The 144,179-nt window shown below is 39.1% G+C and overlaps 1 protein-coding gene across 1 annotated transcript; it reads left to right on the top strand.

Annotated features, from left to right (window-relative positions):
• Positions 1 to 40,219: 40,219 nt before the first annotated feature.
• On the top strand, positions 40,220 to 143,705 carry PLEKHG1 (pleckstrin homology and RhoGEF domain containing G1). Its single transcript, XM_053458857.1, has 19 exons — positions 40,220 to 40,471; positions 80,136 to 80,210; positions 118,285 to 118,829; positions 126,831 to 126,931; positions 127,441 to 127,510; positions 130,689 to 130,735; positions 130,931 to 131,081; positions 131,824 to 131,955; positions 134,455 to 134,637; positions 135,796 to 135,891; positions 136,453 to 136,539; positions 137,001 to 137,034; positions 137,729 to 137,824; positions 138,228 to 138,266; positions 138,359 to 138,381; positions 138,804 to 138,998; positions 139,081 to 139,197; positions 140,565 to 142,155; positions 142,295 to 143,705. Exons 2-19 carry the CDS (start codon positions 80,162 to 80,164, stop codon positions 143,392 to 143,394), a joined length of 4,656 nt encoding a protein of 1,551 aa, XP_053314832.1. The 5' UTR covers positions 40,220 to 40,471; positions 80,136 to 80,161; the 3' UTR covers positions 143,395 to 143,705.
• The last annotated feature ends 474 nt before the right edge of the window (positions 143,706 to 144,179 follow it).

The raw sequence follows: 144,179 nt of genomic DNA, 5'->3' as shown, positions 1-144,179 counted from the left end.
AGGCATATTATGGGGAAGAGTGGCATCTAGGGAGGTTTAAGGCATTCAGGAGGCAGAGTGGCGTATAGAGGGTTAAAAAGGCATTTCTGGAGGCAGAGTGGCATTAAGGGGGTTAAAAGGCATTTCACAGAGCACTCTACCTCCAGAAATGCCTTATGCCCCTCATTTAACACTCCCTGCCCCCCCCCAACTTACCGGTGCTTCTGACTTCCCTGTCATGTAGCCGGGGCAGCATGTAGATCCCACGCACTTACGCTGCAGCCGGAAGGAGGCATGGCTAGCAACGGGGGTTGTCTGCGTCCATCGCACAGACCTTCCCCGACTGTCAGAGATCAGAGTTCCCCACACCGGTGCGGCACCGGCACCAGTGCGGGGAACTCTGATCTCTGACAGTCGGGGAAGGTCTGCGCGATGAACGCAGACAACCTCCGCTGCTAGCCACACCTCCTTCCTGCTGCAGCGGAAGTTGTCTACGCGAATCGCGTAGACATCTACACGCTGCCCCAGCTACACACCGGGGACTCAGAAGTACCGGTAAGTGGGGCGGCGGGGGAAGGATCCAGGTCAGGAGGATCCAGGTCCCCTGCAGCTGCGGGGGATCTGGATCTTAGTCGTCTCATAGTCAGACCTATTTGAGGTCTGATTATAAGATGACCCCGATTATAAGACGAGTATTTTTCAGAGCATTTGCTCTGAAAAAACCTCCTCTTATAATCGAGCAAATACGGTACTTAGTCTAAAAACTAGGAAAGCTTGCACTCATGGTCCAGCACATATAATTAAAAAGTGATATTAATATACTGGTATGATATTAAGAGCTATGCAGTACCACTGTCAGTGTCTGGCACAGTAGATAATAATGGGAATTATGGTGTATCACCATCAATGTCTGGCACAGTATATATAGTGATGGGAGTTTTGCTGTACCACCATCTGTGTCTGTCTTGCTGTGTAATGATCGGGGTCAATTGAAAAGAATTAGGTAACCATAAAAAAATATTGTAAAAGAAATAAGAGCTCTACAAAAGTACGGTATATTCAGATAGAGTGTGTGTATATTTGTACGTGTATTACAATTCAAGTTACCATGTGGCTTGTATTTCTAGAATTTCGTTATTGTCACGTTTCACCATGCGCTAGCTGGACTTATCCAAAACCTTGCCATTCATTTTCATGTTTCCAGCCACTAGTGGCCGCCCTTGCCACTCAGGCCAATTACCAGGTCCAGCTGCAGTTGCTTACCTAATCAAGTCAGCCTTTATAACCTGCCCAGCCCTGCAGTCTGGGCCTTGACATTAACGTTTGAGGACTACCTGTTTGGGTCTTGCCTTGTTCCAGTACCTTGCCTTGTTCCAGTACCTTGCCTTGTTCCAGTACCTTGCCTTGTTCCAGTACCTTGCCTTGTTCCAGTACCTTGCCTTGTTCCAGTACCTTGCCTTGTTCCAGTACCTTGCCTTGTTCCAGTACCTTGCCTTGTTCCAGTACCTTGCCTTGTTCCAGTACCTTGCCTTGTTCCAGTACCTTGCCTTGTTCCAGTACCTTGCCGTGTTCCAGTGCCTTGCTCCAGTACCTTGCCTTGCTCCAGTACCTTGCCTTGCTCCAGTACCTTGCCTTGCTCCAGTACCTTGCCTTGCTCCAGTACCTTGCCTTGCTCCAGTACCTTGCCTTGCTCCAGTACCTTGCCTTGCTCCAGTACCTTGCCTTGCTCCAGTACCTTGCCTTGCTCCAGTACCTGCCGTGTGCCCCGCAAGAGGGCTTATCTGCCGTGTGCCCCGCAAGAGGGCTTATCTGCCGTGTGCCCCGCAAGAGGGCTTATCTGCCGTGTGCCCCGCAAGAGGGCTTATCTGCCGTGTGCCCCGCAAGAGGGCTTATCTGCCGTGTGCCCCGCAAGAGGGCTTATCTGCCGTGTGCCCCGCAAGAGGGCTTCCTGCCAAGTAACTTCCATTGCATATCTATTGTTGTACCATCGCATTCAATACAACTCTTAATCCAGATCTGTTGTCTGTGGTTTATTCCTGCGCCTGTCTGTAACCCCAGACCATAATGCATCGTGGGGTACAGACAGAGCCCCTCGTATCCCCTGCACCTGGGCTCCTTATAAACCTGTGTTCTCAGCTCGTGACAGAATGTCAAGGCCAATACAAGGAGTTCGCGGGGATACCTGTAGTACTGGAATTGTTGGCAGAATGTGTACTCCACCTATGCAAGTCAGTAAGGACTGTGGTAGAAGCTGAGTGCGTGGACACAAAAACCAAGACCCAGACACCAAGAAAGAAGGCTGCTAAGAGCTTTAAGCGAGAGCCGCTCACCAAAAAAGAAAAACGGAGAAGACAAGAGGACGACTTATGTTTTTACTGCGGAGAGACTGGCCACAGGATATCGTATTGTCCGCACAAACCAGTCAAACCGTCCGCAACCCACCTGGAGAAACCCCATGCCCCGGAACCTGCATATGACGCCAGCAACGTCACAAAGCAGGAGCATACCCTGTCGCATCCACAGACAGGTGATGCAGGGGTTAACCAGTCCTCAGCACCTAGGACTCCTACGCCCTCCATTGGGATGTCAGATGACCTCCAGACCTTGTCGGACGCCCCCGAGTGGTCTGATATGGACAGTGCGTCATCTGAGACAGATGAAACAGACACATCCATGGATATCAACCCCCCAGCTGTTTGTGCGGTAAGGAACACCACTCCTACCGCTCACAGGAGTAGGAATAGGACACTCCAAACCGCACGACACTCCCTAGGGGCTCCTGGCAACGTCCTTGCATCAGATGGAAAGATCGTACACAGAACAGAACTGATACAGTACGAACAACGTCTCCGTGACCAAAGGTCCAGTAAACGTTCCTCCTTTCCACCTGCAACCCAGCCCTGTTTTGATGCTATTCAACGCCGATCAAAGGAGATCCGTGCACAGGGTGATTGCCTAACCCCTGGTGAATTCAGGAGTAGAGAAAGGACAAGACAAGCACTTACCGGGACCATCACATCTGTGTATCCAGTAGCTGAGGCCTATCCAGCCCAACTCAGCACAACAGAACCTCTGCCATCAGATCGTGTAGTGACTTCCAACGGCAATGTAATATGTCGTGTAGATCTGGAAGCGTATGAGAAAGCACTACGTGCTAGAGAGGAGGAGGAAAAGAAGAAGAAGTCTCACCGCAGACGGTGAGACCACCGTTCCATGGTTCCGTAAGCATCCGGAGGCTGCTCCTTGCGGTGGGGGTATGTCACGTTTCACCATGCGCTAGCTGGACTTATCCAAAACCTTGCCATTCATTTTCATGTTTCCAGCCACTAGTGGCCGCCCTTGCCACTCAGGCCAATTACCAGGTCCAGCTGCAGTTGCTTACCTAATCAAGTCAGCCTTTATAACCTGCCCAGCCCTGCAGTCTGGGCCTTGACATTAACGTTTGAGGACTACCTGTTTGGGTCTTGCCTTGTTCCAGTACCTTGCCTTGTTCCAGTACCTTGCCTTGTTCCAGTACCTTGCCTTGTTCCAGTACCTTGCCTTGTTCCAGTACCTTGCCTTGTTCCAGTACCTTGCCTTGTTCCAGTACCTTGCCTTGTTCCAGTACCTTGCCTTGTTCCAGTACCTTGCCTTGTTCCAGTACCTTGCCTTGTTCCAGTACCTTGCCTTGTTCCAGTACCTTGCCTTGTTCCAGTACCTTGCCGTGTTCCAGTACCTTGCCGTGTTCCAGTACCTTGCCGTGTTCCAGTACCTTGCCGTGTTCCAGTGCCTTGCTCCAGTACCTTGCCTTGCTCCAGTACCTTGCCTTGCTCCAGTACCTTGCCTTGCTCCAGTACCTTGCCTTGCTCCAGTACCTTGCCTTGCTCCAGTACCTTGCCTTGCTCCAGTACCTTGCCTTGCTCCAGTACCTTGCCTTGCTCCAGTACCTTGCCTTGCTCCAGTACCTTGCCTTGCTCCAGTACCTGCCGTGTGCCCCGCAAGAGGGCTTATCTGCCGTGTGCCCCGCAAGAGGGCTTATCTGCCGTGTGCCCCGCAAGAGGGCTTATCTGCCGTGTGCCCCGCAAGAGGGCTTATCTGCCGTGTGCCCCGCAAGAGGGCTTATCTGCCGTGTGCCCCGCAAGAGGGCTTATCTGCCGTGTGCCCCGCAAGAGGGCTTATCTGCCGTGTGCCCCGCAAGAGGGCTTCCTGCCAAGTAACTTCCATTGCATATCTATTGTTGTACCATCGCATTCAATACAACTCTTAATCCAGATCTGTTGTCTGTGGTTTATTCCTGCGCCTGTCTGTAACCCCAGACCATAATGCATCGTGGGGTACAGACAGAGCCCCTCGTATCCCCTGCACCTGGGCTCCTTATAAACCTGTGTTCTCAGCTCGTGACAGTTATAAAAAAAGGGAAAACCAAACATGATGTAGTAATAATCTGTACCCTGGTTGATTTGTAAGAACTTAGTTGCAGCTGGTTTTATATATAGTACAAAAAGAAAGAAGCAATCATTCACACATTGTGTGTCATGCCAACATAATATTTTATTGCACAGGAATGCCTAAAAATTAAACTGATTTGTGTGTGATATAAACACTATTTTAGAAGATAGGAAGATAAGAAAAGGTGAATGAAATCTAATGATGTGAGTTGCTCATTAAGAGTTTTGGACATAAAGCTGATGCTTTCGACCTAGTGTTGTATTAAACTTGATATATTTTACTCCCATGATGTAATCCAACTTGTAATGATGATGAGTTTCCACACGAAAGAACCAAATTGCATATAAAGCTTAATATTTAATTGCAACACAATAATAATGGTAACAGCACAAAGTGATTTTTCTGCACTGGTACCGAAGAAACGAACATGGCGGCGGCAAAAACGTACACGAAGATGAAGACACATAACATGAAGAATCTTTGTGTTCGTCTTGGTTAATCTACTAATCTCCCTGGTCCCTTCCCCATCTAGCCTACCTTATCTACGCAGCATTGCAGGGGTTAACGGGACCGGAAATCCGTGGGTTCGCACGAGGAGTTAAAAGTCCATGCAAGCGACACTATTGGTCGCCTGCAGGGGCCTCCTGGCATCAACCAATTATTTCTTTATTATACAATGGAGTCCAATGAACTGTAAAAACTGTAAAAATTAATCCTTAGCCAATTCTTGCTAATTATAAACCAAATGTGTAACTCTATTTCCTATTTTTACAGTCACATTGTGAATTTTGTGTGAACATATATGAGACTGGCCAAATAAACAGTAAAAAAAAAATATGATTTATGTTGTGACTAAGAAGGCCGATTTATGGTTTTTGATATCTGATCGTACCAGAGAAAAAAGTCCAGAAGGACATTTTAAAAAATTTCAGCCTTTTCTAAAATGATTATCAGACAAATACAAAAAACCCACAAAAAATATTTTACATTCTTTCCTGAATACAAGTTTCTTAATATGAAGTCACTCTGACACAGACGAAGCAAAGATGCTTTGTTGTTATGTAGACACAAGAAACATTTTTCTGAACTGAAAGGGGTTAAATGTTTTTTTTTTAAAGAAGGATTGGATGTTTGAATTTTCTTCTGGAAACTACTAATATTTCTGTCATCATAGAACTAATGAGCTATGACACCATGTTTTCAAGCTCAACAGAGACTTGTTATCAAACTAAAATGACCTAGGGCTTCATTTAATGAACAGAAAGAATCTCTTTATAAGATGTAAGAAAATCCTTAGACATCTGCAATAAAACTGGACAAACCACAGCCTGTATCAGTAATTTTTTAATTAAAATGAAAATTACCATTATATATGTGTTGATGAAATATCAGACTTATTGGACATCCTGGTCTACACGTGTATTAAACCCCAAATACTCACGTGAGATCTGTCACTCTTCCGAGATATGAGAGTTGACAGTTCTATCCACTAAATAAACCTAATTGATTAACTTAACTTCTTTTTCTAAGGAACTGCATGATTATTGCTTCTTATTAACCTTTATCTGCCCGTTTGTTAAGTTGTTGATTGGTCAGGCTTTGCAAACAGTCAAAGGTAGGAGGACTTCAGGACACGACACTGATCAGAGAATACTGACCCTGCCAAAGGCCACCAGCTTTCTTGAAGTGAACTTTTAAACTAAATTACACTAAACAAAAAGCTTAAGCTGCAGCTATGTTTATTTCCCATAATATATATAATGAAAAAGCGTCCAGCTGTCCTCCAATAATTTTTTTTGGTGGTAGTTCATAAATAGCAACTAGAAGTGACATTTTCCGAATAAGCGACAAATTGGAATCTTAATTTAACTTAATTGTGATTGGCATATGGATTAATACATATGCATCTGCATTTCCAACTGAGATCCTGCCTATATTTATCTTTTTGTCCACAACATTCCATGGTTGTATGTGAATGCAAGAGAAAAGTAGTTTAATGTCCAGTCAGAGAGCACCACAAATATGACGAAAGCACTGGAAGAGTGGAAGAATTACATTCTTGGTAGAGGTAGCAGACTGGATTGCCACAAGCATAAGTGTTTTGGTTAAATGAGAAAGACAAGTAACCATCAGCACAGTGGGAATAGAATCCATGTTCATGCAAGAGACTGACCATATGGGCCTACAATGATATATGGTGAATGCTTCCTCATTATAGTTCATGGAGCCAACAGTAGTCAGCATATAGCAATAAGGGGAAAGAACCTTCATCCATACAAGATCCCTGTGATGTACAAAGTCAATTTCCTGGCAAAGTTTGTACATGAACTAAACGTGTGACATCACAAAGCAGGTTGGACTTCTGAATGATCATGGCATAGACTTGTAGAACTTTAAAATGCTAAACTATAAAACACATAATAACCTGTTAAACGGTTTCTTAATCATTAAATATATTTTAACCCTTCCATAGGACATTTAAGAAAATTAATTACTCAATAACAAATGGATTATTTTAAAGCAGATCATATCAATCAGTTTCTCCTAAATGTTCTCCTTTTAGGCAGAGACCATAGCTAGATGGCATATGGCAACTCAAGCCAAGAGTTCTTGGAATTGTACATGTCCTGGTCTCTGCCAGGAAGAAGGCACTCCTATAACACATTCCACTGGCCTAACGTAGTCTGAATAAAGATTTATGCTCAATTTCCAGTGGTGATCTTTAAGAATATAGAAAAAAATCAGATTGCCAGTAAAGGATGCTTAAGGTGTGGTACCTTGTTTCTCTGGTACGACATTACTATAGAAATATATTTAGTTAATAAAAGTGTGGGACAAAAATAGTTCTATAATCAATGTCCAAATTCACCATATGCCAATGAGTTGTGCAAAAGGTAAAACGTAACTCATTTTCCCACTATATGCTGGACAGCAACATGCGAAATGTATTTGCCATGGTAAAAAGCTCATGTGCCAAAGATAGCAAATAAAAAACACACAAGAGATGTAACCAGGTCAATAGGGGAAATGTAAAAACTTATGTGTTTTCCAAATATCTGTCATTGCAAGTTTGGAGATGGTGGTGTGGTGATTATCCCCTAGGATGCCCTAGAATCTAATGGGTTCATTTAAACCTTGTTATATACAGCAATTTGTTTATTGAAAAGACCAATATGTGGTTGCAATAGCTATGGTTCTCGGCCACCATGACTGCCGCCATGGAAACTCCAAGGATCCTAGTTGTCTCTACTCTTTTTTCATTATTTCTAACATCCTTGGACTGTTGCTACCAGGGATTATTCTACCAGGAAATGAGGTGTTTTTTCCATGTTACATAAGCAATTCCAATACAAGAAAATAAGATTATGAAAGTCTTCTGGAAGGAGACATCCTCATTTTACATTAAACCTGCCAGGAGAAAGAGAAATATTTCATACTGTCCTTTCCATTTCCAAGCCAAAACAACCTCTGAGAAGCTTTTTTCATTCCACTGTCAGCACATTGAACTGATTGAATCCAAATAACTGTCATAAACAGCTGAACAGAATTATAACCTGTATAAATAAATATATATATATGAAACACATTGCAATTGTATCCCTGTTTTGCAAGTTCTTGATATTTGTAATGAAGTGGGCCTGGCAAGTAAATTGAATTGACCCTAAAAAATTGTTGTAATAAATTTGTGATTATGGTAATCTAGAGCAGAATTAATTATCAGCCCCGGAAAAAAATGTGTCCCGCTCCATTGAAAGAAAATCAAAACAAGCAGTGGCCATTGTACATGCACACTTCCCAATGGTTCTCTTTCCTATTTTGAGGCACTCTAGTGCAGTCCTGTTGTACCAATCTGGCGAATCTGTTCCTGAAAGCTACGTTTTGATTTCTGACCTGTTAGACTACCCTGACCTGATCTGTGTACGGTACTTGGCTATTCTGTCTACCTGCTCTGTATACTGATCTTGGCGATGTCTGACTACCTATTGTACTGAAACCAGCATTTCTGTCCTGGCATTCTGTGGTTACCTGTTCTGGGAATTTACCTGTGACCTTACCTATACAGGTATCCTGCATCTCAGGCAAGTGGTTTGCTATCCATTACTTAGTACCTATATATTTATGCCTATACCTGAGCCTCCACACTATTGGGATCATCGAAGTTCCTGTCCACTTATCCTGGGTCTTAAACACGAGGTAGGTGCTATTGGGTGAAGACCAGCGACACTTGCAGAAGTCTAAAAGGTTTGGAAAGGTGCAGTAGCGTACCTAGCGGGGGGTGGGGGGGGCGTTCCGCACCTGGTGCCGTTCATCAGGGGGGTGCCAACTTGCCGGCACCCGGCACCCCTCCAGAGATGGACAGTAATGTCCGCCGCTGGAGGAGCAGACTCGCAAGGGAGCGGTATCTTAGGTCTTTAGCAGACCTCCGGCTCCCTTGAGTGATTTTAAGCCGGTTCAAGGATCTCCCATGAACCCGGCTTAAAATCACTCAAGGGAGCCAGAGGTCTGTTAAAGACCTCCGATACCGCTCCCTTGCGATCCGCGCGGCAACAGCTGCTGTGCGCCGGAGTTTGTTGTCAGATCCCGGCGCACAACACTGAAGCCGCGCCCACCGCTGTCCGTGCCCTCTGAACCGGAAGAAGACAGAAGAACTGAAGAAGAGAAGGAAAAGGAGCTGTAAGGAGAAAAGAGGAAAGGTAAGACAGCATTCAGTGAGAGTGACAGTGGATTGGTATATGTGTGGATTGGTATATGTGTGGATTGGTATATGTGTGGATTGGTATATGTGTGGATTGGTAAATGTGGATTGGTAAATGTGGATTGGTAAATGTGGATTGGTAAGTGTGTGAGACTGATGGGTGTTATGCTGTACCATTTCCAATGTCTTTTTCATGATATAATTATGCTCTAAAAGTACATCATAACTCCCATCAGTCTCTACTGTTACATAAAGTGGCAGAGCTGGGAGACAGAGGCCGTGCACCCCTACCACAGGACTCCTGAAAGGTAAGTGAACTTCGAAGAGGGAGAGGGTAGATAGTTAGAAGGGGGTAGATAGGGAGAAGGGAGTGAGATGGGGGATAGGGGGTAGATAGGGAGAAGGGAGTGAGATGGGGGATAGGGGGTAGATAGGGAGAAGGGAGTGAGAAGGGGTAGATAGGGCAGAAGGGAGGGAGAAGGGGTAGATAGGGCAATCATACTGCTATCATGCCAAGTCTGCGAGTACATCCTGGAATCTGGGTATGCCTGGGCATGATAGGAATGTGATTGCTGTTAACAATTATATATATATATATATATATATATATATATAATATTATTTAATTGTTTTGTCCTATTTTGGTGTGTTACTTACTTTAAATAAAAGTGTTAGATTTTTTTTTATGGTGTGGGGGGGTCATATTCGGTTTCGGCCAGGTAAATGCTGCATTTTCGGTTTGAGTCCAGAATTCGTTTCGGTGCATCCCTACTACTAATGAAGTGGTAGGCCTACACCACATCAATGTTTGGCTTAGTATATAGTGATTGGGGTTATGCTGCATTATTGTCAATGTCTGGCTCAATGTATAGTGATAGGGATTACGCTGTACCACCGTCAATGTGCGCCTCAGTATATAGTGATAGGTGTTATGCTGTACCACCGTCATTGTCTGCCTCAGTATATAGTGATAAGTGTTATGCTGTACCACCGTCAATGTCTGCCTCAGTATATAATGATAACAGTAATGCTATACCACCTTCAGTGTCTGCGCCGGTATATAACGGTAGAAGCTATGCAGTTTTAAAGTGTGTGTGTGTGTGTGTGTGTGGAGGGGGTGCCACATACAGGATCCGCCCCAGGTGCCAAATACTCTATATATATATATACTCTATACTCAGGTTTCTCGATTCACTGTGGTTCGTGTCTCTACCCCTTGATTCAAAGAGCCTATGCAATTGGGGTTTACCAAGCTACCCCTAGAAGAGAAGACTTGCAGAAGATTTGAGGGTCTTTACCTCTACGGTGGGCAGAAGGGTAATTTTGGCAGGTCTTGTCCCAATAAGGCAGAAAACTCCTGCACCTAGGGCTAGAGAGGGAGCTTTGCCTGGGTGATTATTGTTCTGCTACCTGAAAAAAAGATCATATTCTAGTTCCAGTTAACCTCAAATGGAACAACATCACGTTATTCACTTAATAATTATGGATTTTATAATTAGAAACTTCATAGCATATTTGCACAAATATATTTCCATTATTTATCGCTAAGAGACGCTCTAGTCTAAGGAATAATTTTAATTAAAGTCATATAAAACATCTGGTGTTTATCCTTGACCTCGTAATGTATCTCTTAAACACAATACCTCACTTGTTAATCAATTTCAGTGGTCTAACAAAGTAGCAACCTGTGAAATTCAAATTTGTTGAGATAATTACTGTCTACTCCCTCAAATTTCTCATACTATTGACAAAAGCCATAAAGATTCAATCAAAAAAAATTGCTGAAGCAGCTATTTTCATCACAGCTCCTTTTTTTCTCAATATAGAGAGAAATAGAAAAAAATCCTTGTATTATTTGAACAAAACAAGATGGCTCTGACTCCATTTTGTGTTTTGGAGAATATACACCAAAATATCCGACAAATTATGGGTACTACCTTCATATTTGCCTTCATTGTTCAACAAAACCCCAGTTCCTGTGGTGGGTCGTTATGTTGCCCAGTTGCCAGCTCTCTGGGATACAGTTTCGGCAGGCTTTGTCTAAGGCTTCAGTGCAATACGAATGGCAGGCAAATTGTCACCGAATACTGTTACGTCCCGGTGATTCATGTATAAAAGGTGTGCATAGTGCATGCTATGAAGCCTGTACCCACTTAGCATGGTCCTTAATAGTATAAATGGATGGGTTGGTCGGCCTAGACCATATTTAATCTTTCTTTCTGTAATTGTATATACTAGTGCTATAAAAATTATATAAAAAAACACAAGCCCATTTTACTACAGAAATTTTGAGCAAGAAAAAGGTAGGGAATTACCTACCTGTCTTTCATGTTATAGAAATATATGTGTGACAATAATTTTCATTGTAAGTAGTACTTACGTTAGCACATTGGGAATGCACAAATACCTCAACGCATTACACAAACGCAAGCCAGGGAGGGCTGGTGCCTTTTGGCCCAGGGGGTCAAGTGGCCCACATCCAGCATGTACATATACACACATTCTCTCACCTTCACACATTCTCTCACAACCACATACACTTGAGATTTTATTGTACCCGAAGTTAAGGGGCCGGCATGCACGCACCACGCCGCCCAATGGCCGTGCCTCAGCTCTTCATCCCACCCCTTTTAAGACATGGGACGAAGTGTTGAGGCACAGACATTGGGCGGCCCGGCGGCCGGAGGGGGCAGCTCGGCTGCCGCACGACGGCTGCTTTCAATCCCACTCGCAGACTCTCAGCGGCTGTTTTGAATGTTGGTCTGCCCGTCCCACGGAACGACCGGCCCACCAGGAAATTCCCTAGTATCCCGGTGGGCCAGTCCGGCCCTGCATGCACAGTTCCCTCAACAGGCAGAGAACAGTTTTAGTTAATTAATATTTTGAATTGTGTATTTACTAGCTATGCGGCTAAGGTAGTTTTCAGGTAAATTTAATAATAGTTCTGGGCAATGATCCCTTCATCTGCTTATTTGGGTGGTGTAGTGGTCTAGGATACAGATTCACCATGTCTTCTGTAATGTCCTGCTTAAAATGGACACAGAAATTTGTGATTAAAAGTAATTCCAAGGGTGCACTATTAGTCAGTTGCTTTGTTTAAGCACCACACTTACTGTATGTCTGCACCCATAACTGATTTATACAATGGAAGCATGATGGGGTGTGAACAAGCAGAGAGAAGGAGAGATAGGAGGAATAACATAAGTAAAATAACATTTACTAATCATAACAATGCTATATAATAAAGTAAAAATTTAGATGGAATGCATCAGACAGACAAGTTTTCCTGGTACACTCATATGATCGATTTGACTCTTTTAGGTCTTGAAGCTGACACAGACAGTATACCAACACATTGACAGAGAGCGTGAGAGAGGAAGTGTCCACATGCACAAATCTAATATAAATCTTCCATCCCTAAGCACAACAGATGGTTTAATAAATTAGTTTATCATCCCATCCCACTGAGCATGGGATGAGGTTTTGTGGGAGCTATGGATAGGCTCTCCATAAGTGCTTATTGCTACATCCTAGTGGGCATCATGTTGGGGAGAGAAGGTAGTATGGGAGGGCCAGTGCTTCCCCAGGACAAATTAATAGCTGATATATGCACTGGGAGGGACGTATCATGCCACTTTTATTTTTTTCCTTTTAATTAATTATTTATTTGTTAAACATGTATTATTTTCTTAAGGAAAAACAGGGATTTTTAAAGTTCCTATCAAAGGCATGCAATGTTTAAGGCATGCACTGGAATGCACATTTCAAAATATGTGGACGTTTGTATCAACTAACACTCATGTAGCCTGGAGGCAATAAAGTGAAAGTGAGGATGTAAAACTGGTGAAAATAACACCTTGCTAATATATTTGTGAGACATCAGACATCAGTGCTTTGATGTAGTACCTAGCTGACTTATTCAGGGTGCATTAGGGTGCTTTAAGAAAAACAAATATCCTAACAGGAACTTCTCTCTGGATATTATTTCAAAGAGAAATGCTGAGTTTGCTGCTTGTGATGTGATTATTTTCCACATCAGGAAGGCTAAAAAAAACTTGAACTAAAATAACTTTAGTACACATACAAGCTTTTGGATTTCCCTAATAAACATAATTTGCACTGACAAGGAAGTTGTATTAATGAATAACATCATTACTTTTTCAACAATTACATTAAACATAGAAATTTACAACAAATAAAAACCATTTGGCCCATCTAGTCCATCTAGTTTCCCTGCACTAAAGACTCAAACCTTAATTAGTCCTTTGTCTCATCTTCAGGATAGCCATATGTATGTTTAAACTCCCTTGGTGTGTTAACTTTTAGAAGAAGCCACTCCATCTGTCTTATCTGTCACCCTCTCTGTAAAGTAAGATGACCAATCATACAACATTTAGGGAATTATATAATAGGTCAATAAACTTTAGAATATTTGTAAGCCAGGAAAAAATTGTATACATGCTGGAATGTTTTACATTTAAAATACTTACATCTGTGCACTCCCCTAAAGATAAAAGCAAGTCATTTAGTTTTAATACATTTCAACAGTTGGATGTTCTCAGACACAAGGGTGTCTGCCATATTTGTGAATGATCTCACATGTGCAGGCAGAATGTTAATGTGCCACGGATTGAGTGGGTCACCAAGTGCCACTAGAAAACACTGCATCTTGCAGCTGCTAATCTAGTCCCCAGAGTCACTTCTCATCATTATTTTTAAAATCCTCTCATCAAATACCATATGTCTGATGAAGGTTTCCTGACAGGAAGATAACATTCTATGGGCTAAATAAGGACCCTGTAAACTAGGCTTCTTCCTCTTGAGATTCCTGTTTTTTAAGAATTCAATAACATCAACACTATGCTAGCTTTCTTTTTAGGATGTAAATGTAAAACCATGCACATTTTTATTTATTGCAGCAAACTGTGCTGTGTTTCAGAATAGTTTTGTCTCATCAGCAAAGGAAGAACATTTCAAACTGGGTTACAGAATGGCACTAATTTATAGGAGGTACATAGGAAAAAATAACCTTATCTGTGTGGCATCTACAGTCATATAAAAAGAAAGTAAAACGTATTTGAATTCTATGGTTTTACACATCAGGACATAATAACAATCATCTTTATCTTAGCAGGTCTAAAAAATAGGTAAATTCAGACTTAGATGAAAAACAACAAATGACACATTACACTGTGTCATGATTTATTCAACAAAAATAAAGCCAAAATGGAGAAACCATGTTAAAAACTAAGTACACCTCATGATTCAATAGCTTGTAGAGGCACCTTTACAGCAACTTGAAGTCATCATTTTCTGTATGATTTTATTAGTTTCTCACAGTATTGTTGAGGGCTTTTGGCCAGCTCTTCTTTATGGATCTCTGGTCATACCTCACCTAAAGTATTGTGTACAGTTCTGGAGAGCCCATCTCCAGAAGGATATTAACATAATAATGTTTTAATGGTAGATAAAGGGAACATCCTACCATCAGAAGTGGTAGAGGATAATACAGTGAGGCAAATTAAACATGCATGGGATAGGCATAAACTATCTTGATTTTAAGGCAAGACCGATGGCTGATTTAAATCAGAAAAAAATGAGCAGACTAGATGGGCCAAATAGTTCGTATCTGCTGTTAAAATTCTATGTTTATATAACTAGAAAGAAACTGTCTGATCAAGTATTTCCAATGTACTTAGGAACCATAGGCTGTTTCCTGGGTTGCCTCATTATTATCCACCTACGATTGATGACTATAGGCAATGATCTTCCTGGTCCCCTTCTAGTCCACTAGGCCCACAGGATGCTGGAGCCCAACAGAAGACCCTAAAGAATTTGTTACCAGGTTACATACTTTAAAACATATAATTTATATAATATTCAAATTATAAGTTTGGGTTTAAAATGCATTTTAACATCTCTGAGTAGTCATGAATTTTATTTTAAGAACAAGTTTAGATTTGGCAAAGATGAAATGATCCTATTAAAATATAATTTTTTAACTGTGTCTACTTTTGTATAAAAACGTAAAGGAAAGTGTATATGGAATATCCTGCATTTACCTCTGAAACTACAAACAGAGCAGGGAAGGAAATGTATCTCATATGAAGGCACATCCGTAATAGTTTTTATGAACGAATGACAGATATTTAATTAAATGTCAATATCTAGCCCACAAAATGACAAAGGAAAACAGAGACTCCTTAGCAAAATATGGCTTAGGGTATTAGTTATCAATTTGTTTACATATGATATATCCAGCTAAAATTGGCAAATTATGCATGTCCTTTTCTGAAGGAGAACCATGCTGGGGTTGGGCCTTCATAATATGTAATAAAGTTGTTAAGATCAAATGCTTAAGATACCTTCAAACTGAAATTCATCAGCAATGATATTATTTCTTCCTTGAAAGGAAAATTTACCACCACATCCAGTCTCAGCCTTTGAAGAGTCTCGGTGGATTATGGATTAAGGATACCAGATGTCTGACATCATCTTTTTCTCACATAAAGCAGACCACACAGCATACTTGTGCACACCGTTTCACACAAACCAGTATATACTATGTAGTAAGTATGTTGATTTATACGACAGTGCAACAGTCTCTTTATTTTTGCTTCATTAGTTTTCTGAGTGATATTTCCATATAATTATCATTATGACTCTTCTCTTGTCTTATTGCTTGAACATCCCTATGGAACTCAAGTGAATGATAAAGGTGCATGACTGTAACATAAGAAATAAGAAATAAGTTAGTAACACTTTTTTTCTTGTATTGGATGGGGGTAAAACATTGTATTTATTAGCTCACAAATTATATTTAAAAATTAAATTTTTTCATGTTGTGGGTTATGTCAAAATTAAAAAAACTCTATACTAAACTCTATGGCTTATTTGTATAGCTATATGCTAGGGCATTGAGGAGAGAATTGAGTAATATCAAGGTCACCCGAATATACTTGTACGTACCTCAATTGTTCCTTCTATTTTTTTCTTTAAAAGAACATTTTTTACTGAGAAAACAAGCATTCTATCACAGCATTATAAATAGGTTGATGTGTCACCAAATATATTCATTTGGCAAGAAGTAGTATGTTCTGACTGCTATTGCGGCGCAGGACTTTGTTTCCCATAACTTTCATTATATAATTGCTTTTGCTTGCCATTTTTAAATTAGGTTGTCTTCACACAATTAATATATAGTAAAATATTGTACTTATTGATTAAATTGAAGGAACTACTTTTATGGTAAACGCATATTAGAGTCCATTTTCCTTGGACTCTGGTCCATTTTTCTATACAGAAATAAGTGAAGTGATTCTTTAGTTATTGGAGTTCTTTTGTCTCATTTAACTCCTTTCCAGCTGCCTCTACTGAAAGCAGAGATCATCCCGCAATATGCTCCTTGCAATGGGAGCAGCAGTAACCAGTCACATGGATGCTATCCGAATACTGAGGTTTTACTAGCATGAATGCATGCAATTGACTGCTGCTTCAGTCAAAGTTTCTGTACTAATGCTTCCTACCTACCTGGTCCTCCTCCGCTGCGTCACTTGTAAAAGAGGATGGAATATGATGTCATACCCCGTTTCTAGCATTAAGTCACAAGTGATATATTCTATGGAAGTCTCTGCAGACCTACATAGTATAATCAACTAATCAGGTTGTGTTTTCACAATCCACTCTGTGTAAAAATACAAAGCGTAGGAAAGAGAGATATAACAAGAATTACAGGACAGTGCTCCTAAAAGGTGATAATAGAGGTTGCTGAAAGTATTGATGACCTAAAACAATTACACATATTACCTTAGCTCATGCAACGTATGCTTCTTTAAATCTATGTAAAATGATAATGCGTTGAGATATATGCCATGCCACATGTCATGCCCTGTCACATTCTATTGTTATTAAATCATTATATTCTAATACCAGCTGTTCAAAAAAAAAAAAAAAAACGTTGAGGTATACTGTTGCTGCTTGAAAATCACACACGTGAAGTATGAAGAATATTTAGAGTCCAGAAACCCATATGCAGCATATGTACACTATAAACTAACAACTTTAAAGCCCTATTGATAATATGTCTGTAGAAAAAATCTCCAGCGTAGTGTAATCGTATATGGCTTATAAGTCAACATGCAGTAGTTAATGCTGCAGAAGGTCAAGTCACTGCTCCTTTGGCAGGACAAAAAATATCCACAGCAGTGTATAATTCATTGTTCAACATTCATTAAACTCTTGCTGTCCGTTCACTTTATGTGATTCGCCTTGTCTGCAGTTCTGTCTTAGCAAGTTTCATCTTTTGATTACTTTGCATTTTTTTCTGCCTATTGTTGGAATACTGTATGTTTGCAGCAAGGACACCTTGGGTATAATTGGCTCATGTTTGTGCTTGGCAAGATCAGCAGCTTGACAGAAGATGTGCCACTTTTAAATATAAACCTTAGTGCAGTGAAACTGATTACAGTCAAATTGTGGTGACCATTGCTTTCTGGCCCTTTGGCAAAATCGAAGTAGTAGCTGTGACAGAGGTTAACTCTTGGTTCCCTGGCCTTAAAGCCCAATGTGCTTTGGAGTCCCTAGGGAGGTCTAACCTGGGTTTGCTTTACTGCTTTCATTTAGTATGGGCATACACAGATTATTTAACATGAACTGCAAACCCTAAATTAGAAAATATATGTTAGTATAGGAGCATAATGTCTTTTTCAGATCTCGCACAGCCTTTTTAGTGTATGGTAGAAACTTATTAGCTTTACAATCAGCTTCTTGACATTGCATTAATATCTTTCTAATCTATGTATGAATTACATTGGCAAAGCCCCTTTTACATGGTTTGATATGTCATGGAACGATCTGGGAACTTGTGATGTTGATGTAACTGGGGGTAGATTAAGGGCTATCGGTCAAACATCAAGGTCGAAAAAGTGAACGCCATGGGAGAGTAATCCCTGAGCAGACTGTGGATGAGCCCGCAGAAGTCCTGGACTAAAACCTATTCCCTTGTCCACCCTATGTGATACCTGGCAAACCATAAAGCATCCTTTACATTTCATATGTAGTGCCAGGGATCCTCAATGACACCCAATAATGAAACAGAATGCTTGAGTTCAAGCTCCAGGGCTCCCAACAAAACCTGTGAAGGGATGTCTCCTTTGTCATGATGCACTGTGGGCAATGTGCATATCTACACAGCTCCCTTACATGCACACATTTCCTTAGAAGGACTCCTCTCTCTATAACCATCCACACAATGGCTGGTTGCCCAGTCTGCTTAATGCCAGATTTCTCCAGTCTTTGCCATGCTAGGAGAGATTCATGGAATGCTCTTAACAGTGTGTTAGGCCAGTTATGTATTTAACCTTGGGGTTGCCCTAGGCAGAGCCCCCAGCCGCCTCCTTCTTCATGGTCAGCGTACAAGTACAATAATGGCCCTGCAAGAAACGTAGGCCTATGGAGCTGCCCCCAGTTTTGTACCAGGGGGACTACTGCCCCCCCTGGAGCTGCCACCCTGGGTCTAGTTGGCCTGTATTTCATGAGGGGTTACTCCAATCTTAAATGGTTATCACATTTTTCTTTTTCATCTAGGCTTACCCTTGGTTTAGACTGTTTATAAAACCATTTTTATTAGTATACCCGTAAATAGCTTAACAATTCATCTTATATATATCAACTAGTACATATATTAAATAAATGAATAGGAATAATCAATTCATTCATCAATAAATAATTCATTCATCAATAAATATTACAAAACATATAAATATATTAAATACATGTAGATACATAAATAAATATAACTCAATCAAAGAAAAAACATGATTAAATGTTTCTACTTAAGATGAATTGCAATAATCTTTTTTGTAAGGATAGCTTGATTCATGGTTTCGTAATCAATTAAGGAAAAAACATGATTTAAATTTTATATATAAGATGAATTGTGATTATCCTTTTGTGAGAATGGCTTAATTCATAGTTGCATAATCAATCTGAGATCACCTCATTGAGGTATTGCGGTTGGATAAATATACATTTTAAGTAAGTTCTAAAGACCTCCTCTTACTCAATTTATGTTCACATAATAAGTCGTCATCTAAGCAGGATAACTGTGTATTGAATAGCTAAATCTTATAAGATTACATACAGATTTAAATGAAATAGTAATAACAAATACTAATTGCACTAAAACACAAGAAAAGCCGTACAATATCTAAAACCATGCACAGAGACCCAGAAAGGGGGATAATAAGAAAAGGAAATATACATATTGAAACTCATGAGATCCCAGTGCGACGCAATATATCATGTTGGGTATTAGGCTCTTTAGGGGACCTAGTGCCCAAGCTGAATATCCGAAAAACTTCACATTGATCGAAAAGGGTAGGTATGTTTCCACCCCTAGGGGGGTTACATATTTTCTCTATCCCCATAAACTAAAAACATCCCTCATCACCATCACTACAAGTTAGAAAATGCCTAGAGACTGGTGTTGTAGTATCTTTATTCCTAATCTGTAACATATGTTCCCTCATCCTAGCCTTAAGCTGTCATGTGGTTTGGCAGACATATTGAATTTGACATTTCCAACATGTGACTAAAGAAATAATATTTTCAGCAGAGTAATTAATAAATGCCTTAATGTTATATTCCTTACCTGTCACTGTAGATTTGGACATATCGACTTTATTAACATGACTACATGACTTACAGATTCTGTGACCACACGGAAACATACCAACTGGTATTGTTCTCTGGTTAGTTTGTATAATAGGGGTCAAAGCACTGAGAGAGAGTATCCTACTCAATGTACAGGATTTCTGAATCTCTGTACTTATTCTTGAGCCTATCCCTCGAAAAGCTCATTTGTAGAACAGTTTCTCCTTAACCTAATGAACTGTCCCATCGGAACACTTTTAACAACATGACGCGGATGATTACTTTTAGCATGCAATACTGTGTTACCAGCAACTGATTTATGATAAACTGATGTGATTATAGATTCCTTATCGGGTATAATTCCCAAAGTCAAATCTATGAAAGTTAAAGTTTCACCATGGGCATAGGAACCCCTAAAAATCTGGGTGGGGGGGGTAGCTTTTTTTCCTCATCAGATACATCCTTCTTTCTCCCCATCAGATATTATTTTCCTCACTATCCCCTACCCCACCTTCTCCCCTTCCCCTTATCTCTATATAACTTGAAACACTGGTACAAGTAATGTACATTTAATACATTAAGTATAGGAAAAAAAAACTGCTAATCTTTGTTACACAAATATTCTTTTCAAATATTGAAAAATTGGACCCCAGAAAGGCACTTCTTTGGCCCCCGCTCCAGGCTCCCTAGCATGCAATAACTCCCTCCGCTCCCCCACCAGACTACACAAACAGATTACAGTCCAGAGTGAGACAACTTTGTCCCCAAACAGCCCAGGGTGAGCCATCTTTATCCCCAAACAGCCCACTCTGTGCCATCTTTGTCCCATAAACACCCTGTCTGTGCCATCTTGGTCCCCAAGGCTCAAACACACAGCTTGTACCATCTTTGCCTTTCCCTAAATCACATCCATGATACACATATCCAATAATGCATTCTGAAAAATCATTCAAACAATTCATTCTCTCATTCATACACACAATTCATCCACACATTAATTATCTTACCCAGTCACACAATTCATCCACATATTCATTCATTCTCTTTCTTATTCTCACTCTTTATTTCAATATTCCCACTACCCCCCTTTCTCACTATCTACACCATCTCACTATCTACCCCCTTTCCCCCATTTGTAGGTCACTTACCTTGCTGAAGTCCTGTGGTGGGAGCACAAGGCATCTGATGCGGTGACATCATATTCTGGTGCTCAGCATGAAGCGCCGGCACCGAGACAGATGCCTTGCGCTCCCACCACTGCGATCAGGGCAACACTGAGGTAGGTGGAGGCTGGAGCAGAGGAGAGGGGCGCCGAGCGGTTGCTGAAAACTCTTTCATGAGCGACCGCTCGGTCCCCTCTCTCTCTCCTCCGCCTGGGTGCCATACAGCGTTTTGATTGGGGGGACTGCAGGCTGCAGCTGCTGATTGAGCAGTGAGTGCCTCTCCCTGGGGGGGGGGGGTTTCTTCATTATCGGTTCCAAAAATGTTTATGTGACTGGTCAGAAGATTATGTGAAAAAAATTTTAGAACAAAAAAACCTATAATATAGGTATTGATAAATAACTTCCGTTGAGGTGAATCGGTTCCCAGTAAGGGGAAATGTATCCCAACCCTTGGCACTGGAGTTAAAGTAATGTTTCACACCCTTCTTATAATACTTTAACTTCAGCAGCTGTCTGGCGTGGTGAATATGTAAACTTATACTCTTTAGACACTGAAGGTGGAGATCATTATTACATAATCCTGACCTTGGCTGCACTTATACAATTCTTCTTGCCATAATTGCTAAAAAAAAAAAAAAAAGTTCTATTATGTACATGGCTTAAGGAGAAACTAATACAACACCCCTCTAAGAGGCACATTTTACTTCTACATTCTGAACTATTTATTCAAAGGGACCTGTAGTCGGAAAATTGTATGTTATAAAAACACCCTTAATAAATATTACTCCAAAATAATATCTGATTTACTTTACAGTGAATTTAAAACTATGTTTTAAAGAGCATATCTGTGTTTTTCCCATAATGCTGCACTTTCACAATCCCAATATCAGATTTCAATTTACAGTCTAATGTTAACTGGGAAGAGCCTGGGAAGTGCTGAGTGAAATCATGATGTGATAAGGCATCCCACACCCTGGGCTCAATTCAATGACCTTTTTTGAACCCTGGTGGTAATGGGTGTTGAAAATGCTTGGATAAATATATATACCCTTGCATAATCTCCAAACAGCAACCAAGGATTCTAAACAGCTACATCATCTAGATCTGGCGTAATAAGGGTGACAGGTCACCCAATAGAGCAATGAGACCCTTTACTGTGATGCGACTCATTGGGCACCATGTCTTTAAGATGACATCATATCCTTGCACTCAGTAGTAAGGACTGTGGCTGCCTTACATGTTTTTGTTCCAGGACTTTTGCTATTTCTGTAAACTCCCTTAAGATTAAGTTCTTTGGATACAGTCATGTGAAAAAAGTACACCCTCTTTGAATTATATGGCTTTACACATCAGGACATAATAACAATAATCTGTTCCTTAGCAGGTCTAAAAAATAGGTAAATACAACCTCAGATGATCAACAGCACATGATATATTACATCGTGTCATGATTTATTCAACAAAAATAAAGCCAAAATGGAGAAGCCATGTGTGGAAAACTAAGTAAACCCTTACTGCCCCATAGGAATTAAGACAGGTGCTGCTAATCAAATGCCCTTGATTAATTGATCATCAGCAAGTGTGACCACCTCTATAAAAGCCAACGTTTTAGCAGTTTGCTGCTCTGGAGCATTCAGGTGTGTGTGTTAACACAATGTCAAGGAGGAAAGACAACAGCAATGATCTTAAAGGAACAATTGTTGCTGCCTATGAATCTAGGAGGGATTATAAAACCTTTTCCATCATTCTACAGTAAGATTTTTCAAAAGTGGAAAACATTCAAGACAGTTGTCAATCTTCCCAGGAGTGGACTTCCCAGCAAATTCACCCCAAGGTCAGGTCGAGAAATTGCAAAAAATACCCAAGAGTTACACCTAAGACTCTACAAGCTTCAGCATGTTAAAGTTCATGACAGTACAATTAGAAAAAGACTGAACAAGTATGGTTTGTTTGGAAGGGTGACCAGGATAATGCCTCTTCTCTGAGCACAGCTTAGGTTTGCAAAGTTGCATCTGAACAAACCCCACGCCTTCTGGAACAATGTCCTTTGGATAGACAAGACCAAAGTGGAGATGTTTGTGGAAAACCAAACACAACATATCAGCACCAACACCTCATACCAACTGTCAAGCATGGTGATGGGGGGGGTGATGATTTGGGCTTGTTTTGCAGTCATTGAGTCAACAATGAAGTCGAAGAACCTTTACAGTTTTGCAATTTTGCTGCAAAATTGTTAAAAAAACATTTTATATTCAACACTATTTTTATTATTTTTAATAAAAATAATTGTACATCCATAATCTACAGGGGTTATATTAGAAACCTAATTCTGTGAGTAATACAATAATACTTTTTTAAAATGTTACAATCATTTTGTGACTAATTCATGGTTTTTAGTACTGATATTTACATGATGGGGATTATCCACAGGAAGTGCTGCCTGTATCAACTAACATCATTTGAATTTTCCATATGAAACTTTCCAGACAGACTTTAATAAACAAATTCCCAGTTAGTTACAGTAAACGTTCAACCGACTGCACTTTATACCTTTTATCCTTTTTTATTCAAATTGCTATGAGGGCTTACAGGAGAGAGAATAATTTAGCAGGATTACAATGTGGATCATACTGTAGAATATAACATAACATTTAAACTGAACACGAACATTTAAACTGAAAAAAAAGCCTGTGTGCTTACAATTTATTTTTACTCTCTATTTTTTGTCTGAGTTTTCTCAGCATTTTCAGAAGCCATTAGGAATTCTGCTTTCATTTGAATTTGAACGGTAACAAGCACAATAGTAAATTTAGCTTGTGCTTTGTATTGATATTATATCATGGAGCAGGTGCTCTCTGACCAGTAGTGCTGGCCTTCTGTAAGTTCATAGACATGGTGTCCTGTTCATTATAGCTGTTTATACAATGTCTTGTTTCTGATTTTTTGTTGTCTTCCAGGTGTCTAAGCATCACAACTCAGAGCATGCAAGCCACCGAAGGTAATGAGCCTGCTTAACTCTGTACTCCTTCCCTCATGGAAGCTCCAGCTGTGGAGACATTCACCATCACCTGGTTCACCTTCCCAGTCAGCCACATCTGTACACCTGTAATGCCCCTCTGGCACTGTGTTCCAGTGGAACAGTTGCTCACTTGATGGTTTCCCAAGAATCAGCAAGGAATACTGCATACCCTGTCACCAACATACCAGTCACCATGGCCCCCTGGTTACTTCCTTACTCCAGCCGCCACCCTGGCCAGTAGAGCAGTTTACCCATCAGACTTACATCTCAACCTCCTTCACTTCCAGCATTTACACTGGATACCCACTAAAGTCAATTAGTTCCCTTACATATAGGGTTCTGATGGTGGGGTAGAGGCAGGTACTTTTGAAGAGACAAAAACTTCTAACTCTGGCAAATTCCTTTTTTCAGCAGAACCAGGTCTGGCTTTGATTAGCTGGTAATCAGATCCCCTTGATGAGGATGGAGTCCTACTGGGACTGCTAGATTTCACATCTACGCTGGATATTGTGACTTGCTGCTGTTGGGAAGGGTGGGAAATGTATGAGTTACATTGCTGGAAGTCACAAACTGGGTTACAAGAGAAAGCTTATATATTTATTACTCTCAGATCACGGTTGAGTTATTGAGCAGTCCATCTGGCTCTTCTTACACAGCTTTTACTTAGGGATTCTTGAGATGTCATGAAGGGGGAAGTTAAAATGCTCTTCTCTGAGGTATCAATGAGGTGAAAAAACAGAGGACGCACCCGAAATTTGGTGCTGTGCGGATAAGAAAGGGAAAGACATTATGAGTTGAACAGAGTAAAGACCTCTCACTGCTTAACCTCTCACTGTTTCACATCACTTTAAGACCTTAAAGGAAATGTCCCTTCCCCTGTGCTACAATGTAGCTCAACCAGATGTACCCCATTTTGTAAGAGTATCCAATAGATCTATATTTTCCACTGTAAGAAAAGTTGTGCAATTGCATATGTCTCACACCGACTCCATAACACTAATGGACAAATTGTGATTGAAGATATCAGCATGTTACTTTGTGACAGTCTTAGATCATGTGTGTAAACCTGTGTGTCCTCCTATTTCTCATATTTTGCTTGAAGTGCTTTACAACCTGTTGAGAACATTGCTAGTTACAAGAGGTGTGTTATAACCTACTGGTCCTATGGCCTGTGTTCCATTCTTTTCTTATTCACCTCGATCCAATGTTTCATGATCCGAGTTACTAAAAGATCCCAAACAGTTTAACCCGTTTAAGTGACACCACGGTAGAGTGTTGAGGAGCATCCAGCTATTGGCCCCGGTGTTGTCACACAAAGGGGTTAAACCGGTATCACCATGCTTATTATTCTAGGGTTTTGTTTTCTACTTGTACTTCCAAACAAAACATTAATTTAAGAAAAGTGAAACGTTTTTAATACAAAAAAACTTGCGAAAACTACAATAAAATTAAATTAGGAACAGCAGGACCTGTGTGATATCACATTTAAATTATCTGTCAAAACATATTTAAATTTTGATGACAATTAATATTAATATATTAGGGTTTTGTTGATTTACTTTATATAAAAATATTTGCAAAAATTCAGATTACACGATAACAACAGTTTGCTAAATTAACCTTTACCACCTAACACAATTATCTTAAACAACATGAAATTGATATATTATTAATTCCTTTACACGTTCTATACCTAAATAAGACAACCTGACCATAATAAACTGTAAATGAAAACACTAATAAAAAAATTAAATAAAAATATAGGAATGCAGTTAATATTGTATTACTGTGTAGAAAATGGAGTCATATACATAAGTATCATTATTTAAAACATGAAATCAGTCGAAATCATGTTATATAAAGTATAAATAACTGTTTAGAATTTTATGGCAGATTAATTTTGCTTCCTGTTGGAAAAGGTGAATGAAGCCCTGTCATGAACATGAATCTTTAAGGTGAATCAGTTAGTTTTAAGCATGTTGTCTTGGTAAAACCATTAGAAACTGTCAGTTTTTCTACCTAAAATGTTTAATATTGTAGACATTTTTCATTAAGAACTATTTTACCTAAACAGAGCTATACATCCTGCTAATGTGGCAAATCCTGCTAAACTATATGCCTCCTCTTCTAATAACTCTTCCTCAAGCTTCCAGAGCACACCAGCTTTCAACAGAGGATGGAAGAACGTATAGGAAAGGACAATAACTCTCTCATTGAGGTGGGGATTTCAGAAGGTGACTTATGACCAACATGACCCATAACACAATCAGAAGGATATAAAAGGAAAGTGAGTGTTACAAGTTTACAAGGTTATAAGTCTATTTCATACTTTCCAGCATTTGAAAGGGCCAACATGGGACACTTTTCTTTTATTTGTTGCACTCAGAGATGGGGCTAAAGGATGGGGCAGACTCTTTGAATGGCTGTTGTGATTTATTGATTATTAACATAACTCAAAAATGCATTTAGAAGAAACAATCTATTTATTTACACAATTTAATTTCTAAATTACCATACGTTTTTTGTTGCTTCTTATACACATTGTAACTTCGGCCCTGCTAGGAAAGAGGGACATTAGAAACGTGCGAAGAAGAAGGATTGGGGTCCATTAGAGGAAGTATCGCTTCTAGAAAGGGACACTTGAGAGGTCAGCTAGTTTCATTTCAATTTGTAACATAGATTGTGTAGCATAGTTTTATACTGTATATTTATCTTTTGATATGGTAAGTAGACCAGACCCATCAAAATGTTTAAACTACAGAACCAATAAGCCTTTAATCCAGATCTGAAAAAAAATCTGTAAAATACTTTCAGACCTCCAGGGTAGAGAACATTGTTTCAAGGACTTCAAACATGGGTCTGGAGACACAGTTTTACATACCTAAATAGATTTAGTACTCTAGAGCTTAAAATTTAAAATTCTCCAGTGTTTGCGCAGGGCAGTGACATAAAGAATACAACAGATATCCGTTTTGATATTCAGTAACCCTTATAACATTTTTTTTTGTAATATTTTCATGTGCTGTGCACAGCAAAGCTTCAAAGAAAACATGTTTGACCTCAGAAGGATCAAAACTGCAAGGGTTGTTTTTTTCGGGCATGTATAAAGACAAGTAATAACTTTATTCACAAAGCTTATGTGTACTTTTGTGGAAAGAGAAATAAATAAATGTATTTAAGCTTCTCTGCCAGATGCAGTGTTTAGACTAAAAGGAAAGGGGGTAACAACATGAATTGTGCTTATGCTTTCAGACCAGACACTTGTCAGCCCTCTGAATAGTTTAAACAATATCAAGTTTTTGTTCCAAGAGCAGCACTGGGAGATTTATCAGGGTGGGTAGAAAGTCCAGCTAAGTAAAGACATGTTTAAATAAGCCAGCAAAATATATTTATTTAATAGATCTCCTCTCCACTGCGTATACTGTTGTATTGTTTGGCTTTCTTTTTATATTGTTAAGGTAAGGAGTGTATTGACTTAATGATTGTAAGCTCTAAAGAACAGGACACTCTTCTCCTTCTGTACCAGTATACCTTTTTAGTATTCATGTTATTGTTAATTGTGTATATTGTTATTGTATATTGTGTATATGGTTATTGTTGATTTTGCATCAACGTTGTTGCTTTGAAATCCGCTGTCAAGTTGGCCTTAAAGCAAATTACGTTATTACTGTTGAGTAGTTACTAAAAAGTATGAAGGGCAAACTCAGAGGGGAAAGTTGCTGGAGTCCCTCGCTCCCTATTGGGTAAAACTCACTGCACAACAGTCGACAACTCGGACGTAGTTAGACAAGTTCATATTGTTGACTTCAGGTATCTTTGAAATGAAAGGAACATGGTGACATTTGCAAATGGAACATTCCCTCAGCATTCTCCCATACTCCACTTGATTTTCTGTGCTTTAAGGCAAATTATCCTTAGGTTTTAAATGTACCCCAAAGCAGAAATTTCTGCTTATGGGTGATGTACATGAAGCTGCCTTTCCTTGCCCCACTGAACTCTTAATAGTCATGGAGTTAAAGAGGACTGGTAAATAAAACAAAATGTTTCACTGATAAAATAAATAATAGAATCTTTTTATTAAGCATATGAATAAAATTGTAGCATGCATTAACTGTCTCACTGCTTTGGCATTTTATGGAATAAATATAACCACAACTTTCTCATTTTAAAGTCAGGCAGTTCCATTTAGGTCTTACAACTGGTGTGGAGAACAGGAAAGAGGAGACTTGGGTGCCCACTGTTAGGGACCAGGAACCAGACGGACACAAAACGTAAAATGCAATCACCTTTATTGTAATGACAATAGTGAACAAAGCCAAATCGTGATCCAAAAGCATATACCAAAAGACAAGCCGGGGTCAGGAACCAAGACAGATACTCAGACAAGCCGGGGTCAGGAATACAGAGATCAGCGAAGTCAGGAACAAGCCAGGAATCAGGAGCCGGGATGGACGTCAGAGAAAGCCAGGTCATACACAGGAATTCAGGAATTCAGGAACACAGGAACACAGCAATAGCACTTGCAGCCGGAAACAACACAAGGGCAAGGAGGAAGTGAAGTTTAGCTACTTAAATAGCCAAAAGGGGCTGGCTGTGGGCTGGACAATGGGCTGAGTCACAGGAGTGACAGGAGTGTAGCCATGGCAACCCAGCCAGGCTGTATAGCCTCCAGCAATGCAGCAGAAAAGCAGCTAGACCATAACACCCACATTGCTCATAGTTTAATGTCCAACAAAGCACAACACACTTTGTTAAACTGTTTTAATTATGTCAAATTAATGTAGAAAAACCTTAATCATTTGAGTGGCAGCTACATGTCAAATGGGTTACGGCGCCATCTACTTTTATGTAGTGTTGCCAAGAAGCTCTAGAGCCAACCAGCAGCCATCTTTCCCTCTCAAGGAGAAACTCTCATGAGTATCGCTAAACACATGGCCTTCCTCTGAAAAAAAAAGAGAGAACTACATATCAATCATAGATTAATCAGCAGCTTCTCCGAAAATAAAAATAAAATTGAAGTCGATCGACCCATGTAGCAGGCAGCCAACAAACACTGTGTGGGGAAGGCAGATTTAAAAGGCCAGCATGGTGCCAGCTGATCTATTGTGAGGTCTGCTGGCTAGCATGCTGCTAAAAAACACTGATCCCTGATTGTACTTTTAAATACCTTAACTTGTAATGAAAAAATAATATATAGATAAATTTAAACTGTGTATATGATTGTCCCCTAAATGTAACTATAGCAAAACTCTGGAAATTGGCCTGGCTAATGAATGAATTTTCATCCTTATGATATGAAAAAGTAACATAATTTGATCATTGCAACTATAGTTTCCCAAAATGGAAAGGCTTCCTTTTATATTCTTTTCATTTGAGTTTAAAGGTAAAGGACAGTGCTTTTAACAACCAGAATAACCCCTCCACTTGTTATACTAGTAACAAATTAAAAATATTAGACAACTTTTTTAAACAGTTCTAGTTTTTGCATTATATGTTTTCAGACAAGCACACATTTATAATATGTAATTTATTTGTGTTTTAACTATGATATAATAAGCAGGCTGACCATTGGGCAAACCAGGCAATGGTGCCTTCCCCTTACCTTTATTCCTGCTTGCTCGACCAATCCCATCCATTATTGTGTGGCGGCCAACTGGATATTTGTGGGAAAAGCATAACGGTGTGGCATGTGACCACATGCATCCAGCAGGCAGACCCACACATGCCAGTTCCTGGGCTAATTTCAATTCCCAATTCTTTCCTGATCTTAGCCCAGTCTGCTTGACAAACACCGTAAATCCTTGTCATATTGCATTGAAGTAATTAATAAAAAGTCTTAACCACACCCTGACATATGAAGTTCTATGGAGGAAATGGTTTCATTGGACAAGGATGGCTTCTTTGGTATTGCCATAAACAGTCAGCTCAATGCTGTTTGTAGGAAAAAACAACACAAAATCCAGAACAAAAACAATGGCAGCACCCAGGTCTATAGATAAAGTAAGTGTATTGGAACAAAGTGAAATACAACATGCTTTTCTTTAGGGAAAAACTACATAATTATATACAACACTGTACTAAATGCTTAAAAAATATGGGACTTCCTCTTTAATCGCCAGCATTAGTCTGGAGATCCTTCAATTATCACCTTTTCTCTTAATTCAATTACATTAGTTGTTTGCATGAAAATCTTTACAATATCTTGGTTCAGCTCCACTAAACCCAAAGACGTGCAGGATCATACACATAATTGTACTGGGCTAGCTATTCTTTTGTGTCAATGGGGCATTTAATGGATTAGCAACAAGCAAGGCATTCAACACAACACTTTATGACATGAACAAGATTAAGATTTGTTTTTCTTTTCAATTCATTGAGCACATGATGATTTCATTTATTTTATTAAATACATGAATTTCATTATGTATGATCATAGACTGCTTCATTGAAAGAAAGTAGCAGGGAATTTGCTGGGTCATGTTGGGTGTGGGGCATGAGATTGAGACCCTTGTTCACTTAGTACATAGATACATAGTGGCTGGGTTACTGAGTAGCAGTTTAGCGGGCCAGGGGGCTGGAAAGGAGCAAGGGGCAACTCGAATGCTTCCACTCTTTTTATCAAAGGTGTTAGAGAACCTATGACTCGAACACAGTGTAATTGGTTTGTCTTTTTTCACCCACCCTTTTACAAAAAATAAAGACACAGAGACAGTGGGATGGATTTTTAATTGGCCCCAAGGTTTATTGTAAACCTGCAACAAATATAGATTAAAACATATCACCAAAAATATAGAACATTGATTCTTGCTTTTTTAACATCACAAAATAAACTAAAAACTTGAGAGAGATGGGGATGTGAAAAGCAATGTGAAAAAGAAAATCCCATCAGACCTTCTTGCTGATCCTGTAGATAATAAAAAAGAGGGAGTAAGACCAACAGCATCTAGTTTAAATAATCTTCCACAAAACCACCTCCATTTCCTGCTCAATGGCCCCTACCTTTGTCCTTCTAGATGCCAGAAACGCCTTTCCACAATGGCCAGGTCATTCCCTCCTTCCTCCTAGGCAGTTCCTAAAGGCCTCTTGGCAGTGGGGTACTTAGAGTATCTGGCATTCGGGGTGGATCTTGTATGTCGCACCCCCCATCCCCACTTTAAAATGAAAAGATACCCACAAAAAAAAAGTTGGCAGGAATTTTTATTACATAAATTTGTAAACTGTATGGCAACTGAAAAAAAAAAACTAGAAGGTAAGGTGGGGGAGTAAATGAATGAATGTGTGTGTTAGCATGGATCCGTGTGTAGGGGGCACAGGGAGGCTGAAAGTGATGTGCATGTACTGGCTGCCTGAGCATAATAGGAGTGTGATTGCTAACAATTGCTAGCAGCTAACATCAATCACACTCATATCATGCCCAGGCAGCCAGTACAATAACTTGTAATACATATTTTTTACATTTCGGCCGCCAAAATTAAGGTGCGTCTTATACAAGGGAGCGTCTTATACTTGGGGAAATACGGTAAGTCTCAAGCCCCAAAACTTAATTTCTGCCATTTTTGTACTAAAACCTCTTATTTCTCTTTCCTTGGTAAGTGTAAATGTATCTCTGTATTCTAGACCCCTAAATGTTAAAGCAATATGTGTGTTTACTGTATATGTTACATTTTGTTACAAAGAAACCCATTATCATTCTTCCTAAAAAGTCTTGCCTCTAATCACCAGTACCCCTACTTGGCTTATTGAAATGTTGGGAGGTATGTTATTAGCGCCACACTCTCTTTAAAGTGCCAGGGTTATTATACCACTATCGATCATAACAATTTCAGATTGCTTGTTTTTAGTAGTTGAAGTAGTAGATGTATAAACATAGGGAACCAACAAATTAAGTGAAATGGAAATTGCCATAAAAGATGAAGATCATTTTATTATTATTATTATAGCGATTATTATACACTTATTTTATATTTTTAGTAAGAATATGGTAATAGGACTACTTTTGCCCTTCTGAGTAAAAAATCAGATCATGTGTTTCAATCAATTGTATCCTTGATGCCTCAGAAAAAGCCTGTTATGACAAGTTCCTATACTTCTGGCAAGAAGCTTTTCTGCAGCAGTAGAACAAAACAACCTCTCTGGAGGGAGGAAACTTGTGGGTTCTTCTTTACTCTGTGAAAAAAACACATTTAGGGGAGTGCTGGCCTAGTGAGTAGGGGGACAATAGCCCCCAAGGCCGCTCCTGATAGCCCAAACTGGGCTGGCCTGAGGCCTATTGTGAGGCCTCGGTAAGACATCGTGACTAATGCATTATCAATCATAGTTGAAAATCAGCAGCAGGGGAGTAACTAGAAACCACAGTGCCCTGGTGTGAAAATTGCCCCGGGCCCCCAACTTCAACAGCTGGTTTGTGCCATCATTGCCTCCAAACAACTTGTCTGTCCCTTCTTTGCCCCAAGCCTGCCCTCTTCCGACACTCTGGCACATATATGTTAATATACCTTACCTCTTTCCTCTCCCCTCTCGGGGCAGCTTCATGTCCGGCTGCTCCCACACTGTACGAGCAGCCTAGGTTTTAACTGTGGGGTCAGGTTATGTCATGATACGTGGCTTTACATGTACAGGCATCTCTGTACATTATAAGCATGCCACTAATTTAACCACAATGGAAATTACATCGGAAAATATAACAACCCCAATTATCTTATTATTATCAAGCACTAGCCGAGACTTAGTGTAGGGGTAAAATAGAACTCTCTTTATTGAGGACAGCACACGCATATATATATACAGCAAACATGAAAGGATTAAAGGTAAAATTCCATCAACCACCAGACAGCCTGCCGCCGCCACTATTTTGGGGTGATCCTGAGAGAGCGGCGTCAATCCCGGGGTACCAATGGACAGCTCAAAGTCCGAAGATGATCCAAAAAGCGACATGATCCGAAGTCGGACCCTGAGTGACAGTGTCAGAAATATCCCCGGGAAGAGTCCACGTGGTAAACAGGCCAGAGTTCCATAGCCGCGGCTGGGTAATCCCCGATTCCATGAATGTGCGGCTAGGTCCCAGTCAAGCGCATCTAGCGTTTCCTGGCTTGTAGAGCCCCCATAGCTGGCTAGTCCATGGGAGTCTGGTTCCGGCAGACCAGACGAGGTTTCTCGGTCCCCCTGGTCCCCCAATGACCACAGGGTTACTTACACATAAGAAAGGACTGGGCAGGCAGGTAAGGAGCCTCCCCAGAAATGCAACGGTGCCCCCCTCTCCAACTCAAACATACCTCCATGAGTCCTTGGCCTTAAAGGGTTAACGTGACAGTAATCATAGAGTAAAATATGTTCTTAAACTCTTGCTTGCAGATTTTGACTGATTGTGTCTCTCGAAAAAAATTATACAGAAAAAAACATAGTGCTCACTGTAAAAAACACTTTCAGGTATAAATTAAAAAATATGTATGATAAACCACTCACAAGGGAAGAGCAATATATTGCTCTAATGTTGGAAGTGTATCGGTGAGACAAATGGCTCTAAACCACCCAGGTTGACTGCTGGCTGAAAAACTGCATAAATTTTTTCATATAAGGACTGCTCTCCTTAATATTGACAAAATACATAGAGGATTTACTGTTTAAGATAAGGGTTAGTTAAAGTCACCACTAAATAAAGGTAGGCAGAAGACAAGTTAGTTGGGGGCAATTAATATTAAATATATTTAAACTCAGCTTTATTATTAATATTTTATGACAGTGTAAAAAGTAAATAGAGAAATGTTAACATTTAAATCATAGAAAACACTATGAAAGGTGAGCTGATGAATATGGGAGGAGGGTCGTTTACAGTAGGGGTCCTTAAAATAGTGGGTCTTGAGAGATTTTTTTGAAGTAAAGAAGGCAGGGGGAAAGACAGATACAAACTATATATTTTGCCTTTCACAGTAATATAGTATAGAGCTCCTTAAACATTTTATCCATTTCTAATAAGAGACTTATAGCATTTTGCAGGGATGGCGGTCTATAGCAGCCGGTCAGATGCTATGCAACTAGTGGAGTGTAATGGGAGCCAAGGCTACTTTTAAGCTATGATTTGGTAAGCCATTACAGGCAAGGGCAGGAACAGGGGTAGGGAAGTGAGGAAGAGTCTGATTAGAACCAGGTCAGGTTCAAACTGCTCTCTAACCTGCCATTACTCTTTCTGAGTGTTCACAAGGAGTGGTCTCTGCAAATGTTGAGCCAGCTAGGCTTACACCTCAGCAACATGGAACAGAGCTTGACTTGGCTATGTCCTGCCTCATATTCCATCTGGCTTATCTATACCTAGGTACATGCCCATGGGCGTAGGAACCAGGGGAGGGGGACAGGGGGGACAGATCCCCCCCAGTAACTCATGCGGGGGGGACCGATAATGAAGAAATCCCCCCCAGGGCCGTAGGAACCCCACCCATTAGAAACGCCGCAAATGCGGCCTGCAAGACCTCGAGGTGCGGCCCGCGTAAGATCGGCAGCCAGGGCATCCGATCTTACGCAGTCCGCACCTCGAGCCCTGTTACAACAAGAGCCCTGCTACTTACCTGTGGTAGGGTCTTCTGTACTGCACAGAGGAAGCGGAACCCAGCAGAGTTCACGTGACATCACATCACATCCTGCTTCCTCTGTGCAGTACCAGCATAGGCGTAGGAACCAGGGGGGACGGGGGGGACAGATCCCCCCCAGTAACTCATGCGGGGGGACCGATAATGAAGAAATCCCCCCCAGGGCCGTAGGAAGCCCCCAAATAGAAACGCCGCAAATGCGGCCTGCAAGACCTCGAGGTGCGGCCCGCGTAAGATCGGCAGCCAGGGCATCCGATCTTACGCGGTCCGCACCTCAAGCCCTGCTACAACAAGAGCCCTGCTACTTACCTGTGGTAGGGTCTTCTGTACTGCACAGAGGAAGCGGAACCCAGCAGAGTTCACGTGACATCACATCACATCCTGCTTCCTCTGTGCAGTACCAGAGAACGCAGAGGGAGGCCGCGCCCCCTGCTGAAGTCTGTGAGCGGCATCGAGGAGCTGCAGTGCAGGTAAGGGGGTTGGGAGGGTGTTTGAATCAGTATGCGTGATTGAGGGAATGAATCTGTGAATGAATGAGTATATGAATGAATGAGTGTGTGTGTGATAGCATGGATGTGTAAGTGCTGGAACCTAGGCATGATGGGACTGTGATTGCTGTTCGCAATCACACTCCTATCATGCCAAGTCAGCCAGTACATACTGAAACCTAGCTAGCTGCCCCCCTTGTGTATTGATGCTGCCAGCAGTATGGGGTCTGCACATCACTTACAGCCACCCTGTACCAGCATGTACTGGCTGACTTGGCATGATAGGAGTGTGATTGCTAACAGCAATCACAGTCCCATCATGCCTAGGTTCCAGCATTTACTGGTTGGATGTGTAAGTGCTGGAACCTAGGCATGATGGGACTGTGATTGCTGTTAGCAATCACACTCCTATCATGCCAAGTCAGCCAGTACATGCTGAAACCTAGCTAGCTGCCCCCCTTGTGTATTGATGCTGCCAGCAATATGGGGTCTGCACATCACTTACAGCCACCCTGTACCAGCATGTACTGGCTGCCTGGGTATGATAGGAGTGTGATTGCTGTTAGCAATCACACTCCTATCATGCCAAGTCATATTGTTATTTTTTTTGTCCAATTGTGGTGTGTTGCTTTTATTAAAAATGTGAGTTTTTATTATTATTTTTAAAGGTGGGGGGTTATTTTTGGTTTTGGCTAAGTGAACCGTGAATGTTTTGGTCCAGAATTTTCATTTTGGTGCATCCCTAGAATAAATAGAACTATTTCAATTTTAATTATCCTGAGTCCTGAATTTGTAGTCACAAAACTTTCTAGGCCCAGAAATCAGTGAGAGGAAAAGTAAAGGTTTTGTGTCATTTACTTTATTTTAATCTGCATATTTTATTAAAGGCCATATTTTCTCACAGTGAAAAATAAGTGCGGCCCGCGCACGTATACAATTCTGATTAAGTGGCCCACTGCAGAAAAGACTTGGACACCCCTGGGGTAGACAGTGAGAAGGGGGGGTAGTTAGAGGATAGCTAGTGAGAAGGGGGTAGGGAGAGGGTAGCTAGTGAGAAGGGGGGTAGGGAGAGGGTAGCTGGTGAGAAGGGGGGTAGGGAGAGTGTAGCTAGTGTGAAGGGGGCGGTAGGGAGAGGGTAGCTAGTGAGAAGGGGGCGATAGGTAGAGGGTAGCTAGTGAGAAGGGAGGATAGGGAGGGGGTAGCTAATGAGAAGGGGGTAGGGAGAAGGTAGATAGTGTGAGAAGGGAGGGTAGGGAGAGGGTAGATAGTAAGAAAGTGTGAGAGGGGGTAGATAGTGTGAGAAGGTGGAGAGGGGGTAGATAATGTGAGAGATGGGGAGAAAGTGGGGATCTGATGGGGGGAAATGCTGCCCCCCCCCAGATTTTTAGGGCTTCCTACGCCCATGTACATGCCCTATAAGCTCAGGAGTGGGGATACAGCGTTAACAACCAACTAAAACATACAATGTATTGAAACACAGGATGAAATGAATCTGTGGTTAGTGAATAGATGCCTTCATTATGGTCAGCATATGCAAAATGGGTGAGTACATTTTACATTAAATAGCTAACAGCTCTGTTAATGAGCACTGAGTGTAACAGCGAAGTCTTGAAAGAGGCTAGATCCTGGGAAGTTGCCCTCTTTTACTATGGGTCAAAGATTGGCCGGCAGATACCCTTCTTTGGGAATTCTGTGGAAAAGCACAGAATAGTACAATAGCTACTTTAAAGGATCCTATTTATTTCCTACTGTGGAGATAACAGTGCAATTAAAGTCAATTAAAGAATTCCATCTTTAGTGCTTAGCATCACGATGTGCCTATTGCATGAGTACTGGGGTGTCCATTTTGCGTAAGAGTCAGTGTGATAATGCATACAACCATAGCATTTCACAGCAATTTGGATAAAAAGGCCCATGTCTCTAAATGATTGTATCAGGGAGTGGACATAATAGAACTACTGAGTCAATGCTTGTCCCTTTAAAGGTTCTGTTCCACTTAGAAAAATATCTTAAGTACACATCTTCCAGTGCCTCAATTTCCATGGGACAGGCTGCGACTCTGTCCCACAAAGCAGTGATATGGTCCCACAGTGCAGGGTTTGTGATGTTGTAACTCGTACCACGTCACAATGGTGTGCACAGTACAACGAGTCTGTTCCCATGATCACATAACAGTTAAGCATTCCCGAAAAAATAATGAATGGAGGGAAATTCTACATCATAAAGACATATTTCTTGAAAATGTTTGGACATTCACCAGTACTAGGAATTATGCTTTAACTGGCGCATGTCCCTTTAAGTTGCTGTCTTACTTAGACAAAACAGTAATTTCTCCCCATAGCAAAAAAACATTAGCACACCTGATATTTGAAGGTTTAATCACATCTCCACGTCAACAGCCTATCAGTGTCTGCTTTTGTGTCACATGGCAAGGATTCCCTGAAAAATATAAATGTGGCAACTTCTTACATGGTTAAAAAAAAAAGTTCTTTGATTGACGCTTCTCATTTTGTCTAGTTCTAAAAGTGTTAAATTCAGCATGTACAGCACCTTTAATAAATCTTGTGCTCTATTATATCATACTCTTTGACACAGGTGTCTCCTTAAGGTCAAAGTAGAAGATAATATTCAAATGTTAGTAACCATTCTAAAAAATATTCCCACGCTAATTGTTTCACAAGAATTTATAGCTTAAAGACCCCTTTCTGGGAAATCTGATACAGATAACATCCCAACCACTAACATTTTAACATTTAGTTTCTTCTGAAAAAAAAAATATTACATGTTTAAACATGTGCTATTTGCAGTGTGCATGGGCAACATGTTTGAACCTTTGTATTATGAAATCTATATGTGTCTGAGCAAATCAGGAACTAAAAGAGCCCACAAATAAGACCTTGTATAAATGTTTGTGTCTAAAATGAAAAAATGTATGTTTTACTTTCTAAATAAAACACCAATCCACCTTTTTTTAAACATGGAATCCAAATGGATACAAAAAAATAAGATGGAAATTCCAATTTTTTCCATGCGTAAAGTGTCACATTTTTGCATGAAATAATAAAAAAATGTAATAATAAAACCTTTTCCACATTTTTTGTTAGTGGTATAGCTGTTTAATCAGAAGTGGTGTATGCTTAGCTAGTTAGTACCATATATGAGAACTTACCTGAGGTTTTCCATGGCTGCCCTTCCTTCCTGGTTCCCTGTGTGTGTACTGGCTGCCATTTCTTTGTACTTGAGACATGCTTTAGTGAAAATAAAGCTACAATGTGCATCCTTTTAAGAAATACACAGTTTCAGTATGGGATGTTGTGCCCTAGGCTAGTGAGTCAGATGCCCTTTTTGCGAAGGCACTTATTAACAAAAATAATGATGCAATTTATGGCCTCTATACTGACACAATGACTTCACACACACACACTACATTGTATGCAACAGCTTCACTGTAGTGTTCTGAGCTCCAGGTCACAAAGAAAGAGGCTACCATGTTTGTGCAGGCTGGCTCTGCTTGGAAAAAAATGGACTGGCCCAAAGGCATTTAAGGGATATCTGATACGACTGGGGTCCCAAAGCAGGAATATAGCTTACCTGTATAATATTTTACTAGCAAAGCAGTCAAATGGACAAAACACTCTGTACTAAGCGATAGTACAAGGGCTAGTGTGAGATGAGGTACCAAACAAGGAAAATCCAGATGCCAAAGGAATCAACCAGGGTATATACAGGGGCATACCTAAAGTATTTCGTGCCCGGGGCAGATCCTGTATGTGGCACACCCCACACGTTAAAATGTAAACAAATTTATGTTGGCGAGAATATTTATTTCACACATTTGTAAACTGTATGTCAACTGGAAATAAACTAGAAATCTGAAAAAAATAATCATTAATTTATACATTAAGATGAATTAATTATGAATTAAGATTAAATAAATGACATTTCCTGAATAGTACAGTGTAACCCCCATCACTATACACTGAGACAGACATTGATGGTAGTGTAGCATAAACCCAATCACTATATACTAAGCTAGATGTTGTCGTGGTAGGCCTCTGCCCCTGAAACAGCCTGCCTGTGCCACCTCTGCCCCTGAAACAGTCTGCCTGTGCCACCTCTGAGCCTGAAACAGCCTGCCTGTGGCACATGTGCCCCTAAACAGCCTGCCTTTGCCCCCTCTGCCCCTGAAACAGCCAGCCTGTGCCCCCTTTGACCCCTGAAGCAGCCTGCCTGTGCCACCTCTGCCCCTTGAGTACCATGCCTGTGCCCCTGAAAAAGCCTGCCTGTGCCACCCCTGTCCCTTAAGTAGTTTGCCTGTGCCACCCCTGTCCCTTAAGTAGTTTGCCTGTGCCACCTCTGCCCCTTAAGTACTCTGTCTGCGCACCTCTCCCCTCTTAACAGCCCGTCTGTCCCATTTCTGCCACTTATAACATTCACTCACTCATTCATTCACCATCCTGCACCCTCTTACCTCACCTACATATTTCACTTGTCAGGAGGCCAGCTGAGCAGCACCAGCCACACAGACGTCTATGCGGCCCAACGGCTGCCTAATGCGGCCCCGTAGCTTACTGCTGGGGTGCCCGCACACTGTGTGAGGAAACTTTCTTTTCCCGTCCAGGAAACATTCATGATGTTTCACTGTTTGCATCCGTCACTATATGTAGTACCCACGGAAGGCTTAATAGGGGAACCTAGAAAGATTTTGGACCTAACAGGGCAAATACCTTCCTTCCCATCCCACCCCTGTTGCTTTTAAGTGATTAAACCTTCAGCGGGAACAGTAAAATGACAAATCTGCTACGGTTTATTTAACATTTGCTGGAGAGGGCAATTCATGCGGTGTCTAAGTGGAACAGTACCTTTAAGCGATTGTGTTGCACACCTTTGCAGAACAAGAACCAACAACATTTTCAGTTCACTTCTATAAATAATCATACTAAAAAAAGCATGTGTGTTTAAAGTTGAAATGTTCTTTTAAAAGCTAAAAAAGCCAGTGCTTGAAAACAGTGGTTGACTTTTCAAGGACTAGAGGAATAATAGGGCTGTTTAGAATTGGCAATTGTCCAGAGACATATCCTACAGCCTCTTAAGTGGGGAGTGGAAGGGAAGGAAAGGGAAGGAGGGGAAGGCTGCTCCATGGATCAGCTGCAGCAGGAGGGGAGGGTTGGACTGTGTGGCTGTAGAGGAAGGACACAAGTCAGTAGCAGAGGCTGTCTGGTGGCTGAGTGTGGCTTTAATACAAGCAGTATGTAGTCTCCTTCTACACTTGCAATAGGAGATCATAATTAAAGCACTGGCATGCTTTGGAATTTCAACAGGCTCCTTACCCCACACTCTTCATATCACATTTTACTGGACTGATTTACCCTAAGGGGGCTGTTCTCATCTTGCAGCATAGATTTTCTGGCACTGGGACTTCTCATAAAGGTGGATTATATGGATACAAAGTTGATCATAAAAAGGTAAATTCTCACCATTCCATTGTTTTCAAAACCCACACAGAATTAGCAGCGGTCTGTAGTTTCATTGTGACGGAAAAATGTGTGAAAAGAATAACATTGAATATATTGCATAGCAGATTGTTGTAATATTTATGAAGATATCCCTTAGAATCAGCTTGTAAAGTAATTGTAGGTGATGAGAGATATTTTGTAAACTGACTTGTCTTGTCCTGCTTGGCTGCAATTTGTGGATTTCTGACTATGAATAAAAATACATTTGACAGAAGAATTTGCATATATATATAAATATATATATTTTTTTTAACTCAATGTATAATCCACCCATCGACTCCTGGATTATACATGGAAGCAAGTGGTCAGCCATTGGTAGCGTTACTATTAGTGTATTATTATTAGATACTTAGAATGTAAGGTTTTCTTAATTTCTTCATATTTACAAATGTATAAAGGATGAGATACATGGTGAATTTGTACCACCATCCCATATAAAATCCTTATATAGTATAGAGACCCTCCTACAGTTTGCATAACTCCATATAGATCCAACTATAAAGCTGCATATTAGACATTTAGTTATAAATTAACAAAGACATCAACGCAAAGTAAACAAGATCAAATGATTTTTTGCGCTTTCACCCATGTAATATAAGCTGTGGTTAAATATGATTCAACCCCTTTTCCAATACAATTGCACAAAAAAGGGGAAAAAAATAAGTGCGTTAAAAGTGATACATAAGTCTCTGTCTCTTGTTGGGACTGTTACTTTTTTTTTCTTTAAACACATCAACGTAATCACAGTAAATTGATTATGTTTATAGTATGTTATACTGTGCACGTTACTGTTATTATTTTACAAGTGAAACGCCTATTCTGTAAAGCAGAGTTGGTCTCTGAGTTGACCTCATTCATTTTTTTCAGAATGAAACAGTGTAGAAGTTGTGTATTCTTCCTGTATCGATAACACGCGGTAACAGGTCCAGTTTTAGTCTGTTATCTTGTTGGCATTGAGTTACCCTGGTTCTCAGGTAATCCTAATCTCTTCTAAAGGATTAGCAGAGATGTTTAATGATTGCGATTGCCAGGTTTTACTAGAAAGATTACGTATTTACTTTATTTGTGGTTGACAGCAGTTTGGCTGTGTTAACCCTTTTGGGGCGGGGACTTAAAAAATGATTTTGTTCAGTGTTTTTAGGGTGTAGGTATTTGGAAGCTCTGTACATCCCTTATCACTGCTGTACATCATGAGTACTTCCTACATAATCTAAAAATATGAGTCACCTATTTATAAGGCTGTGAATCCTCCAGAATTACATCAGTATCACAGTGTAAACAACAGCAGAACCCCAGTGACCCTCAGTTTCCTTAAGGTATTCATGAACTATACCTAATTCTAGGTATGTGACCCTTTAAGGTGGCTGGTCCGCCGCACAAATTTGCACTTAGAGCTCTTGTGTAATATATACCCACATTTATCGAGATTGTAAGGTTGTTTGAGCAGAGCCTTCCTTTTGTTTGTGTAAGTCCAAGTTGTTATGTGATGAATCTTGTTTACCCATTGTACAGCGCTCTGGAATATGGTGGTGCTATATAAGTCAATAAATCATAATTAATTACGTAAACACTATCTAATAAATTATATATATACATACACATTCCTTCTGGATTTCTGGAATTCTAAATGTTTCTTTATAACAATATTTTTCATTTGTGGTTTGCATTTTTGGGAAACTTAAGTATTTTCATATATGAAATAGGACTATTGATGGATCAAGTGGGAATACTATGTGAACTACTGATGGTGTGAAAAAGTAATATCTTGTAATATCAACACTGGAGACCATATGGTGAAAGCATGAAAAAAAATAATACTGTAAAAAAAGGTTTTATTATTGTTATAAAATATTTTGTACAGCAACTTAGTATGCCTTTTCTATATAACTTTTTTCTTCTGTGGGAACCCGGAGCGATCAGTCTGTTCACTAAAGTGAGTTTGCAGGAGAGTTTGTTGAATATTTCAACATCCTGATATTAATATGAATTATAATGGGCAAATCAAAGTGAAAGTCACTTGCAAGGAGGTGTGACCTGACCCCGTATAATGCATAATTAAATCAGCGAGGACGACTTACAAAATCTTCCGCACGGCCAATGCAGGGCCAACTCAAACCTCCTTTCAAGAGTAGCTTGCTGGGGTTTGCCCGTCTTTATGCATACTGATATCAGGGATTTGAAATATTGAACTCTCCAGAGCACACTAAATAGCGGGTGCGTGGTGGGAAATGCTATATTTTTAAAAGCTGATTAGTTAACTCTTCAAAAAAAAAGCTATTGTGAGCCATTTAAAGCTAAGTCGTAATTATCAGGGAAATGCTTTGGTCTTCAGGTGAGTAGTCCCATATAAAACACTTAAATAACCTCAGGTTTTGCTTCCTCTTGAAGGAAGTTGTATTTGCTTACAGATATGGACAGATTTGTGCTCGTAAAGGCAGGGAGAATAGTGATTAAGAACTGATATCATCTGACATCCATCAAGAGAGGTCTGCAGATTACCCTTGGACTTCTGGTCATTATCTCATTTGCACCTCTAGTGATCCACCTTCACCATGACAATAGATTTCTACTAGTCATTACATCCTGTAAGATTGTTAAAATATTTTGCTAAATCCCTCCTCTTTGTGATTTCCTACCAGAAGACTTGTAGCATCTTTATTTCCCTTTAGTTTAAACTATTGTTGCTTAGACCATACCAAGCAGCCCAGCTTCATGAGTGTGACTTCCTGTGACATCTAGAATATTACTAAGTTCAGCCGGACGTTGCATAATCAATGAGTAGTTGCCGTTTCCCTTTCCCGTCAGGAGATTGAAAGCAGGAGATGGAATGAAGTGAAGTAAATATGTTTATGCTGTTTGGCCACAAACCTGTTTTCAAAGTTTGTATAAATCTCACAAATTTTGATTGCTTCAAACATAAGTAACGAAGTACCTGACCAAGAGGGTAAAAATTGACATGCAAAAGACCACTGAGTAATGCACAAAAACACAGAAAGTGTAGCAGGTACATTGAATATTGTTCTTGTGCACTTCAAGAAGCATGACCTTTGTATGCAATCATAAAAACATACATGCATGTCTGGTGTCACAGGCTCTGGTTGTTAATAATTGTGATAACAAGGCTTGGCGGTGATATTGATGCAGCCTGTTCATTATACTAAATGCCCTTAAGGGAAATATGCTCCAAAATAAAAATATCCAGTAAGATGAGGTTTGGCAGAAGTTTTGTGGTCAAGACTTCCGCAAACGAGGTAACTGTGTCGCATTTTCTAATGACAGTATGAAAAGACAAAGTGAAATAAAGGTAGGTTTAATGAAGCGCAGGGGGAAATACCAAGTGGATGCAAAGTTAGAAGCAGAAAAATGGAGGTAGGTAGGCCACAGATCACTTTTGAGCTCCCGTAGAGTTTTGTGTGTAGATAACCAAGGAATCTACTAGAAGCATTGAGCTTGTGGAAACACCATGAGGTTGTCTCATATGGTAGTAAGAGCATGCATGGGGGAGAGGGGAGTAAGAGAAATAGTTATTTTATGATGCTAGAAAGCCTATGGTCAACCCTGTGAAGACCCCAAGAGTAAATATAAGCTCAGAGTCTATAGGAGGGCTATTAAAATGGTGCATGGTTTAAAAGATAATATGATCCAGAAAAACTGATGAACCTCAATCTATATAGCTTGGAGGAAAAACTTGAGGGAGTGAATATGATACAAACATTTCAACACATAAAAAAGAAAAAGTTCAGTATTCCAAAGAAGAGGAATACAAACGCAGAAGACCATAGTCTAAAATGATAGCATAATAGGATTTAATTTATGTAGTTGGTAATGTTGAAAAAGGACACTAAGTCCCCTGAGTTCAACCTATCCGACATACCCTGAACAGGATAATAATTATACACGTTTTGATTTATTTAGAAGCTAGTGGATGATTGGAATAACCTCCCAGTAGAAGCAGTAGTCAGATGTGCATAAGACAAAGAGGGTGAGTAAGTTTGAGTAAGTAGGTAGAAAAATGAGAAAGTCACTTCCAGGACAGGAAACACATGTTCTTAACTTTTGACTAAAAGGTGGTAATGCAGATATATACTGGACCATCATGACTTTCCACGTATTATTAAATTAGAAAAAAAATGGTTTCAGACTTCGTTCCTCACCAGTTAAACCTGTTATATTCACTTTTGACCACATATAATATTTAAAGTCTAGATAACGGTACAGGCTCCTAATTTTCTGGGGAAGAATATCACTGGAAAATCTTAATGAATTGAACGCTGTATGTCTCAAAAAGCATTAGCTAATACAATACCACATTGTCTGATTTAATAAAAATAAACATGTAACAGTCAACCTGCAAGTACATGTACTTACTGCGGAGGCCTGCTCTGAGCTCCAATGGCACGGATTCATATTTCTGAATTACATATAGCAGAAAATATGTGAATGCAATAAAACTCAAACTATATACCAATAAAATAAACAATGTAATAAAATATAATTGTAGAGTTGATTATTGACTTGTTCACCATGACATAGGGTCAGTAACGTTTTTGTGTTACTGCAAACATATTGAAATCAGGTGCAAGGTAGCTAGGCAGGCAACTAAAATGTACACAGATGAAGAATTCTGGGACCCTAATATTTTTTCTGTTACAAGATGAGATAAGGCCCTTTAGTACCAATCCTGATTGGATCCTGTCTTTGTGTTCTCAACATACCTCCTATTTAGTACATTTTGGGGAGTATGAACAGGGGTAAACAGTGTGTGATCTACTGGCAGAGCTTCACTCATTGAGCAATTTGTTGGAGAGGAATATTCACCCAAATCCTTTGACAAGTTGTGGGTCATTACTATACTGGCACAAGTATTTATTTTTTCTAACACACATGTACAAGGTCATCATCAAGGATACAGCTGATACAGCTATATTAGGCCTGGTGACCTGGGTGTCAAGGACATAGCCTGTGCCATAGCTGCCAACAGCCCTAAATGTCCTGGGATTTGACAACCAGGTTTTTGTTCTGAACCATCACAGTTGTAGTTTAGATGAAATGTAATCTGTGCCACTGTTTCTTGGTCCATAATAGTCCAAAATACAGTAATGTACAGCTTAAAATACAGTAGGGGCAAACTAGCCTGTTTAGCAGACTATGATTCCAATACCAAAACATCAAGAATGGCTGTGCAAGTGCGTGTTGCTTCTCACATGCATGTTCAGAAAGTACGGGGTGTTTCCTGACAAAAGTCAGGAAGCTGCCCCTGGGGAAATAAACAATAGGCATTTGTAACTAAAATACCTTTTGTTTTATTGGTCCCCGGTTGTTACTGTCCCTTTACCAGGCAAAAAAATGCATCGCTACCATTTACTAGCAGATTTTACTCTTATTACTAATTTGTAACATGCATCGAGAAAGATACTTTTGCCTTTTGGCATTTGCTGCACACAGTGATAATCCCATTCAATTAGCACACATGCTTTCTGAATTTTGTACTGGATGTGGGTTTTTAGGTGGGGGCTGGGGGCTTAAACTATTTTGGTAAGAGACACAAATTATCCTGAAGTGGTATTACAACAAACGTGGCTGAATACCTCGTAGTCTGATTTAAATCTGCCATCTGTGGAGCTATTTCTGGATCCAGGGAATATGAATTTAAAGCTATTTAGTTCATACAGTGAAACGTGAGTATAGTATTGGTGGTCTTGGCTCAATTCCTCTTTTGTTTATCCCGGTAGTAACATTTCCATTCTGTCAGGTTCTAACTAAGCCCGCTTACTAATCAGCAACATATGTTTCTAGGCTAAGAGTGTAGTGAAAGACATCACTGTAGAATTCTATCACCTTTTACATATATTTCATTTCAATTTTGAAATGTATTAATAAATTTGAAGGTTAGCTACACACAAAGATAACTACAAAAAGTAAGGAAGAAGTAAAGGAATAATTTAAACATGGTCTATTTATATGTCTCGCTATATATGCTGGGCATGGATGAAACATCTCCATACAAACACAGATGATAAATCATTTAACCTTTTCTTTGCCAATCATTTATGTGGTTGTCAAAATAGGACAAGGATGTCAACTATGTAAGTAGCCACCAGGGTGACAACATCGGCCATGTTTTCCAGAACACATATCATTTTTACATATTGTTGACCAGCCCAGATAAAATGCTGCCCTGCAAGTATGGGGGATGTATAACTGACTGATTGCCTCCCTTCCATAAGTCTATACATCGCACATACTCCAGGGCAGCATTTTATCTGGGCTGGTCAGCAATATGTAAAAATTATATGTGTCCTGGAAAACATGGCTGATGTGGTCACCCTAGTGGCCACACATTAGGGTGTTGATGCCGCGATCGTGAAAACCTTTCTGTAGGTTTCTCCTGAGCTGACTGGCAGTCATCTTCCCCTACAGAGGTGTCTTGCAAGTCTTGCACGTGAGGCTTCAATAGGAAAGCCTTGCATTTAGAGTTAAACACACAGGCTTCATCTTACAGTCAAGAGAAGGCTGTTGATACGCCTGTAACCAATCGACAGCTTTCCTAAAAAAAAAAAATTAAAAAAAAAAAATAATTAAAAGGGACAGTTCACTGTCCCTGAAACCCCTGTAAAGAAGAATGCATATTAAAGTACTAAGTGAGTACACACAGCTTTCGTGTGCATTTTCCAAACCCGAAAATACGCACATTAAATAACTATGAGATATTAGTACTGCCTTTTGCCAAGGCACACAAGCTTACTTGCCGCTTTAAGCCACCTTATGGAGAGTGGGAAAAAAAGCAGCATTACTGCATAAAACGGCATTCAAGCCTAGGGGATAACTGTGTGATGTCATATCTCTGCCTCAGAGGATCTCTGATCTTGCTTCCCGTCTCTGAGCCCTTGATGTTTTTGGGGCCTAGCTGGCAGGGATTAGTGGTGGCCCCATTGTGAGTTTCAGGGCCTGGTAACATGGAGTAGGGAAGAGGCGCAGTCCGCCGGGTGAAGAAGAAGGGGGCTGCCTCTTAGTGGAGCATTTCAGCCTATATATTTTCAGTACTATGTTCAAAGTTTGTGTAAAGGCAGAGCATATGTACATAGAAAGGAAATCATTCATCATTTTCGTACAAATCTAAAAGTAATGTATCTTCTATTATTTTCTTTACCTCAAAAGTATGCAGGATGCTTGCCATGGACAATTTTAATTGCCTTGTGGCTTGTAATGAGAGGATATAATTGCATGTATTTTCCATATAAATTACAGGCTCGCATATATACAGACCCTTTTGACCAAAAGCAGTGAGATTTACCCCATCAACAAAATAGTTAAAACCTCAGTAAATTCCAAGTGAAACTCAATCCGTAATCAGTGAACGGTGTTTGTTCCAACTACCATGCATGGTATATTTGTAATTGCCTCAGGTTTTGGGCACATTTTCAGGAACTTAGTCATGCTTCAGGTATCAATAACAAGAAAACTTGTTAAAACAGAATGACTGGCTTATTCTTTAAAAAGTGAAACAATGCAATTTGTTTATTACATCAACTCATGAAAGTCTTGGTATGATGGCTTATAATAAGGTAAGAATTTTCTTTGTAGTTTTGTTTTTAATTATTATTATTAGTCAAGCCACTAAATTTCTAGTGACATAAAAGGCCTTTAAATTTTTTCCCCCCGAAATACATGATAAAGACAGGGAAGCAGTGAAACATAACATGTGTCATGTGGCAATGCCAAGTTTTTTGATTGTGTATTGCCTGTCAATGGAAATTGAAAAAAATATTGTTTTATAAAGAATCATGACAATAAAAGAAATTTCATTTATAGACAGTTGTAAAAAAAAATGGTGTAATATTTTAATATTAGTCATTAAATGAGAAACTTTATCAGAAGTGAGGGGGAAACTTTTCTTTGCGTCACCTTGGATGGATATTGTATTTTATTGCGTTTTATGTTTTGTTCTTTTTTATGATCTGCTTAAGTTAGCTTCTCGTGAGTTGTTATGTTTTGTGTACATACTGCCACAATAGAATGTATTACAATTGTTAGCATGGAAACAAAATCCTTAAGAAAAGGTCCTTATTAATTCAGTAGCACCAAAATACGTATTTAGGCACATACCTCCCAAGAGTCCGCCTTTAAGCTTTTTTTTTTATTAAGAACAATGCCTGTTCCCATGATCCTTGTGCATCTCTCACAATGAAAGTTTGTGCCTCCGAGTCATTCTTCTCTTTCTCCGGTGCAGGGGAGCAATGTTTAGTCAAGGCCACTTCCCATCTAATTCTCCCCCCACACCCATTTTATGCTGACTGGGGTTAAGCCCATCCTCGCCTGCAGCTAGTCCTGCCCCACACGTGGCTAAGTATGCACATTGTATTACTAGCCCCAACCCACAAGCATGACTAGCCCTGTCCCTCTCAAGTCCACTCCCCTAGAAGAGGAAGAGCTCCAGGTAGCCTTCCCTGGGACGTTTGTAGGAATGCATGCAGACAATGGTGTTTGGCAAGGATAGACTGGGGGATTAAATCAGCCCTGGCACTTTAAGGCCAATGGCCTGCTAAATAAATGGAGCCACACACTATGCTCTTACAGCATGGCAGCATGTATGTAGGCATGGCAGCTTCACATTTAAGGACAGGGTCTGCAGCGCTATGTCCAGTCCAGGCCTGCTGTCTGGTAATATGACTCTATTGTCAGCGGGATTTGCTTATGAGATTACTTGTGTGGCTGTCAATTGCCTTTCAGCAAATTGATGCCCTGATGCCCAACGATGCTAGTCATACAAATAAATATTGTGAACTACAGCAGTGGTTCTCCACTCATTTTTTGGGTCATGACCCTATCTTCAGTGGGTCGCGGAGGGTCAGGGCCGGACTGGAGGCATACCGGGAAAATTTCACTTTCCTGGGGCTGCCTTACACATTCTAGCAGCAATCCGTGGCTGTCAGGACTGCGGCCTGCAACAATCAGGGCCGTCAGGCAGCCTCCGGTCCGGCATGTACTTCAGCATTACTCCCCGACCGTAAAACAAGTTGCTTGATTGGTTTGCGGTCGCTGTCTGTTCCTAGTGGGAGCTGAATAAAGTTTTTCTCTGATGCTCCTCCCCGCGGGCAGCCTTTCCACTCCCTCATCTTTTCTGAGGTTATTTTTGGGTCGCGACTTAATCAAAGAGGGGTTTGGCGCAGACAGAGAGGTAGCCATATGGAAAAGGTCCTCATGGCCATGGTTAAATATGGTGCTGGCTCTATAATGTTTTGGGGCTGTTTGCCAGAGGACCTCAACATTTTTTATGGATATATAACATCAAACTCTATCAAATATCAACAGATATTAAATGAACACCTGACTGCCTCTGCCAGAAAGCTTAAAATGGGCCATGGTTGGAACTTCCAGCAGGAAAGTGATCCAAAATATACATCACAATTAACACAAAAATGGTTTAATGACCAAAAAATCAAGGTCCTACCAGTCCCCTGACTTGAACCCCATAAAAAATGGTGGGGTGAACTGAAGAGAAGAGTCCACCAGCATCAACCTCAAATTTTGAAAAATCTGGAGAAATGCTGTATGGAGGAATGGTCCCAGATACCTTGCCATGTTTTCTCCAAACATCGGGCAGTACAGGAGAAGACTCAGAGCTGTTATCTTGGCAAAGGGAGGTAGCACAAAGTATTGACTAAAAAGGAAGCCAATTATAGGGCCACACATCTATTTAAATTTTTTTGGGAAAAACCTTTGTTGTGTTTGCAATTGTTTACCTATTGTAACAATGCACTGTTTGTGAAGCCAGGACATACTTGAAAACAAGAGAAATCCCAATATATCCTTCCTGTTAAAATACTTTACTATTTAAATACTATAAATAAATACATTTTGAGTCTGGACTGGCCTCGTGGGTGGGATTAGACTGATCGACTCATGAAGATACCTTTTCTTTCTGTACTAGAACTAGTGAGCAATAATGTGAGATGCTCTTGAGTTGAAATTATAAAAAGGAAGGTTACTTAGTGTCGCCTGTTCTTAGCCCTCTTCTTTTGGATCAAGATGGACCAGCTGCCTCTAGGTGATGGCACTATAAGGCTTAACACCTGATTTGCCATGGCACAGTTGCCACCTTTTCTAAAATAAAAATACTGACCGTAGCATGTCTTCTATATTGTTTAGTACTGGTCTGAATTTAATGCAGGCTAGAAGGCAACACACGTAGAGCTCTTGCCTAGGCTAGCACCCTGGTACCTATAGTGCTAACATTTTATCAGAGGAGCCAGTGGATATGATTGATCATATTTTGCACTATTACCAAACTTTCACATATTATTGAGGAAGGAGCTCCTTATGTCGTCACATATACATGATTTTTAAGTAAGAAAAATGGGAGCGGGATGTGGGATTGTGACTGGAGAATAAAGAAGGAACAATGGGATTGTGAAAGTAGTAAAAATAAGAAGCAACTTCATCTATGTATTCTTGTACCCTTTTCCAGTGAGCACTACTTTAATCCTACAAATCTAGAGGTGCCAGAAACTAATCTGGTCACAAAAGGAATATTTTGTTTTTGACACAGAAGTCCTTCATCACGGTGACTTTACTTTGATTAGGTTACCTTTCCAGGCAAAATCTATTGTTCATTAAAATTTTTGCACAGTTAGTGAGGATGTGAATTACTGTTCTGGAGTTTTTTTGTGACTGCTGACACAAGGAACCAAATAGCTTAACTGGTTATTATAATTGAGATTTGATTTAGTGCTAGTAAAAATCATAAAACATATGGTTATGCTTCCTCTCTTCTTTATGTACGTACTTAGCAAAAATCACATGTACCCACAAGTTTAACATATATTGTGCATACCTCCCAACATTTAAAAATGTGAAAGAGGGACACTTTTTATTATTAAATCTCGCAGAACCAATACAAGCAATTGCACTTTACAATGTTGTGCCCGCATCGCCACCTAAAACACGCTTTGTTTTTGTCAGCACCGTAATGCATATTAAAAATAACCAACACATTGAATTGAATTCCCATGAGGCTCAGCCAGATATACTACTTCCATGATGCTGGCTGAGCGTCATGGGAAGTACAGCAACAGTACAGCTGCAGATGCTAGCTGTGAACTACAATTCCTATGATTATCAGCCAGCCAGGTGTCTACCATAATGCTGGCTGAGCATAATTGGAAGAGTAGTCCACAGCAGCAGAGATTTTTTTAAATTAAAAAAAGGCTAATGTTAGCCTTCCTCCCAGGACCCTTACACACTACCTTTACACACACCTGCCCATTAACACACATATACACATGCACTGCCTTTACACACACATATACACATACACTGCCCTTACACACACCTGGCCATAAACACACATGTACACATACACTGCCTTTACACACACATATACACATATACTGCCCTTACATACACCTGCCCATAAACACACATATACACGTACACTGCCCTTACACACACACACACACACACACATACATACACTGCCCTTACACACACACACACACATATACACGTACACTGCCCGTACACACACATACACTGCCCTTACACACACACATATACATGTACACTGCCCTTATACACACATATACTTGTGCACTGCCCTTACGCACACATATGCACTGCCCTTACACACGCACACACATATACATGTACACTGCCCTTTGATTTTGGAATCAAAACATTTGCTACTGCAAAAATTTTTAGATGAAAAAGTTCAATTTTATTCAGTGAAACAAAACAGTGATCACATTACTCTTCACAATATTCTTGTAAGAAAGGTTTATTTCTTTATTCATTCATGTAAACAATTTTTCATATTTAATAAAAGCTATGGTTAAGAAATTTTTGTTTTTATTTCCTTTTATTTGCCAACCTGCCCCCCCAGTTATGCACATCTGTCCCAGGCTTGCCACTCTGCCCCCAGAAATGCCTTATACCCCCTATATGACACTCTGCCTCCCTGATATGCCTTATACCCTCCTATATGCCACTCTGCCCTTTGATATGCCTTTTAACCCCCTATATGCCACTCTGCCTCCAGAAATGCCTTATTCCCCCTATATGCCACTGTGCCTCCAGAAATACCTTATGCCCTCCGTATAACACCCCCACACACACGACTTACCACTGCTTCTGACTCCTTGGTGTCTGGTGAGGGCAGCGGGTGGAGGCTGGCGTTCATGAAATTAAAGGGGCTGGCTTGCACGCACTGCGCCGCCCAATCGCGGTGCACTTTAGCTCTTCAGCCCACCCCTTTTAAGACCTGCACGACAGCCCCTTTAATTTCATTAGACAGTCAGCAACTTAACAAATGTTGAGAGATAATACAAAAGAGAAGTATTAAATTATATATATATATATATATATATATATATATATAATTTCAATCTTGTAAATACAGTTACACAGGAGTATAGCATTATAAAATGTAGGATGCTGGCACTCATATTTTGTCTTTAATCTTGGTGCAATTGACTACTTCTTTTCACAGGCAAACGGCTTGGCACTGTTGGGAAAAAAAAAAAAGATTTGATACTCAACATATTCCACTGTTTTATGTCATTTCATAAGATCATAAGAGATAAAATACTCTTATTCAGGTCTGCAAATCTCACATATTTGATCCATAAAGACCACATGCAGTCCAATCTGATTGGTGATAAACATTTTCTCTTTGGGGAAAAAAAGAAAACAGGCTTGTGATTAGGCCCAGTGATCTGCTGTTTGGAGAGAATCCATAAATGAATGTACATTTTAACTTTCATGTAGCATCACTGGTTGTATATGTATGTGTGTATGTGTATATATATGATAATATACATGCCAACATTTTCCTACAGTGCTTTCCAAATCTGGATTGCTTTTACGGTGGGATGAATCTAATATGCTAGGGATTTTTTCTCTCGAAGGGCACAAGCAAGTGATAAAATATGATGCTCCAGACTGGGCAGGGCCGGCCCAAGACGTAATGCCGCCTGGGGCGAAGTTTTAAATGCCGCCCTTCCCCCCTGCTGGGGGGGGGCGGCATTTTAAACTTCGCCAACGCCATTATCTACCCTCCCCCTTTGTACTTACCGTTAAACAGTCCTGCGGCGAGTCTCCCTGCTCTGCCACGGTGCCGGCTTGTAATGCTGAGTGCCGGAAATTGACATCACTTCCAGAGCTCAGCATTACAAGCCAGCACCGAGACCGGCAAAGTGCCGCCCCTTCAAAAGTGCCGCCTGGGGCAATTGCCCCACTCGGCTCCAATGTAGGGCCGGCCCTAGGAAAGGGCATAAAGCATTGGGGGTTATCAGCTGACCAAATTGTCTCAGCAACATTTACATTGTTTGAAACGGCTTAGAGTCTCCACCTCTAGCGGGAAAAGGGTAATACAGATTTAAACTCTTTGCTCGTGTTCCGTAAATACTTATGGACCACATCTTATTCTGCAGTCTTGGCATTGGCTTTTGGCATTTTGTCTTACATCAAATATAGTACCCATGAGAAAAACTTTTAAGGCTAAGGATGCAAGAAGCATAAGATGTTTTTGGTGAGAAGTGTATGTGGCATGCACTGTAGTGGAGCTGGTAAGTGTACCTATGGACCTCCTATAGACCCTTTATTGTACCTTTTATTTTTTTTCTCGCTAGCCTAGTCTTTTGGCTTGCAGGTCATAGATTTTTTCACTTTTTGATTGAAGATATTTATGCAGATAATGAACATGGTTTACACATACTGAGACTAACACACAAAGTGCTTTTGGTGGGAGGTTGCAAACAAACCATACTTTTTCTAATTGTACTCTTATAAATTTTAACATTTAACATGCTAACTGAGGCCTGTAGAGTCTGAGATGTAACTCTTGGGTTTTTTGCAATTACTCTGAGCTTGGGGTGAATTTGCTGGGATGTCCATTCCTAGCAAGATTGGCAACTGTCTTGAATGTTTTCCACTTTTGAAAAATGGCCTTATAACACTTCCCAGATTGATGGGCAGCAACAATTGCTTCTCTAAGATCATTGCTGATGTCTTTCCTCCTTGGTATTGTGTTAACACACACTGTTCCAGACCAGCAAGTGCTTACATTTGCTGACGATAAATTAATCAAGGACATTTGATTAGAAGCAACTGTCTTCTACTTAGTTCCTATGAAAGCAGTAAGGTTGTACTTCGTTTTTCCCATGGTTTCTCCATTTTGGCTTTATTTTTGTTGAGTAAACCATGACACTGTGTAATATGTCATGTGCTGTTGTTCATCTGAGGTTGTATTTACCAAATTTTTAGACCTGGTAAGGTTATTATGTCCTGATATGTAAAACCATAGACTTCAAAGAGGGTGTACTTATTTTTTCACACAACTGTAGTTGGAATTGTTGTACATAAAGTGCTGCAATGTCATTTTTCTTGTCAGGATACTTGAGTGCTTATGCCGCATTGGGGCACATATACACACTATTAGGGCTTTTTATCTGGAGCTTTGTGGCAAAACGCAAGCAGCAGGCTAATGTCATTAATTGGCATCTTTGAATCCTTCATTTCACAGCTCTCTGCATGAAATAAAGACATGTAAGACTGCTAACAGATTAAAACAATGGAATCCATCAAGGTCCCGTATGCTTATGGCATGACATTTGTAAATTCCTCTGTTTAAACTTTATAGTTCCATGTCTTTAATGAGATATTATTTAATGCTATTTATATTATTTGTACTTAATCTTAAGCCTTGGTGCCAGCTTCTAAGATTCTTATATGTATACAAGGAGCTACATAAATCTTAAAACGCCATGAAACGACCTAGTATGGTTGTTGCCATTATAAAAGTCTCTTCATACCAACATTTTTTTTATTAGGACATTCTTAGAAACTTAACATCTGAAGGGTATTTGATCAAATGTTTTACTTTTTATAACATCTGTCTTAACAACCACATCTGGCTCTAAAAGTAATGCCTCTTGATTTCATTCCAAATACTTGGCCAGCCGATATAGAAGTTTACATATGTATCTCTAAAGCATTTTTGTGAAACATGTAGACTTTTAACTTTAAAGGTTTGGCACAAACCAACTTTTAAGAAACCTTTTCAATGTACGTGTCAACAACCAAAAATGACTCTTTTTATGTTACATTATAATTAAGTATTCCACCTAAATTATGAATATGGCAAAATCCTACATGACTGAAGAATAACTTCTAGGAAGGTTATAGACATTAAACAGTACAAAGCTTTCACTGTGTGCGCCAGGAATGGTTATAGTGTGTTAGTGTTTCTTTAATTGCATGGCATTGAGTGGGGAGGTTAGTGGGGGGGCAGTGGGGCACCTGCCTCCGGGACAAAAGCCCTACCAGCCCTCCCCTGTTTCTAAAGATTCATTTACTTATAGAAACATTACATTCAGTAAGTAGAGCAACACCTTTAAGCAATCAACCTTTTTTTTTCTGTGTTTAACAAATGCTTTATAAATGTGCCAGATTTCTTCTTGATCTCCAGTGAGAAAATGTTCAACATGCCTTTGTGCGCACAAAAGCAGAATAGAATCACGGTAACCCACATGTGGTTTAGAAACTATAAATATTCCATCTTATCTTGGATACCCATTAATTGTACACATCAAAGCTTCGTCAAACTGTTTCAACATACGTTTCCTCTGTTTTTTGAAATATTTTCTTGAATACATCTTGTTAAAGCAGTCTTTCTGGAACCTTTGCTTAGGATTCCAAAATGTATTTTTTTTTGGATATTTACTGTAAAACAGGTGCTATAGGAAACCAGAATAATTTACTTGTGGGCCAGCCATTAGATAATGTATCCCAGTCTATTAAACGGGTTAAATATATTGAGCATGAACCAGCTTTATGTATCTCAATGTTTGGCTTTCTGACCATAGCAGGGTATCCTTAAACAAACAGACTTTCATTGTGGTGTATGGTCTGCTGGAGACATTCTGTTATTTCTGGCAAAGTAACAAGTACCATACATAACCTTCTAAGCCTTCACAGCCCTGTATACAAGATTTTACACAGTCCCAACACAGATGAATAGCTGCTCTATTTCGCTGTGAGGGAAATCATTTGCAGCTGACTGGGTTCTGCCATTATAGGGTCGTTACAATATGAAAAGTATATATCAATCAGATTTTTAGGAAACTAATCGGCATTCATTTAGGGCTGTTGCAGGATGTCTAAAATATTTTATAGAAATGAGTTTGTATATATTTAAAAATAAATTTGCCTCCACTGTCTAGGCAGCCCTTACAGTTTGGATACAGTAATTTAATATGTATAATGAGCTGAGAACACAACCGGGAGCTAGAAACTGAGCGAGGAAGCAGCATTTTGTCTAGAAACTGAGCAAGGAAGGAGCATTTTGTGCTCTCTACCTACGAAGGATCCGTACCCATCGTTGCTGCCTTCTTCGTAAGATGAGCCCACAGGAGGGTGGCTTGTCTGTATCTTGGAGTAAATGTTCCCCCTATGGGGAAAAATCTCCCAAACAAAATCTTGCCAGCAGTAACGACACAACATACTAGTCAGGATGCAAAAGAAAATACATAGTTTGTGATAGGCAAGGTTCCCTTAAGTGTGGCCAATAGCTTTGAACCTGGGGAAGGTGAAACACTAGGACCAACCACAAAGGCACCTACTATTTGAATGGAGAAATGTATATGTCATCACGTAGGAACCAGGGAGATTCACAGGAGTACGAGGGATTGTACTGTGGCGGGGGACATAAATGCCAATGTGGCTACATTAATATGTTATAATATTAAACAGCAAATATAATAGAAAATGTAACAACAAATGAATAGTTAACTTCCTGGAAGAATAGTTAACTTCCTGTATATCCTTTAACTGGGCCAGGATTAACTGATCAATTTAAAGACGTTAAAGGTATTACACATATCCCCCACACCCTTAAAAAGGCTGCCTGAGCCTTGTTGAGTTTTCACCAACAATCTTAATTGTAGGATAGTCAACATAATCTGGAGGAATATTCATCCGGATTGAAAACAGAAATAAAACACTCCAGTTGTATAGACGATTTTTAAATACATATACTTTGCTTATTTCTAATTTGCAAGAATGATTATATAGCCTTATTTAGTGTTTAGAATTTAGCATTTGGAAAAATCGCAGGTTTGGGACTGTTCTGAGAAAAAACGGGACTGTTTGGGGATATGCATGACTAAGACATTTAATGCAAGTTTTCCTTAATTTCCCATGATCCATTAGAATCCTACTGTCAACAAACATTGTAGGAAGTTGCAGCATGCTTTCTGTAGTTTTTTAAATAGATTCTAAGTGAAGTATATAATGTCTCTGCAAGCTGTTGGTAATAAAATACATTTACGTTGCCACCTTTATGATTATTTTTCATTTCACTTAACACAAATCCTCTTGTATCTTAAAATGACAGTTGTGTGCAAACAAATAACTGTGACCTCTAGAATTATCTTCACGGAGTTTTTGATCTACATCTGCTAAAAACGTCTTAGCGAGCTAAGTAATACTGAAGGCAAGGGAACATGCAAGTCGCAGCAAGCTAATTTTTGGAAAGGGGGTGATTACATTGGATAGAGCTTAAAAGGTGACACTTATGTTATTTTAACTTGACTTAACTTGTCAACAAAAAGCTTGGCAAGGATACATAAAGAGAGTTATAACTGCAAATCACTTAGTAAGTTTGTTATATTAAAGGGAAACACACCCTACATCACTAGTGTTTATTAAACTCAGGATTGCTTACTAATGACTAATTCCAGGGTTTGTACATTCTAGAGCTGCTCTTCCATATTCTACACTTATTTCATCAAACAAAAGACTCCTAAGCAGTAGGGCATTCTCACCTAGGCCGACTAGGCCTAGGGAAACAGTTCCATGGGGGTGGCAGCCCCTCTGTTGTGTTGTTGGGTGAGGGAATCAGGCTCACCAATGTGCCACTTCTCCTTCAGCCTGTTGGGGACATCAGAGATCTCCCTTGGTACCAGCCCAAAAGACAGTATGGAGTACTATGCCTAACTGGCACATCCTCCATAGTGACCTTACTCCGCAGCTCACATGAATTGTGCCAGAATATAACATCGAATCCCGGTGCTCAGCATGGCAGACGGAGGCTGTAGAGGCAAGAGGCAGGGAGCAGCTGGAGCTCATTGGTATCATTGTTGAAATCTTTGATTACATGTGACACAGGGGTAGTTTTAAGTTGAACATTATAGTTCTGATATTAATATAATTTACGACTACTGATATTTAACCAGTTAATACAGTTGAAAAGTTTCTGTATTTTATGATGCCATTGTTTTTATATGCCCTTGTAGCAACAGATATACAGAATTTTTTAGATCTAGTTCTATAGCACTTTTTTTGGAAGCACCCTGGAAGACTGAAGCAGTTTACCAAAGCACTTTGGATAAAAACGGCACCTTCAGCCTTATTTGTACCACCTGCTTATTTACACATCTCAGATTATGTGTATTACATTTTGCAAGTGTTTCAGATTTTATTAATGTATTGCTTTTGTGGGGGTACTGTGCCATTGTTTGTTTTGAGATGTCTTGGAAGTAAAAGATTCAGTTGATGAGATGAGCCTGTTTTTTTCAACAAGTCCATTTGTGAGTGCATAAAGCATGAGATACCCTCTGTTTTACCTTGTTGAAATGATCTACACGGTTGTATTTTGTTCCCTTTTTTCCCCAATGGTACAAGCAACCCTTTGTGGATTTATATGGAATTGGACATTTGGGGAGTATTTCTCTTTGGTTGCAGCTGTACCTTGTTGGGAACTATTTCCCTTTATATTTATATATAACTTGGTGGCCACTGATATTAGCAATATCTTTTTTTGACATATTGGATAGTTCCCCATTAGCTAATATGAGAATTGCTGCATAACTATAAGGGACTTCTCATATTAGCAGATAGGGAGCTATCCAAGAAAGATTCACATTCCTGGGAAAAATGGATCACATTCATAACTGCTTCTGTATTGTCAGCCAAATCTCGTTGGATTTCAGGATGTTAATAGAGATTTATTCACTAAACTGGGAAGTTTTCAGGTGACTTGTGTGTTTCATGTCAGTGACTCTACGATGTATTGCAATGATGACCTTCTCCAACAAGTAGGTCAACAGCTAGCCCTAGGTAATAGTCTCACAACTTTAACCATGCATTACCTAACTCAGCCCTTCCATGGAAGCTCACTGAGCTTAACCCTTTAGGAAACACGGTGAAGGCTGAAATATTTAACAAAATATGCAAACCAAACTTTCCAGTAAAAACCTTTTATGCTCCATTTTACTAGTAAACATATATATTTACAACTATATCTCAACATAACATTGTAAAGTTTTATAAATAAATATTTAATACTACTACAATATTTAATTTATATTTTCATTCACCCTCATTAGCACCAAAATAGGCACGAGGCATACTTAGAAGTGGAAACGTATGCCGCCTTAAATAAGTCAATTTTGGTTTCCATTATGTCAGCCTGCACCTGCATCAATGATGAAATGTTCCTAAAATACTTCTCTTTTACTAGTAAATAAAAAGTTAGATATTGTTTCATTTCTATACAGGATGCAGCGTGCAAAACAACAGCTGGACCATAATCAGGGCTTTCCACTCATTTCCTTTAGGGTTGTTTTTTTTCTAAAAAGAAGTCACCCATCCAGATTTTTTATCTTATGGGTAGAACAGGAAGTGTATGTTGTTCCCTGATCACTTGGTTATAACAATAGGAATGTCACCGTGGAAAGTGATGCTTGCACCCTTGTACTATTTCAGAAACACTTTGCAGCTGGTCATTAAGGCTGTGGTCAGAACAATGCCTCCTACACGGTGCCAGCTTATCTGGTAGGTTTCAGAATAATCTTAACATGAAGTCCTTGAAAACAGTAAAATGTCAAAAGCATCTTCTCTCCAAGAAAGCTGCAGGTACACCTAACACGCTGTTTGTGTTTACAATTATCATTTCTTCTAAAGCAGAAGCAAAAATAACCAATTTTGCCTGCTAAGTTTGAATAAATGGTCCAGCCCCCAAAACTATAATTTTTTATTTTTTTATAATGTTTTAATGCATGGACTTCTGTGCATTTTACACCATGCAATCTGGTGCATGTATTCTTTAGTTATTGGAGTTGGAAAATAAGACTTCCGTTTCATTGAACTCCTCCCCTGGCAGTGGCTACTGAAACCAGGAAGTATACCCAGGAATTATATTGCACATGCTCAGGAGCACTCCCATAGAAATAAGTGGGTGTTGCAGCCAATCACATGCAAGCTAGAAAAACTATCGGGGTTGAGCTAGCATACTTTAGATTGACTGACTACTTTTTTTTATCAATAATCAACCATTTGTAAAATCAGAAAGACGATAAGCAGTACTGCGACGCAGCGCAGGTGCAAGACACATACAGTACAACTTCAGTTAATTGACAGCTCAGCAATACAGTAAAAGCAGCGTACATTTTACAATTCCAGACATGGCACATATGGTTAGCACATTAGTGGAAACAGCCTGGGGAAATGGGGTAGCGGAGTGGCTGGGGTGGGTCAGGGGAAGAGTGGAGGGTGTTGAGGGAGATGGAGCTAGGCCTCTAAAGTAGATTGCCCATAAAAGAGTAGACTCTCTTTTATGGATAAGCCTGTGGCAGTCATGGAGTATGACCTGTTCCCTCCTCAACATTAGGCAGTTGCTGGCAAATCATAGAGCATCCTTTCACAGCACACGAGGCCCCAAGCATTGCCAATGGCGCCCTCAGTATGTATTCCTGGAAAAAGTTTGTAAAGTACAAAGTGGTAGGACAGGTACTCCAGGGCTCTGGAATAAGCCTGTTCAAATGGGAACAAGTGAAGGGCATTTTCATCCTCCACAATATAATATGGGTTATGTCTATATCTGCACCGACCCCTGGCATTGGGTGGTCCTTCCATCCAATGTCTTAATGCCTGTTGGTCAGCCTGCTTGATGCCACATTTGCCCAAACAGTCGTGTCTGTGGCAGCAGGGAGCCCTGGGATGTTCTCAATAATGTCTGATGAGCTTGTGGATCACACAAGGTAACCACAGGTCTGGCTTACCTCCCTCCAGTTGGTGCTCCCCAAATTTGCCCACGTCCAGGCCAGGACCAGGGCCTAGTCCAATTGTAAGGGATGGAGCTGTCCCACTTTTCTCACTTGAGCTGCCTCCACAGGGGCAGTATGTAGAAGTGAGACATGGAGTTTCCAGTAGAACCTTTCACTACATCTCTGAGAGTCCTTCGCACACAGTTGCACATAAAGAAGGTCCTCAGCACAGTGGGGATGTCAGGCACTCCTTTGCCTCCATTGCAAGGTTCTTTGAACATCACTGCATGCTTTACTCCATTTTGAAAGTGGATGTGGAAAACTGCTTTGTTTATGGCTTGGTTTATGGTAACCAGCAAGGGCCAGGCCTGAGCCACGTACTGCAGAAAGGGAAGAATGTCGTTGCGCAGCACTTTTCCTTCGATGGTAAGGTCTCCGAGGTTCTACAATCCAAATGTCTGCTTTACTTTAGCAAGTCCCTCCTTCCAGCACTTCAGGGCCGTGCAAGATTCGCAGACTCCCAGGATCTTTAGGAAGTCAGTCTTGATGGAAAACGGGAGCGGGTCTGAAGTCAGGTCTCACTGACCGAACAGCATGGTCAGTGTGCTCTCACCAACTGGCAGTCTGCGCAGAAGATGGTCACGTCCTCCATATAGAGTGAGCACTTTTCCACTGTCTTGTCTCTGCCCGGTGATTGCAAAATGGACCCCAAAATACATTTAACATGAAAACAGTCAAGGAGTGGGTCGTAAATGCCGAAAAAATAAAACCTTTTGGTAGTCCCACACAAATCCCAGAGGGAGTCAGCACAGATGACACTGAAGCTTCGCATGTACAACCAAACAAAAGGCTTCCAGCGACAAAACGTGACTGCTCATCAGTTTGTCATATAAGAGGAAACATGGGCACATAATACTTGTTTTTAAATTTACATTATATAATAAATCATAATTAAAACTACAAAAATAGGTATAGCCTCCTAAGAGAAAAACATTTTTCCTTGGACTGCAGTGATCCATGCTATGTCCTTGACATTAACATCCAGTGAGATTTCAGTAACCCTGTAAATTCTGGAACCATTCTCGAGACATTCCATTACAGTGAACTAAAGGCCCTCAAGCAATGTACGGGTCACCATATAAATAGCTGTATTGTGCTGCATCTGCTAGGGTTGAAATGCGTCCTGCCTACCAGGTGTGCTTCAGATTACTCATGCAGTTCTGACCCTATCCTGTATGGCTAGTTATTAAGCTGTTTAGACTGTCATCACTATGCTCATTTTCTCTAAGGCTATTGCAGTGTATTTCTTGGCTCTATGTGTTATCATGTTTGAGAACCACAATAGATGAAATACCTGAGTAAGAAAACTCTCCAGAGCCCACATTGCAGAGCAATGAAGTCAGAGACTAAAAAACTTGTAATAGGACAAAACGCACAAAATTTAATCACACAAAACAATAATAATCTTTTATTTTGAACCTGTAATGTTATAGGAATAAGAATGTCCTTTGACTAGGGACAGATGATGTATATATCTTGACCAAACTCTCAAGGTTTGACACTGTTTCTCTGGGTTTTTTCTGCAATCTCTGGGTCTCATGGTGAAGGGGCAGATTCTCAGGGTCACATGGTCTGTAATTGACTCCTTCCTATTCTACACTGCTACGATCATATAAAAGACTGCTAAGTGATTATTTTCCTACCAGCATGGTATGGCTTGTGTCCCTGCTTGAATGTAGGTGGCTTAATTAAGTGTATCTTAAATAATGACAAGTCAAGGTTTCCGCAAGGACAGGTATTAGAACCAATCTTCATAGAATCTTCACAATGGGCTATAATTGGGTTCTCGTAGTCAGGTCATTTAGAAAGTCCCCAGGTAAGATATTGTCCCAACACAGTTTCAATAAAGCCAGGGCTGTCTTTATCACAGGGCAAAAGTGGCATTTGCCCATGGCCCAGACACTATCTTATCTTCAGCACTTCTTCCTTCACTGATTATTTTTCGATGGCTAGACCAACCCCTAAGAGTCATGAGATGACTATGGGCAAAGAAACTATAGGTGAAGTTAGGTAAACCTAAGGAGAACACATTTTGCCTCCCACTGACTCAAGTGGTTTGTTACATGGGTATTTATTGTATGGATCGTTATTGGCTAATGCTTCAAGTGGCAAATGACTGTGTCTGATAGACTCTAGAGATGTTTTCTGTTTTGTGTACTGTCCCTCAAGTATGTATAAATGCAGATGACAGATGAGGGTTGCTCTTGATACATTCCTGAGTTGGTTTTGTTGGTGATGATAATGTAAACAGTAATGCTTCACTAATAGTATATAGACAAATATAAGTATACTGTACATATATATTTTTACATGCATGTATATAATGTAAAATTAAAATGTATTGAAATATGACCATAGCATCTGTTTATGGTGATAGGGTGAGTATATGTGAGCACAAGGGCATGTATTGCCACCCCACACACACACACAAATGCATAACATATATGAATTGGGCCCAACAACAGAGATTTGCCCAAGACAGCTTTTGATTGTTGGGTACGTGTGGTAGATTTACCTCACTTTCCTTTCCTTCACTGCTCGCAAGTAGTACAGCCTCTTCCCAGACGTGCCTGACCCTTTTTATTGAGGAGGCGGAGGAGACCTCAGAGCAAAAATACCAGCAAACACCAGCATGGAAGTTTCCAGGTATGCATACCGGAGACCATGGCATATGGATATATAAAGAATGCCCAGTTGAGATTTTCAAGCTGCAATTGAACCTATTTGGCCAATGTACAGCATGTGAACAGCCGTTTAATGTAAGCGCTTAACAGTCCACAAGAATTACTATGTTCTCCTACTTGTTACCCTATCTAAATTTAGCCAACATTTGAAAAATGTATATTGACTGAAACAAATGTTATTTTATGTCCTCAGAAAAGGTGGTAACCCAAATAACATGCAAGGACTATAGAGTATACACGCAGATACAGAATAGTTATAATTGTCCATTGTGTTATTTAAGCAAAATACTTTGTAGAATACTCTCTGATGACAAGCTGGCTCCAGCCTCTTATCATCAAAGACAACTTTATCTAAATAGGAAAAAACAAGACCTAGCACTTCAAATTAAAGAAACTCATGTTCTCATGCTTAGTGTGAAATCACATTTGCTTTTAATATTTATTCCTAAGCACAACCATTGTGAGTTCTATTAAAACCCAGGTTCTATTTCACCAAAAGTTATACGCCAGCGGTTCTAAATCTTTTAGGGTGGGGATCACTTTAGTAAGGACCTTTTCAAATATTTCAAAATATCTAAAACAGATTGACATTGATTAATAGAAGGCATTAACTTTTAGCTTGACCACCTTGACTAGCATTGGACAGGGCAGCGCATGAACATACTATGCTCAACTTAGAGTTTAAGCTTTTTCTAGGGATGAGCTCAGAATTTCAGTGAACCTCCTTTTTTGTCTTAAAAACAGTGAATAATTTCAACATGTGGAAATAGTGTGTCTTTTTATAAGATCAGATGACTTAAACTGAAATGTTTGCCCCTTTTAAAGCAGTATATACTATAGAATTGCCAAGATGGTATGTTTTACCTGTGGCCTAATAATTGGTCAGAGCCTTAGGTCAATTGCGTTGAGTAGTTCTAGTACTTGGAACATCTGCCAGATAATTAAGTCATTTGTACTACTGGCATTGTTCAGACAGCTGTAAAAAGGGAAGGTATTATGGAAGGATAAGTGAAAGTGCTTATTATATGTTATCAAATATATTTTGCTAGTCCAATTATTATTTTTGTAGCAATTTATTTTTCTAACCTGGATTGCCCGCTATGGTATGCATCGTTGGCTGCAAGCCTATGTAGATCCTTACAAGCCTTGTAATTTGTGCATCTCAGCCAATTATAGCCCCATGGCTGAGAATATTAACTGGGCATTTTTCATATCAACACTGGTGACTCTACAGGGTGTGACAGTGTGAACCCCAGGGAGATGATTAGCATGGCATCTGAGTACAGCTGCTATGCAGATTATACATATGGGTCCCTGGGGTGGAGCAATTGGAGAGCAGGGTGGGCCAATGCTCCACCCCAGGGACCCATATGTATAATCTGCATAGCAGCTGTACTCAGATGCCATGCTAATCATCTCCCTGGGGTTCACACTGTCACAAGGGGTTTCGACTCTTTCTTCCTGTCTCATCGTACCAGTTCAAACTTGTTTAGAAAGGGCCCTTCCGACCTGGACCACACCCATCCAGGTCAGAAGGGCCATTTCTGAACTATTTTGAACTGGCACGGCGAGACAGGAACATATCAGGGTCACGTTACATCATGTGACCCTGTGTTGAAACCGAGGCCGCTCGCGCAGTGTGCACGAGCAACCAGAGAGAAAGCTGCAGGAGCAGTGAGAGGTAAGCAGGTGCGGGAGGTGGGATATATTTGTATATGTGTATAAATTTGTGAGCATGGATGTGTGTGTGTGTGAGCATTGATATGTACTTCTGTGTGTGTGAGCATGGAGGTGTACTTGTGTCTGAGCACGGAGGTGTACTTGTGTCTGAGCACGGAGGTGTACTTGTGTGTGTGTGTGTGTATGAACATAGATGTGTAATTGTGTGTGTGTGTGTGTGTGTGTGTACGTGTGAGCATGAATGTATAATTGTGTGTGAGCATGGATGTGTAAAATGCATGGATTTTTTTTTTATAGTTAGAAAATTTATAGAAAAATTCAGTTTGCCTTTAATTATGTAATCTGCTCTGCCTGTATTGTTTTAAGCATGTTTTTAATCATATATGTGTTAAAAAAGGTTGAAAAGCATATTGTATGAGGAGCATACCTTCATAATCTATCCATTATTAAAATCTGGTAGGCAGTGGCATATTCTGGCCTAGGGCGGCAGGTCCAGGTGACGACAGAACCTCACATCCTTCATAGTTCCCTTACTCCTTGTTCCAAGTCTTGTTCCAAGTCTCCTTAAAAGGTGGAAGTCTGGCATATGACATGATACCACAGTATTCAATGGTAAGGACTGCAGTGCAGAGGGGACGGCACACTTCCCTAGATGAGGCCTGGGGCAGAACCTGAGATAAATATGGCACTACTTGTGGGTACTGCCATGCTCCAGCCTTTTGCAGCTCAGTGGTCCTATTGATGGACCAGTTCCATCTACAAATGCCTAATGATTTCCCAAATGTCTCTCTGAATTGCTAATTAAATTACTCATTTATTTTTGATATTGGAGAAGAATATAAATATTTTTTCTTAGGTGTGCAGTAAGGTACAGTGGTTTCTTAGAAGAAGAACAATGATATTCTTCAAATGTCAGTTTGGCAATAAATCTCTTACTCTGTTTTTCTTCTTACCTAAATAGATGTCTGCTTCTTTGTACTTCACTGTCAACTCTGCCTTGTAAAATCTGGTGAGAATTTAATATTACTTCCGTTGAACTACAATAGTTAGCCTGAATTACTATAAAGTGTACACACAGTGAAATTCCATTCTAATGCTTCCATGAACACAGCAACACTGGAGTCACTCCAATTTTCCCTCCTGCGATACGTGTTAGCCAACTGTGACAGCAAAACAGGGAACAAGTCAGTTGCATTTCTTTTTGCATTAAAGTGGATATGTCAAAGCAAGCTGTCCTATTTGAAAAAGGTGTCAATATTGGATCTATATTCCCTTGATGCAGTATTGCATGTTAAATACCTGAGCACGCAAGGAAAATGCCCTTGGTCAGCTGATGGTATGCTCAAGCGAATGTTGAAAGCTGCAACAACTATCCCATCTGATGCAGATATTAAACTGTCTTCAGAAACCGCATCTTCTTAGAGAGTTTTGCTGTTCCTCACCTACTTTTATTCCACCTACACAGCTGTTTATGTTTGAGTTAGTGATTGTGTTTTAACCTACATATTAAATTGAAGTTTGTGCCATTCAAAAAGTTTAGGGTCACATAGCTGTTTTCATGGAAAACAAGGAAATGTCCAGCTGTGCTAATGATCAATTAGCCTTTCAAACCTTTACTTGGGAAAAGAAAAAAGGTTGGTGCACTAAACTCAAATAATCTAAATATGTAAAATGAAGCCTACCAAACACGTGTGAGCATGCTGCAAATACAGTGTAATTGGCTGTACAGTGGATACAAAAATAAAAGCTGTTCCAGAAACCAAAAGGTATTGGTAGCAGTATAAACTGGTTTGTGTGCCCACTATGTAGGTGGTGAGAGTAGGTTCTCCCCCTATTGAGAGTGTGCATTGACATGGCAGGTGAGCTTAATTATGCTTTTGCCAATTCATATAACCAAAGCCTCTCATTTATATTATTTTTATATATTTGTTGCCAACTTTATTAGGGTGGGAAACGCAGACAGTTTTTGTTTTTTGTATAAACTTACATTTGAATCAGCTAACACAATTAAAACACAGGAGTGATGGTTGCTGATAAAGGGCCTTTGTACGCCTATGAAGATATGTCTTTAAAAATCAGCCGTTTTCAGCTACTATAGTCATTTACAACATTAACAATGTCTACACTATATTTCTAATCCATTTAATGTTATTTTAATGGACAAAATTTTCTTTCAAAAACAAGGAGATTTCTTAGTCACCCCAAACTTTTGAACGGTAGTGTATAAGTAGACATGTGCAAATGGGTCAAAAATGATTTGGACAAATTTTTCGGTTCGTTTTTGGCCCATTCGTTTTCGGGCAGCAAATTACATTCCCTGTCCATTTGGTTCGGGAATGGAATTCATTGCCCGCTGCCCACATTCAATCTTATTTACTCTCATTCTCTCTCTCTCACGCTCTCTAAATGTTTCCCTACCTTCTCTGATGACCACTTTCGGCTCTGCCAACAGCTTTTGTATCTGCTTGCTTTTCATCTTCTCATTTTCATCTTCTCTCTTTTATCTTCGTCCACATCTCCACGGACTTAACCTGACACGAACTTCTGCCAAAATGGTGGTGCTTCCATTGATGTCCTCTCGCCCGATCCTCCAATTGGTGGGGTGTGCCCAGCTTGGGGCAAAATAACGGCACTTTCGGTGATGTCCTCTCACCCAAATGGAGGATTGAATGAGAGAAGATGAAGAACAAGAAGATGCTAAAGATAGAACCCCCAAGCTCCTGGTACACACACAAACAGTAACATGGTGACATGCTCTCACATACACACATCAAAATACTTACACATGCTAACATACTTGTGCACACAGATTAAAATATGTACTTACACACTGTTGGCTCGGGGGGGGAGGCTGATGCCAGCTATTCTGCTCCGTCAAGGTCCTCACACACTGTGTCTGAGGGCTGGGTAATGGCGTAATATCCTGACGCTCAGAGTCAGTGTGTTGGGTCTGAGGAAATGCAGTATGCTAGGAGGTGGTGGAGCTGGTGCTGGGGGCTTAGGTAAGAGAGTGGGGAGGCAGGGGCCCCCTGTCCGACTGGGCGCCTTTGTAAAGTAGTATCTCTGGGGAAGCTCATTATTGTTTCTTGAGAAGTTTAAAGAAATTAGAATCCCAGTTAAAGAAATGTAATAGCCAAAATCACTTAAGTACTGATGCAAGCATCACTCATTTCAAGTGTAATGTAAGTTGTCACACCTTATTACTGTGATTAATTCAAGCAATTCCGAGAGGCAGGCATTGATTAAATTTAAAAGGTTTTCAGATATAATACTATAAAGCATCATACCTTTCTGTAAAATAGCTACATGCATACTACAGCGTTACTGGTTAAATATTTAATTTGAACTGCTTCTATTTTACTTTTCATATAGTAATAAGAAGCGGACAGTCATTTGTCAATTTAAAAAAAAATATATGGAGATAAATTATTATTCGTTTATTTAAGGAAATAAAGGATTTTAACTCTTAATGCAGGCACTTGCGCAACAAGCTTTTAATTAATGTAATAATATCAAGGGTGCCAGTGGTAAAGCTGTCTGTTTGATTTATGAATTGTAGCTTTTAAATAAACACAATGCAGCCATACCTGGAAACAGTGATGTATTTTGGTTGCCGGCTGCCTCGCTGTAAAGAATTGGGATATGACATCATAGGGTACACAATTCCTGGGAAATGCCCCATAGTTCCCTTGTCTCCCAGTGGAATGAATGGCACGGGGCTCTTGCAATTTTACATATATATTTAGGCATTTCTGTTTCTGATAATCTTGCTCTTGTCCACTCTCCCAGTCATCTTTCTTTTGTTCCTCTTGGGGAAGGAAGGAGAGAGTCTATGGTCGGAATGGATTGAGAGTTCCAGGTAGGCAGATATAGGATACGAGATCACCGATAAACCAGGCAGGAGTAGGTAGAACACTTGGAGATGGAGATAACAAGATTAAACTGACTTCTAGGCTTAGTAATGACATAGGCACTGGTAGAACTCTATAGCATTCTACTAACACCAACCCCCCATTCCTTGCACAATTTGCCTGGAAATTAACCCCTTTTGCATCCCCATAAGAACATTACATTAGGTTCAAGGTAAGGGTGCCATGATCCCATGGTGCCAAAACAATTTGGCTGCTGCATAATCCCTCTCTAACACACTGTCTACATTATTAACTAAAGACCAAAGAAAACTTTCCAACACAGGTTTAGAGCCTACATGAAGAACAAGCATATGGCAACAGACACTAAATGAGGCTGAAAAGACAAAAATAACATGCTTGGTGGTTTGTAGGTTATCATTAGTTAACTGCAAGTATTACAAAAGCTAAAAAAAAAAATCAATTTTCCATCACCGAAAACCACTCCTGGAATAATGTACAATGTTCTGGCACATAAATCTTTGTTGATATCTTCACCAATTCATTTTAACATCATAAAGATATGTCCATAAAAGTGCATTTATAGACATGTTTTTGGGAGACTCATCCATAGCCTCCGGTTTATTTTGTCTTTATTTTACTTTCCTAGCAACCTTTTTTTTAAAACCATACTCAGGCTAAACATAACATTTTTACCTCCAGGTGCAATCCAGCTGATAAATCAGATGTAACGCTGGACTAGATTTCAACAATCTCGAACATATTCTGCCTGAGGTTATTTTAATCTCTTAAAGTATGTATGTATGGAAAAGCAGTTAGACAATTTTATAATGTCCAGAACAAATCCTTTGGTCTTGCTGCTCTTCATTAAAATAGCCTTCTGGAAGATGATTTTAAAGGACTTGGCTACAGTTGTGAAGATATATGAAATTGGCATTTGTGATTTTATCTCTTTATTTGAAAATAAGCTTGTGGTTTTTATTCCACAGATAGTGTGTCTTTTTATTAATAGATTTATTGTAATCCTTTGGACTGGAGTATATTCATATGCTCTACTGCCAGCTCAGATGATGGAAGCCGAAAAACAAAGCTGCTTGTGAGTTGCAAATGTAAATTTTGGCTTAGCACACCTTCCATAGACTTAATTAAAAGGCGTAAGATACAGCATGCCAGGATATGATGTAATATTCCGGCGCATTTCTTCTTAGAGTGGTGCAGCGCCCTTTTATTGTATTGGCGACATTACCCAAGCAGGTGGAAGGGGCTGGGGGCGCTGGGTTGGGAGTATTAGCAGAATAACCTGTGGGGTTAAAGAGCCTTATTATCATACCTGAGAACTTTTGGCCTCCGGCTACCTGGAGCCTTCCCTTGCGGGACGCGGCTCACTGATGTCGGTGGGCGGTCCCGCTGATGTCAGTGGGCGGTCCCGTTGACATCGGTGGGCGGTCCCGCTGACACCCCTAATTCATGGGAAAATGGGCGGGGAGCGTGGCCTGTCAAGACCTCACTCTTGCTTCACCCGGCAATCTCCGGGTCAAACCCGGAAAGTTCCCATGTATGCTTATTATACCTCCCTTACCACCATCCTGTGTCCAGTGGGATGGGGGGGTTCAAATATAATACACACAATGCGAGGTGCAGTGCCCACCCTTACCTCCCCATTTAGAAAATTGGGATGGGTGAGGTCGAGTATAATTAACCTACTAGAGAGGCGCATTGCCCACCTGTGCCTCTCCCATTCCTTCATTATCTATCGTGCAAGATGGAAGTGGTTAAGCTTGTAAATTAAACAGAAACTCAAACAAATCAATTACATTTCCTAGCTTACCTAAACCCCCGCCTCTGTTTCCCAGGTACATAAACACCCCAAATATCTGGCTGATGCATTTATCTGGTTTCCTGGTTTCCTCTTTAAAGCTTTTAATCGTTATAGTGTAAAATATGCATGCTTTTGAAGAGATTAAACCAAATATCTCCAAAACAAATTTTAATGATTGAAAAACACATGCACGTTTTATAGGTACTGCTAGATTTAATAAACAATTTTAATAATATAAAACATTGTGCAGGTGTCCGTTCGTATCTCTTAGAGGCTGGTACCCATGTCTAAGATGTCTTTCCTAAATAATCTGTATTCAAGGACATGACTGAAAAAACAGCCATCAAACACCTGTTTTAACTTTCCAGCTTGGATATAAATATACAAAATAGATCACATGAAACAGGTATTGGCAATGTCTATGCAGTATTGTTCCATATGGTGTCATACGATATTACTTAAATATTTTTTTAACATGATATTGCAGGGGCTATGAAGCTTCTTTTAACGTCCATGGGGATAGGTGAAAAATTACACGCTCAGAATGGAATGTTAATAGTGTTTCCTTTATTTATTTTTATATGTGAGTTTTAGAAAACTAAACCTAAATTTATATGTATTGTCTATTATAAAATACGATTTTGATAAAAATTCTGAAATAGACGTGTAACCTTTACCAGACCACTTACGAATACATAAATATGTGAACAAGAATATGTGTATTGTAAGAAGCGCTGTGTAAATAATTGGTACTTTATAAATAAAAGATAATAATAATAATAATCGTGGCAAAAAATGGAATGGAGCAATTTTAAGAAATAATACCAGGGACATTTGTTAATTCCTTTGTATTCTTCTAAAAGGATTCCAAATTTAAAAAAAGGAGAAACATAACATGGAGACAATGAAGATTGCGAAGAAGAATGTCAGTGGTGATATACTAGAATTAGAATTCATATCATAAAGTATTTTCATTTATTAGAAAAAAAAGAGGTATTCAGAGGTGATTCTAATCATAGTTAGGTTTGGCACGTGGCATCTGCTATTTCATTTCATGAGGTGGTAACTGAGACATTTTATAAAAGAGGTATAAAAGTGGATTTGGTGATGACTTGGAACAGAAAGGCCATCACCACCATCATTTCAGATCCAGGCAGAAGATCACTTGCAAATGGACATAGCTGATAAGTGTTCCTATTACCCTTGTTTAATACTTGGCAATCAAATTGTGAACAGGTTGATACCAGCTGGAATTAGAAAGACTTTTGGTGGATTTGCACTATGGACTCTGGTCCTTGTCTTGCTGGAATATTGTCTATATGACCATTTGCTATGTAGATCCAAGATAGTTTCTCTCTACTGAGGACATGAAGTTAAATTTGCTTAGCAGTTTTGGAACCGCTACAGCAGTGTGCATTGGTTGAAATGACTACAAATTCAACAAGACAGAAATCAAGCTAGCCTACAAATCAGAATGATAGATAGTAAAGTGTGTGTTGTACAGGCTAACATGAACTGGACTGGAGATGTGTAGCTGATTTTTAGATAGAGCTTTTGTTTCTTTTCTGCTTGACTACATGTGCTTTTTTGGATGGCCCTTAATCAAATAGCTTTTGACGCTGCTGCTGTAAAATTTTCTGCAAATATTATGTTTGTTTGACTTTTAAATTACACTTTTATCTTTTAAATCTTTATTATTTCATTGCATGGTAATTGTCTAATTCAGAGAAAAATTTTTTTAATTTATTTAAAAAATGCTTATTGTTAATATTTTTGAAACAGTTTATTATTTTTTAACATGCATTTAAGTACACTTTTACAGTTAGATTACCCGCCTGATCTTGACCATACGTCCCAGAATGCACTTGATCTATACAGTAATTCAGAGTGGTGTTAAAGAAAAGAGGGTTTTAATTAAAAAATGCTATATTAAACCTCCTTTTACTGTAGACTTGGAGGCCTCCATTGCAGTCATGTAATATTTGGTTGACATTCCCTAGAGTTAAGTGGAGTTTGGCTTTAAGGAACAAAGTTAATGTTCACAATTTAAATAAATATAAAATATAGCAGAGTTGCATGTTAATAGGACTCTCTCCTCCATTATAGAAGGTAAACTTACCTGGGAAGTTCCTAGAGATTGAGAGGAGTCAAGGTAGGAACCCTTCGACTAAAACATCCATAATTCAGTCCACAAAAAGTAACAGTCATTACATTCATATATATCCTGGAAATTTCAACAACTTTATTGTAAATAATTCTGTTTCTTTATCTTTAGTTCCTATACATACATTACTGATTAAGAGCAAGTGATATGTTATTTTATGTTTTTTGGTTGTTGTTTTTTTTTTTTTTTGCTTTTTCTCTCAGCCACACAGATGCCAAGCAGTGAAAACCTTCATTCATAGGCGGAAAATCGCAGTTTTAAGCACTGTATGACATTTCTGAAACACGTGCTTTAGTTTCCATATGGCAGGTTGCGAGTGAATGGGACTTGTGTTCTTGCTTAGGGTGAGTTTAGGAAAGTTGAGAATGTGTGTATGTTTTTTTTATGCTTAACCTCTGGCTTGCCAAAGAGGTGAACGCAGTAGGTCAGACGGCAGGGATCTATAGGGAAGGCCTGAAAAAAATGAGAAGAAAGGTAAAACAAGTAAACCATTGTTCTTTATGGATTAAATGAAAGGGTCATAATTATCTTTCCAAAAATATAGTGTTTGCTGTCATCATTCTTTTTCATGTATGCAGTTAAAAACTTTTCATACCACACCTTATTTTTCAGAATGTTGCCTAAGAGGGATCTCTAGAGAATTAACATCATTTTAGTTTGGTTCTCATTTATATATTTTTTAACAGTACGTTAAGATTTGAAAGACTACATTTTGAATTGGTATGAGCCAGAACAAAATGGTTCTACCACATTTTAGAAGGTGGTTGATAAATGGAACAGCCTCCAGCAGAAATAGTACATGCTAATACAGTGAGGGAATGTAAATATACAGAGGATAGGCATGAAGCTATGAAGAATCTAGACCACGGAATTATTAGGCCAAGTGTTTACATTAGGAATAATATCAGGCCCCTTAACTGTCCCGATTTAGGCAGGACAGTCCCGATTTTGGGTCTCTGTCCCGCCGTCCCGCCTATCCCTTCCTCTGTCCCGCTTTGCAGGACTGGCCCACCAGGATACCTGGAAATCTCCCGGTGGGTCGGCAGGTCCGTGGGCCGGGCGGCCCGCAGATGAACATTCAAAACAGCCGCTGAGCGGCTGCACGCGGGATTGAAAGCCTCTTCTAGCCGCCTGCGCCTAATGAAATTAAAGGGGCTGGCGTGCACGCACCGTGCTGCCTCAGCTCTTCGTCCCACCCCTTTTAAATACGTTGGACAAAGTGCTGAGGCACGTCCATTGGGCAGCACGGTGTGTGTACGCCAGCCCCTTTAATTTCATGAACACCAGCCTCTACCCGCTGACCCCACCAGACACCAGGGAGTCAGAAGCAGTGGTAAGTCGGGGGGGGGTGTTATATGGAGGGCATAAGGGCATTAGGCTTTTCTGGCGGCAGAGTGCCGTATAATATGCCTTTCAACTCTCTTTATGCCACTCTGCCTCCTGAAATGCCTTTTAACCCCCTATATGCCACTGTGCCTCTAGAAATGCCAGAGTGGCATATAGGGTTATAAGACATGCAACTGAAGACCATGGACCATGGAATGAGCTGTGCAACAAGCTTGCATCGGTGTGATTGTTGGGTGTCACTACTGGTGGAAAGATTGCCATGCTAAAAACATATGGAGATAAAGTATACATTTCAATTGTGGTACAAAGAGTTAAAAGTGGAGCAATCGACAAGAACATTTAATTGGTTTTCCACATTGCACTGTAGCAACCATTGTGTTTGATAGTGTGCAATAAATCATGGGCTGTGAAATTTCCGAATATGTACAATGTATGATAAATGTGATTTCAGTATATGAGCACAGCTGTGCACTTGCTGGGTTACATCTAGAGGGTCTGGGTGAAATGCTGCTTCTCCAGGGCAGTGACTTCAATTTCTAGACAAGAGCGGTGTTTGGTCACCAAGCATGGCTAGCTCTTCTATCTAGGGACAGTCTAATGTTCCTTGCAACTCTGCAATTAAGAATGCATAGTAATATATTTTGTAAGTACTAATACTAACTGGTTTATATTAGTACTACATACATAAAACCTCCTGCACAGCCAGGGCTGGAACTGGTTGGCCGTGAGTATAGTGTTAATGTGCACTGGTAAGCAGGGGATTAGACCAAGCCAAGGAGCTGAGGTCAAGGTAACAGTGCAAATACATAGAGGGGATTGAGGCATTTCCACTGGGGGGGAAAATACATTAATTTAAATGTGTCACTCAGCCATCATATGCAACTGCGTGCATAAAATGGCTGGAGTCTCTTATTAACAATATATTAATATTAATAATTAATAACGAATATTTATAAATGTCCCCAAAGTATAGATTCTTAAACTACTTCAGATTGTATAATATGTGGCTTGCTAAATGCATCAACTTCAAATCACACATTGGGTTAATATATAGAAAATGTGTGTATTGGTTTAATGACCATTTAACATAAGTTTGCATTATTATTATTGTATTATAGATAAACTACTCCAGTATGTGGCCATTGTGCTATATGGATAGCAGATGAATGGGCAAAGCATTCATATTGAGCGTATCCATTTGCAATTGCAACCCTAATTGTTAAAGAAATATTTTTAGAACATGTCCCCTCTCTCCCTTCAACCTGAGGAGCATTTCTATGGAACCTTTAGCTAGGCTGCCAAGCCCCACCTTTATGATTGCTAAAAGCAGTTTTAAGTGCTAGATGCTCATGTAAGATAATGCAGGTGGAGTCCAGGAAGCCTGTATGAGCTTATTACTGACAGTAGGATTAAAAACACACATAAAGTTTACTTGTCCAAAGCATGTATTATGATCTAGATGGAGACGCTCTTAATGCAGCTTATGGTAGGTGAGCTCAAGACCACACTAAGGGCTTATTCAATAACCTTTTAGAGTTTATGTTTGTGGAAACGTAGGGGTCAAAAGATCCTGGGAATTGCTGAATTTCACTAACAATGTAGAAACATTGTCCTTCTTTTGAATATCTTTGTCCAAAGTTCAAGGACCATGTAAGAGGCCTTCCTCAGGTCTGTGCTCAAACGTAATGCAGAAGTGGTCTGAGACTTCATATAATGGAACAAAAGCTCATTGATGCTCCAGTTAGGGTCTAAACTGTGGAAGCATTCATTTCTCTCTCTTTTTAATTGTATAACTTAAGGTGCTATCTATTAGATTTATTCTATCTATAGAACATGACAACATATAGAATCTGACAACCGTATGCCTTTCTAGTACGCAGAGAGCTGCTCTTACCATTAAATTAGATGAAAGTTAACCTGCACACAGACTGAATTAACTGTAGGTTTGAAATCTTCCATTTTTGGATCCATCAACAAGAGTATAAAAAGAACTGTACCTCGGATGGACCTCTCTTTCATCATCTGCTATTAAACAATTATGAGGACATAGTTCGTAAACAATAGGATCTGAACAAAACACGACCAACAGCAGCATTATTGTGTACTTAAATTACAAACTGCTGTTGTTCTTTTATGTGGAGTCCTTTTTCTTGCTTGATTGTGCTCCCTTTATTTAAAAACCAAACAGTCCATTACCAGTAGCTTTGTTTTCTTTATCTATAGCCACAAGAGATGGTGAAACTGGGCCAATATTGTCAATGCCCTCAAAATAGAATTGTCATTGATGCTTTTTGAAAAGCAGCTACACTATTGAGATTCAGTCAACCCTTTCTTTGAACGCAAACGGGCACCTGATTAAATTGGCTTGGTGGTTAATGATTAACGGAACAAATGAGCTCAATACTGGTAAATCTGTTCACGCCCTGGAAATGCAACTCATGGAATGCCATGGCAGGAAGGGTCAGTATGTATGGCACAGTGTGGCAGGTAAACTACTGCATTGGACAATCAGTAGTTGTTATTATCACACAATGTGTTGAGGGTTGATGTGCATGCCCACAGATGTCAGAGGAAGAGGTTATCCAAATGTCAAAGGTCAAAACAACTATGGACGGTGAGAAATGTAGTTGACTGTATCTATTTGTAACATTTCCCATGGTTCTTTATACACTTTTTATATTTTATACAGAAAAAAACTACAGAACGGGGCTGGCAGTTTCTTGCCCTGGGGCAGTTAAAGCTGAGTGGCCTGTCGGCCCCTCGCCCTCTACAACACACACATTCACATTAACACACACTAAGACACACTGACACTAAAGCATTCACTTGCTCCATCACACCCTTGCCTTGCCTGCAGTCTCTCCCTATGGCTGCTTGCACACTTTACTAAGGAGTCACTTAACATCTTAATATGTGACCTGCGCTTCTGCAAGTGGGATGGTACCCTATATAAATGTCTCTCTATTTGGGACCTTCGTTTAGAACATATAAACAGTAGATTTAACCAATCTATACTCCAGTAAGGCATGTTGCACTTTTCCTTATAGAAGACCGCAGTGTTTTGGTTTAGATATTAAAATAGATGAATGCATTACGTAGTGATTAAGTGACAGAAGTCAACTTATGCAAACAGAGGCAAAAGGGACTGCAGGTCAATGTAAAAACTTTTGAAAGAAATTAAGTGCAATTTGGTGCTATTGTAAGTAGCAAAATTTATAAATCTAGTAGCTGAAGTGAACAAAGAATGAATTTTAATAAACAAGAGTTTTTAACATTAAACAAGTATTGATTGGAATAAATATGGGCATTAAGTAATATCCCTTAATTTAAGTATCTGTAAAAGCCCATTTGGCTAGGTGAGGCTGCAGTGAATATCAGTGAGAGACTGTGGATGACTGTGGATCCACTGCATACCTCTCAAATGACTAATTTTGGGTGAGGATGTCCCACTGTCCCACTTTTGCAGTCAATGGGGATGATGGGCTGGTTAAGGAGTTAAGAGGGTCTCTCCTGACCATCCTAATGGGCGCTACAATGGATGGAGCTCCCATATGATCCTCCCCCAAGGTTTCAAAGCATAGTGGATGGTCCTGTCTTTGGCTCTAAACATGTTCCCACATCTAAACTCTGCCGCAGATCATGCCCTTCCCCTAATCAGGCCCTCAAAAAAGGTGTCCTGCTTTGGACACAGGAAATGTGCTTGCCACTAGTGTGGTGATAAAGAGGGCCAGCTTCCAGTTGGGTCAGTTATACAATATATTAAAACTCATTGTGCTCCAGTGCTGGACTGGTGTAAACTTTGAGTCTTATTATATGGCACAGTTTAGTGTGTTTGATTTTAGCCACATTTGTTAGATACCTCTCAAGCAGATCAGTAACACTTATAGTATGTTAGTGGCTATTGTGCAAAGTAAAATGTTGAGGTGACAATAAATGGAAGCATAAAGTGTTACTATACTTGGACAGTTAAAGAACAGAGGCATGCATGTGTGTAGGAGCACAAGAGAAATGGTGCTGCCAGAAAAACAGAAATTCTCTGATGAGGAGGACAATATTCAACACAAATTTGAGTATTCATTGGCCTTGCAAAACAGTGGGCAGTAGTGTCAGAGATAAAGGTCAGCATGCACAGCTGGTGATATTGAAATGATAGAATGAAATGAATGAAGTACTTAAACTCAGTGCTACTGTAATGTCTGGAGATGTGCAAAGAACATTAGGAAGCTATGCAGGACATATGTTCAGATATAGGCAATATGTCAGTGCATCCTGTCCATCACAAGGCTTGTGAAAGGCATAGGTGCCTGTGAAGCATTTACTGAATGCACCCCATAAAGCCTGTTACAACCTACTGTACGTTGCTTTCAAAGGGCAAGAAACTGATGATTATTACCTAATTAAATATAGTGGACGTGTCGTTTCGTTGAAATAAAGCTTTACTTTATGTGCAACCGTAGTGTAAATAGGTTCAGTCCCTGTAGTGAATTAATGGAACCCTAATTTTACATTTTGTGAGCATTGATGACTGTTCATGGCATCAGTGGATACTACTTGATCATAGATACATAGCAAATACTTGTCAGCATAGTAAAACAGAAAAGGACAGTTATAACATTTCCCTATCACAGTCTAAGGCATGCCAATTCCTTTTGCTACAAAGAAGAGCAATGTCTGCTTGGCCATTAAGATTGCTTGACCCATTAGCAATTATTTGAATTGCTTTCTGCGCCATTGTTTTCTCCAACAGCCAAAGCTATACACGTATTAAATAACAAGGCTGGCTTTTTTTTTTCTAAATTGTGAAAGATTCCAGACAAAAAAAAAGCAAGGAGAAAATTAACGTGAAACATATCCTGTAATATTACTCTCAGCCTGTGTAAAGGTGTCCTTTAACTGGAATGTCTTGGCTGTGTATTAAAATCCTTTCCATTCTTTGTGTCCTGCAGGTATTGCCAACCAGCTCTCAGCAGAGATGCCAGATAAAACACCAGAGGGCACAGAATCTACGTCCCAGAATAAAGGTTAGGATTATGTTGCTGGTGGAGAGAAATTGTGCTGTTTCAGATTGTGCTGTAGTACAATATAACGCTGCACGGTTTCAGAAAGGAATTTAAAATTCTGGTGCACAGAAGTTCACTTGCTACTTGAATTTAACTAATTTATATTTTATTTGTACAATATATTTTAATCATATAATTATATCTGTCTGTCTTATCTATTGGTACAAGATGCTGAGTAGAGTATTTCTCTGTGAGATTTTTTGCAAGACTTCTACATTTTCAGTATAAAGAGGTGCTACGTCTCCGCTTTCCCTAATTTGTGTGACATTATAGTGAATTTGTAACAAATTTGGTCCACATGTTTTGTCAACACTAGTAATAAGTAGATTATCATTTTTCACAAAGATCACCCATTTCTTATGCTCAGAACATAAAATTTTAACTTGTTGTAGTAACTGGTGCATAAATATGGAGACATACCTTGCTGGGATTAGATTAATAACTGTTGCTAAAAACATGTCTAAAACGAACTTGTTCAGAAATGTTAATTATTACACTACCAAGCAGCTCTATTCTGGAATTAAAAAAACAGCCCAGGCAATTTAAAGTCAGTTGCGAATATGTCAGAGGAGTGTATCCATCTGTCAAAATGATGTGGCTGCATTCTACTCTTTTACTTGCATCCAGCAGGTAGCTAAGTGGTCTCACCAGCTGACCCAAAGGTAGGTGGGAACAGTATTGGCAGCCGCCCACTGTGTGTTTGCCTGGTACCATGGCTCATTCTGGCTGGCCACAAATAAATGACTTCCTAGCAGAGCCAGACCAGAGAGTCCAAGGAAGAAAGGCTGATATCTCCATACATTTTTTATAATAAAAGTAAATATGCCAATCATCCAAAAAAAATAACTCAAACTGTATTTTTTATCTCATCTCTCCTATTTCTCTTTATCTATCCCTTTGTCATTATCTCCCCATTCGTATTATCTCTCCCCTTCTCATTAGCTCTCATCTTTATCTCTCCCCATTCTCTCTATCATTTGTTATCACTCTCCTTTCTCTTTATCTCATCTATCAATTTTCACCTTATCTCTCTTCTTTTCCCCCATATCTCCTCCTTCTTATTATATTCTCCTTATCTCTCCCGTTATTCATTATCTCTCTACTTTTTCATTATCTCCCCCTTTTCTCTCCATCACTCATCTTTCTCATTAATTCTCCCCTTTCTTGTCATCTCTCCTTTCTCATTAACTCTCCCTTCTCTTTGACTCTGTTCTCTCTCTCCGTATTATCTCTCCTCTTTCTCATTTTCTTCCTCTCCCCTTTTTCCTAATCTCTCACCGTTCTCGCGCAGAAGCGCAAGGTCTGTTCCTACAGACCTATATTTCAGTACTCAATTGTGGTGCGCATGGCTTCAGTGCTGATCCCCGGGATATGATATCATATCTCTCTGAAGAGAGTGGACAGAGTGGCGGGTAAAACAAATTGTTGTGGTGGACAGAGTAAACAGACACCTTGGTGACCCCTGGTCAAAGTACCACCTGGGTCCACTGGACTACATAATTTTCCATGTCTCCAGCCTATTTCATCCCCCTGCCCTATCTACAAAGCCTTTTATTTATTTTTTCAGTATAGCATGGAGCAGTCTGTGGTCGTTGCAGTTATGACATGGAATGAAAATCGAAATAGCAATGCACATAGAGCTAAATGTGAATGGTCAAATTAACATATAACCCACTGACAATGTTGTAAACTAATTGCAAAAATACCACATTAATAATAGTAAAAAGAAAAGGGGAAAACAGAGATGCTCTGATATAGTGTAGAACAGAATTTCCTGGTGGCTGATGATAAGCAGTGTGACATCAATGAGAGGTCAAAGGTATGAAGAAACACCTTCTGGGAATATATTTGAGCTCAACAATGTTTCAATGTTTAATGCTCATTGTCTTTTAAAAGTTTTCATTATTTATATTTTACCTTATAACTGTTTAGTCTTTAACACTTCATATTTGACAAATATCGGACAGGCCAAAATGTAATGGTTTACTTTTTGCCTAAAACTTTAAAAGTACATTTCAACAAGGAAGTCATAATAAACAGTCTATTCTTCCAGCAGCTGTAATTGACATTAAAATCATTAGCTATGTGTTCTAAACATTTGTCCTCAGGTCACCTCACCACGGCATGCAAAATACAGTAAACACACGGTACATAGGTTTTCATCAGGGCTTTTTGTATGCACTTACTATAACAAGTTGACGTTTTCACAAGAAGAATAAGAGTAATTTTATATAAAAGGTAGCTTTAGCCTTGCATATAATTTTTCATGTTTACTGCACTTTACTGCTATTATTATTTATTGTTTTATATTGCGCCACCTCAATATTGGTGGGATTACTCTTTGGAGCTCAAATACCACTGTCCCCCTGCCCAGGTTCTCTGCACCCCCCACTGCCTAATCCCTGCTCACTTACTAATCTTTTAAACACTAACTGGGGTAGCCCACCCTTGTGCACAGCTAGCCCTACCACACATCTAGGTCAGATGCCCAATCTACCTCCTACAAAGAAGCAGGCAAGGGTCGGCACCAACATTGCTAATAGTGGACATTTACGGGGGTGTGGACAATTTAATGATGTTCTATCGACCTTCACAAACATTGCCATGGACACTGGAGTCCTTGTACGGACACTTTGCCTATCCCTGTAGGGACGAGAAGGGGAACATGGGAGGTTCATAGATATGGGAATGAATGTAAAAACCTAAAAGCCAACTATGCACATAAGAAAAAACAGGAAATGTGTTAATACATTAAACTGTGCGAACAAAATATAACTTGCTTAGTTGCATGAATTGGTATTAGTAAATCATGCAGTCACATAAAAAGACTCAGTAAGGCCCTGCCCCTTAGCCACGCCTCTAACCACCCCTCCTTAAAGAAAAGCATTCGACTGGTCATTTCAAATGTTAGAATATGATTTTTATTACCCATAATAACACTGATTTCACCTAGTTGCCCATGTGCTCTTTAATTTCCCTGTGCTGCAAATATATCTTCATGCAAACTGTTAACATTAGAAAATGAATCTATGTAAAACGTAAAAAACATCCTTCACTTAACTTATCATTTTTTCAATATTTTTTTTTTAAGAACATTAACTGAGTTTTCTAAATATGAACACCGAGCATCCTGTTTTGTTGACTCTGGGACCCCTGTAGAGCTATTCTATACAGATGTTTGCTCTGAACTTCAAAAAGCTACCAACACAGTTTGAAATTGTACTTTGTTGGCCCCTGCAGAGATCCATGTTTTTATAGATGTTAGAAAATGTGATTTTAAAAAAATTTAAATATTTATTTTGGCAGATTTCAGAAGACCGTTATTACCTGGTAAAAAAAAAAGTACGAGGAACAAGGGAGCTTAGGTTCCACACAGGGCTGTCTATCCATATGTATTCATGATTACATTAGTACAGTTGTAATATAGACTAAATGATCAAAAGTATCAGGACACCCTAAGTATTAGGTTTAGGTGTTTCAGCCACACTTATTGTTAACAGGTATATAAAGCCAAGCCAGGGCCGGTCTTAGGGGTGTGCGACCTGTGCGCCCACACAGGGCGCCATGGCAACAGGGGCGTCGTCCGGGACTTAAATTAAAACATCATTTGTTTTTTTTGTAACTTTATTTAACATCCTCCATGTTAAATAAAGTTTTTTTTTAACTTTATTTAACATGGAGGATGTTAAATAAAGTTAAACAAAAAAAAAAACGGTGTTTTCATTTAAGTACTGGCAGGGGCGCCGAGCGGTTGCTTGAGCGGTTGCTCACTCTCCGTGACTCCGTCGCGGTGCCGGCGTTTCGTGCTGAGAGCGGGAAGATGGACGCCTCCCACTCCCACAGCAGGACTCTAGCAACAAGGTAAGTAAGGATAGGGAGAGCTGGTAGATAGTGATAAGGGGCAGGGGGGTAGATAGTGAGAGGGGGCAGGGGGGAAGGCAGTGAGAAGGGGCAGAGGGGGGAAGGCAATGAGAAGGGGCAGAGGGGGGAAGGCAGTGAGAAGGGGCAGAGGGGGGAAGGCAGTGAGAAGGGGCAGAGGGGGAAGATTTTTTTCCTTTCTTTTTTTTGGGATGGGGGGGCGCCAGAGGAGTAGTCCGCACAGGGCGCCAGAACACTTAAGGCCGGCTCTGAGCCAAGCATATAGGCATAGACAAACAGTAGTAGAATGGGCAATGCTAAAAAGCCCAGTGACTTTTGTGGCACTGTCACTGAAATTTCTGCAATGCTAGATCTACCCCAGTCTACTGTGAGTGCTATTATCGTGAAGTGGAAGTGACTTAGAAGCTCGTCCACAAAGTAGTAGACCATGCACACAGAGCAGGGCCACCGAGTACTGAAGCACAGGAAAAATATGCTCTGGCAGGGCACACCGCAGGAAGCCCTCTGTGTAGCTGAACTGGCAGTGGCCCGCTCTGTGTAGCTGGACTCAGAAAAGCTAGATACGTTATGCAGGGGAGTGGTTAATATCAAGCCCGGTTAGTAGCCGAAGGACTCAATCATAAAGCCAAAACGGTATGCAGGAGAGTGGTCACAATCAAGCCTGGTCAGAAGCCGAAGATCAGAAGTAGGATACTAGGAATGATTCAGGACCAGGTACAGAGCCACAGCAATATGCTGCTTACACTGCAATGCAAAGGCCAAGACCGAGGTGCTGAGCTGCTACTTATAGTAAGGGTAACTCCCAGGTAAGAAGGTGCAGGCAGTGGCGTCGCTACAGGGGGGCAAGGGGGGCAATTGCCCCCCCTAGGTTATTCCTTGCCCCCCCTGTTTCCCCCCCGCCGAATTTGTAACCTCTTGACTGCTAACGACGGCATGGTGCCGTCGCTAGCAGTCCCAGTCAGGTGCTAACGACGGCACCATGCCGTCACTAGCACTACCTTACCTTGATGGAGGTCTGTGGACCTCCATCACCACCTACCCCGGCGATCTGCCCCTCAAACTGAAGGGCATCACCGGGACCACACGATCTGCCCGGTGACGTCTCGCGCAATGACGCGATGACGTCACCGCGCAACTTTATTAAAAACTGACAATTGTCAGTTAAAGAGGTATGGGGGCATGCTGCTTAGATGACTGTATCTCAGGCATCTAAGCAGCTACATACCCCCAACATATACCGTTGGAAAGGTTATCGCCTCGCCTTTCAAACGGTATATAGATTGTAAAAAATTAATAAAAAATATTAAGTTAAAAAAATTAAAATGTAAAAAAAATGATTTGGGGGTCTCTAAAGTCAGATAAAAAAGATCAAAATTGCCTAGAGACCCCCAAATTAAATTATTTAAACATAAAGTAGTTTAACTTTAAAAAAAAAAAAAAAAAAGTTTAAGTATTCTAGCTAAATGATCACTGTGGTAGCCAATGTTACCACAGCGATCATATAGCTATAAAAAGTCACATTCCCTTTTTAAAAATGGCTGATACTAATTTTTAATCCTATGATCCCTTTGATCATGGGGTTAAATTTAGCCAACGGTAGAGGGAGGCAATTTTTGAAATTCTGATGAACTGCAAATATTATTAAAATCATCCATTTAGCCTGTGCGGTACGTGAGTAACCATATCATCCCTGGAGCGCCTTGCCTTTTTACTGCAAAACTTATTTTTGCTGTAAAAGTGATTTTTTTTTCTCCCTTTACCATCATTTCTTTGGGATTGTAAGGGGAAAGAATGGTGTGTGCTTCTGTGAGTGAATGTATGGAAAGTATGGTGTGTGCTTCTGCGAGTGAATGGAGATATGAAAGGCGTGTGAATGGTCAGTAATTAGGGTTGAAGCCTTGACGTGGCATTACTGCTCACGTAGGAAGTTAAATTATGGCACAAAAAGTACACATTTGCAAAAACGACATCCCTTGGCGCATCAAATGAGGGGCTGCATGTGTTTCTAGTACAAACCTGGAGTGCGCAAGATACAAATGAACATGTCGCTATGGTTAGAAAAAACATATTTTCTAGCCAAAGCGACATATTCCATCATTATTTGTGCACTCAACTTTTGTCCTAGAAATACATGTGGCCCCTCATTTGAAGCTCCAAGGGGTGTAGTTTCTTAAAATGGATGAATTGTCTGAATGAGGGAGAGCATGCGTTAATATGTGGATGAATTGTCTGAATGAGGGAGAGCATGAGTTAATATGTGGATGAATTGTCTGAATGAGGGAGAGCATGAGTTAATATGTGGATGAGTTGTCTGAATGAGGGAGAGCATGAGTTAATGTGATATCATAGATGTATAATTGTGGAAGGGCAAAGATGGCACTAGCAGGATGTTTGAGCCTTGGGGACCAAGATGGCACAGGATGGGTGTATATGGGACAAAGATGGCAAATCGTATGTGTGTTATCTGGGTGCTGGCCAGGTTCTATGTGTGCAGTGTGGACGCCAGGGCTGGCTTTGGGGTGTGCAACCTGTGATCTATCCCTGTAATTTAGCGGGTTTTAAATATACCATTAATGCCGTGTTTTTATGTGAATTCCAATTGATCTATACCTGCAAAGCTGGGTTTTTGTGTGTTCTTCTGTAGATCCATATCTGCTATGCTATGTTTCCATACATTATTTATGTATACCTGCAAATACAGGGTTTGTATGTCTTGTTCAGTTGATTAATATCTGCAATGCTGTTTCCATGTATTTATTTGATCTATACCTGCGATGCTACGTTTCATATATTATTATTGTATACCTGCAAATACAGGATTTGTATGTCTGATTCTGTTTATTTGATATATACCTTCGGTGCTGAGATCACAAGTGAATTTCAATTAATCTATACATGCAAAGCTGGGTTTGTGTGTTAATGTGTTGATCTATACCTGCTATCGGCAGCAGGGTCTAATATTTATATATATATATTTATATATATATCGGCAGCAGGGACTAATATTAATATATATATATCGGCAACTGGGGCTAATATTAATATATTTGGGCAGCAGGGTCTAATATTTACATATATATTTATATATCAGCAGGATCTAATATTAGGCCCTGAAATCATTTAGTGCAAAAGTTAAGGTATTGTGGTGTTTAAAGGATTTCAAGGATTAGTCTTACTAAATTGTGGCTTCAGGCTTCCCATGTTGAATGATCAAGTATTGTATTGGCCAATAACAAAAGTATCATTCCATAGCACATTACTTTTGGCAATATATATATATATATATATATATATATATACATATATATATATATATATATATACATATATATACATATATATATATATATATACATATATATATATACATATATATATATATGTATATATATATATATATAATGTATATATATGTATATATATATATATGTATATATATATATATATATATGTATATATATATATATATATATATATATATATATATATATATATATATATATATATATATATATATATGTGTGTGTGTGTGTGTGTGTTTTTTCAGTGGTATGATTTAATGGTGGAAATTATTAATGCCCCCCCCAGTTTGACTGTGGTATCTTGTGTGCCCCCCCCTATATATTGTTTCTAGAGTCGCCACTGGGTGCAGGTAGTCAGGTGACATGATTCCTGACTTCTCATACAGGAGAGTAGCCTCTAGAGGTTGCAAGGATACATGACAAGGGTATAATATCACGAAGTACAGGGTTGCAGGGTGGAAGTATCATGAACAAATCTGGGTTTGATGGATACCAAAAGAACGATACCTCTTGGAATGAATAATGTCTACTGTAAAGTTTGGTGGAGGAGAGACAGAGGCCTGGTGCTGTTTTTTAGGGGTTGGGCTGGACCCCTTAGTTCCATTAAAGGCTAATGTTAATTCTATAGCATACAAAGACATTTTTAGACAATTGTATGCTTCCAACTTTGTGGCGCCAGTCTGGGGAAGTGCCTTTCCTGTTCCAGCATGACTGTGCCCTAGTTCACAATGTAAGATCCATAAAGACATGGTTTTGACAAATTTGAAGAGCACAGAGCCCTGGCCTTACCCCACTGAACACCTTTGAAATAAATTGGAACATCGATTGCAAGTCATCCAACATCAGTGCCTGACCTCACAAATGTTCTTTTGATGGAATGAGCACAGAATCCCACATAAACACTCCAAAATCTTGTTGAAAGCCTTCCAAGAAGAGTGTTGGCACTTATAGCTGCAAAGTTAGGACCAACTCCAAATTAATGCCCATGGCTTTGGTCATATAGTGTAAATAAAAGTGAATCTGGTGCAAAAACTTGTTCATTTGATCATACCAGTGTTGCAGTGGCGAGACCAATTTTCAAATCTTCAAGATCACTTTATGTACCTAGAATTTCCTGCCACCCTTATCATAAAGAGATAGGTATCTAAATATAGGTAAGTCTGAACAGAAATATAGAGAAATACTGTAAATAACATTTTTATGATTAAGATAGATTACTTTTCTGCACAAGGTGTACATTTGTTTTTGGTTTAACAAAAAAATCTAAATATATTTTGTTCTAGATAACATATTATGTAAAATAAATCTGTTCCCTTTTTAGAAAACCTAGGAAATGGGTGCATTTTGTACATAATAAGTTATTACATGATATCTAGGTGAAATATACTAAAAAAAAGTAGCTATAAATGAAGCATGTGTATTATACATGACTGCCTGTTGTTAGTACTGTTTAAAGAGCTTTTCAGTAGAACTTTCCCACATGTGTTCATGTGGCTTCAGCTTAAACATTTAAATTAGAATATTGAAACGAGACAGTTTAGAAATGTTGAATAGATTGTCACTTCTAGTTTCAAGAGAATGAAAAAGAACAATATACACTTTAAAACTGAGTGGGGAAATTCCACTTTGGAGAGGGCAGAGAAGTGGGAAAGCAATTACAATAAGAATTGGTATAAAGGTGCATTCATTGTTGGTGGGAAAGTTAGGTAAGCAGCAGGGCATTGAGTATATTTCTATAGTCACAATCTTTGATATGTTGCCTTAGAGTTATATACGATTTTGAAAGCATCCTCAACACTTTTAACAAACATTGCTTACAATTTCAGAAAAAAAGCAATGGTGTATTTTAGGGAGTTTTTTCATCAATACACTACAATGCAATATATAGATTTAATTATCTGCTGCTTTAGTTGAAGACATCTCCCTATTCTTATGTGATGGTGGAACCTCTAGTAAGAAAAGTATTTCCTCAGAATGTGTTCCCAGGTGATGGAGATGGGGATTTCTGATCTGAAATTACCTACTTTACTCTTTTATTGATCTTAACGATTAATTCATTACATGCACGTAAGAGCTGGAGTAGGGCCAGCACCACCATATGGCAAAGTAGACAATCGCCTAGAGGGCCAAGTGGCAGGTTACATCACCACTGAGTGCGCCATCCATAACAGTTCAATTTTCCAGCTAAGAGGCCCTGCAGGATTTGAAGTGAAAAGAGATCATCAGTGGCACAGGCTGAGAGACCTGTATTGCCAGGCACAATTTTCAGATTGGTGAAGCTGAGCACCATGATCTGACATCATCCCTAGGCTGCACATTGATAAAGAAGCACTGGTGTGAAAGTCTGTGCCAGAGTAGGCATCCCTTCCATCTGTTTTATTAAATACTGCATGCCAATGGGAGATTATAGAGTTCTCCAAAAAGCCCTGCTCTGTGTGGGCAACCAGTATGGGAGCCCACTGCTTCCAGATGCGTAGGATGATGGAAACCTTATGGTGGTCTGAAACAGTACAATGGAGGCAAAGAGTGCACAGGCACTACCTGGGGAATAGAGTATTTCCTCAGATTTCTGTTTCCTCACAGTCCGAGATGGCCACTTTTTGAGGGAGCTTTCATATATGAGGCATTAAATCACATTTACAAGTGATTTCATCGTCTAGAAGACGAGTCTTACCATCTTAAGAAAATTTGCATTATTCAGTTAAACATGTTGCTACTTTTGCTCTCGTACAGGTGCAGCTGAAAGTCTAGCCAAATTTTTGATTGATAACAAAGAGTTATGTTTCTGTAAACCAATATAGTTCAAACAAGTAAAGTCAACACTTGTGACATCATTTCTCCTGCAGGTGACTTTCAGTTATTTGATAGTTTCATGGTAAATGTTGAAGAATATTATTTATGATTTCTGTAAGGCATGTGCAAACAATAAACTAGCATCACAAATTCATAACGCCCATCCATTCCGCAGCAGTTGTGTTAATTCTTTTCTCTCTCTTTTTTGGCTAACAGGTTTCTTAAGTAGTCAGGTAGCTATATAAACAAGGAGGCGAAGGCAGCTTTATTATTCCGAGAACCCTGCCTCAATACTAAATGTTTACATTGGGTGATACAAATCTTTTGGCACTTTCTTATGTCTACTAACAAATTGATGGGTTGACATAATTTCATTTTTGCAAGCTTGCAGAAAAAAACAAATGGAAACGAAAAACAGGAATTGTGCATTGTAGTCATAACATGCATCTTGTGCACTAAGTCAAGGGCTCCTTAAAGTTAAGTAAAGTTTCTGCAGGTTTAAGGGCAGAGGTTGTACATAATTTAAGAACCACATTCACGTTCCAACTATGATATAAAAGGGGAAGGAAACAGAGGAAACACTATAGCTCTTTCAACCAACACTATTATTACTAAAACTTTTCAGAAACACAATACCTGATTTACGCACTGAATATCTAACAACAAATACAATCTATAATCATACCTGGGAACTTCCCAGGGTAGGCTACCCAGATTGCTCCCTCTTCTGGTGCGAATAGGTGGCTTTGCACCAGGCAGCCTTTAGTGGGTAGGTAGTGCGAGGGAAGTAGGCAATGAGTTAGCATGGTCAAGCACTGCACCCCTACTTGGCGACAGGAGAAACTGACTGGGCTTCACCAGGAGGCTCAGGCTCAAACCCGGAGCATTTTCAGGTATGTATATTTAATAGAACATAATAAGAAAAGGACAGTTTAATGTCCTACAGCGCCCTACCAACAAGAGTCCTTACTGTGCATGTTTCGTTAGACCCCCTGGAACTCTTGTGCGAGCTCACCAGCTGGATATCCCCAGCTGCACACAACATGAGCATAAAAAACGTAACATGCAGCCCTTTCACACTTACATCATTATGGTCACCGGTCTTAAAGTGCCAGGGCACCTCCTTATCCCTAGTCTGACCCTGAATACATGTTTTCCTTCAGGCAGTAAATGCGGATACTAATCTAGTGCTGTATAGAGCATATAGTATTCTAGCATAGAGGACACATTCATATTGTCCTAATAACATGTGTAGAACATACCTCCTAACATTTCTGTTTTAATAACATTTGTAGAACATACCGCCTAACATTTCAAAGGCAAAAATGGAGAGCTCTGTTTGGGTGTGGTACTGCTGGGGACAGGGCTTAATCAAGATCTTATGTGCAGTTGTGAACTTTTGATGGCATTTCTAAGAAGAATAATGTACGGTATATTTAGGGCTGTAGAACCCTCTGATAGGCTGATGTCAGAAAATATTGTGAGCTACTAGAAAAGAGAAGGATCAGGGTACACATGGAACATATACTGTATGCATGGGGGATCCCAGGGGGCTAGGGGGTACCCACCAAGAAAGATGGTAGCATGTCATAGGCAAGTCTGGGCACTTGTGACTGTGTGTCTTCGAGTATGTTAGTTTCTGTGTTAGTGTCAGTGTTTGGGTATGTTAGTGTGTGTATGCTTATATTTGTTAGTATATGTGTCTGTTTTTGTCTGGGTATGTTACTGTGTGTCTGCCTGGGTATGTTATTGTGTCTTCTTATGTAAGTTATAGTATGGGGTATCTGGGTATGTTAGTGTATGTGTTAATGTACCTGTGAATGGGTATTTTAGTTTGTGTGCCTGAGTGTGTTTGTGTGTGTTGGTTTAGGTGTCTTGGTATGTTAGTGTGTGTGTGTTACTGTGTGTGTCTGAGTATGCTAGGGTGTGTATCTGGGTATGGAAGAGTGGGTGTCTGTGTGTGTCTGGGTATGTTAGTGTGTGTGTGGATATTTTACTGGTTGTTAGTGTCTGTGTGTGTTAGTATGTGTGTTAATATATCTGGTTGTGTTAGTGTAAGTATCTGGGTGGATATGTGTTAGCATGAGTGTCTGAGTATGTTAGTATGTGTGTTTCTGGGTATGTTAGTGTGTGTGTGCATGCTAGTGTGAGTCTCTGGCTGTATGTGTTATTGTTGAGTGCCTGGTTGTGTAAGTGTGTGAGTGTCCAGGTATGTGTGTTAGTGTGAATGTGGGTATGTTCGTGTGGACATGTTAGTATATGTGTGGGTATGTTAGTGTCTGGGTGGGTATGTTAGTGTGTTTGTCTGTGTGCATGTTAATATTGAGTGTCTGACTGTGTTATTGTCTGATTGTGTTACTGGAAATAGCCCTCCCAAGATCAGGTTCTGGATCCACCCCTGAGTGGAGGCCACCATTTTGGGCAGTCATATGATACTTGTGTGATTAAAAAAGTTCTGCTTTTCTGAATGAAAAGTAGGTGCCAATTTCAGTAAAAATGACTTTGCGTTTGTTTAGTAGATTGAGCTAAGATAACAGATCAAAGACCTGTATAAAGCAAATATTGTATTATGTGACAGCTACAATTGGTTTAAAGCAACAAACAGCTGCAAGTGATAATAAAAATAAATTAGATTTAATTTTAAATTTACAGTTTTTTGTATATAATATGAAAATAGCGTTTGTTAAGGTTGCATTCCCAGAGTTCTACTGAATCAGAGAATCAACAGAACAGTACATAATTACTAGGTGAAATAATCAATAAACATAATTAGGCCCTGTTCTCGTGTGTCATTTAGTGAGCTTAAAACCCAACCACACGCTGCTGGAAGAGCACTGGGAAGTTGTCTTCTAAGGACTTTTTACCACCATGGCAGACGCTGTCTGCGGCGTCTGCATTTAAGCTGAATGCGAATACAAGAGCTATATTTATAATATTTGCTGGCTTTTTAGTTGGAAGATTGCTGTCTGTAGCTAAAACATGAATGGGCAGATTTACAAGCTGCATTGCAGTAATGAGGCATTTTATAATGGTATATTCAAGCTCTGTGCCAGCTGCCTATTAAACTGAAATACCGCTGTGCAGAGTGGGACGATTCACGTCAATAAATGACTCCCCTCATCAACTTTTGGCCTTGATTCCTGTGATGTAAAGTCATTTTCTTCTGTTGACATTTTTTCCTCCATTCCCTGTCCTTCAGTATTACAAAGCCTAGCAAGTCATGGTGGAGTAGCTTGCTGTACTATAGCTTTAAATATAATATGTTTATTGCCGGGTGAATAAGGACTCAGTAGAATTCAAGTATTTATAGTGGGTTCTTTTTACAGGCAAGCAGCCAAAGATTGTTAAGTATTCCAGTCAGGTACACCTCTTCAAACAGATTTAGAAATCACAACTAGGATAAGTAGCTCTTGTAGGAGTGAATTCTCAGCAATTATAATAGCAAGCAGTTGTTGGCTTAAAAATCCAAGTTGTAAAAGCTTCAAAAATAACATGAAGACCACAGTATTTTGGGGAAGAACTGGCCCCTATGGAAACATCGATAAAAATGTAGATATTATAAAAATGTATAAAGGATGGCTTAATAGCTGTCTATATGTTGTGTAAACATTAATACATTGGTTCAGGAGTTTTCAAGATGCTTTAGTAACCCATTTGCTGTAGCATCAATACAACTTTGAAAAGAGCTTTTATCACCAAAACAACCAATAGTAACGTCCAATCAGAAGGGAGAGTTCATTAGTTGCTATGGTGATAAGACACGTCTGATACATATTGATATGTTTTATATGTAATAAATGTTCTAATATAGTTTTAACATAAAATACCCTTTTTTGTCAGACTACAGATACATTCTGTAGAATATTTTGTAATCATGTTATGTTGTATAACAGGATTAAAAAATATTCTACAAAATGTATCTGTAGTCTGACAAAAAAAGTCTGTCAGCTAAATTAAGTTTGTCAGCTGCCTCATGACGTAAATGTGGATGGATGTGCACTTCCGTGTGTTACATTTTTATGCTCCCATGGCATACGGCAAGCAGTGCTACACCCGATCTGCTAGAGCGGCAGATTAAGTGAGTATTGGCCACTGTCGGGCAGCTGTGCCCGTTGTGCAAGATGGCCGGCCCGTGCCAGGAAGTGTTGTTAAAAAAAGCTAAGGGTCAACTAGATCAGTTCTTTTGCAAAAAAATGATTAAATCAACAGGTACATGCCAATGGTTTCTAATGATGATTGCCCTATATTTAGCACTTTATCCCACAACTGCTCCAGTTTTATCTTGATAAAATATAGTCTTATGTCCATAGTACTCTATACCATAGAAGGAATAATGATTTTATTATTACCAAATGACCACAGTTATGTTTAAGATAACCAGAAACCTTGGGTTGGTTAGGCACCATAAAGATGCCTCACGTGGTTCATCAATCAAGTTTCCCCATTAGCTTTAGAACTTGTAGATAAGAAAGATTACTGTACTGTTACATGAAATCTAGTGTCTCTGTAAATCGGCTTCTTTAAAATGATGTTTACTTTTTAAATACAAGGAGGACTTTGGTATTGACTCCCTTTATCTGTAATCTTTACTGCCCTGACTGATAATCTGCTAGTAGACAACACATATTTTTATAATTGGTTGCTATATTCTTATTATGTTATTAAATGAGTACATTCAGTTTTATTAGAAGGTGTTTAATTGGGTTCAGAGAATGAAAGAAACCATAACATGTAAACTTATGATCTCACAAAGTTAAACAATTTCTTCTAGTGTATTTTACTGCTATATGACGGATAAATTATAACTATGTGATAACAAAGCCATATCTACAGCATTACATACTGATAAAGGTCATTATTTTTCTTGCAATCTAAGTGCTGGATTGTTTTGAGGTGTCTCACCAACTATAATCAGTGCCTGCTTTTGTGGTATGTAACAATTAAGCATTCCTTGAACAAATATTAATGAGGTGAAAATTGAAAAAATCTTTGTGGGAAGAGTTTTGATATTCAACAGTTCCAGGAATAATGTTTCTGATGATAGATTAAATTATGCGAGTGTTAAAATCAGCAGATTATATTTTTGACACCTAACCTAAATCATCCTCTACCTCTAAATTATACACAAACATGTTTTACGCTTAAATACAACATTGATGATGCTGAGCACCGCGAGGTGGCTCTTCTGGTATGGTGGACGTGTGGTCTTGCCCCATCTATGCCTTCTACTTGGTCCAGTCATGCCTAACCTTAGTCCCGCCAAGCTCCTCAACCTCAACACATGTGACCCGAGTTGGACACCTGAAATGTTGGACATGCTTTGTTTTTAGAGGTTGTGGACTATACTATCTGTTTCCAGGTGACAACTAGAAACAGAAGTATCTATTTTTTCAGGGAAGAGTGAAACCAACACCCCAGTCTTTTTGTAAAGCCAGCAGTATTTCACTAGATACACTATGCCTTTGTTTTCCCAGTGATAGCCCTACCACCAGTCAGGCTGTTGTCTCGGGTATCTGCACTGCACGATTCATTTGTTGCTAATGCATTCAAGGTTGAACCCAAGCTGCGCTGTTATACCTTCAGAATGCTAGGAGTGTCAAAGGACTTAGCAGTTCTGCAGGTGACAGAGAAGCTAAAGAATTTTTTTTAAAGATAAACCACATATAAAATGACATGACCATCACACGGTCAAAAACAAGATGCATCAGAAATGTTATGGCTTTACTAAATAAATGAAAATCTGCTATTATAATTTTAGCTACAAACTTAAGCAACAGTATAAAAGGCAATGTCACCCAGTAGGGAATAGAATTCAAGTTCCCAGGGTTATTACACTCTATTGAGTCTTTTTAATTTCTTGCTTGCTTGTTTGTAACCTTTTTGGTACTGATTTGTAATATATTTTGTTATTCTGTCTAGCAACTTGTATCTGAAGAAGAAGATTTGATATTTTTTAAAGGCAGTTCATGAAATCTGAACCGAGAATTCAAACATGAAAAGTATCAGCAAATATTAAGTTTCTTGTGTGCCAGTTTCACTTGAAGTAGGCTGAGATCCCAGAATGCTTTGAGCCTTGGGATGGATTGGATCTTTTATTTGTTCAGGAGCTAAAGCCGTTTTGTATGTAAGCCGATCAGGAGAGGGTGACATCATTCATTGTCAATATTGTCATTGTAATACTTCCTTGTGACTTGTTATAATACTTCATTGTAAACCATACCTCTCGTACTGTACACCTTGATAACTGCACAGAAAAAATGCTAAGCGATTTAAAGATAAAATGCTATGTCAATAATATGAATGGAGATAATGGCGAGTGTATAACTAATGTGTAGTTTGGAATGAAAAACTGATTAGTTGATTTTTTTTTTAAAGCAGAAATAAACATCTATTGCTTATTGTTTTATATAGCGCCATCATATTCCACAGCGCTGTATACTGGGTAAACAGGACATAACTAGTAATATATAACATAACAATTTGAGTTACAGTAACAACGGGTAAGGGGGGCCCTGCACAAACAAGCTTACAATCTAAATCTATTGAAACTAATTCTGCAAAAGTTAGTTTCGAAAAGAAAATACCGTATTTGCTCGATTATAAGACGACCCTGATTATAAGACGACCCAAATCTGAATATTTAGGAAAAAAAAGAAAAAGCCTGAATATAAGACGACCCTATAAGAAAAAAGTTTAACCAGTAAATGTTAATTCATGTAAACTATTTTTTTATATAAAAGCTATGATTGAGAAAAATATTTTGGTTTTATTTCCTTCTATTTTCCAACCTGCCCCCCCAGTTATGTACATCTGCCCCAGAAATGCCTTATACCCCCTATATACCACTGTGTCCCATGATATGCCTTTTAACCCTCTAAATGCCACTGTGCCCCATGATATGCCTTTTAACCCTATATGCCACTGTGCTCCATTGACCCCCTATGTGCCACCCTGCCTCCAGAAATGCCTTATACCCCTATATGCCACTCTGGCATTAAGGGGGTTAAAAGGCATATTATAGGGCACTCTGCCTCCAGAAATGCCTTATGCCCCCCATTTAACACTCCCCCCCCCAAACTTACCGGTGCTTCTGACTCCCCTATCATGTAGCCCGGGCAGCGTGTAGATGTCTACGCGATTCTTGTAGACAACTTCCGCTGCAGCAGGAAGGAGGTGTGGCTAGCAGCAGGGGTTGTCTGTGTCCATCGCGCAGACCTTCCCTGGCTGTCAGAGGTCAGAGTTCCCCGCATCAGTGTGGGAAGGTCTGCGCGATGGACACAGACAACCCCCGCTGCTAGCCACACCTCCTTCCTGCTGCAGCGGAAGTTGTCTACGCGAATCGCGTAGACATCTACACGCTGCCCCGGCTACATACCGGGGACTCAGAAGCACCGGTAAGTGGGGCGGGGGGGGCGGGAGAACGGAGGATCCAGGTCCCCTGCAGCTGCGGGGGATCTGGATCTTAGTCATCTCATAGTCAGACCTATTTGAGGTCAGATTATAAGATGACCCCGATTATAAGACGAGGGCATTTGCTCTGAAAAAAACCTTGTCTTATAATCGAGCAAATACGGTAAATAAACACAAAAATTCAGGAAGAATAAATTCTGCATTCCGCTTGAATTGGTTCAAGAGTAGAAAACCGTAAGCCATGTAGCGGTTGTTAAACGACATGCCTGCCCTCAAGACTAATTGATGTAATAAGACTCATTACTTGGTACAGACATGAATCCAGGCTCAACAGTATTTTGTAACGTATACATTAGTCAGACACTTATCTCTTTATAATGCCAGCATACACACATCCCCTAATTTAGTAATTAACATATGCCGTTGACTGTGGAGGACACAAGTAATGTTCAGCGACTCTGCGCAACAGGGATCTTTCTGGTATTGGGTGAAGAATGTTAATTTATGTACATGATTCACAACTGCATTTCCTTGCAGGATGTATTTTTCATAAGCAGACATCTTTTAATATGTAAGTGTTAACATAGTAGAGATGTTACTTAGAGAGTGGCAAGAGCAGAACCAGACAACGGATCATTCATATCTGGAAGTATGCATTGAGGAACATCTGCTAGAAGGGATCTACTGTCCTTCTCCAACTTCCACCTCTGATGCAGAGACAGTAATACATTTCACTAAAAATGGTTTAGCGTTCAAGTTGTTCAAATGTGAACCTTTCACCCAGCTTGCCACTTTACAGGGGCAAACACTTGCCACTGTTATTTTAGGTACTGGCTTTTCACCCCAAACTGTTATCTCTTGCTTCAGTGAGTTCATATGAGAGGCAACATTTTATTAGCTATTAGGCAAAATTTAGTGAATTAAATAGAACTGTGGCTAAATGGATGTGATTTATTGTTACACTTGGCAGGCACTAAGAAATGCTTTTAATCAGATTAATTTCATAGAGCATAAAGCTTAGCTCAGTCATTTATATCTGATCAATCTTCAAGATGGTATTAAAGAGGAAAACACCATTTTTTTCTCAACCATGCTAAAGATAATTAGTATTGACTCTTTTATACATCGCGCCTTCTTATGTAATACAGTAGAATTACTTAGAAGTGTTATAAATAAAACAGACATTTAAGTCAGATTCACACCAAACAAAAGAAAAATAGCATTTTTGAGTGTTGTCCTTCATTCAGCATGTAGTACAGTAAGTATGAAGATCCTCCATGTCCCTATGGAAATAGCCTGACTAGTCCTTGCTTCAATGCATTGACGTTTGACCATAATTAGCCTAATATTAAAAGGAGATTTTATAATAAAATTTAATCTAATTTGCTTTATTTCAGCTGAATAATATTGATTGTGAAGCACAGGTTGTAAATGTAAAGAATATTTAAGACATGATCACTGTAAAAAAAATAAAGTTTCCCTTATATAGGTTCAAGTTTTAGTATGAGAAATTTTGGGACACATAGAGAGACAATGTCTTTGGCCTGCAAGAGCAAGTGTTATTATAGCTTATGTTATAACATGAATGTTTGTTTAGGGAAATTCACTTGTGAACAATGGTCCCATAAAAGGGCTCAATCCAAGCATGTTACGCAGTCTTTAATGTGAGGCAAAAGGGGCAACTGCTCTGGGCCAAGGCTTACCTTAGCCGCGGGCAGCAGCTGTCCATTGGGCCCCTCTCAGCAGCCACCAGAGCCTGGAGGTAAAGGTCTATGCAGCTGCCAGCACAGACTGATACAGTAACACTTCCTTCTTCAAGACCTATGTACCACCTACTGTTGTAGAGAGCCTATGATCAGGTGTAGGCACCAACATTGCTCATGGTGGACAATTTAATGACGTTCTATGGATCTTCACAAACCTTGGCACGGACACTTCACTTATTCATGCCTATAATTTCATATCCCAGCAGCAGACAGACCACATAGGAGGAAATGTTTGTGGAGAGGTTTGGGCCGGCAGTTGCTTCACACCCCTCACACACTTACTAGCAAGGAAGAAGAGGTACACTTGGGCTGGAGTACCAACGGGAATGGGGGGTAGGTGGTCATGAATCTGTTTATCCTGCTCTGAAGTAGACTATTACACTCAGTATATGTAGAAAATATCACTGAATGACAGGGACACCATAAATATATTTTATAAAACAATTTAGTTATGCCAAAAGATGTGAAGGAGATGGATCTCCTTTCTGTCCAAACACATCAACTCCTTTCTGTAGATAGTGCTTTCCCTATTTGTTGGGGTGCTGTATTTGTGTTAGGGTGTGTTCCATCTACAGCTTGTAGATTTGCATCTGCAAATTTGTATTTGGACAGATATGAAGGGATATGATTTTATTTTGAGTAGAGGTATTTTGGGTGAGGATAATTTAATTGTAGTGAGGCTGACGTGTAGCTGTCAGTTGTCTGGAGATTAAGAAGGAGAAGAGAAAATGTGGTTTCTTTCATAATGTAGGTTGTGGGTATTTGAAAGATAGAATGAACAGTTCTCTCAATTAATTGTTTTCTATTGAGCAAAAGTAGGTGGGAGTTTGACATAACAAAGTACGGAATTCCAGAGAATAGGTACTGCCCTGGTGAAATCCTGAATTGCCAATGGGAAGATGTAAAGTAGAACTAGAAACGCAACGTGTGGAAAGAGTGAAATTGTGGGAAGAGCAGCTAGGAGATAGCAGCAGATAGCACTAGACACTATGTCTAGTGGATTGAATGCTGTGCAATTTATATCCTGGTCTAAGTGAATATGCATCCCATACTACTATCATTAGTACACCTACCAAGAGCTAACTTCAAAAATAATAAAACATTTGAAGTACTAGATGACATGATATGGGCATCTCTTAGGTAACATTCCTGACATTCTTACCTCTCAAAATTGGGGTCCCTTGAGCTGTTTTAAAATATATGTATAAGCGTTGCACTGTGTGTTCCAACTGTACCCCAAACATTGCTTTGTAGGCTTGTCCTTGGGAAAGCCCACTAAGGATGTGTTTGTGTTCACTGACCTGGCTCGGCTTTCGTATTATACGATGATGCAAAGAGTTTCCTTACCACCATTATTAGTGGAAATAATTTTACTTTTAGAAGTGTGCAGATTCACATTTATCACAATTACCCTACATTTATATATATTGCAAGCTATGCATGATCCCAACTTAAAGAATAATATTAAACAGGGTATTATTAAATCAAAGTACATGGTACATAACTACCAAATGTACAGATTTCTTTTAGCCAAGCCACTTAAGTCATAAATTGTCATGTTTTCCCAACCATTAGGAGAGATACCGGGTATAGGAAATCGGAGTGAATGATAACACTGGCTTTGACCAAGTTATAAAGTGGAACAAAGTTTACCCATCTGAAGTAATTTATGCACACAAACCCAACTGAAAGATTGATTCAGTAAAACCATTAGTTTTACAATAATAATAAATCCGCACGTTTATTGCCTTTGATCAAAGTTGAAAGATAACAGTGTTTGAGATAAAATATTTTCATTTTAATTTGATTGAATAAAACATTTCCGAGGCAGTGCCTAATTAAAGACTTTGTGTAGTTGTACATTTATAATATGACCAAATGGAAAAAAAGGTATAAATACGTTTTTGCCCTTATATTACAATTACCAACTTTAACATCCTTCAAAAATGCCCTACTCCTGTCGTTCTCTCCATGCCTGATTGGTGATAAATAGTGTTAGATAATCTTCTTGTTCTGTGATTGGCTGAATAAAACATATTACTTTTCAAGATTATTTTCGATTGGCTGGACGCCAAATGGAAAATCAGCAAGTTACGGGGGGTTCTCTGTAAAGCCTTTGTATCCAAATAAATCCTGGGGGCCAGTACAAACATAAAGACAGCACCCCCTGCCCTTTCCCATGCTCCTCCTGCCACCCGGCTCTCTGCTTCTCCCACTGCCTTGCCCCATACTCACTGGGATCCAAGGTCCATAATGGGGCCACTGGGCCACTAGGCCTCAAAGCCCAAAAGAGCCCAAACATGGTTACCAGGCTGGACCATAAGGGCCAGTAAGATAGGCTGTGACACAGATACTGGTTGTACCTTCTGATGGCAGCTCTGAATACAAGAGTCACATCAAATAATTATTATTTAGATAACAAGTGTTCCCTATTACATACTGATACTTTATATAAAAGAGCTTTTCTACATATCCGTTCCATGTTGTGGGAAAATTCTCAGAATGATACATACAAATAGGAAGCATTGTGGTCAGAAGTTTAGAGAAACAATCCATGATGATCTGTTAAAGGTTATCTAAATATTTACTCTTTCCTTGTGTTTGGGGGCTTTTATAAGACGTTACCTACTTAATATGCAGCTTTTGCACTCTTTTCTGTTGCCTAGCCCTAGGATTCTGGGAATCATATAAACAGTCCTGATTTTAGTTATGCCAAAACAAATTGTTACAAAAGATCAGGGATCGGAACATGCCAAACCTGCCTAACCTTAAACAATAACATTTTTCTAAAACAACCTTAATTATAAATCAGGTTATTTGTGTAACGTGGCCAGAGGCAAAAATGAATGAAGCAAAATTGCAAAAAATGTATATTTTTTTATGTATTAATACTATAATGAATTTGTTTTATGTATTTCCATGATTTGAAGGAAAAGAGTTGCCCGACCTAAACAAAACAATGTCTAATTTCTGTGGGTACATCAAATATGGAAAAGGAGAATCATGATTTAGCAAACATATGGTGAAAATGACAAAAAAAAGACCAAAAAAAAACCTTTAGGTCTTTAGGGTATGAAAATCCTCAATTAAAAAAAAGAATTTACCTATAGCAAAAGCTGTAACAGTGGCAGGCCCCATTTAAGTGTCTATCAGTAGAATGTATGGGGTGTTTTTTTATTCTTTTCAGTAATAGAAAACTGTAGTTAATGGTCCTCGTCTGCAATTACGGTACATCGTGTACCTCCTGCTGTGGATATTGAATGCCTGCACTATCTATTTAAATGAATGAATCTGGCGGAGCACTAGATCTTACTGAAGCAGAGTACCGGTTTCGTTCGCGGAAAATGCAATTTACTAAGTGAAACATTTCATTACATTAACAAATAAAGTGGAGGGCACAGCAATTTTGGTATCCTCTTGTGTCTTTGTTCAAGATCATTTACCAAGGACGGAATCCATCTTCTTTACATTGTTGCTTTTTGACCAAGCATACCTTAAGTTAAAAAAAGGGGGTGGAAATAAAGTAAATCCAGCCTTTCTGGGGCTAAGTTTATTTTTGTAAGGAATCTTTTCATACAGAGTACACAATGGATCAGCTGCTAGAGCAGTCCGTTTGTTCAATTGCTGTCCTCTTGGTACAATTGTTTATACAGGCCACCCTGCTAATGGCATGGGATGGCCTTACCAGCAAAAGGCGTCATGCCTTACACATATTTCGGAGAGGCTTTTCGACTTGTTCAAGCATACCCCAAAGGCATGTTGCTCTTCACAAGACATTCTGTATCAAGTGTTGTAGTTTATTGATCTTTAATTTAAACTGGATCTCAGCCACAGATCGCAATTGCCCCGGGGGGGGGGGGATCACTTTAATGGGGCAGCATCACTAATGATAAATATATATATTAAAGTACTTAGTAATGTGGTCCCTGCTCTTGTGAGCTTACAATCTAGTTGGTGGTTGAGATGGAAGTGATGTCGCATTAAGCAAGGTAATGTTGAAATGCTCTTTACACGGGTTGGACATTACACAGGATGGGACCCTAATGTTTTAAGCTTAGAAGCAAGGTCACAAACATAGCCGAGAACCTTATGGTTGTATCATATCACCACCCAATCAACAAATTCATCAAAATTATAGGTTGTTTAATACTCAGCTTGCACATTTGTTAATTATACTCATTACAGAGACTTCTTGCTGCAGACATAGTTTAATCATACCTGAAGTCTGTCTTACTGCCCATCTTAATAATATATGGGTTTTCAGTAAAAAATCCAAGGCACATTTGTGCAAGCTAACAAAAAGCTAACATCACATTATCCATTACCATCACTTCTTTTAAGTGTTTTAAAGGTGCTGTTCCACCTACTCTGGAGCATGCAGCAAGTTGATATCCAGCAGGGGGTGCTGTATTACTGGCTGCCGTCAGCGATGGCCCCACCATGGGGTGGTGAATATAGCATCTGCACCATTCTGAAGTATTTGGCAGGCTTCCTTTTCTGTATGGTATACAAACTACCATGGAGTGAATTTTCTATACCTATATTTACATGGGGTACAAGAGGGTCCAGGGCCAACCCATGTTACAGTACAGTATCAGCGCTGAGATTCAAAGCATATGGACTAGTAGAGGTTTTTGGGTTATGCAGTTTACAAGTTTAGGTTCATATACAAGAACAGACTGGGGCAAACAAAAATCAGCCCTGGCACTTTAAGGCCAGCAGCTGACGACATGCTTGCAGCCACCTGTTGGATACATTTGGCTACCCTCTTATACATTTGCAACTTGTATCCAGGAGGCGGCCACATTTTAAGCCACAGAGTGGCCATGAGAAAGAAAAGTGGGCATGTTTACATATAGTATCATAGAACCCTTCATATATATCATGTAATCCTCAACCTAGTAAGAACTTATTGTAACATTTCATTGACACTCATCATTAAAACGATACCTATAATATTACAAAATCTTAATTCTTAAGTTGTCTATAAATAATAATGAAAGACAAACTTAATTGTAAGGTGCATGTCATGGTAAAGATAGCATATAAATAACAAAATGAGGGTGAATAAGTAGAATATACACAGGGACATATTTTGGCATAGGCCCTCTTCGACGATCAAGCCTATTGCACAATTGACCAGTTTGCTCTCCCCAACTGCTCTATGTACAATATGAAGGCTGCGCCAGCTCAGCACGGCCTACTACAGCACTACATATGGGCTTAAAGTTGCCATTCAACACTAAATGCACCCTTTAGTACCCTATAAACATTAGCAGCCATTTTATTTTTTCATCTATTTCATCATTTTTTAACATTTTTTTGTATCTGTTCCTATGGCAACAACCAATCACTAACTGATTTTGTGTCACTTGACAACTAAGCGTTAAATATGAATGAGGCAAACTTTTATTTAATTAAAGATTTATTTTTGGGAGGGTTTTGGTTATTTGAGAGAGCTAGGAATGATGATTCTAATGATACGTATGAATTACTAAAATGGAACACATTTCATCTCTGTCCCTTATAAAAAATTACTGCAGTTTTTTCTGAAGTAATACTGCAGTTTTTTGGACATGAAAAAACTGCAATACTGCACTTTTACTGAAGTGTTACTGCACATTTACTGCACTTTTTTTTTATATTGCCAACCTACAGTTTTACTTCAATGCACTGTAGCTGCAAAAATAACTGCAGTAAAACTGCAGTACAGTAAAGTACAAATGCAGTAAAATGGCAGTAAATGTGCAGTAATACTGCAGTAAAAGTGCAGTATTGCAGTTTTTTCATGTCCAAAAAACTGCAGTATTACTTCAGAAAAACTGCAGTATTTTTTTGTAAGGGCTCGAGTTGTAGGTACGAGGAAATATATTCGATTTCAGGGATTTGAAATTATAGGGTTATAGGAGTCTGATGACTAAAGATAGAGTATACAGGAGAATTGAGTTTTAGCTCCTTGACTTCCCTATACATCATGAAGGGCCAACCGCAGTGAGCTTCTGCTGCAGGAAGAGTTTGGCTGGCCCTTTATAGTTAAACCAATGATATTTCTTCAAAGTCTACCTCCACGTTGAATTCTGCATTATACAGGGCTGGCTCTCCCCCATAGTAGTGATGTAAGATAACTGAAATGACACCTATCCTGCAAACGCGACTACCAATTCTCCCTTTAGTGAACAAACAATGCCCTTGGAAAGTTTGTTCTTTAAAGGTGTCTCACCTAATTAAATATACATTATATATGCCTGCATTGGCACATCTATCTAGAGAAACTTGCCGTGTTAGGTCCTACATAATACATGCATAGGTTGACTAAATAGTTCCTCCAAGCTACACTTAGTATTTTAGTGAATACATCTGTATGTCTAGTTAAATAAAATAATACATTTAATAAATAGGAACGGTTACTCCTTGGCCTTTGGTTTTGCGTATTTTGACCAATTTTCAAAAATATATAAATTAAAAAAAAAAAAAAAATTGATGATGACACACTTCCAAAAAAACATGCGATGTGCTCATTAGTGTCGGAAATACTTTTACAAAGCTAAATGCAGTCAGTGGGTGGCCAGGTTTCTTGGAGAAGTATGTGACATACCACATGTGCTACGATTCCTGGGACCAAGGAAAGGGTTGGCTTCTTCTGTTCACCTTTTTGAAGGATGTTTACATAAGGCTTATTGAGTTAAATGACGCAAAGCAAAACATTCTTACACCGTAATTGTTAGCACCATATGGCGGCCTGTACAAGTTAACGGACGAGTTGTAACCCAATTCTCTCTATACATTACATTGAAATATTATGTATCATGTATATGTGTATTATGTAAAAAAATAAAATATTTGTATTCAAATCTTTAATTTTAAGAGAGAAAGAATAAATTGTATATATTGAAATATGTGCACATTAGAAAGACAATTTCTTTATTTGGTGAAATACAGATTTTTAATTTATACAACATTTAACTGTTCCTGGACAGCCCCTAGTTCTTGTACACCGTTATTGACTCTTTTCATATAATTGTTGCCAAACTTGCTTCTTACGGGCCACCATGCTACAGATACAAGATACATGATTTTGCTGTATAATATGTATATATATATATATATATATAATTGTGCCCCCCCCCTTGTAAATGCATGAAGGGATTCTACTCCCCCAGCTCCTAGGATTGTAGATGTATTTGGTCAAACACCAGCCTATATTCACTGGCAGCCAGCAACGGCTTGCACAAGAGTTCAAGGAGGTCTAAGCATGCTTACAAAGCGCTCCCATGATTTCAATGACAGCACGTTCCTGCCACCGACTGACTGACTGCTTCCAGCAGCCAAGCGGAAAAACACTGATTATTATAATTTATTGATTTATAAAGCGCCATCATATTCTGCAGTGCTGTACAATGAGTATACAGGACACAACGAATAGTACGTAACGCTTTTCACTTATAGTAACAAAAGGTAAGGGGGTCTGCTCAAACAAGCTTACAATCTAGATCCTTAAACCTCATCCCAGAGGACAAGGCCTTAAAGATTTGGACACATTTTAATGAGACCATTGAATAACCTAGAGTCATCTTTAAGATATATTGCCAAACTTAAAAAAAAGATCAAAGATTAAAAAACAGCATTTAACACTCCCCCCCCCCACACACTTTTTTTTAATGTGCATAATTACACCCTGGGAAAACACAATGCTTTAGAAAATCACATTCATATTACACAGCACTTATTGGGCAGGACCCACCTACCCTCAGGGGCCACAGGTGACCACTTTGCCAACCATGCTAATTGGAGACGGTAATGACAGCGCATCTGTAGCACATTGCAACCGAATAATGTGCGTCTGTGGGAGAGCAGCTGGAAGTGAGGTAAGGAGATATTCAGATATCAAAGAGTTTTACATTCAGGTGCTGACTCGCTTTTTTGTAATTACTGGCCTCCTTCATGGTTGGATGCACGTTTCCTGGGTACGTCGGTACTTAAAAACACTAAGGTGTGGACAATAATTGTAAATATAATGCCACCACTGTCCATTGGAGAATTTGCCCCAAAGGCCAAGTGACAATGAACATGGGTGGTAAAAGCATTCCATTTTTTTTAAAAAAAAATTTGGCCGTTGTGATGTCTCCATGTGTGGATCTTTGCACCACAACGGTTGCATTTTGCCTTCAATTATGAAATCCACGCAAAACTGTGCCTGCATGGGAATGTGGATGGAGAGATAAAGGGACTTGGAGGAATAAAAAAAAAACTTTAGCCACTCAAGAGAAGATATTTATATTTGTTATGTGCATTGCCAGAAGACCAAGTCTACTTAACATAGATGACTGTGTATAAGGAACATTCTCCTTCATCTCTTCTTCCAATGGAATAAGTAAGGATCTTTCCTTTACAGCATCAGATAAATCTTGTCTTAAATTAATGGATTGCTAAGATCATCCGGCAGTAATGCAGTAATAGGGTTAGGGTTGTAGGTGGACCAGGACTTGGTTGCTTAGAAGTTGTGCATTTGATATCATATATATTTTTTTTCCAATGATTATCAGTCAGGGTGATGAGGACACAGATAGATCTGGTTCACATGGAGCCAACAGGTAGCTGTAACTTTACTACAATTTTTCTTTGACAGCCTCAGAGTAAGCATGGGTTGACTAATGATAGTGGGAGTTGGACGTCACAACAGCTGGGGATCTTTCTGTTGGTTACTCATGCTATGTCTCGATAGATCACAAAAACTGACCCCTACTCCTTTGGAAACAAAAACAGTCAGGCAGAGGGGCTTCTATAGGATGCGGTATCATCTCAACCTCAATTGCAACGATTTATCACTAACGTTACATAAAACAAAATCATATAAAGTTACAACAGAGAAATTGTATCCAAATCTGATGGTTTATGAAAACACGATATTTTTTATAGTTATATATAGAGTACTCTATGTGAGGCTAATACTCTATGGGTATTATATATATATATATATATATATATATATATATATTGCAATATTTTTACTCTAAATTTTTAATTAATATCAGTAACATTGATGGCTGGTTTGGTGCAATTTAAATGACCAGGTGGAACGGTTAGCAAACTAGAAACCTAAATTTATTTAAATTTATGCAGACCTTGTACATGTAACAAGATGCTGTTTATTGTTTTAAATAACACAAAAAGTTACATAGAACTTAACGGCAGATAAGAACCACTCGACCCAAATAGTTTTCAGACGTGATTCCCTTTATTTTTGCATTTTTTTGTTTGGATGTACAACAAACAAACAAACAATATCATTATTTCCCTGTTATTGTAATAACTTTTACGTAACAACAGAAGAGAAACATAGAAAGATCAAATCTGACTGCAGATGGGCCATCCAGCCCATCTAGTTTGCCCATTTTTGTCCTGATGTAAACATCGAGACCTTAATCAGTCTTGTCTTAGATTCTGGATTAAGTTCCCTCACCATATTACCCTCTACCACCTCTGATGGGAGGCTGTTCCATTTACCTACCGCCCTCTCAATTATTTTCTTGATGAGCAATCTATTGATTAGCCGTCTAACAGGTCACAAATCGTGTTCAATAATTAAACTTTCTTTCTTTTTTTTTTAGTATATAGGGGGTCTGGGATACTAACAATCAAGCAAAGCCTCCCCCTTTTAGCATGCATCTCTTTGTGCTGGAATAATGGCAGCTATGGGTTTCCACAGTGATTAGGGCTTGAAAAGTGAGCATGCTGGCTAATAGCTGTGGCCACAGGCTGGACCCACAGACATAATACCACTGATCAGGACTCCAAGTGCTTCCCTGTGCATTAGAGCTCTTCTACTGAATATGCTGTATTGTTCCCTTGTGAAAAAAAGTCTTAGATATTGGCAAATAATGTCTTAGCAGAGTGGGAGAAACTGATTTTAAGCTGGCAGCTCTCTCTTTGCTGGAGGGAGGGATTGGGAGTGAGAGGGGGAGGGGTGACAAACAGGTTGGGTATCTTTTTTTTTCTCTTTTCTTTTTCCACCAGTCTGATGGTTGTAGTGGATCTTTTATGCTGCCTCTCCAAGGATTCTGCTAAGCCTTAGGATTTTGCTATGCAAGGCTGAAACCTCCTACAGTTGATCCTTTCCCTGAAGCATGCTGAAAACCATTTATTTTGAAATCCTAAAATTATTTTAATTTTATTTTTTTTGCCCAATGAGGTTGTTTTATGCAAAAGAAACCATGCCAACTGGTAAGTATATATATATATTAACATTTGGCTCTTTTCCTGTTCTGTAACTTTAATCTTGGGATTTGATTTCTAATGGTGATTTTTGTCCAATGTAGTAAACTGATGTAGGATAAGGATCATGTTTGATTGTGATCATCCTTGTGAAATTGTTGTGCATTATTATGGAGCATGGCATGTCTGATCACTCAGGTGGGAATGCTTGGGTTCCTAGGCAGTTGTGTCCTAATTCATTAATTAAAAAAAAATAAAAATTAAACATTCTGTTATGCTAATTATGTGAGAATTGCCTTCAATGTTTAGACAACTTACTAAACCTTGTACAGAATTAAACCCTCCTGCTGAGGTTTAATTAGGAACTTGCAGTGGATCACTTTAGATTTGCATATCTATTACCCTGAACTGCTCTGTGTTAGTGTCTAGGTTTAAACATTGTACAAAAGAAATGCTAATATTTCCCCATGTTCATTATTAGTGAAATTAACTTTATGGTTTTGAAGTTCTCTTGCAAAAGCTGTTATATTTCTCTTAAATCTCTCCTTTTATTTAACTAGGATTTCCTGCTTTGCATTTGTTAGTGGAGGCAAGTGTTGTGGTGGTTCCCCCTCTAGAAGTTAAAGGGTTAAACACCCCCCCCAACAGGTTTAAATGATCTTTAGTGTATTCTAAATTAGGCTCAAAGTTGACATTAGCTCAGTGTTGGTTTTTTTGAGCTTTGCAAACACACTTTTCCTGTTTTTTGTTTTTTTTCACTTTATTTTCCAACTAAAACTTGTTAAGCATTCTTCTATATTCTTGAATGTATTATTATAGAACTAGACAAGTGCCATTGCCCCATTTCACCCCAAATATTTTGTTTGTCTCTTAGTTCATGTTTCATCATAACCGTTGCAAGCATGTCTGCTGTTAAGCTGGAGTACTAATCAATTCCACATTTTTTTTAATAAGATATCCCCATTTTTTATTTTGTTTTGGCAATCTGTTTCCTTGTAGCTGGTTGCGAGTAACCCCTAATTTCAGTACTTTCCAGCAAACGCCCTCATTTAATGGAACCCAACAAATACCAGACTTTCCATTGACCCTGTCCAAAAGGTGCATGTATACCATAGTCTGACAAACTCCGCTTTGAAATACTAGGATGAGCCTTCCTAGCTTATTAACTCATTTCTAACCTGTAAGGCTTAATGATTTGTTTGCTTATGGCATGTGTGCTTCTCATTAGCAGACCTCTAAGTAGTGCACTCAACACATGTCCTAGGCTGTGTGTGTGTGTAATTAGAGATATATATATATATATATATATATATATATATATATATATATATATATATATATATATATATCACACGTCTTGTGTGCATAGGCTTTATTGTTGCGTTTAACGTTGTATGAATGTGGATGTTCTATGTTCAGTGATGCCTGCTCGTTATATTCATTTACAGATTTCTACTTTCAGACTGATGCGTTGTAACAACTTGTATACTGTTTTTATATTTCTCTAGTCTATTGTATTGTACTTTGTAATGTTTCGTACAGCTGACATCATTAAGCATAAAAATAAAAACGTTAGAGAGTACACAATGTTGCGATGTTTTTCAACTATATTGTTCTCACATGCTAATTAGAGCAAGTGAGTGCTGGGAAGAAATAGGTTAAGGTCGCCCTCTCGTACTGCATTCCTTATGGTTAAAAATGTATAATTCTATAGCTGTGCCTGCTTTTGTACAGGTGGCACTGTCAAAAGGAATGGAGCACTAAAAAAAGCAAGGAGTATTGTTCAGGTCCTTTTGAGAATGAATGCTGTGGACCCCTGGGATAAAGAAAAGGGTGTATTGCAAATATGGAATCTCTCCCAAGGAGTTGTATGCCATAGAACCCTAGTCTTTCACAGACGCTGTAGGTTACGAGCATTCAAATGTTCCCTCTTTTCCCCTCCACCAGTCACTGTAAGGTTAGTTGAAGTCTATCCATCTTCTTGGCAGCCCATCTTTAACTGTCAGTTAATGTTAGCGGTTATTGATAAAGGAAATCGCTCAGCCATACTGCCTTGTTTCAAACAGCAGTATAACACAATAAATTGCTATTTAGAGCATCAAGACCAGTGTTGCAGCTGGTACTTCAGTCCTCACTCGTATTGTTGGACCTCCAGCTGGCTTCCATTGTTTATCCTTGGGTTGTCCATCGGGGGTTGACAAAACGATGTGGCTCGGAAACTACTCAAAGGATATATCCATAGAGTTCCACAATTCACGCTCTACCGTAATAATGTGTATTCTGCTTATTTTTTAGACTAACAGAGATCTTTCAAGTACTCGTTTTATGGAGAGTAATAAAATAATTAAAAAAATTCTAAAATGTAATAAACACAACAGTGAGAAACAAAATAAATCAAAATAATCATTGGAAATTAATGCAGATTGTATACTGTATAACATTCATTATAAGGAAGCAATTATGTTAATTGTTCACATAAATAGCACTTGAAATAGGCTATTTCCCATTTATGGCACCATAGATCATAGGGAGTCTTCATGAAATGTAGGAATAGTGCTAAAAGCTTCTGTCCCGTTTAATCAATATGTTTTTAATTTGAAGGCACGCTTTTACAATTTAAGGAAATGTCCATGGTTGAATTCACAATTGGTACACATTTTTGGACATTAATTCAAAGGAAAGTTGCCTATTGAAACATCTGTTGCTGAAACCTACAGTTTTATGGCACAATGAAATGTTTTAGAAAAATAAATTCTTCGGAACAGGTGTCCTTAAGACAGTGGACATTTGGAAAGCATCAATTTAGCATCAGGTTAGAAAAGTAATCAGGACTGAAGTCAAACCTGGTTTTTACCGAAAAGTAATTTTCTTGTGAAGGCCACGAAAACAGCTGTGCCCTGAATGAAGACTTTTTAGACTGATAATAAAACCCCGAGTGATAGATTGATGAATTTTCTACTAAAATGATTGACCTTTGATGGAACAGCTGAATATATGTAGAAACATATTATATAGAGAATTGGTAGCACAATAGTAAGGGCAGATGTCTACATTTTAATAGTATATATTTAATCGGCATAAACAATGTTGAAGTTTCTTTTGTAGATCCGCACTCAACCATTAAAAATGGTCTGCTTGTTTAATATTGAAGATCAAATTGTAAGTGCACCCAACGATGGGCACCAAATAATACCCAGGCCTAAACCTCGGTGGGCAGGATCCTGCAAGATGTAGACCTTTTTGACTTGTTCCCTCATGCTGTTGTGTAGAAAGATGGGGCGGTTAAATTGCCACCACACATGAGACGTAGTTGACCTCTGGAGCCTTCTTTGTCAACCACTTATCTTGTAAGTGGTTGACATGCTAAGGGTTAGACACAATGTCTTTCTTGGCATGGAGAAATGTAGGAAAATGTTACCTGTTCCAGAGAGTTCAGTGTAATTGAGTACATAGTTTGTGTTTTGCTTTATGGATGGAAATACAGGGAAGGATGAGTTGTCTTTATGGAGCCCCCAAGTCAGGTCCACCTGGGCGCTCACCACTTATGGTGTTTTGTGTGAGGGATATACACACAGTGGTTACGCTGGTAGGAGCAGAATCATCATCGGAAGCAAAAATGGGTATGGGCATATTCATCTAATTTGTTGCTCAGTAATAGTGCAACTCCTGCTATCTGTAACGAATCCCGATTTCGTATGTACGGGTTAAAACAAACACTAAATTGAGTGAGAGGCTGCAGCCTCATCCACCGTGGTGGTGTTTTATATTGGTATACTGTAAGAAGCTCCTATTATCACGTGGTATGACTATGCTTTTTTAACTTGCCTACTGCAGCAAGAAGGCATCTGCAGTTGCAGTATTCACTTGGCATTTATTTATTGTGTAGGAATCAATGCAGAGGTTTTCTTCTCACTTACTGCATTGCAGGATACGATCGTAAAAATCAAGTCTTAATGTTTTGGAGGAATCCAGTGTTAAAAACTAACCAAGATACAGAAGTTCACCAGTTCCAATTTTTCGGAAGATATATTCGCCTTTTAAAGGGACGGTCATACCCTTTGTAAGGGACTGTGCATTAGCAACAATCATTCATACACTCCCAATGTATTTCACCCTAAAGGTTGGGTTTTGGCTGATTTAACCCAGTGCCATCTCGCTTATATAATGGCGAATGTGTTTGGTCATTGAAATGGAAGGGGCAGTAGGTTCTTTACATCACTGTTCCTTTAAGTGATGTGGAGACAAAGCGCAAGCTTTGCCAATTACTGTTTTAATAAGATGGTTGGGTGATCACAAATTTTCTTATTTAGTTGACACATTAATCTTTTCCAGTATATGACAAAAAACACATTTCAGTAACGGGACTCTGTTTCAATTGGACTAGACTTAATAGTGATCTTAGGTACATGTAGATGACTACCAGATGTACATTACAGCACTGGAAAGAAGGGATGCTCAAAAACCTCTCACTCCAGTATCGAGCACTATACATCATTGACTCGTTTTTTAATGATGTAAGGGTGGTAGTGGTCAGCAGTTTGGGTGCAAGAAGGGAAGCTGATGTAGTGGATGGGATAGTAATGTCAACGTTAATTCCCAGGTATTACTGCGTCAAAAGTTGGTGCTAGTTTCATGTAAAAGAGCAGTCTATGACAACATTGGCACACTCTCTGTGCATTCTCCCCTAGTGACTGCACCAGAATTGGTCTCACTGTCTGGCACATGGCCCTATGGCAGGCTAATTGGCCAGCAGGGCCAAAGCCGAACAGCCCTGCAGAATGCTTCCAGCTGAATTTAAAGCTGTCTTTTTTTTGTTAAGGTCTGTGTCATGGAGCAGTTCAGGTGACACTGACAACCACTCCCTGAAGAGTGGAAGGTTTCCTGATGTTAATACTCTGACCTTAATCAGTCCTTCTCATCTTTGATTCAGGATAGCCAAATTCCTATCCCATGCTTGTTTAAATCCCCTCACAGTAATGGCATCTACCACTTCCCCTGGAAGGTTGTTCCACTTATCCATCACCCTCTCTGTAAGAGCGGATGGTAGATTTTCTTTTCATTCTATTTCCCACAACTCAATGAACTCTTCATGCATAGCTTAAACTCTTGTTTTTCTTGAACTAGTATGCAGTAATTTCCAGTAAACAGATAAGAAACAGTCTGTGGGTAAACACAGAGAGCAATTGTGGCAGAACTCTGCAGGTACTCAAGGTGTAGACATCCCCAATGTCTGAAGATTCCTTATCACTTACTGTAAATGTTGTGGGAACATAACTGGTTTCTTCAGCCATGTGCAGGAGAGAATTTGGAAGGGTGTTGCTCAGTGAAGTGTATTCTTTAAAATTACCCACAGTCGTATCTATTGTTCTAACTGAATTGAATGATGTCATGTTCAATTTAAGGCTCTTAGCTTTTGCTAAAGTCCGAAGCCCCATGCAATGAGAGGCGGGGGGGATGTTAAGCAGGTTTGATGGAGTGAGAAAGCAGGTTATATGAGACGGGTTTCACCCAAGTCTTTTGTTTGCTTTTTTTTTTTTTTTTTATTGGTTTTAGATAAAAGCTAACTCATGTTATATTACCCAGCAAGAACGGGAGCTAGCCAAAGCCTCTCTTATTTACCCGAGTGCCTTGTGATGTAATCTCGGCATAGACTTAGGGCCAAATGTAACCCTGGCATATACTGGGTAGGTCACAGCAGGCAGCTTTTTATGGAGTTAAGCTTTAAAGATGTGGGCTGAGACTTATTCCTTCACTGTACAAGGGACATTCTTTTGTGATGAGCTACAGTCGGCAACCCTCTCCCACCCTCTCCCCGCTCTCTATATTCAGTAGTGTTGGGTCTTCTGTAAATCCTTGATATGAAACAGAAAGCCTTTTTTGTGCTTGACCTTAAGTTGCTTCATTAAGATAACGGGTATTTCTTTCCTTCTTCATTTTACATTTATTTTATGTCAAATGCAGTATACTTGAAGAATTGATATTCTGTTTCCATCTAATGTCTAAATCCTATTTTAACCCTCAACGTCCTGCTCATTGGGGAGGTGAAACAATGTCTTGAGTAACAGTCTAGTTTTCTTAAATTGCGAATGCAGTATAACAGCTGTTACTCCTGTAATTTTATCATAGTAGGAATTACCAGATGTATTTTGACCCCATTTCATATGTGAGAATTAGGGTTGATGAGGACGCGGCTTCGGTGTCGGTTAAGTGGGCACGTGCTATGTATTTAATTTTCTTATTTTAGACTGTAAGCTTCTTGCAAAGGGTGTAGCCTCATATGGGTGGGACGTGGTAACAGAATTCATGGAAGATCAGAACAATAATGGACCTTGTTTGGGAGTCACGTTTCCCTGGGAATACAGCTGAACATTATATTCTTTTGTGAAAGTCAAGCTAACTATACAAAATAGCATAATACTAAATATACATACAGGTACTGCATGCACAAGTCAAATATTTACCCTTTCAAGGATATTTAATTCTGAATGAATTTGGCATCATGCATTAACTGATGTATGAAAAACAGTGGGTTCTATTCTGCGCTGGTTAATTTGAAAAGGTAGTTTTGTTTTTTTCAGGATGTGAGTTTTTTACGTTGAAATGACCCATCATAGCAATAATGTAAGTGTTAAAACACAGTGGGGAAAACATTGTTGGCTGTAGTTGTTGGTAGACCGTTTGTAAGGCTAATAGATTACACTGTAACAAGAATCTTTAGTAATATTCAGTCCATACATGGGTATTGTTGGAGATAGAGGTAGGGGGATCGGGGCGTGCCGCAATGCTGCTCCGGAGACCCCAAGACGTGTCGCTTCACCTGGAGTCTCTGGGCGAAATCTGGAGAGTTCCCAGGTATGATTCAGTCACATAATCAGAATTTTTTTTATTTTTTTTAAACTATTTTAGTGTTCTTCATCCATCTGAGACTAAAACAGTTAAGAGAGGTTCTGGTTATGTGACTGCTGCTTAAAGCGCATGTAAAGCAGACTGGCACATGTCTAGAATGCCAGCTAGCCCAGCACATAACATGCCACCAAATACAATATTGCCACCCATAATTCCATTCTGCTTTACACTTGCCATGCACATTTTTAGGGGCTACTATATAAATATTGTCTTATGTCTTGTCACAGCTTTGAGAGATGCCTAGTTTGTCAATCTAGAACTCCATCCCTGTTTAGTAGGTTAATCTTTCATGCTGGGGTAAAGAAGATCTCAATGCAGAATTGTTCTGTAAATGTGTGTTCTTCTGTTAAAGAATAGCTAGATTTCTTTTTTTTTTTAAACTATGAATACTGACAAATATTTATCTGTTGCGTAGCATTATGCAAATCTTCTAAAAAAAAAAAAAAAGTGGCATTTTATGCTGAGAATGCCTTACCTACTGCTGTACTGCCACTTATCAGAAGATAACATGCATGTCTTTTGTTCTATTGGCTAAATAAACACGGTTTTGTTTGTATTTAAATATCTAGATTACATTGTATATAATTACTAAACATACAGAAACTGATCTCATAACGTCAAATATTAACTCGTTTCCATTGTAGCTGAAGTGTTTGTAAGGTTAAGATAGAATTATGGTAACAAGCCTACAGTAGCATAGAGAAACCTTTGGTTATTATTTGTTTTATATAGCACCCTCATATTCCACAATGTGGTACAATGGGTAAATAGGACATAACAAGCAATATATAACATAATTTACGGAAACATGCTTACGATCTAGAGGAACTGCGTAGATGGGTGGTTGTCCACTGGTCGATCACACTTTCGGATATTTTAAAAATGAGAACATTTAAAGTTGGGAAGGAATTTAATCAGGTATTCTGGCCTCACTTGATTGGGACATCCAAGTTTACTCAGACTATTACAAGTGTCATGGAGATTATGCTATTGATATTGCCTAGGGGCATGTGATAGGACTGTCCTTTTGTTGCCTCTGCTTTTTATTATTTAAATAGATCCCTTACGTTACCTGATTACAAACGCTTCAGAAGTCAAAGGCATATCTACAGACGTAAGACTACCATATCTGTAGATGATTTTCTATTATACATATCTGACCCAGAAGCGACACTGCCCCATAAATTTTAGGGATTAATCTAGATATGTTCATTTTTCTACATACCTTGAAGAAGTCTAGGTATTTTGGGGGACTTGACTTCTCAGAAATCTCATGCGAGAATATACTGTATGTAGGTCTACTTTGACAATGAACAAACGTCTGCCAGTCTCAATGTACACCCAGATAGTATAGAAAATCGGAAAACGTTTCAACTCGGGCAAGAGCTTACCCTGTCATTGGCAATTTTGGAGTGAAGCTTGTTTTTTTCAATGGGGGGATTGGTAGCCTAATTTAACTCTTATTTAGAGTACAATCTGATGAGGCACTGCTGTATACTCATAGGGTCATCACCCATCAGTATATACTCATTCATGCAGTCTAGAATTCTTATAACTTGCTCATACCTTGACTTGTGTACTTTGACTGCAACATATTTGTATGCCAGTGTTTAGAGGTTATTATTTTGGTGGTCTGAACATGACTTATTCTCCTGGTACCAAGCTGACACTTTTGATTGCAGGAACTTGAAAGAAATTAGTCTTTTCTGGAAACTAAAAAAAAAAAAAAAAATGTGATCATTCTAAAATTGTATATTTTATTTGCAGATGACTACCACTCTTCCCTCAATGCTTTGTCTTCTGTAGCACAGCCATCAAGCCCTAGGACTACTGGGGAAGACCTGCACAGAGCAAACAGACCGTTCCGCTACTGTGAGATTAAAAACATGGAGCTGTCTGATGGTGATAGACCAGTCAGCTTTGGGTCTACTTCCTCCTCTGCTTCTTCCAGGGATAGCCATTGTTCGTTTGGCAGTCGAATGACACTAGCATCAAACAGTAATTTTGGCTTGTTCCACCAGGATAAGGAAGCAGGGGCCATTAAACTAGAACTAGTTCCTTCTCGGCAGCTTTCAAATGATGACATTTCCAGGAACTGTTATAGGGAACAAGCTCATGAAAGCCCAAGGGAGAAACAATCTAATGAATGTCATGACACGCCAAGGAAAGACTCGAAAGGACCATTAAAAAAATGTGCAATGTCTGATGTGGTGGAGTCTTCAAGTCCAAAGCTCATGTATGTTGACAGAGTTGTCCAAGAAATTCTTCAAACTGAGAGGACATACGTCCAGGATCTTCAAAGCATTGTTGAGGTAAGTGGCCTATAAAAATGTTCTCATTGACTTGATGGTGAACTTAGACAGTTGTATTGGGCATGTAAAATAAGAGCTATTAAGGATATGTTGCTACGAGAGTCGGTGTGTACCATAACTTCTGGTGATTTGTGTATATACTATATATTTGTGTGTAATAATACACAAATTAATATAAAAATAATTAATATTTCAACCAGATTTCATATTTGTGATTAAATAACTGTTTTATTTAGAAGCTAGTATTCTCTTATTGCTCCTATACCCTGTACCTTGCTATAACAGGAAGCAGCTGGTTCCACTAATGACTGCTATGTATAAATCTACAGTTGGATATTTTCAGGCCTGGACTGGCCATTGGGCAAAGCAGACGCATTCCTAGTGGACCAGTGTCCATTTTTGTAGTGTTTTGTTTTCTGTAAAATATGGTATATTGTCACATTCATGCTCAGTTTTTCATTCTCATGGGGGAAGCATTTTTGTTTTACATGTTTTGACTTCCTGATCAGTCTAACATAAGCTTCCTGCACAGGAAGAGCTAAGGATTTTTTTTGTTGTCTTTTGTGATATTTCATATGGGGAAGTATTGTGGCTGTATATGTTTGTTACGGAAATTCCATCATCTGTAAAGTTGAGGGCTTCTCTAGTGAACATGACTTGTACAGGTAAAAGTTTACCAAACATCATAGTGGGTTTTTTTTTGTTTTTTTTATTAGTTGAGTTGAGATTAACGGCAATGTTGGCTCAGTTAATAAACTCCACGCCAAGGAGATTCACCTGACCCAAGCTGGTGGTAAATATTTCTTTAGCTGACATTACGGGTTCTCTTAGTGCATTGACATTAATAGTATCCCAGTAACCAAGTGAATAATTCAAGTCTAGCGCTATGGCTGGGATCAAAGACCAACCATTGGCAATATTTCTTGGGTCCTCGTCTGAGAATTGTCACATTTTGGCTCTACTTGGATACACTCAAGTCTTTTTAAATGAAGCCAATGGATTTTCTTGCAATTAAAATGGAAATTATTTCATTTCCATTCCTTATGATAGACAGGGTATCTCCCCCTCTCTTATTTTCATCCTCCATTTCTTGTTATCTCTTGAGGAATGCGATAATAGCAGGCTTGCTGGGTTAATAATTAACAGGGAGGACAGGAGTTTACCTTTTATTTACAACCTAATATATTTGGGTTTTCACTTAAAAGTAAATTATAGCAATTGACGGGACTGCTCTGTGTATTTTGAGGAAATTGTTTACTTTTTTTCTTATTGTACTCTTAGCAATTTAGCGGCCTCTGCTAAAGTGGACTCCTTTCGTACTTTTGACTTTACGTAATACCAGTATTTTAAAGCTGTGACAGTCATTCCTGAACTGTTTTGGTATTTTCTGTAATTTGATTTTTTTCCTTTTTGTTTTTATTTTTAATCCTGTTTCTGACTGCTGTCAAGACATTATTTAAATATTTTCAAAATTATTATTAGAATATATATATATATATATATAATCACACATTTCATTTTTAACAACCATTTTTTCCCATATTAATGTGAAGTGCTAGTCTTTTTATTCTTATGTATAGTTGTAGTTAGTGTGGTCTGGATTAATTGGCAAAAGTCTTTGGCAAGGAAAAACCTCCTGTAGTGTTCTCCATTATTCACTATTTTTAGACGGAATGATTATTTGGAAATGCCGTTCAAATTTTATCCCCTTGCTGTGGATGACATCTAGCATTGTTACTGGTCTTGTCAAAACGGTGACATCTATATATGATTTAACCACAGAAGCCTCCAAAGGTTACCTTTCCATATGTTGAATGATTTACGTACATCTTAAATGACATGCTTTGCCTTAAACTCAATTGTGTTTTATGACCGCAGTCTTGCTACACTTAAGGTCAACAAGCATATATGGTATTTTACTGCCAAATTGCAGTGTTTTGATGGGTCCCTTTGCCCATTTTGTTGGCTTCTCTGATGTTTGACCTCTGCAGCTGATTCAGGCGAATAGGAGTCGCACAGGCTAATTTGTGAAGAGATCAAAAAAAAAAGCAAGATTTTTAAGGAAAATTTATTTCTACTCATCCTCGGTTGACTTGACAAACGGGTAGACAGGATAAGCCAGTCTGATCACAATACAAAACAAATGGTTTCATTTACAGTACTGAACTTGCATTATAGTCTCTTGTAATACCAGTAATGGATACTGTATACCTAATACTGATCTTTATCGGAGTAGTTGTAATTTCCAAATAGTCAAGCAAACTATATGGTGTAGCAATTATTATTCTTTAATAAAGAGCTGTGATGTCCTAATAAAATGGTTCCTAGAAAAAAAAGACCTTTTTGGATATGAAGCATAAAAAAGTTATGTCGCATCCAATAAGGAATTAATAACTGGAAATCACTAGTATTTTATACTTTTAATGGATGTCTTATGGTTCAGTTTAAAAATGTGTTAGACAAGACCAATAATATCCTGCTGAGGTAGTAGGACCGATGTCAAGTTGGTTATCGTTTGTAGTAATGACAGAATAATGAAAGAATTGGGAATAACATCTGTTAAGGGAAAAAGGTAAGGGTCGAGGTCACAGAATAAAAAGAGATGAAGAATTTTAGGATTTTGTGGACAATGAATTTGAACTAGGCTTCACACGGTAGCAAGCCAGTGAAATACAATACTTGGCAAAAGGTGAGAGGTGCTTGAAATATAACACGTCTGTGCCCCTCAGCCATGTTAAACAAGCAGAAAATCAATATAATCACTCATGGACTTGGAGACCCAAGACGAATTGGCCTATTTATTTTTCTTTTTATCTCCAGTACAAGGAGGTGAAAGCCTCCTCTTTAAGCCTTTTCACTCTATACATATTAAGATATGGCTGAGCCTTTGAGAATCTGTTCAAATTCTGCAGTTTTTTTTTTTAATTATTAACACTACAGCATAGTAAATGTTTTTAACTTTGGCATGTTCCTTATGTGGTCTATCATAATGTAATTGGGTGGCAAGTGAAGTCATTAGTGTGAATCGCTGCAAAAGAACCTCCAAGGTGGATAGAAGAGAACCATCGCTAGAGACCTGCCTTTGTCCATTACCTACTACATTTTTGTAGTGGTATAAGTATTACCGTTACGTTACACTTTATTTATAGAGCACCAGAATATTCAGTAGCTCTTACAGTCAATAATGTTACATTGGGGGAAAACGGGTAGACTAGATTGGCTGGTTCTTATCTGCCATTAATTTCTATGTTTCTAAAATTAACAATAAAAATGTACAAAATTAAGAGGGCCCTGCTTCTGCAAGTTTGTAATTTATTTATGTTTGTACTCTCAGAGAAATTATATAAATGCAAATCTTCAGCTGAACTCCTCTAGATTTGATGGCTTAATTTAATGCATCTGTAAAATAAATAAATAAATATATATAATATTATTATAATTCCTTTCCTGGCCAAAAGCATAAAAAAATAGAGATATTTCTGAAATGTTATCTTAGAACTGCATACTCCCTGTTTAGTTTTATGGGGTTGATTACTTTTTTCACATTACTTCAGTATTACCTGGAAACCAGCCATCAAAGTTTTGTTAAAATAAATTTAAAAAAAATAAATAAAAAATCACAAACTATTAACAAACGTTATCCAACATATGTATGCAATTTGTGATAGCTGTGTTTATACTATTTGAATGTTAACTGATGAGGCGGCAGTATCTTTGGCTGTGTAAATAAATTTTTTTGTGTGTTAGAAACCCATTTGCATTTGTTTAAAGGCCCGACTTTATCCTTCAGTGTCTGTAAACCCTGACTGAGTGGGAGATAAGTTGCTCTGATGGCTCCTACTGACTGCACTTCTGCTTCAGTGAACTGAGGAAATTCTAAAGAGACAGCTGCTTTTATTAAGCTTGTCATGATGCATGGGACAGATCTTTGAACCATATTGTCTATTTACCAGCTGCTAACTGTTAAAAATGCAGGCCCCCCCTGAAAGAAAGTAGAGTTTTTTTGTTTTGTTTTTTTCTTCATGAGAAGCTTGGAGAAACCTCATTTTTATTAATTGAAGTCAATGATGGTTTTGCCTACTTTGCCTGTGTTTCCAATGCTCCAAGTTTTAAGTATAACATGGTATTGTAGGTCTCCAGAATAAAGATAACTTTTTCGTCTATAAATCCAGATTATGTCCTGTTTTACCCTTTGTACAGCACCATGGAATATTGATGGTGCTAGGTATATATCAATAATATCCTACTTCCGTGTATTTAACAATATGTAACCAAAGTCATTGTTTAACGTCTTCCTCGTTCATTCTGCACCCATATGAAAGGCTAGCGGATGACTTGTACTACATCATACAAAGATAAGATCATATTATCTGACTACCTTGGCGCACCATTTACAAACACAACATCATATACAAACATCGGCCGGACTCGACAAATGCCAAGATATCCAATGCTGGAGGAAGAGCTGGTGTGAAGTCATTGTGTCTGTTTTTAGTTGTTCCATTGACTTTTGCAGCTGTTTAAGCAAAACCTTTAGTTTACATAGTGTCTGGTAAAGCACGGGTCCCCTCCCAGAAAACTTTCCAGCCCTGGCTGGAATTGACATTTTCACGTCAGTTTCTATATTCATTCAATTAAGCCGTATGGAAAGTGTTGAAAGATTAACCTGTCGGACAGGCCGGTTTTAGAAAGAAAGTAAATGTGAAAATGGGTGATAAATAATTTGACGCAACTGCTCTCATGAGATGAAATATGAAAAATATATAATTGATCCATGCCTTTCAGGCTGTCCTCGTTTTAGAAAATGATAGTGTCTCCAGGCATTTAGTATACTAAATCTGTAAAGTGTAATTTTGAATATAATGTTTTTATTGCCCCGCCAGGGGGGGAATCCATTAGCTGAACCATTATCTTAAGCTTTATTTAGGACAGGAAATTTACACCTAAGAAGAGACTGAGAACGGTGCAGTTTGATACTGACCCAAGTTGTCTAAGCTTTTAAACTTTAAAGTATATCTGCTACCTACACAGCTTTTAGTATTTGTATATTTTAATACAACCACCAATGGCAGTTGGCTATAAAGATTTTGCTATGAATATTAAAGTCTCTTCTACATTTTAATTTGCCTCCCTCTTTATTCCTAAAACTAGCTTCCACTTAATGGTTCTTGTTAATGGTAAATGGCAAACATGCATGTCCTGGTACAGGTAATTAATATGACTTTCAGGCATACAGATAATGATCATTTCTGTTAATTTAATCTATAAACTCCATTTTATAGTTCCAAAATTAAGCATTTGAGAAATTTGATCTCTATTATGCATATTCCCTTTCAAGCCTTCAATGTTTCATGCCCTCCAACGTTTTGTGATGGGCAAAGTGAGTTACATTCATTGGGGTAGTATAGTTAGTGGGGGGCTCGGCTATCCACCTAACTTGAAACCGAACCTTGCAAAATGGTGTCATAATAGGCAATCTGCTTCAATACATACGGAAGTGACTATGTGGGAGCTGCGATTCAGGTCTGTGCTGCAAAAGTGCAGGCCTTAATCAATTTTACAACTTAGTATTCTATTCCTGGGAGATGCTCTGAGCTCCCCTAACCAGTCTATGATCCCCATTACCTGCAAAAATGGAGGGACTGTGCCTTTGAATTTGTACTATCTGGTTCGAAACTGGAAATCTAGGAGGGATGTAAAACAATTAGGCAAGCCATTACTTATTTCACCTCATCACACGATGGGATGTCACCACAAATAAAGCAACCGGGAGTAAGCAGGTCTCGACAGAGGCATTAAATGTAAAGGTCCAAACTCCCAGCAACTACGACATGTTTAATTTATTGTACATGTTTCACTAAATGGCAGTACAGCAAGGAGACTCGGCCCAAAATGGAGGAATGGAGATTAAACACCTGACGTGTTTTTGCTCTATACCTAGTGCTTAACCATAGGCCCAGTATTCAGTGTGGGAGATATGGTTTATGATTGCACGTTACAAACGCCTAAACACAGTATTCAGGGAGTTTGAATGTATTCAGGGACTTGAATGTTTAATTATTCCCCCTCTTTGGTGGAAGCTGACTCTTGCAGCCTTTGCAAAGTTTGGCAAGGAGAGGAAAGAGGGCTTCTGGGCAGTTTCCCATCTCTCTCTGAAATGACCACTTCACTGGTGTAAAAAAGATTTTTAATCCTAGTTTAGGTTTTCGAACACTATATATCACTGGATTAAGGGAGTCCCCAGTAAAAAATTTTAAGGTTCTCCATTAGTTTAGATAGACATGAACCGAAACGAGCGTGTCTTGAATTAGAACGAACCTTTCCGTAATAGCAGATGTAATATTTAGTTAGCTTGGTGGTTTTTGGGCTGGATAAATGTGTAAATATATATGCATATTATGTATAAAACAGTCGCTAAGGCTAAGCGCGCATTAAATGGTTTAGTCTACAATTTGACAGTTGGAGAATAAATAAATGTGTGGAAAATGGAAACGTATTATGTGCTTTTGGTTTCGTTATTTTGAGCTTACTTAAAGAGCACATCTTTCCTTTCACCTATTAATCTTCTGCCATGAAGAAGCAGAAAGCTTAGACACAAATGGGGTCATCTTTAGGCCTTAGGGATTTTTCTTTTGACTTGGTTTGCATAAGTGGGAAGGATTTGTAATCGGAGGACATAGGTTGCTTGAGGCAAGTAGGCCTCACAGGTGTGCCTGTATACCTTATTACCTATGTAACAATGTACACACTGCAGACATAACATGATGGTAAACGCACCTTCTGCACTTTCCCACACAAGCTCCTATTTATCAATTGTGGAACACAAGAGACGAGACATGCAGGAAGAACAGCAATGCAACATCCATTCCTGGTGGAATACAGACACCATATTGTTTGGATGACCTTTGCCCATCGGTACAATAGATTTGTTCGTAATGTATTGTCAAACCATTTAGCTATTAACATCCTAGAACTCGAGAGAGGTCTACAGCTTATGGCTTGTCAGCTTGCAGACATATTGATTACTTGCCACCTTGGGTTATCATCGAGCCTGTGAGTTCAGGCCCCCAGATTAGAACGATTAACATAGATAACGTTGGGACTTTAAGATCCAGTCTATAGTCCTTTTAGCTCCTTTAAGTCCCCCTATTTGTGTTCTTTCTGCATTATATGAATCAAAATGGTACTTTAAACCATCAAAGTGCAACTGTTGTCTGTAAGCGTTTTAGCGACAGAACACAGGGTCCTCATTGTTAAACTTGTTCTATGCCTAGTGAAGGGTTCATTTAAGAGGATTGCATTCAAGAGAGGAGGGGGTAGCTTGTATGTGTGGCCTTTTGTGCCATCATATGTTCAAAGGCCTATTTTAAAAACATATTAACACCCCTAAGCCCTAAATGAGCATTTTTATGTTGTTGATTTGCTTATTTATTGTATAATTTTAGAATTACATTTTGTAGAATACACATTGTACTTATATGTAGCCTTTGGCTTTCATTTTATACATTTTATATTCCTGAACCTAAATGAGCCAGTTTATCTCAACACAAACCTGTTACTTATAATTGACTTTTTTGTTGATGAATGAATCTGAAAGTACATTGCTGTTTTAATTTTTACATTTTTTTTGAAAACTCTTGTTTTTACCGTATTTAATTACAGTGAAGAGCAAGAACCTTAGTTTTTGAGTAGTTTTTTCATTTTGTGGGGAAAAAAATGTAATTGACGACGAGAACACTTATACTGTCAATGCGATTGGGGAATTATGGGTAGGTTTCTGTGTGTGTCCAAATCAAAATGTTCTCCTCTGTCTGTAAAGCACAGAACTTTTTCGTTCTCAGCTAGGTTTTACGTAACAGATAATACTGGGACTTTCACAAAAGATATTCTGTTCGTACAGAATGGATATCCAAATTATATCGTGAAACTGATACAGAAGCTTTGTCTTGCACAGTTAACAAATGTGTTCAAATCTTTTAAAGCTTCTAATTTTGATTCCAGGATTACCTTGATTGTATTTCTGACCAATCAAGACTTGCTTTAGGAACAGAAGAACGGTCAGCTCTTTTTGGAAACATACGAGATATCTACCATTTCAACAGGCGAGTTGAACACGTTAAGAATATATATATTTTTTTTTATCTCCAACCTTTTAGCTATTTGGAATTATGGTTATTTTGATATGTTTCTTTTAGCTTATACCAATATATTTATAATTATAAATTAATATTTGTTATGTATGTCTCCTGTGAAACTCTACATGTGTTAATACCTTGAATAAAATAAACCACACAGAAGGTTTGTTTGAAGGAAAATCCATTTTATCTGATTGTGGCAGGGACTACTTTTTTAAGATTTGTTTTTTCTTTCTCAAGATAAATGGAACAGGAGACTGTTTATTTGTTCAGATAAAAATGCTAAATAACCCCAAAATGTGTTTTGTTAAATAGATAGCGTGCTGTAATATGTATCCTTCCATAGATATGACCTGACAGAGTAAAGGTTTATACCATAAAAAAAATTTATGTATATTAAGGTCATATAGATTGCTTTACTGCTGCTTGATTGTAACGATATCTGGCTTATTATTTTTATTATTTTTTTTTTTTAGTCAACTCCTCCATGAGTTGGAAAACTGTGACAACGACCCAGTTGCAATAGCAGAGTGTTTTGTTTCAAAGGTAAGCATTATATTAAACTAACAGATTATATTATTGTATGAGGTTGTATTTAAAGAATTTTTTTTAAAAAAGGAACATTAATGTGTTTTTTTTTTTTTGTTTTTTTTTTGTGCCCATTACGTGATCTTCAGAACTAAAGCCTGCAGAGTTTGTCTGTCTGTATGATAGCCTATTCTTCGTGCTTGCCTGCTGGTGTCACAGACAGGTCATGGCAGGGTTCAGTCCTGTCACCAAGCGTTAATGCGCATGTGCACGACTGAAGTCAGGAAGCGGCTCTTGGAAAATCCATTAAGCAAACATTACTTAACTGATCATAAAAATATAATCATGTATATCCCCTTTAAGATGAATTCTGGGTAATATATGTCTACATAGCTGTAACTAGTAGTGTGATACACTTTTCTTTAATAGCAGTTGATTCCTATACCTTATTGGGTCTCTTTACTATGTCACGTATGGCAAAAATTACAATAATTGAATGCAACCATGGCATACTTGCAGCCAATTATCCAGACAGTGTATTCACCTCCTTTTAATAAAGTAAATGTTGAAAAACAAAGAGACGTTTGTTAACAAGCCTGTGTAGATCTTAGTTTGCAAACTTTCTTGTCGGTAACCAGCATGGAAAATTGAAATAGCTTTCGACCAGACTAAACTTCCCTTGGTATACCGGTATTTATGGCATTATTGAGGGGGCTACATCCACCCCCATATTGTGCTAATATAACTTGTGAAAATGTAATGCTGTTCACCTAATCAAGTAGAAATTACACCTATCTACTTTTTTTCTTTCACAAAGAAAACCATATAAAAAAAACCATATAAAGAAAACCATATAAAAAAAGGGTAAAATAAGTTAATAAGTTCAAGTGCTCAGTTTACCTTCTTGAGTATCTTGTATTCAAAAAAAAAAAAAAAAGCCTTATTGCCACCTGCAATTGAGGAATATCAGTATTAGAAAGTTTTCCTTCCTTTGCGGACAGAATTTTCTTGTAAAAAATGCTTGAGGGGATATGCCACATAATAGTCATCATCTAGAAAAAAAATAAATTAGCATTTCCTATTGATTGCTGTGTTTCACCCTCTGCACCGTAAAATAGGTTAACGTTTATTATCTTATTTGCTGCTGTTATATAAATAAGGGTTTTTCTTCTTTCCTATTTGGCGTTATAATCCACGATATGACTCTTTTATTAATTATGTTTGAACAACACACACACTCCCTTAGCTAGCAGGTTGAGAGATTATTTATTAATGGTGGTTTTACGTAAATTATACAGTGCCGTGTCTGCTGTTGTAATGCGGTACAGTGCAAATAGCAACTTCTTTGTGGCTGGTAAAGCTACTTTAGTTTTGATGACATTGCAAGTTTCGGTTAGCACAGATTTTAAGAATCTTAACATACATAACGAATGATATATGCTGTCTATCTCCTATGCATAGATTATTTACTATCATGCACTTAGCTTCTTTTTCCTTTGTATATCAGCCCGTTTTTTTTTGTTTGTTTGTTTTTTTACCCTTAAGGGTTAAAAACAAATTACCGGTACATATAATATGATTACACTTAGGGTTTGGTTAAAAATGGGACACAATGATTTTTTTGGTAAAACCATAAATATGTGTATGGATTCTTCTTTTTTTTTAAATTTAGAGTTTTTGTGGTTAATTTAACAGAGAAGGGGAAAACAAGACCGCAATAAGAGGAACCTTTTGGTCATTAAATGTAAGATAATTTCCTTATCCCGTAACGGGTTAAAGGGTAAGCTTTAGCAATAAAGTTTTTCATAACTGGTTTATAAAAACAAAACACAAACACAATGCAGTAGACATCAGTGGTTTTCAATTTTGTTTTCTTCTCTTTGAAATAAATAAAATGCACATTGAGTCTATAGGATGAGCAGGTTGTATACTGCCAGATATGCTTTGCCGCCACATGGTCGGGTTTTCCATCGGGGGTTGAATATTGGTAGACCTCCCCTGATAACTACCAACAGGTTTCATTGCCCCTCGTTCAATAGGAATCAAGGACAACTTGCTCTGGTTCTAGAAGAGAATCTTGTGTTCAAATCATTTCTTGCGTCTGTTTTCTAACAAGGGCTTATTGTGACTTGTGCATTGTTACAAAGACTGAGACAATAGCATAGTAGATTACTTGTTATCCGTCTTGATACACTTTATTACATCAAATGTACTAAAATGCATTTCAAGTATTGTGAATATCTGGTTTTCTCTCACTAAAACATCTCTAAATAATCTAAACTGTTTTTGTCACGTTCAACTGATTTCTGATTTTAAGAAGGTACATTGCTCAAAAGCTAAACGCTGCCTGAAATCCTTGCCGGATCTTCTAAATGCTTTTGTTAATGTAACCTGAAAAGATGACATCATCGTTATGACATCATAAAAATTGCATTTTCCTTAAAAATTCACATTACGTCTTTTTATCCTATGCCTGTTGTGATATAAAGTTTTTTGTGTTTTTTTTAAGTTTATGATCTTGATTGTAAAATTGTTGAGCTTCCGGTGGGCCTCTGAGATAAAAGGAATTGTCCAACTAGTTCTTTATCTGTTTGCGTAGTACAGTAAATTTGATTACTTTGTAAACAGAGAATGGCTCTTAAAACAGTGACAAGCTTATCATAGAAAATCATTAACTACATATAACTAATCTCTGGAGAAGTTTTATTTCATAAGTAGTTAAAAGTATAGCAAAGTTTTTTCTTTTGTGTTTAATAGTATAACCTCTAGGTAATGGAAAGATTTCTTTTTTTCTTTTCCGTGACTCTCGTAAAATGGATATCTCGCTTTCCGCAGGTGTATACGCATAGAAACTTTGTTTGCACCATTAGATGCATCATTCCTGTTGAATGGCAACACCCTTCCCAGAAATAATTCTTTGATCATGCAAAATTTGACCGCATTCATAATTTGTGTTTTTTTTCTTTCTGGGAATACTCAATTGTCACGTTGCCATAGGAACGGCAAAAAAGGTTCAAGATTTCTGTGTTTAAGTGATTAAACATCTTGAACTTCTATGACCCAAACCACTACACTAAATTAAACATGACACACACACACATACATACATGTATATAATCTTATAGTATTGTTCTCAGAAATGGCATCAATGAGCTTTTGTCAAGTGTCCTTGTTAAAGTATTTTGTTTGCTTGCAGAGTGAAGAGTTCCATATTTATACACAATACTGTACAAATTACCCAAGGTAAGAATTGAGACGGAAAGAATGATTTATTCATTGAAATGGCCGAATCATGGACACAAATGATCCATTATACGCATTTCAAAATGATATCTCGAAACTGGTTTTCAGATATCCTTGAAAATGGACGCACCTATGCCCAGTTTCTCTTTCAAGTATTGGTGATGGATCAATTATTTATTGTTCTGCCTTTTGTAGGTCTGTAGCTGTGTTAACGGAGTGCATGAGAAATAAAATACAAGCAAAATTCTTCCGAGAGCGTCAGGAGGTCTTACAACACTCGCTTCCTTTGGGGGCTTACCTATTGAAACCTGTTCAGAGGATCCTTAAGTATCACCTACTGTTACACGTAAGTGTTCTTCAAAAAAAAAATATTCAGAGGAAAACAGTGGCTGGTGTGAGATTAGCTTCGTACGTGTGGTCCTGCATTTAAAGCAGTCATCTTAAGTACACCAATACGCTATGCCTTATTGCAAGGAACCATAACTTATTGCCATTGTATGAACCATGTGTATCTCATCATGGCTATTCCAACTGCATTGGACCACCATCTGTATTTGTTTTTGATATTTTTGTACTTCTAGTCAGTAGTAAAGTGACCCAAGGAGAGCTCAGTCATGTCCAATTCTTCATGTTACGGTTCCTTTTTAAATTTTTTTTTTTTTTTTTTTTTTTTTATTTATTTGGTTTGAGTCCTTAAGGCTTTACATTAGCTGAACAGTACCTGCAGTTAATTGTACTGGTGTCCATACGTATGACACTGGTTATTAGGTTATGTGTTTGCTTTCACCTTTCAATATGAAAGATGTTGTCCTGGATGCCATCAAAAGGGTTACTAGGGGACATGCTGCAGTAACCCTGCTCCACATATGCATTCTTTGTAATAGGATTTGGCGGTGCAGACGGATTAATAGGCATTTGGCAGTTAAAGCTTTAATGGATGATTGTATTACACAACCTCTCCTTAACCGGTCTGTGATCTGTAAGATGGAGGAATAAGGTCGCGATTTGGCCATACAGTGGTCGTATGATGCATAGGGAAACACAAAATTTCAGTTTCCATAATTAATGATGGTGTCCTTTTTTAATAGGAAATATCCAATCACCTGGATAAGGACACAGAGGGATATGATGTTGTCCTGGATGCCATAGACACGATGCAGAGGGTAGCGTGGCACATTAATGACATGAAGAGGAAACATGAACATGACATTCGCCTTCAGGTGAGGTTTTTTAGGTTAATGTATAAGCATTTTGGTCTCTGCTTGCAGGGCTTCTTATCTTTTATAAATGTGCTTAAATATTGTTCAGTCCCCATATCTGTCAACTTTAAAGTGGTCTTGAACAGTAGCCCAGAAACCTAATGTGAGATCTTCTAAATAGTGAGAAGTGCTTCAATATAAATGTATTTAATATATAGATGAAGAAAAATGGATGAAGCCATATTGATCCAAAAAGGTGATGCCTTTTATTGGATAACAGAAGCCTTCCAGTACCACAGAGGTTTCTTTTACAGATGACTTTACGTCTTTTTCTATGCTGGCCCAGTAAAAGCCATCACATTTGACTAAGGACTTGTTCAATAGAATAGCGACAGAGAGAGAAGCCTTTGACAAAGCTAATTAGAGTAACAGCGGAGCATAGAAGAAAAAATGTTCATGATGTTCTGTCGTCGTGTTGTTTTTCAGCTAGTCTTGAAGACAGCCAGGATTCATGTTATGACAGAGAGCCCTTCCAGCTATAAAATGGAGCAATAAAACTAAAAATATCCAGGTCCTGTAACATACACGCGTATTTAAACTTCTCTAATTGTTATAGTTCATATGAGCTGAACTAAAGTTGAAAACATAATAAAAAAAAACAAAAAAAAAAAAAAAACCTCCAATGCGCGATGTATTAAAACAGAGTGCCGGAATATAACATATTCTGGGGTTCTTTCGATACATCAAAGAAAAAGCCACCAATGTCGAAACATACATTAACATACATTAACATGTTTTTTTTGTGTAATGTTATAAATGGTAATCTGGTAATTTAAATATAGCGCGCGCTGGGATTTATTTTCCATTTAGTAGTGCTTTGGCGTCGGTGACCTAACCGCCTCTTACAATTGGTGCTGTGGACTTTGTTGGACTTGCTGGTTGGTGCTTTTGGATGTACTACCAAGCACGTGAGTGCACAGTTCATTTGTGAGCACTGACCATACCTGGAAACTCTCTGGGTTTTGCCCGGAGACTCTAGATCAGGGGTGTCCAACCTGCGGCCCTCCAGCTGCTGCAGGACTACATGTCCCATACTCCTCTGCCAGGTCCTTAGCTGAAAGAGCATTATTAGAGATGTAGTCCTGCAGCAGCTGGAGGGCCGCAGGTTGGACACCCATGCTCTAGATAAAGCGCCACTTCTCCAGGTCCCTGCATGGAAACTTTGGGGACGCGGGACTGGTTTTGTGGCACCACCCACTCTATGTCCACTTCTCCTCCAAAAATGATGTGTCCCAGCGGGACTGCCTACTGACAACAGCAAGATCTCTTACCTTAAGGGGGCTTTGCTTTGACGGAGAGTTCCCAGGTATGGCACTACCCAGGGGCGTAACTAGAAACCTCAGGGCCCCGGTGCGAGAATCTGTTAAGGGCCCACCCCACCTCACCCCCATCTATCCCTTTCTCACTATCTCCCCTCTATCTTCCTTACCCACCCTTCTCACAATCTACCCTCTCCCTCCCTACCCCCCCATTCTCACGATCTACCCTCTCCCTCACTACCCCCCCTTTGTAGGTCACTTACAGTCAACCCCTGTGTTGAGAGCGTGAGGCGTTTGTCTCGGGTGCCGGCGCTTAGCTGCTGAGCGCCGGCACCCGAGACAAACGCCTCACGCTCCCAACACTGCACTCTGGGCAGCGCTGAGGCAGGCGGCGGCGGTGACGGCAGCAGCGGCGGGGAGCAGAGGCATCCTGGATTTCTGTCAGTCAAGGGGGCCCAAGAGTTGCCGAGCGGTCGTTTTCAGCAACCGCTCGGCACCCCTTGGGCCCCCCTGACTGGCAGAACTCCAGGGCCCAGTCGCGACCCCTGCGACCCCGGTAGTTCCGCCACTGGCACTACCATGTTACTTGTGACAGCTACATGCTGTTTCTACAAGATGCCAGCTGCTCGAAGTCCTTTAGTATATGAGAACATAATTATTAATTTTGAATTGTTATCGGGCCCTGCATACTTTATTTGGTAATCACTCTCTCATCAACATGATAACATTATTTTGTCATAAGCTGATTGACAGCCGTAAATCTCCGCCATCTGGATTTTTCTTTGAGTGTAAGGCCTAAATGATATGATCATATGGAGGGGAAATTGCTTTCTTATTGTATGGAAAGTAGCAGTATTTGAATTTGTTTTGACAGAGTGCAACGTTGGAGATAATTGCAACCGGATCTTTGTTTATTAGAGTCATCATCCATGGGACTGCTTTTCATGCAAATTTGTTAGTAATTAATCAAGGCTGGCCTGAAATGACCTTGAGGATTAGCATATTCAGGTTTTCACACACAATGCTATATGGGTCAGCAGCCTGTGCCATAGACAAGGAGAACCTTTAGAACCAATTTAACCTATTAATTGCCAGATTCTTTTTGTACGATAAGGCATGTTTGATCTGACACTTAGAGCGAGAGTATCTCTATTGTTGACAGTGGTTAAAGTTCCCTCTGTGTCTCTTTCTTCCCTTTCAGGAAATCCAGAGCTTACTCACTAATTGGAAAGGGCCAGACCTGACAAGTTATGGAGAGCTTGTTTTAGAGGGGACGTTCCGTATTCAGCGAGCCAAAAACGAGCGTACTTTGTTTCTGTTTGATAGACTGCTTCTCATCACAAAGAAAAGGGAAGACACATACTCTTACAAAGCTCATATCCTGGTAGGTCACGGCACTGGGGCGCTGGCAGTACTGCATCCCATTCATTAAAACAATGTTTCCTTTGTGAGCGCCCTACATGCTAATAATGATTCAGAAGTCATATGGAGTTTTGCATTGTGACACTTGAAAACAATCACATGCAAAGAAGGCAAAACGAAGCGTGTCAAGGAAGTTTTCATCTCTGAGAAACAAAATTACTAATGTACTATACCATATTTTAGAGAGAGAGTGTGTGCACACACAGACCGCATTGGCTCGATTATAGGCCGCACCCTAAAAGTTAGGTGGGTTTTTTTTTTTTTAAAGAAAAATTTATATTTTTAGAAAAAATACACATCAGTGGAATAGTAAAACAGTATTCTACCAAACGTACTTTATTTTAACATTTTTGGTATCTATTATGCAGTTAGCCAACATATATTAAATACAAACAGAAAACCAATAGCCATTTTAATGCACCTTACTTATAGATATTCTACTCTGCCCCCCCCGACTTACCAATGCAGACTCCTGGTGTCTAGCGGGGCCGGCGGTGGACGTCTGCGCAAAACACGTAGCCGGTGCCGACAAGGGAGGTTGTTTAATCGCATCGCGCGGTGCCGGCTGCAGAGGTTGTTTACGCGCATCGCTGTGGCCGGTGAACATCTGCGTGATGCACTTAGACAACCTTACCTCCCAGCACTTCCCACAGCGGAAGTGTTGGCACCGGAAGTTGTCTACGCGTATCCGGTTGCCGGAGAGTTGGATCCAGGTCCCCTGCAGCGCTGCAGGGGATTTGAATCGTAACCCTGTTGCTTACCCGGCGCCCGGAACTGCATTCCTGCGCTAAACCTTTAAAGTCTTTAAAAAAAAAAAAAAAAAAAGTGTGGCCGATATTCGGGCAAATATGGTGTGTGTGTGTGATTTTATATATATATGTGTGTGTGTGTGTGTGTGTGTGTGTGTGTATATATATATATAATATATATATATATATATATATATATATATAAATTATGCAACAAAAGACAAAATAATGTATAGATTAAACACCCATCATCAGAAGATAAAATATTTTATACTTTACTCACTGCTAACATTTCAAGGGTTATAACATAACACAAAATGTTTGGGTTTCTTTCTCTCAAATAACTCTTATCTTTTTCTCCTTTCCCGCAGTGCTGCAATCTCATGCTGGTTGAAGTGATTCCCAAAGAACCACTTAGTTTTAGCGTGTTTCATTATAAGAATCCTAAAATACAGCATACCGTGCAGGTAAATTTGTTCACATTATCATCCTGGCTTTACATGGCGCATGCAGGATCAAAGCGAAAAAATCTAAAATGTTTGTCTTGGTGGAAACCCGGAAGGGGCTTTGTGTGTCAGTAGGTGAAGGGTTTGGACACACTACATATTGTAAAGTTGTAGAACTTGAAGTGCTGTTCATACAGATTATGCAACCCCAATCTTTTATGACGTGGGGGCATCCATATTATTTTTGTGTGTGTGTGAATGCAAATATATGTATATATAATATACGCGCCCACACAGTGCGCGGTGATTGGATTGCTGGCCTTTTGGGTCAAGTACTCAACATAATAACCGTAAACTATTGTTCAGAGGGGAAAATCCTTCCTTATACCTGAATTGATTTTAAGTTATCATTGTTATGCTATGATTTTTGAGACATGTTGCAGAGCATGTGTTACGTTATATACCATAATTACACGGTCCAGTATGCTTAAACAGTGTAGCTAAGAAAGAAAGCTGTTAAAGAAATGTTCCATGTCTCTTTGTTTTTTGATGTACGGAGATTAATCGGCTTTGTTTTGACAGGCTAAATCACAGCAGGATAAGAGACTGTGGATACTGCATTTGAAGAGGTTGATTCTTGAGAACCACCCAGCAAAAATCCCTGCAAAGGTATTTTCTTGACTTGCATGTTTGTTTATAAGTGAAAACATTTAAAATGGGACTGATGGCCAGTCTTAATCATTAAACCGGATAACAGCATTGACGCAATTTCAGCAACACGCGCATGCACTATAGCCATGGTAGGAATTTTTCAACAATAGCCTTTCTTGTTGATGTAAATGGTGCTCTACTGACACCTAGTGGCTATTCCCCAGTATTACAAAATTGGTCTAACAGCTTTCAGATGGATATGTTCAGGATTGATGATGTCATGTTGAGGGTTGTATTAATACACTTTACCATATTACCAAGCCTAGCGATTTTAATGTAAGCTGGAACCTGTTACAGTTTCGCAGCGCTGCTGGGATAGATGGCCCTATGCCTTTTAAATATACATCCATACATACATACATACATACATACATGCACACAGTACATTTTAAAATTTTTATTTATGTCTTTGTTTATAGGCTAAACAAGCGATTTTGGAAATGGATGCTATACGTAAGTTGTTTTATTCAGGTTTTTTTTTATTTCTCTCTTTTCTTTTTCCTTTTTTCTCATTTCTTTTCTTTTATATAAAATGAACACAAAATAAATTATATGTAAAGCCAGTATCACCTGGTCAAATGAATAAGCAAATGTTAAGAGATTCCATAAAGGTAAAAACATCTTAGTGTTCTGGAGACAATCCTCTTATACTTCTAGCAAGACCTCAAAAGTAATTTTAATATTGACTATGGTATTAAATGACATAACATTAGTGTTTGTCCATGCCACTTATAATGTATAAGCAACCAGTGTCCCTTTTTAGAAGTCTTATAACTGATGTCTCATCTTCCTCCCATAATTCTCTCTTTTTGAAGTCTTTAGTAAGGCCCATATCCTTTTTTCCCCAATTTTTCCCCATCTTGTCCCTAGTGTACGTGTTTCTCAGAACGCTACAACTTTGTAAGTTACCTTTGATGTCTTTCTAAGGGTCACTACCTTTACATTTATAGAATGCCAGCAGATTCCATAGCTGTAATGGTCATGGTGTTTTTTGACCCTAGCGATTGGGGACTGGCAATTCCCAGGGGTTTCCATAAAACAAACTTGTCCCCCATTTGGCTATTGCCAAAGGGAATAATGCAGAGCTCTGATAATTTTAGCTTGCCTTGTAACTGTGTCCTGATATATTTTTGTTGTAAATATTCAGATCATCCAGGGTTTTCTTACGCTTCAGAAGCAGAACGAAAATCCTCTGCAACACTGAAAGATGACCTGGCAACATGTAGAGTCAGAAGGAAGTCAGGTAACTGTTATTTTCAACTAAAATATGTTTTAATAAAGAAAAAATAATATATGGGTAAATTCCAACTGTTGCCTCTTATGTGTGAGATTACTGGGAGAGGGAGAAACGCATACAACCAGAGATGTATGTGGGGGCTTTGACCCCAATTTGTTTCTGCGGCCAAGCGCGGGGATATGCCATTTTATACGGGTGAGGTTACTATGCAAGTTTTACTAGTTGGAATAAGAATAAGAGAGGTCCTCATTCTTCATGGAAGGAAAGTATAGACTTCTAAGTAGGACCCAGTGCCCTTGTCTACTTGACAATTAAGTTGCCCCCCACTATTGTGTAGGTGATGGAAAATAATAATTGGTGGACTAATCGTTGCAATAATGTTAAAATTGTAATGATCTCTGTTTTCCAGAACCGTCATCTAACCTGCATAAGGTCATGAAGCAAAATGGTAAGCAATTGTTTGACGTACAAGAAAAAAGTCACCCTTTAGTCTTTGTGCTTCTGGTTTTAATTTTTAATTTATTTATTTTGTTCCCCCAGATATGAGTCCTGATACCCAGAAGGTGAGTTTTAACAATATTACTACAGTTTTCTAAAGGGACACTAAACACAAGAGATGTGTAATTTATGTAATGCTAACAGTTTTTATTCAAGCAACAATCGTAATGACCATTATTATGACTCAGCTCACATAAAAAAAATTTGCAGAAATTTAAAATACCTACTATTTTACATTATATTGATTACTGAACGACACTCCCTATACCGAATGTTTCTTCAGCGTTTCGCCTCCAAGTGTGTTTGATTAATAGACTTGTTTGGGGTGACATTTATTTGTTAAAGATAAATAGATCCATATATAATTTATAGACACACTAAATTTTATATAGAGCGTAGAAGAGCCTCATGCATATTCTGACCGGCCATTGAAAAATGGATCAAACTGATGATAATACCTAAAGTGTATGTATTGTCAATTTTGCAGCGTATCAGCATACAGAGCAGTCTGCTTTGTCAAGCTGCTAAACTGGCGTCCAGCGAAATGATCCGGAAAGGCGTTCTAAGTCAGACCGGTAACATTCAAAACACCCAGGACTACTTTGACAGGCCCTACGGAGAAGGTCTTGCATTGCGAGCATCAGATCAGACCGACGCTGATGATGAGGAGGAGTCTGAGCAGGTGTGATATGTATATTGGCTATTTGCTATCAGTCCTGTAAATGTGTAATATTGATGTGCCTAACATGCCTATTATATTCTAGAACTCACTGCCATGTTCTCAGCAGAAGATGAAAGGAGGCCGGAAGAGGCTCAACAGCCAAGTGTCAGACAACGTGGAAAAACGCAGAAGTATTAATCTTAGTTTATGTGACGGCCAGGTTAGTTTTATTGGGTTGTGCTTTGATCTCCTGCAATAAATGTTATCAACTGCTATGCATTGTCGCCAAAGAACAGCTAACATAGGAAACACGGTCATTGCTGTCTTTAGTTATTTAACAGCAAAACTGTAATCAATATAAAACATATAAAATGTCAAACATACAAAATATACAAGTGCGCCATTTGTTCGTTACTTATCTGTGGTCTCGCGTGCTCTCATTTACAAATACCATTTTAGACACAACTTTTGAGCACAGCATAGAGTTTGGAAATGCGTGAGCTGCGTTTTCCACCTTCATACGGTTGTTTGTCTCTCAGATCCGATCGTTGCAGGATAGCAACTGCTATGCAAATTAATCTTAAATGGAATCCACAAAAGCAAATCCACCATGTTGTGCAATGGGATGTTTTTTTGTTCTTGAAAGCATTCTAATATAAATGCCTTTAGTGCTTGGGCTTCCAAACAGGGAAGCTATTCTTCCACAGTGAGTGTATTGTTGAATGCATCGACCAACCGTATCGTCGCAAGTGCCTTGTTTGTTAAATTAAACCTTAAAAAACATAGCCCAGTTACAAGAATATATAAATGTTTTATTTAAAGCTTAAACAATTTAGTGCCTAACTGTCAATTAGTAAAAGGCTCCAGGCACTCAAGGGTTCCATCAGGCAGATTTATTGAAAGAGACGAACAACAACGTTTCAACCTCACGATGAGGTCTCTTTCAATAAATCTGCCTGATGGAACCCTTGAGTGCCTGGAGCCTTTTTCTTTTTTGATTTACTGGGGAGTTGGCCCTTCCTGGCACAGTTAAGCACCTGAGTTCCTGTGGGAGTGAGTGCAGATTCCTGATTCTGGTGACTAACTGTCAATTAGTAACTGAGATGATAGACAACTGCGTAAGGTGCAAGCGGTAACCGCACCAGTGAGACAGCCTCAAGACTTTTTCTGAGGCTTAATGCTTTCCTGTGCCTCTGATGGTCACCAGGCATGGAAACTATGGTTGTGGCCAATTGCCTGACACTGAGGTGACGTAGCATAAACACAGCTTTGCCAATTCAGTTGTTTTAAATTGGCAAAATATTTGACTTGTGTTTGATTTGAAACTTGGAAGTTTTGCAGGGCCGTAATGAATGTAAGTATTCTTCTCAACAAATCACTTACCTTTGTAAGATTTATATTTTCTTAATAAAAGATATCAATGTAACAGCTCACTAACCCCACTTTGAAGCCGCTCTGGGGGACAGCTTGGAATTATTCCTCATGATGATCTTACAAAACTCTCATGTCTGAAAAAACCTATTTAATGTTGTTGTGGTAATATTTTTTGTGTTTGGTATAAATTTTAGTTTGTTTTTTTATTGTTAGAATTCAAAGGATCAGTCGGATGAAGAGTCATCGCAGTTGAATGCAGAGCAGCATTTTCCCAGTTCACGCGTTTGCCCTCTGAGCAGACAGCAGGGCACACCACAGGGCAACTCTTTAATCATGAACATTCTTGGAGGAGCAAGTACTTTGAGAAACATTTGGACTGATCATCAAATTAGACAAGCTCTTTTTCCTGCCAGACGGCATCCACAGGATGAGGATGACGATGATTACCAAATGTTTATGATGTCCGGATCTGCTTCAAGGGCACAGCAAGAAAGTGGTGCATCTAGTCGGCCCTGTAGTTGGCACCTTGGACTAATGCAAGACGAAAATATGTCTGGTTCTTACGGCAGAGTTGTGAGACGAGCAAGTAGCGTGGGGGAAAATAAATCCCATCCTCGTAATCTGAGGAGCAGGCAATCAAACTATCAGTCTTCTCATGGTGAACTTTCAAACCGCTCATCTGAACAAGGCCAAAAACGTTCTTCTCTCGATTCTTCAGAAGAGCTTACTATTGATGATATTGAACATGTTTATGATAATATTAGTTATGAAGACCTGAAACAAATGGGACTCTTAAGAAAACATGATTCTGACTTCCTTTCTGTTAGTACTGCAAGTGATTCCATTCATCAGTGTTGTGACAGCAATAGAGGCTCTGTCGCATCAACCAGAGAGAAGACCGACTATCAGAAGGGAATATCCAATTCTTGCTCCCAGGAGCTTCAGATCATTGAAGAAAACATCTATGACTCTATATGTCTCCCAGAACAGTCATTGGAACACGTGAAACCGCATTCGCATTCTAAAAGGAAACAGTTTTTGGGCATGGACTCAGATTTTCAGTGTTTTGGTCATATGAATCGATTTGTTTCTGAAGAAAGCCTGCAGTTTAGTGAAGATGACTCCTCTGACCATCGTGTGCCCATTGGAGATGGGGAATATTTTAATTTGTTGGACACTTCCTCCAACTCGGATTCTGTATCTCACAAGTCTGCGGCTGATAAATTGTCTGAAGAAGTGGATGAAATCTGGAATGATTTGGAAAACTACATTAAAAAGAATGAAGAAAAGAAGAATGAGCGTCTTTTGGCATCCTTTCCTGTGAGCAAAGATGATATAAATGAAAGGCGTCTTACAGCAAGTGTGCCCGTTTTCAAAAAGGATGTAGACTATTCTCATTCAACGTTATGTCTGCCAGAGAATTCATATTTACCCATAACAAATAGTCCAAATATTAGAAAAGATACAATGAGTGCCAAAACCTCTACCAGTGGCTCACTGTTAAGTCTAAATAGGACTTCTCTTGCAAATGAGATGACCTTAGTGGATTCTTCTTACTTTGCATCTGAAACCACCCTTTCTTGTTCAGATGCCCTAAGTACTCAGGGTTTGGACAGCATTGATAAATCCAAAAACAAAGTCTTCACAATGGCTCGCCAATACAGCCAAAAAATAAGAAAGGCCAATCAGCTTTTAAAGTTGAAAAGTCCAGAGCAGGAACAACCACTTTGTAAACCACAGAAACTAAAACCAAAAGATCTAGCAGCTATTATGGAAGAAAAGAAGCAAGGAGGGCCTGCTATTGGTACGTTACAATTGAATGTACTAATATTGAATTAAAAAATATTATTTATATAAACATTTTATGACTTTTGTCAGATTAAACTAAATTGTTTTGCTTTTTTTCCACTGAACCTTGCTGATGTTTTTCTTTTTGTTTATAGGTGCTAGGATAGCTGAATATTCTCAGCTTTATGACCAGGTTATCTTTCGTGACTCTCCTGCGAGAATGCAAAATGAAGCCAAGGACAGCCCAAAAAATTCACCAGATTCGAGGAAGAAACAGTTTCAACAGCCAGCCTCCCCTATAACCTCTCGGCGTCGCAGTAAATGTTTGCAAACGGATAGTTTGGCCTTGGATTCTACAAACACTAATGGAGACGTTACAGATTTTTTTACGTGGCCTGACTTCAAGGACTTTAAATCAAAATCTGACTATGCTGGAAATTGTGCTAGAAGCCACCAAAAGAATATCACAAATGCAAGCTCTGTCCCTTCTTTGATCAAATTGACTCCAAAGGCTTTGCATTCCCAGAGATGGAGTACAGTTAGTCAACAATATGATGAAAACACCCATCAGGATCTTGCATGTAAATCATTAGGTAGGAGAGTGTCCTGTGAGCAAAAACAGTTGCATATGCAGCCTCAGTCTTCATCGTCTACGTTCATTCACAGGGTGGAACAGTCCACTAAAGTATCAAAAAACATGCCTGTACAACCAACTCCATGTAATTTTAGAGCTATGAGAAAGCCTGAGCTTTGCAATTCTGGAGATCGCAATATCGAGGAAAATGTATATCAAGAAGAAAATTGTGAGATGACACTGCAGGATTCTCAGAAGGTATTGGTGCTGAGCAAGTTGTCTTCTCTTAATGCTCAGATAGCCACTTTAAATTATTTTGCAAACTTTAAAGACACAGAAGGAGATGGTGGCGATGATGATGATGACGACTATGTGGAGATAAAATCTGAAGATGACGAGGAAGAGCAGGAGGCTGGTTCAAGTCACAGAAATCCAAGAGTGCACCAAGATCCTGATCGTTTACAAAGTCGGTGTAGTGCTGTAATGTCTTGTTCTTCTTTTAGCAGGCCTAGTACACCAGGCAAACCATCAAACTTCAAAGAAACATCTGACGTTATAGCTTATGAAGATGAAGACAAACTAAGTGACTATCTCTGGAGGCCACCATCTTCAAATCAGCAAAATATTGTTCAGTCCCTTAGAGAGAAATTTCAGTGTCTCAGCTCCAGTAGTTTTGCGTGAACACACGTTTCTTGATGTAGTTTAGCAAAGACGTACTGTAATATTATGTATCATAAACATGCACTGTATTAAGGCAACACATCGGTTTAAACTATTTGTTGCACCGTATTGTTTACAGTTTATGTAGATTGCGGAGGGGCTACATTATTCCTGCTATGTTACTCGGATTAGGTCTTGTAAACTGGTGACCCATAAAAGTTTGAATTTTGTTAAACATGGACAACCTGTTACTAGTCAGTGTGTGGTATGTTTTCACTTGATTTAAATGTATGTGAATAAAGCCCAGATAATGTAGGTCAGAAAACTAGTGCCAAGGCCACCCGTTTTGGTTTGCATATAATCTTTCGTTTAAGGAGACTCCGATCGTTGCAATCTTAAATCTCACATAGGGCCAGTTGGAGTCTTGAGTCATGCAACAAATGACACAGCAATGTAATTTTATTGTATCTAGCTCATATTCTACTTGCCCATGTTCAGCTTCCACAACAAGAAAATACAGAGATATGTTGGCATGTTATACTCTAATAATCAAATAAAATACAGACAATTCACATAACCAATTCTAACATTCACTATGTCGTCTTTAGTCTGGATTGGAACATTTTAGTCTATTATTGTACTGTATTTTCCTTTTTTTTTGTGATTGTATATTTTGAAACGGTCTATGGGTGTGAGGTTAAGTTCTTTAAGATATAAATGAACTTTCCTGCAGCAATAAAGTGAAAGACCACTTGTACATAATTGGGGAAATGACTATATATTTAAGGCCTTGTGATGTAAATTTT

The sequence above is a fragment of the Spea bombifrons genome, chromosome 3 (genome assembly GCF_027358695.1).
Source record: "Spea bombifrons isolate aSpeBom1 chromosome 3, aSpeBom1.2.pri, whole genome shotgun sequence".
Lineage (NCBI taxonomy): Eukaryota > Metazoa > Chordata > Amphibia > Anura > Pelobatidae > Spea > Spea bombifrons.
Note: the sequence above shows the minus strand (reverse complement) of the source record. Positions and strands in the feature narration are given on the sequence as shown.

Bases quoted from the DNA above. Each gene is read 5' to 3' on its own strand.
- PLEKHG1 (XM_053458857.1), top strand. From the start codon at position 80,162: ATGCCAGATAAAACACCAGAGGGCACAGAATCTACGTCCCAGAATAAA. The intron at 137,035-137,728 runs GTAAGTTGTTTT...GTAAATATTCAG, and splicing joins TTTGGAAATGGATGCTATAC to ATCATCCAGGGTTTTCTTAC. The intron at 142,156-142,294 runs GTACGTTACAAT...TTTTGTTTATAG, and splicing joins GCAAGGAGGGCCTGCTATTG to GTGCTAGGATAGCTGAATAT.